Source organism: Hyperoodon ampullatus, assembly GCF_949752795.1.
Source record: "Hyperoodon ampullatus genome assembly, chromosome: 18".
NCBI lineage: Eukaryota > Metazoa > Chordata > Mammalia > Artiodactyla > Ziphiidae > Hyperoodon > Hyperoodon ampullatus.
In genome coordinates, this window is record NC_136931.1 from 1,485,347 (window position 1) to 1,624,266 (window position 138,920).

A 138,920-nucleotide genomic window follows, 5' to 3' on the forward strand; every position below is an offset into this window, starting at 1 on the left:
ATTTATGTCAGAGAATGTTTTGCCTATGATCTCTTATAGGAGTTTTATGGTGTCATGTCTTATGTTTAAGTCTTTAAGCCATTTTGAGTTTATTTTTATGCATGGTGTGAGGGTGTGTTCTGATTTCATTAATTCACATGTGGCTGTCCCAGCACCACGTGTTGAAGAGACTGCCTTTTTCCCATTGTATATTGTTGCCTCCTTTGTTGAAGATTAATTGACCGTACATGTATGGGTTTATTTCTGTTCTGTTGATCCATATGTCTGTTACTGTGCCAACAACATGCTGTTTTGATTAGTGTAGTTTTGTAGTATTGTGTGAAGGGTTATGCCTCCTGCTTTGTTCTTTTTGTTCAGGATTGCTTTGGCAATTCTGGGTCTTTTTTTTTTTTTTTTGTGGTACGCGGGCCTCTCACTGTTGTGGCCTCTCCCGTTGCGGAGCACAGGCTCCGGATGCGCAGGCTCAGCAGCCATGGCTCACGGGCCCAGCCGCTCCGCGGCATATGGGATCCTCCCAGACCGGGGCACGAACCCGTATCCCCTGCATCGGCAGGCGGACTCTCAACCACTGCGCCACCAGGGAGGCCCCAATTCTGGGTCTTTTAAGGTTCCATATGAATTTTAGGGTTATTTGTTCTAGTTCTGTGAAAAACGTCATGGGCAATTTGATAGGGATCACATTAGATATGTAGATTACTTTGGGTAGTATAGCCATTTTAACAGTATGAATTCTTCCAATCAAGAGCATGGGATATCTTTTCCTTTCTTTGAATCATCTTCAGTTTCCTTTATTAACATTTTATAGTTGTCAGCATAAAAGTCTTTCACCCCCTTGGTCAGACTTATTTCTAAGTATTTTATTTTTGGCGTTGTGATTTTGAGAGGTTTTAAAATTTTTTTTTACATTCCCTTCTGATCTTTCATTGTTAGTGTAAAGAGATGCAACCAATTTCTGTACACTAACCTTATATCCTGCTACCTTGCTGAATTCATTTATCAGTTCTAATAGTTTTTGTGTGGAGTCTTTAGGGTTTTCTATATATAAAATTATGTGCATATAATGACAATTTTACCTCTTCCCTTCCGATTTGGATACCTTTTGCTTCTTTCTCTTGTCTGATTGCTGTGGCTAGAATTTTCCAATACTATGTTGAATAGAAGAGGTGAGAGTGGGCCTCCTTGTCTTGGTCCAGATTTTAGCAGGAAGGTTTTCAGCTTTTCACCATTGAGTATTATGTTGACTGTGGGTTTGTCATAAATAGCTTTTATTTTGGTGAGATTTGTTCTGTCTATCCCCACCTTGTTAAGAGTTTTTATCATGAATGGATTTTGAATTTTGTCAAATAATTCTTCTGCATCTATTGAGGTGATCATCTGGTTTTGGTCTCTTATTTGTTTATGTGGTATATCACATTGATTTTGTGTATGTTGAACTATCCTTGTTAAACTTGTGATGAATCCCACTATGAGTGGCTGGGCATGTGCTGTTTGGAGCCATAGGTATGTGGTCATTTGTCACAAAAGCCACGAGACACACATGCAGGGACAAAGTCCCCCGCTAACCAGGGCCTCCCAGCGACCCCTTCAGACACCTGCCCCTCTCTTAGCTGGAAGCATCTGTGACAAGACCACCAGCAAGAGCTGGAGGGCTTTGTCCCCTGGTGGTGGAGTGTCCATGGGCAGCCTGGGCCGAGGCTCTGGAATCACTGGGGCTTTCACTGAAGCCCTGTCGTTTTCTCTAGACCTATTGATGATCCTGCCACCCCTGCCCCTCGCCGCACTTAAGGGAGTGGAGGAGACAGCTCCGAATGCCAGTGGGAGTCCCGGGGGTGCCCCCTCCCAGAGCGGCCACCCGTGCCAGTTCTGCATGGCCTGGGTCCTCCCAGCCGGGCCGGGGTCTGCGCACCCCCGTCCAGGGAACCCTGACAGGCTGCATCCCTCCTCCCCGGACCCGCTTGATGGGGAAGTGTCCTCTGGCCAGCCCAGCACTCCCCCGACATACACTGCCTTTAACTGAACGTTGATTCACTCTCGCATGTGGCTTATTGCAGCTAATGTGCGGCCTTACTGGATAACGGACGTGTCACCTCCCAAATGCCCATTTAACTTGCTTTTCACGGCACGTTCGGGGGAGGAACATGAACGCACATCACCTGCAATGCTTAAAACCTGTGGCTTTAGGAAAACACATAGGAGTCCCCTGGTGGCCTAGCGGTTAGGACTCGGTGCTTTCACTGCAGAGGCCTGGGTTCGAGCCCTGCTCAGGGAACCATCCCCCATGCCGCTCAGTGTGGCCAAAATACAAATAAGTTAAAGGAAATATGCTTTAAAAAAAAAAGTAAAGAAAGCACTTAAAAAAAAAGAAAAGAAAAAACACGGAGATGCTGATGGCTGTTGACTCTCGGGGACTTGGAGACACTGGCCTTTGAAGGGCCTTCCTCATCCATGGGGCAGGGTCCGGGAAGAGCTGCCCAGCCGTCCACCACACACACCCCCCACCCCATCTTCCAGCCGCTGCCGAGTGCCAGGCTGTGGGTGTAGCAATAATAAATGCAGGCTTTGTCTTCAAGGAGGCTTCTGCCTGACACAGGAGGTAAATCCACATATAAAGGATGATTATTCACGGTATAAATTATAAGGCCCCATATGAGCTTCACACAGCTGACAGAGTGCCACACGCTGGGGGCTTAAAACACAGACGTCTATTCTCTCCTGGTTCTGGAGGCAACAAGTCTGAAATCAAGGTGTCCAGAGGCCCCAGGGGTGGGTGCTTCCTTCCCTCCTGCAGCTTCTGCGATTGCTGGAGTCCTGGGCTTGTGGCTGCATCCCTCTCATCTCTGCCTCTGTGCCTCCCGGCCTCGCCCTCTGTCTCTGGGTCTCTCCATGTCCCGGTCTCTTCTTATATGGACACCAATCCCTATACTGGATTCAGGACAGACCCGAACCTAGGATGACCTCAGTTTAACCTGCTGACATCTGCAAAGACCGTGTTTCCAAATAAGGCCACATCCACAGGTGCAGGGGGTCAGGACGTGGACATACCTTTCGAGGGGACACAATTCAGCCCACAACAGGCCCCAAGGGAGTGGGTTCCGAGGAAGGAGAGGTCACTCCGGTCCCTTTGTGAGGGCAGTGGGTAACAGCACTTGGATCCCGAGGAAGGAGCAAGACTTGGGGGTGGGGAAGATCAGGAAGGGTCCCCCCGCCAGAGGGGGCAGCGCACAGGAAGGCGTGTGGACGTGAGGGGCGGGGGGCAAGCAGGGACAACTGGGGCCAGAGTCTGCCTTGCCAGAAGCTAGACCCCAGGGGCGTGGGGATGCAGCTGGCCAGGTGTCACGCGATGGGCCCCTGGGCAGGGTCACTGCTTTCTGGAGAGACGACGGCCGTGACTCGTGTCCCTGGGGCAGGCAGGGGCTTTCCTGGGCGTCATCTTAGGGACAATGACAGGAAGCAGGACAGACCACTCAGTGGGGCTGACAGGGCTCAGTTCTACCAGCCTCATGATTCAGAGCTGTCGCCTAGCAGCTGCCACAAACACATTTAAAACCTGAGAAGTCAGACACGCCTCCGGGGATCGTGGTTCCACAAAGCTCAGCCTACACATGGCGGCACGCTGACCAGCCTTAAGGAGGGGGGTTTGGACACACGCAGCAGTGCGGAGAGCCCCGGGTGTGTGCTAAGTGAACCAAGCCAGGTGCCCGAGGCTCGGTAGGTCGGATTCCACTTATAGGAAGGCCACAGAACAGGCAAGTCCTCAGAGACGGGGCAGATGAGAGGCTGCAGGGGTGAGCGGATTGGGGCGTGAGTGCTGGTGGAGGGGGTGTCCTTCGGGCGTGATGCAATGAGCTGGAAGTGTAGAAAGGGGTGTCTGCACGTCGGGGTGAATGTGCCAGATGCCACTGAAGTCTCAGATGAACTTCACCTCCATTAAAATAGAGGGCTGGGGAGGGGGTGGGGAGTCTGGGGGGCTGAACCCGCTGCTTGGTGACCTGGCAACTCGAGGTCCTCCCGTGCGATGTCCGTGGCTGCTGGACTCCTGTCCCCCCTGCCCCCCACCTGCCCTCGGAGGGTTTAGCGCCTCCAGGTGGTCTCACTGAGACCAAACCGGGCTCTTGGGGGCTCCAGTCTCCTGGGCGTAGGTAACGGGCTGAGGCATGGGTGGTGTAAGGACCATCTCAGGTCAGCAGATGGCTCCCTGCAGGTTGGTCCCGGGCAGCCTCTCCTCTCTGAGCTCAGACCCTGACTCCCCGTCCCGGAGCCTGGCTGCTGAGGAAGGCCACGTGGTGGCTGGCGGTGGTCATTGGCCGGCTCCGGACCGCGTGGCCGACCGCCCCTGCTCCCTGGCCTGGAGTCTGCGTTCTGGGGTTCGCACTGGACAAGTAGCAGAGGTGCAGCGAGCGTATTGGGGGGGCCCAGTTGGGGTTCAGTAAGCGTGAGGTTCCTTCGTCTTGCCTGACAGTGGGGTTCCGATCGGGCCGAGCTGACCGCCGACCTCAGGAGGAGAGGATGTAGGGTCACGCCGGCCAGAGGGGTCAGGGCTCTGACTGCTCAGCCCCCCTTGACGGAAGCCGTCCCAGCCCCTGCCCGGAACACGCCCTCCCCTCCCCAGGCATCAGACGGTTCCAGAAGTTCTTGTTGCTGCTTAAATGAGTGTTTGCCTAAAAACTAAATTTCTGACAGTCAGACGCAGATTGAAGTGACTTCCACTTTTCTTTATTTTTTTTTTGTGGTACGCGGGCCTCTCACCGCTGTGGCCTCTCCCGTTGCGGAGCACAGGCTCCGGACGCGCAGGCTCAACGGCCATGGCTCACGGGCCCAGCCGCGGAGCCGCTCCGCGGCATGTGGGATCCTCCCAGACCGGGGCATGAACCCGTGTCCCCTGCATCGGCAGGCGGACTCTCAACCACAGCGCCATCAGGGAAGCCCCACTTTTCTTTTTTGAATGAGCACTTAAAAAATCAGAGCCAAAGTATTTTAGACACTACAGTTAAAATCAGAGCCTGATGATTCCTTCTGTGAGGCTGACTCTGATATGAGACCTAGTTTTAGACTAAGAAATTGACTAGCTTTCCTCTGCTTTGGTATTTCCAGCTTACTTTGAAACACAAGCTTTGTGTGCTCTTTGCCAGGTGAGCTTGGCATGGATTCTGGCTCAATGCAGCCAGAGTTGGGTCTGTGTGCTGTGGCACAGAGCAGGGTCCTGCTTAGCACTGCCAGTGAGTGGCACAGAGCAGGGTCCTGCCTAGCACTGCCGGTGAGTGGCACAGAGCAGGGTCCTGCCTAGCACTGCCGGTGAGTGGCACAGAGCAGGGTCCTGCCTAGCACTGCCGGTGAGTGGCACAGAGCAGGGTCCTGCCGAGCACTGCCGGTGAGTGGCACAGAGCAGGGTCCTGCCTGGCACTGCCGGTGAGTGGCACAGAGCAGGGTCCTGCCGAGCACTGCCGGTGACAGGCGGTTAACCCCGTGGACCCTCTGTTTCCTCCCTTGTAAAAGGAAGTTGGGGCCGGAAGCTTCAGATGGGAACAGAGGTCCCCAAGCCCTGACCCAGGGACCTGTGCTCCGTGACAGAGTTTCTATGAGTCTGCAGTCAAATGGGAAAAATTAGAGCAAAATCGGGGATTTCATGAAGTCAAATTTGCTTCACGTAAAAGGCTCTCTTTTGTTCTGAGATTATGTCCTCCTCCTAACATTTTTATCTTAAAATGTGTTTTTATGAAATATTGAGATGATTAAACGGTAGTTTTAAAAAATGAATGTATCTGGGGAAGGAAGTGAGGAAGGAAGGAAAAGAGAGAAGGAGAGAGACCAGAGGTCGTCATTAACAGTTTTTGGTTTGTGAATTTCCAAAGCCTGGGGGCCCTGCCCTGGGGCCTTGTCCTCTCCAGCCTCCAGCTCCGAGACCCACCACTGGCCCCCTCGGATGAGCCACGTGCCAGGCCAGATCAGAGGGGGTGGACCTGGTGGGCAGAGCAGGGACCCTCAGCTGGGCCACTCAGGAGCCCATTGACAAGCAGTCCAGCCCTGAGCTTGGGCTGGAGCCAAGGAGGTCCCTGGGATTCCATGCGTGACACCCTGTGGACGGAGGGGTGGCAGTCGCCCCGCCAGGTGACACGGGTCCCAGCCTGCCAGGGTGGGGGGCCTGGAGCCCTTTCTGAGTCCTGTGGGGTGAATGGGACGGTGCTCCTGTGAGAGTGGCGTCTACCCCTGATCTTTGAGGGTGTGGTGGGAGCCCTTGTGGTGTGATCCTGCGAGACTTTCCCATTTCACAGACACGGCAAGGCGAGCTCAGGGAGTGCAGCTGCTGAGCCAGCTCCTGCTGGGGGAGCTGGGCCTCACGCCTGCGTCGCCTGTGTGTCCACTGTGTCCTCCTCCTCTTCCCCCCCCCAGAACCCACCTAGAATCTGTCGGTTCAGGACGAGCGCCGCCCCCAACTCCGCTCCTGTCCCCTTGGGGACAGGCGTGTTCGTTCTCCCCGCCACTCCGCATCCACCTGCCGGCTCGGGGCGCCCGACTGCTCTTCGGCCTGCAGAGGTGGGACACGGTCACGCCGCCTGCCCTGGGGCTCGGGTTCAGAAGGGCTCTGCCGTGGCGCTCTGTGAACTGCACTACTGAGCTCCTGCTGTGCGCATGCCCTCACCCCGTTGGGCTGGCGAGGACACCTAGGGTCCTGGAGGTGAGCCGCTCGTGGCCGTGTGGCTGGGAAGCACCAAGGTGGGATTGGGTGTCTGAGGCCAGAGTCCATTCCTATCATTTTTAGCCTCGATGACCTTCAGCTTCCGTTTTTTCACTTCAAAGTGAACATGAAAACCTTGTAGGAATGGGCGAGGGTCTGAAGGGTCACTTCTCCAAAGAAATATGAATGACCAGCAAACACAGGAAAAGATGGTCACCATCGTTAGCCATCAGCAAATGCAATGGAACTGCAGTGCGGCACTGCCCCCACCTGGGGGCCAGAGGACAGCCCAGGAGAGAGTCAGATGACAGCAAGTGTGGACGAGGACGGGGAGAAAGCAGACCCTGTCACTGCTGGGGGTGGGGTGTAAAATGGAGCCACTGCCGTGGAAACCGGTCTGGTGTTTCCCCAAAAGGTTAAAGGTACAGTTAGCACATGACCCAGCAATTCCACGCCCGGGTATCTGCCCAGAGAAATGGAAGTGCACATCCGCATAAACACGTGTGCGTGGATGTTTGCAGCAGCGTTGTTCACGTAGCTAAAAAGTGTGCGTCACCGAATGAACAAGCAGAACGCGGTTCATCCACGCGGTGGAATGCTACTCTGCCTTAAAGGGAGTGAAGCACTGACACAGCCTGGACGCACCTGGAAAACACGCTGAGAGACAGAAGCCAGACACGAGGACGCGCGTTGAGTGATTCCGTGTATGTGAAGCGTCCAGGACGGGTGAATCTGCAGAGACAGAGAGTCCATCAGTCGTTGCGGGGGGCTGGGGGGCGCCGTGGAGGTTGGGGTTGATGAGGCTGTTCTAAACCTGACTGTGGCGATGGCTGCACAACTCTGCGAATCTATGGAAAACGAGTGAGTCGTGCACTTAAGTGGGTGAATTGTATGGCACGTGAGTTATACCTCAGTAAAGCTGCTAAAAGAAATCACTCGTGGCGGCCCCCCCAGGGCCCTCCTCAGGCCGACTCAGAGCACAGGCCGCGGGGCGCCGGGGTGGCCTGGGCGGAGCAGGACGTGGGTGCTCGGCTGGCCCTTCAGAGGGTGGGAGAGGCAGCCAGCGAGCCCACAGCCCTGGAGGTGGGGGGCTGCCCCCAGGGCCTGGGGTGACCCGCAGCCCAGCCCCCTGCCCCCCCAGGATGCTGCGGACACGGGCGGCTCTGGCTCCTCCCCGCCCCCGCCTTCCTCCCCTTTTCTCTCCGTCTCTCTGTGGCTCTTTCTGTTTATCCTGCTCCGTGTTTCTCTCTTGGGCTGAAGAAACGGGCTCCATCTCCCCCCGCACACCAGGGCCTCAGGGTGGGTTTGATGCCAAGGTCACAGCCAGGGTTGCTACTAAGCACAGAGGTGGCTGAACTTGGAGCCTGGAGGCCCAGCTACACGCATGGGATGGGAGCCCACCTGGGGCCTAGCTTGCAAACAGGCCTACGACGCGCGGTACCCGTCACCCTCGGGCCGCAGACCGCCTGGCCCGGCCTCAGCTTCCTCGGCTGCAGCGGAGCACTTCCCTCAGGGGAGACCAGCGCAGCCCAGGGCAGCAAAGGGGTTAAATGGAGCTGTTCTTGTCCGTCCGTTTGGAGCCAGGTCATGTGAAGGAGGTGGCAGTCCTGACACTTCAGGAGCTCCCAGGGAGGAGGGGAGGCCACGTCTCCCTGAGAGCCTTAGGGGCCATCGGGTTGGAAGGTGTCCCCCAAGTTCACGTCCACCTGGAGCCTCAGCCTGTGCCCTTGTTTGGGAGAAGGGTCTTACAGATGGGATTAGGTAAGAATTTCACTGAAGTCATCCTGGATTAGGGTGGCCCTAAACCCCATAAGGGTGTCCCTAAAAGAGAAGAGGAGACACAGACGCAGAGGAGAGAAAGCAGAGGGAGGGGTCGGAGGGAAGCGCCCACAGCCAGGGACTCTAAGACCTGAGCAAGACCAGCATCGGGGCGAGGCTGGCAAGACAGACGCCCCCCAGAGCCTCCGGAGGGGGTGCCCGCCCACACCTTCACCTGCCTTCAGGCCCCCCAGCCTGTGGTCCTTTGCTTTGGCCACCCCAGGACACTCTCTGGAGGTGGGTGGAGTGGACCAGGGTTGGAAGCAGGCGGAGGCAGACCCAGGGATGCCTGCCGCTCGCCGCTGCACCGAATACGGTTCAGACTCCCCCATCCCAGAGCCTCCTGGGGTTCAGTCCTCGGAGCGAGGGGGCCCTGCACGCCCCTGAGGAGCCGCCCTGTCCCGGGAGCAGAGTGCCTGGCCACCGTCGGTGCAAGGACACCCCAAGCACCAGGCCCCTCTGTATCCCACGTCCTGACAGGCGTCCGGCAGTTTCTCAAATGCCCATCAGCACCTCAAGGCTCCCACGAGTCAGCGCCTCGGCCTTTAGACGGTCTGGTCTTCTCTCTCCCGAGCAATTCACAGCCGCTTACACGGGGCTCCTTTGCTCTGAGGTGGGGCTGGACAGTCTGCCACCAATGGGCCCTCTACAGACGCCGCTGCTGGGCACGATGGCGCCAGTGGCCCTTTGTGCGAGGGCACTTCTCCTGCCCCCGGAGAGGTGTCATGGCAGAGGTGGTGGCAGCGTGCGGTTTCTACGCGGGTGTCCCCCTCCCCAGGCCACGGTCTCTTGTCTGGAGTGGGAAGGGCACCCAGAGAGGCGGTGAGGCTGCTCTGAAGCTCTGGGGACTGCGGCTTGCAGGTGTGCAGTCAGCATCTGTGGGACACACACACACACACACACACGTGCTCAGGAAGAAAGGCACAGGTATGACGGGGCCACTGCTCAGAGACCCTCGCAGGACGCAGACCCTTGCGGGGACTTTCGGGTCCCATCGGGCTGCTGTGCCCCAGGTGTCCCCCCTTCACCTTTTTTTTTTTTTTTTTTTTTGCGGTACGCGGGCCTCTCACTGCTGTGGCCTCTCCCGTTGCGGAGCACAGGCTCCGGACTCACAGGCTCAGCGGCCATGGCTCACGGGCCCAGCCGCTCCGTGGCACGTGGGATCCTCCCGGACCGGGGCACGAACCCGCGTCCCCTGCATCGGCAGGCGGACTCTCAACCACTGCGCCACCAGGGAAGCCCCCTCGCTGTCATTTTTGATTTTGACATTTGTCTTTTAGAAAGTTTAAGGCCAGAAAGAGATGCGTTTCCTACATTTCCGTGTGCTCCTCTCACCCTGGGGACGTGGGTCCCACTGGTTTTGTGTCCCTGCAGCCTCAAGACCTTCCTTCAGCTTGGGGGTGAATTCGCTTTCCACTTTCGAGTATCTTAAATGACAATTCCACTGCTGTTCTTGAAGCATCGTCTCACTGTGTATAGAACTCTGGGTTGACGGTGTTATTTTTTTCTTCACTTTAAAAACATGTTGTTGATGGAACTAGAGTCTGTCATACAGGGTGAAGTAAGTCAGAAAGAGAAAAACAAATACCGTATGCTAACACATATATATGGAATCTAAAAAAAAAAAAGGTTCTGAAGAACCTAGGGGCAAGACAGGAATAAAGACACAGACGTAGAGAATGGATTTCAGGACACGGGGAGAGGGAATGGGAAGCTGGGACGAGGTGAGAGAGTGGCATGGACATATATACACTACCAAACGTAAAATAGCTAGGTAGTGGGAAGCAGCCGCATAGCACAGGGAGATTAGCTTGGTGCTTTGTGACAACCTAGAGGGGTGGACAGGGAGGGTGGGAGGGAGACGCAAGAGGGAGGAGGTATGGGGATATATGTGTATGTACAGCTGATTCACTTTGTTATAAGGCAGAAACTAACACACCATTGTAAAGCAATTACACTCGAATCAAGATGTTAAACAAAAAACACCAAAATATCTTGTTGTCTCTGGAAGAGAAATTAGCTGTCATCATTATTTGCCCTGTATTTTAGAGTCTGCTTTCTCTGGGTGGGTGCGTTTCACCCGTGCACGGTTCTGTAAGATCCCCATCACCATCTGAGTCATGCAGCCTCCAAAGACCAACAGTTTTCATGTCTCAGCCTAAAGAAATTCTCATTTGTTAAAATCACCGCCAATCTCATCAGAAAAGTCTTTAAATATTGAGAAGCTGTCAAGCCAGCAGTGATGGGCACAAGTGTCCCAGATTCTAGTCTTAACTTCAAAGCTCCAGTTTTTTTTTTTTTAAAGAAGATGTTGGGGGTAGGAGTTTATTAATTAATTAATTAATTTTTGCTGTGTTGGGTCTTTGTTTCTGTGCGAGGGCTTTCTCTAGTTGTGGCAAGCGGTGGCCACTCTTCATCGCGGTGCACGGGCCTCTCACTATCGCGGCCTCTCTTGTTGCGGAGCACAGGCTCCAGACGTGCAGGCTCAGTAGTTGTGGCGCACGGGCTTAGTTGCTCTGCAGCATGTGGGATCTTCCCAGACCAGGGCTTGAACCCGTGTCCTCTGCATTAGCAGGCAGATTCTTAACCACTGCGCCACCAGGGAAGCCCCAAAGCTCCAGTTTTAACACTGACAAAAAAATTCTGTCACTGGTTTCCCCTACAGGACAGGTTAACTGATCCGTTTTTAGGACTCACGTGCTCAGTGCCCTGTGTTTCTGTCATCATCTTGCAAACCAGCTGATGTTGTTCCCTGGAACCTTCGGGGGTTCACCTGGAGGCTCCATCTGTCCTCCGGGGCTTTCTTCAGGGCCACCGTCCCGCTCTTCCCCGGTCATCACACGGAATGTTAAGGGGACTGTGCTCAACGGGTGAAATTTAATAGATTTAATGCTTTTTACTGCCCCGTCAAGGACATTCTTAATTTAAACTGGTTTCTGTCGCTTTCCTGTGAGACGGGGGCGGGAGAGCCAGGGTGCCCATTGCCGTATCTGCCGGATCTGCTGCCTCGGTCAGTGCTAAGGTCCATTTGTCACACCCGCCTTGGCTTTTGTGCCACTCACACAACTTCGGTCCAAGCTGCTGTCTGCAGGGCCCTGGGACCGAGCTCTGCCCACCGCAGGTTAGAGACGTGGCTCAGGGAACCCCCGGGGGAGAAGCCTGAGTCTGGGCGCGTCGAGGTCCAGACCCGGCACACCAGCTGCGGCTGGTGGATCCTTCTCAGAATCCAGGGGGCCTGCCCGGGCCAGTCTGCCCTGCCCGCTGGTCTGGCTCCCTGTGCGTGCCTGTCCCTCTGGGATGGCCTCCCCATCTCAAGGTCATCAGGTCAGCACCTGGAGGGAAACACACAGGGGTTGCGGGTAATGACAGGGACAGCTTTGGGGCCGTCACTCTGCCGTCACGCCGTCCGAGCACATACGTGGCACCCGAACGTGAACCCACCGTTACGTGTGCATCTGCGTGTGAGTCGCACGTGCCCTCGGCGTCATTGCTGAGATTTCTCTGTGCTGACTCACGGGGCCAGCCCTGTCACCTGGAGTGCTGAGACGTGATTTCCATGGAGCTCAGAGTGGCCTTGGTTTCGAGCAGGACCTAATGAGGTGGCGGGTCCAGCTTTGACTACCCCTCTGCGTGATAAAGGGCATTCGTGTCAGCTGCTGGGGGCCTGCAGGAACTCCGCGATCTTCTCATCTCATTAAGTGTCAGAGACCAGCCTGTAAGGGATGTCCCTGCAGAGGCCCTGGGCGGCGTGAAGGTGACATCCAGGGAGCCCAGAGAACCGGCCAGAGTGGTGTGTCCTGGCCACGCCCGAGGGGCTCCTGTAAAGGTGCTCCGTCCACGAGATCACAGCTCGCCCACCGCAGACGAGAGGCTGGGAGCATGTGCACGAGCGTACGAGCGCCGTTCGTGTGGCTAGAAGCTCTGCTCCCACCCAGCGTCGAGTCACAGTCTCAGAAAACACCTGGCTGTGGACAGGGGGCGGGGGCAGCAGCTGTGCTCTCCCTCTCTGCCCTGCGCCTCCCCGCCCCACACTGCGTTTTCCGCCTGGCCCTGGTGGGGCGGGGCCTCACTGCGGGGCGGAGCGGAGCAGGGCGTGGCCACGCACGGTCCAGGCGAAGGCGGGGAGGCGTGAGGAGTAGGCTTCGTTTCTCAGCGTCCGCGGAGAGACTGGCGATGTCGGCTGCGTTTCTTGCCGTGGGCCTGATCAGAGGGCTGTTAACGACCGAATTCTAAGAGTTGCACCTGGGAGTCAAGAAGGGGCTGCTGGGGATCCTCTGGATTCGGGGTCCGCTGGGGCCTCTTCACATTGTGGATGGAATCAAGCCATCAGGGCTGCTACGTTCAGAGACGTTACAGACCCACCAGCCCGGGGGTGGGGTGGGGTGGGGTGGGGAGACGGGCCTCATGCAGCGTACCCCGCCCCCGGCTTTCTTGCGTCCAAGTGGCGACTCCCGTGGCAGAGGTGGCTGGGCGCCCGCGTGTGCAGGGGCAGGGCCTCTCCCCGACCGAGCCTGAGGGGCCGGGGCCGTGGACGTCGTCTCCTTGTCCTTCGAGCCCCGTCGTGGCGTCGAGATCCTCCCTGGCAGCAGCCTTTGCTTTGATTCCCACTGAGTTAGTGGCGTGGGTCCCGGGGTGGCCCTTCCTGGGTGGGGGGTCAGGTCACATGTGTGTCCCTCAAGAATTTGGTCCTCAGACTCCGGGGGTCTTTTAAAGTCTATGCATTTTGGGGTCCTTGGAAATACTGGCTAGCGGCCCCGTCTCGGGGGCGATGAGTAGTAACTCAGAGCTGACGTTAGACTCGTGACACACAGTCGGCCCTTGTCCTCTCCTGCCGTGCAAAGTCCTATACTACTTTGAATCTCAAGCTTCTGTTTTGAATTCTCTGTTGTCGCCCACTGATGCGACCTCACAAAGTGTCATGTGGACGTCCCGGTGGCCGCTTCCCTCTGCAGGTGCCCTGGTCGGCTTCCCTGGGACGGGGTGGCCGCCGCAGCACAGCGGTGGCAGGATTCCAGCCCCCAGCGCCCAGCCCTTGAGCACAGCGCCTGGGCTAACTGTGCGGGGCGTTTGTACGTAGGGAGGGGCTTGCTCACCCCCTGGGCGTGTTAGGTGCACAGGGAGCCGGTGCTCAGGCTGGTTCCATCAGGGCGTTAGTTCTCGTGCTGCCATGCTCCGGGGTGGGGGTGGGGATCAGGGGCGAGCATGATGGTGGCAGCCGTGTGGCAGCAAAGGAGCCTCGGGCCTGGGCCTGCTCCCGGAGCGAGGGTGCCCCATCACACTGGTCAGGACTCGGGGCTGCGCCGCCCGCAAGCACAGCGTCAGGGACGGGGTCCCCTCTCCTTTCCTGGGGTGCTGCCTGGCACTTCTCCCCGGGACGGCGGCTGGGGGCGGTTCCCACCCGCGAGCCCCTAGTTAAGTAACGCGGCCGGACCCCTCGGAGTCCCAGCCCGCTCTCCCAGCCGCGTGCCCTTCGGACTCTGCACAGGAGACCTTCCGCAGTTTGGGCATGGCTGCCGCCCCCGGTGGCTCTGCTTAGCAGCGCAGCCTGGACTTAGCGGGACCGGGGCTTCCGAGGCTCATCTGATGATGAAGGAAGGCAGAATGGTATTGGGACGGGGGTGGGTCGGAACGTGCGGTTCTGAAGGGCTGAGGTCTGGGCCCAGCCCCCTCCTCGCTGCATCCTGCCTCAGCTGACAGAGGCCCCTCGGAAGGGCCGTCCTGCGCCTGTTGGGCTGACCAGAAACGCATGAACAGTGTCTGAGCACCTGCCCTGCAGGTATTTCTCAAACTGGCCAGAGAAGAATCTGCTGGGAGCTGATCAAGGCCGATTCCCAGGCCCTGGCCTGTTCAGCCCGCCCGGGGCTCCTGGAATGTGTATTCTCCACTGGGGCTCGGGTGATGCGACGTGGCTGCCCCGGAGAAGAGTGCTCTCGGGAACGGGGACCAACTGTGTCCCAGAGAACCGCTCTCCTAAGTCGTCCCCCGCGGCTGTCCCCACACGGAGGCGCCGAAGCCGGCCTTGGCCGTGCAGTGGGGGGCCTGGGCTCAGCTGCTCTGAGCTGCTACCGGTGAGAGGCAGGCGAGGGCAGGTCTGCGAGCAAGGCTGGGCCGGAGCCTCGGAAGGGAGGCGGCCACGGCAGCCGTGTGCGCGCTCAGCGGTGGTGTTCCCAGCACCGGCTGGATTGATGGCCGGCCGCGCCCCCTCCCAGAGCCCACGTCCTCCTGTGAGGACGGCGATGGGGGAGGAGGGTAGAGGCTGTACCTCCAGGGCTGCTGCACGGGCAGCTGTATGACCCGCCTGATGCCTGCCGGGACTCTGCCTGGGGCCCCCCCAGCCTTCTCCCGTGCGCCCCGCACCCAGGGCCCGGCCCTCGGGCTCCTCCCTTGCTCGCCGGTCATCTCCGTTGTGCCTTCGGTGGAAACCACGCGGCTCCAGACTCTGCAGGTCCTCGGGCTGCACGCTGTCCTCCTCCACGTTCTCCCTGTTCCCTTTGCATCTGGGACCTGCCTCCGCCTCCCACCCTTCCTTCTGGGTCCTCAGGAGACAGAGGGCGGGTGCCCTGGCCGGCCGAGAGCTCTTGGCACCTGGCCTGCTGGCCCACGTAAACGAGTCACTGCTGACCCCTGGTGCCAGGAACCTCCACCTGCAGTGATTCCTAGTGCCAGGGTTTCCCCAGGGGTGGACGGGCAGCACAGGGCCCAGGGTGCGGGGCTGCGGAGACCTGGATGAGGTTTGCACACGGGACTCTGGCGGGGGCGGGGGGGCGACCCAATTAGGCGGAGTTGGGCTTGGACAGTGGCCTTGAACGTGGACCGAGTGCTGTGCATGCTGTGTGTACAGTGTCACCTGATCAGAGCTGGCTTGGGGAGGTGCAGTTGGCACAGTGTTGGGGGACGGCCGAAGGCAGGAGCCCAGCAGAGAATGGGATGGAGAAGGGAACCCAGGAGGTGGGCAGGCGTGGCTGGCTTTGCAGAGGGCTGTGATGACTGGGGCGTGGTGGGGGGCTGGACTGACCACGTGCCCCTCCCCGGGGCCGGGCCGTGGGCCAGGTGCCCTGGAGGCAGTGGTCAAGGCCGGCGAGACCCATGGGGCAGGGAGAAGGGGGTAAGAAAATCAAACCAGGTGACCCCGAGAGTGACCACTATGATGGGGAAATGAGCGAGGTATTAGGACGGAGGGTCAGGGAAGGTCTCTAAACTGCGTGACAAGGGCAGCCCCTTGCAGGGAGCAGGTGGTGCCGGAGACGCTGGAGCAGCATGAACGGGCCATGAGGCGACGACCAGGGCCTGGCGGCCACCTCTGTGCAGCAAGAGCTGCTGAAGGCCTGAAGCAGGGTGTGACACCACCTGGTCTCCCGACCACCCGACCTGGCAGTGAAGAGTCGTGTTGGCGGGGGACCCTGCAGTCCATCGGGGGCGGCCGTCCCCCGAGGCAGTGAGACGTGCTGAGAGGTTTGGAATCGACAGCTGAGAGAGAAGTGAGGCGAACTTGTGGACCTGGGGGCCAGGATGGGCAGAGGCGGGTTTCGCGGAGTCACAGCTGCTGTGACACTGAGGTGTGAGGAGGTGAGGGTGCTGCCGTCACCAGCTCCGGGGGCAGAGGGTTGATGGCCACGTCTGTGCAGGTGTGGGGAGAAGACGCAGCAGGGAGAGCTCAGTCTTGGACGTGTCAGGGCCCTTGAGGGACATGTAGTGGGTGCACTAGTCTGGGCGGGGGGCATGGCTGGCCTAGAGAGACATAGGGGCCCGGGAACCCACGTGCCCGCCCAGGACCGTACGTGGCGTGAGCTTCGGGGATGGGGGCGGGGGGCTGGTCTGGGAGCATCAGGGCTCCCAGAGAGGTGGGAAGGAGGCTGAGCGCTGTCCCTAGGCTGCAGCTGGGATGGTGGTGGCAGGTTCTTGGGGAGAACATGGGGTGGCATGAGAAGGAGGCAGCGTGTGGGAAACGGGGGTCCGAGGAGGGGGAAGGCGGGCTCCGGGCTGTGGGTGGAGAGCCTAGCACTGGGGACCTTGAGTGGGGCTAGGGCCACAGGGTGCTGGCCATTCACCTGGGTGCGGGGGAGAGCAGGGGGCATGTGACCCAGGACCCAGCGGCAGGGCCCAGGACCTCCCTGGCACAAGGCTTGGTCTGGCCAGCAGTTCAGGCCTGGGGTGGGGGTCAGGGGTCGGGTGGGCGTGGACACTGAGGCCCTTTTCTGTGTGGCGCTGTCCTCCACTCACGTGGCGCAGGGGTGGGGGTGAGCACAGGTGCTTCCCCTGCCTCCCCCATCCTTTCCCTTCGAGCATCTGTGCCCATCAGCACACAGGGATGTTCCCCCTGAGGGTTAATGACATCTGCCGCATTTGGTGGTGCGACTCAGAGGCGGAGCCTCAGACTCCCCGGGGCGCAATAATGAGCAGAGTTGAGGGGTCTGGGCGCCTCCCTGCCCCAGTCCAGAAGGGCAGAGCCAGGAAGGTCTTCACAAGGCGGGGCATTTACCAGGAAAGCAGCTTGGCTCCCGGGGCCCCCGACTGTCCAGCAGCCCCGGTCACACCCTGGTACTCAGGGCCAGCTGGAGGCAAGCGGGAGGGGGCCGTGTCCCATGGACCTGTGGGCGAGGTGTGGGGACTGTTCTTGTCCGAACACAAGCTCCTTAGCCTATCACCCCCGAGGGCTGGGCGGGAGGAAACCTGCCTCGAGCGAGCAGGAGTGAGTCTGGGTGGGTGGCAGGAAGCACATCTGATGTTTGGAGGCAGAGAAAGGTGAGAGGTCAGGTTTCACTTTCATCGGCAGTAGGCGGCCAGGTATATTGGAAAAGACATTCTGTACTGCAAACAGGGACACCAGGCTTGAGGGTGCCCACAGCCCCCAGCTGCCAAGTGCCAAGACCACAGTTGGACTCCTCTTGCTTGGGTTTGGCCCAGGTCACGGTCAGCAGCAGCAGGGCAGACTGGGGGTGGTGTGGCCCCAGCCTCGTGCCCGCCGCAGCCCCCAGGTCCCAGGGGTCGCTTGCTGTGGGCCCCAGTGCCTGTCAGCGGCTCACTCTCCCTTCTCCCCCATCAGCCTCGGCAACTGCAGGGCTTCATCCTCCCCAACATGCTCCCCTCCCTGGATTCCTTGGTGGCCTGTGACTGGACAGGTGCCATCCAGGCCTCAGGACTGAGCAGGTGGAAGAGCTGTCCGCTGGCCAGGATTAAGCTCTTCCCTTTGGTGTCTAGTGGCCAAACCAGAGCTTCTGGCTGGATCCTGGAGGGCAGCAGCAATGGACCTAGAAGGGCAGTGCCTGCTCTCCCCGTGCCCCAAGGGGGCCTAGAACAGTGCCATCAGCCCTGGGTGCGGGGCGAGATCCGGCTCTTAGGGCCACTGTGTGACTCCGGCCTGCAGTGTCCTGCATGTACTTACAGGTGGTGCTGGCCCTGCCTGTGCCCTCCCCGCAGGGGCCCCCTGCTCAGAGAACTAGACTGCTCCACCACTGTGCTCAGCAAACTGAACTTCTTTATTAAGTGCCAAGGTCCAGGCGGGCGCTGCCCCCTGCAGCCTCTCTGACGAGGTCCGTCCCGGGTCCCCCTGCAGGGCAGCAGCGCCGGGCGCTCACTTCACGTGCTCGGCCGCATGCGAGGAGCAGTAATACTTCTTGTGGGCGATGAAGGTGGACAGGCTGCTGAACCTGATGTTGCACAGGCGACAGTACCTGTGGTTGCCGTTGGGCACGGAAGCCGCCGTCCCCTGGCTGGGGGTCTGTACGCCCTTGTCCGAGTGGGAGGGGGGTGCCGGCACGGCCTCGGGGGACGTGGCCGCGGGCGGGCCGGGCCGGGGGCTGCCGGCGGGCGGCTCCCAAGGGTCCTGGCCGTTGAGGCCGTCGCGGGGGGCGGCGGGCGAGGGCGTCCGGGCCTCGGCGCCAGGGCCGGAGCCGGCCGGGGGCTTGCCCAGCAGCAGGCCGTGCGCCAGGCGGAAGTGCTCGATGAGGTCGCCGCGCACCACGCCGTTCGGGGGGCAGTAGGGGCAGACGACGGCGGGCGGGTCCTCGGGGGCGGCGCGCAGGCGGCGCGGGGCAGAGGGGCACGAGAACTTCTTGTGCGCCAAGTACGCCTCGAGGCTGTGGAAGCTCACGCGGCAGGCTGTGCACTCGTGGTAGTCGGCCAGGGCCGGTAGGCCGGGCGCAGGGCCAGGGGCGGCGGCGGGAGCCTGGCGCCGCGGCTTTTTGCTCAGGTCGATGGGGCCTTCCGCCGGTTCTGGGCCGCTTCCACCTCCGCCTCCATTTCCGCTTCCGGGCCGCGGCGCCGGCGACGCAGGCGGCGTGGGGGCGTGGCCTGGCGCCACGGGCTGGGCGGGTCCGACCGGGGACGGGGCGGGTGCGACCGGGGGCGGGGCGGGTCCGGCCACGTGCAGCTCGTAGAGCTTGCGGCGCCTGCGCGTGCGCACGGGCGGCACAGCGGGCGCGGGGGTCCCGGCGGTGCCGGCGGGCGCGGGCCGGCGCGGCGGCGGGTCGTGGCGAGAGGCGCAGTAGTACCGCTTGTGCACCGTATAGGTCTCGTGGCGGCTGAAGCGGATGTTGCAGGCCTCGCACAGTGTCCGGCGGGGGTCGTCGTCCTCGTCTGCCCCGCTGCCCGGGCTCGGGCTGCCTTCGCTGCCCTGGCCGCCCGCCTCGGTCTCGGCCTCCGCCTCGGGCGTAGCCGCGCCCCCCGCCTCGTCCTCGCGCGCCCCGGGGCCCGGCGGCGAGCGCTGCTCGTCGGCCTCGGCGGGCGGCGGGGCGGGGGGCGCGCGCGGCGGGGCGGGGGCCGCCTTGGGCCGGCGGGCAGGGGGCGTGTCGTCGGGCGGGCGGCGGCCGGAGCAGTAGAGGCGCTTGTGTACATAGAAGTTGTTGACGTTGTTGAAGGTGATGTCGCAGTCGAAGCACGTGGCGCCTTTGGGGGCCCCCGTGAAGAGGCCAGCCGGCGCGCCCACCCCCGCGCCCGCCTGCAGCCGGCTGTGCACCAGCTCGGACATCTTGGCCAGGATCTCGGAGGCCGGCGGCGCCGTGGGCAGCTGCGGCAGGAAGAGCGCGCCGGGCCCTGGGCTAGAGCCGGGCGTGGGGCTGGACAGCTCCGCCTTCACGCGCACGGGGCTGGGGCCGGCGCTGGGCGGTGACGGCGTCCGCGACAGGGCCCGGGGCCCTGGCTCCGCCTCGGGCTCCTCTGCCGCCTCCACCTTGATGCTCCTGGGGGTCGCTGGGGGTTCGCCGCCGCCCCCGTTCTGGGGGCCCGTTCTGGTCTCTCCGTTGGTGGCCTCTGCCAGGGCCTTCCTGTCCAGTCCCGGTGATGGGGTGGGCACCAGGCCCAGATCTGCAGAGGCCAGGGGGCCGTGCAGCGCCGTGTGCTGCTGGAAGGCGGTCAGACTGTCTGCGGGGAGACCCCAGGGGCCACACTTCAGGGCTGGAGCAGGACCTGCCTGGGCCAGACCTGAAGCTGGGGAGGGCGGGAAGGGAGACCTGGGCTGGGCGCAGAGGTGGTGGAGGGTCGAGGCCGAAACCGACAGCCCCCCACCCCTCATGGCCGAGCCTGCTTCCCCCTTCCCCGTCCTCAGGGGCTCACCTGCAGGGAGCTTGGCAGTGGGGTGCCCAGCCCCTGATGAGTAGATCTCCACCTTAGAGCCCGGCTGGCAGACCATGTGGTTGGTCACTAGGTGGCTGTAGAGGATGTCCCTTGTGGTGGAGATGAAGCCGCAGCTGTGGCAGACACCTGCAGGTGGGCTGTGGTGTCAGAGCCCTGCCGGAGGCTGCGCCCCACAGACCCCGCCGCCCCCTTCCTGGCCCCGCTTACCCGTCAGCGTGTCTGTGTGCACCTTGAGGTGCCGCTCGCAGTTGGCCTTGGTGGTGAAGGCGGACAGGCAGATGAGACACACGAAGGGGCGCTCTCCTGGAACACGGGGCCCGGTAAGGGAGGCTGGCCGGCCGAGGACTACGGCACGGGCACGTGTGCAGGGCCCCTAAGCTCTGCCTCCTAGGACCCCGTCGGGGGCCCAGCCCCCAGCCGACCACCCAGCCGGTCGCAGGCGGGGCGCGTGGCCTGGGGCCCTGTGGGAGGCTGCTCGGCGTGGTGGGAGGACCGCTCGGGCACGTCCACGGCAGTTGTGCAACCCCAGGATAAGTGCAGTGAGCATGCATAGCTTGGGTGGGGAGACACGCTGTTGGGGGCGGGGCTCACCGCTGTGGCTGCGCATGTGGATCTCCAAGGAGCTGGCGCTGGGGCAGCTTTTGCGGCACTGGGGGAAGGGGCAGACCCGCTCGCTGGGGTGGGTCTCCTTGGGCTTCTCTTCGGGGGCGGCCACGGCGGGGGAGCTGGAGCCCTGGCGGCTGGCGCAGTAGTAGAGGAGGTGGGCTTGTAGGTTCCGCTCGCTGCGGTACCAGATGCCGCAGTCCTTGCAGGGAAAGACGTCTTCTGCGGGTGGGAGAGGCGGGTGCAGCCTGAGGGGTGCCCCGGCAGCAGCGCCGGCCGCCTAGCACCCGGGGCAGGCCATGGGCCCTGTGCAACACGAGGGCTGTTCCCCGGCGTCCTCCACCTTGGGGGGGTGGAGTTTGTGACCTGGGCTGTCCCTCTTCACTGCTTTGCCTTCTCAGGTGTCCCTTGGTAACTCCGTGTCCCCTCTCTACAGATCTCCAGGATGCCATGGGGACTTGCGGATGGGGTGTGAGTGACCCCCAGGATGGCCCCTGGGCTGCGTCCCGACAGGGAGCCCCATAAGGAGACACTGTGGTCTCTTGGGGGTGCCCACGGAAGGAGCGAGGCTGGGGTCCGTGACCTGATTGTCTCTGTGCCTTGGCGGGGGCGATGGGACTTGCGGGCTGGCGTGGAGCTGGGTGCCCGTGGAGGACGAGGAGACAGGTGTGTGCGTGTGAGCGGGTGTGGGGGCGGCTGGGTGCCTGAGTCCCCAGGCACTGGGGCAGGAGGGCGAGAGGTGAGCGTGGCTCTGGGTGGGCAGGGGGCTGAGGCCAGGAGCTGCAGAGGATGAGGAGCCTCCCGGTGCACTGCCCTTCCCCCCCATACACCTGATGGCTCTTTGTTATTGGTCAGAACTTGCTGAATTCACCACATTTAACCCAAGTGGGCTGCCTCTACCTTTGCGGTTTCTGGGGGTTTGGATGGCGGGGGTGGATTTGCCAGCTGGTGAGGATTCTCTGGTGGGTGCTTCAGCAGCCCTCCGGTTCTCAGCAGAATGATAAGGAATGTTCTGTTGTTTCTGTCCCTGCTCCTTGGCCAGCCACCCCTTGGCTGAACCCCGGGCAGGGGGGAGACCTTGTTCTGGGTTTCGACCTTGACCTTCACATGGAATGGAGGGGCCTGGGACACCTTCTGGGGGTTTTAACTTGTGCAGGTTAGGACGTGTTTCTCAGCCCGTTGGTTGGCAGTTACTGAACAGGTGGTCTGCCTGTCCCCCGGGGGCTGCCAGGTTTCCATCTTCTGCCTCTTTTAAGGAATTTAGCACCTGTCTGTCAGGTGAGCTGGGCCCTCCTCGTGCCCCTGTGCTTGCAGTGTTTCCGGCTCAAGTCTCCCTACTGTGTTATTTCTGGTTTTCAAGTTCCCTTTTATTTGGGGGTCTCAAGGCAGCTCTGTTCTCTATCAGCTGAGGCCTTGAGCTGGGATCCGGGTCTGAGGGGCCAGCGGTGGGCTTCTGTTGGTATCTGCAGGGTCAGTGCCACTGCTTGCGGCAAAGGGGAGGGACTGGGAGCCTCGGAGGTCCGTGTGGGCCCCAGCCCTAAAACTTAGCAAGGACGGTCGTCGCCCCACCAAACCCAGGGCTGACCTCGGGCCAAGTCCTGGGTGGATGCAGCCCAGGTAACCTGCACAGACACCTCAAGACCAGCATTACCTTTACTGCTTCCACAGATGAGAAAACTGAGGCCTAGAGTGGTGGAGTCTCAAGAATTAAACCGGGTCTGATTGACTTTGGAGCTCGGGTTCTGAAAGCCCTTCTAGACCACCAGTAGGAGAGGCCCATGTGGGGTTGGTATAAATGATGTCTAGCCCACCGTGCCCTCACAGACCAGTGTCAGACCCAAGGGGAGGGAAACCAAGGCCCAGAGGGGCTGCTCCTGGGCGGGCTTGAGAGGAAGCCCTCCAGCACCCGGGGCTCCCTGCAGCCCCCCGGGCACCAGATGCCATTCCCTGCCCTGGTGGGGTGGCCGTCCTGGCCTCAGAGACCCTTCCAGCCAGCACCCTTCTTTCCTGAAACGTCAACGTTCAGACAAGACCCCTGTTTGCTCACCACCACCCTCTCAGCTCCCCTGCAGGACCCCCATTCTCCCTGGGGCAGTGGCCTGGCCCAGTCCCTCCCTGCAGGCTCTGGGGACGGGCCACCCGCCTGTGCTTGTCCCCACCCCCTCTGGTGTCACCCTCCTCACGTGGCTGCCAGTGTTTGGGTCACGGTGACCTCCATGCTGCCTGCCCTTGGTCTCAACACGGCCGGGACCCGGCGGACCAGTGGCAGACGCCTCCCCTCATCCCTGGCTCTAGTGTCTGCAGGTCCTGTCCCTCCCTGGGGCCTCGTCCTGCCTGGAGCTCCCCCACTCTGACCGCACCCTGAGCCCCAGCACGTGTCCCCCAGTCGCCTCCTGGGCTCCACTTAGTGCCCAGTAGGTGTCTCGGGTCAGGCTGCTCAGAACGGGCCATCCACGCTGACTGCGACGGGACAGACAGTGTCCGCCCCGCGGCCATGCTGAAGCCCCGGTCTCACGCTGCCGCTCCCCCCCGCCAGCCCCCCGGCAGGCCCTGTTCACTCCAGTGCCCCTCTGGCCTCTGCCATGGTGCTTCCACCTGCTTAAAGCCGTCATCACGTTCGACCTGCTTAAGAAGGTCACTTTTCTCCCAACTTTACAACCCTACAGTCTCCCTCTAGCAGCCTAGCAATTTTAGAGCTAAATGGGGTCGTACCCTTTGCTGCCTGAAAGCCCCCTGCCGCGGTCGTTTCTCTGAGAAGGAATCCCAGCCCTGGTCCGGGGCCACCCTCGGAGTCTGGCTCTGGCCACGGTGGCCGTCCGCTCAGCTGGGCCCGGGCACGCGGGTCTCCCGAGCACCCCAGCCACTGCCCACGTCACCACTTGCCCTCCTTCGTGGATGTGCCTGCGGCCGCCTGCCCCCCGAGTAAGGCTGCCCCCGCCCTTGGAGTGGTGGAGCCCTCAGGGCGGGCAGCTGTCCCCACCTCGGTGACCCCAGTGCCTTGACTGCTTGGTTCGGTGTGGACGTTGAACAAGGATTTGAGAAACGAGCGAATCTCATCGGTTCTCAGACCCTCCGCTGCTTGGGGGAGGAGTGAGTGACCGCCGTGGTCCCCCCGCTCCAGCTCTGCCCCAGGGGCCACGGGGCCACGTCCTTCACACCTGGGAGGTGGGGATGGTACCAGCGTCTAGTGGGTGAGGGCAGGGCTGCTGCTGGGCACCCCACGGTACACGTGTCCAAGACTCCACCCCTGCCCCGCGTGGCCTCTCCAGCTGGTGATCTAGAAGGGCCTTCAGGACCCCGTGGAGCGTGTGCCAGAGGCGCCGTGGTGAGAAGCCCGCTCTGCTGAAGAGCCTCCGGGAAGGCTGTGGGCCCGCCTCCCCGTCGGCATCTGGGAGCTCACCACGTGGCCCCCTGCACGCTGACTGCACCCTGGAGCCCCTCCTGGAACCCCACTGCCAGGCCCCCGTGCACGCCCCCGGGGCACACGCCCTCCTCTGCTCAGGTGGCAGTGGTGACCGGCCTTTGCAGATCCTGAGCTGGGCACTGCCTGCAGCTCGGAGCCTGGGGTGGGGGGCAGGCAGGCAGCGGGTTACTCACTGTTGACAACGGCAGTCGCAAGGATGGATGCCATGCCCGCCTGCTGGGGCAGGAGCTGGATGTCGGCCGCTGGGGAGGGGGCCAGGCCCTCGGGCTCCGCCGGCTCCTTCACAGGCTGGCCGGGGTCACCGTGGGGCTCGGCCGCAAGGAGCACGCTCAGCCGTCCGCCCGCGGCCACCGGCCTGGTGAGCCTGCACCAGAGGGCGCCATCTGCGGGGGGGGAGGGCGTCTGTGACGGGGCGCCAGCGGCCCCAGGCCACCACGGCCGCGCCTCTGCAAAGACCCCCGCCCATCTTATCCTCCTGATGCCCTCCGCGCCGCCCCAGCTTAGGCACGGGGGTTCCGAAGCCAGCGTGGTGGCCAGGCGAGGCCACACCCGGGTTCGCAGCTGTGGCCGGCTGGTCTCCGTGGCGCGCCTGCCTCCTCTTTGGGCCTCCCTGCCTGTGCCCGTCGGAGCGGGAGGGCCCTCTTCGGGGAGAGTGGAGCCGGGCTGGGAGGGCCCGGGAGCCGCTCACCCGCGCCCTTGAAAGGCCTCCCAGCTCCTTGCGACTCAGCCAGTGCGGCTGTTGCCACGGTGGCCTGCGGGGGGCAGCCTTGGCCAACAGGACCCGGGCTGAGCTGCCCACGGGACCAGGCCACCTGGCTAGCATCAGCACTGCAGGGCCCCTTGTTCTGCCTGGGCAGATGAGCCCTGTTGACCAGGCGAGCAGGGGGCGCAGGCCAGGCACTGCTAACTGGGTCACGTCCCCGCCAGGTGTACGAACCCCCAGCTGGGCACCTGCTGCCAACCTGGGCCCTCCCGTGCTTTCCAGCTGCTCTCTGGGTCCTTAGAGCACCCAAAGCGGGGAGGGTGGGCCGGGGTCCTCTCCCCCTACGGAGGGGGAAACAGGCACACAGGTGCTGTGCTAGCCAGGTCCTCGGGGTCAACGGCAGGGCAGATGGAACGCTCAGGTCCTCGGGGTCAATGGCAGGGCAGATGGAACGCTCAGGTCCCCGAATGCTGACCTCAGGACCTGCTCTGACCCCTGCTGTGCCCTGGCGGCCCCCAGGTGGGGAGGGGCTGGGGGAGGTGTTGGAGCAGCAGCCCAGCTTGCCCCTGCCCACCTCCAGTGGCCTTTGGCTCTGTCCTGAAGCAAGGCTGCCCACAGGACATTTAGTCCAGTGTGCTCAGGAGGCGATGGTGAGGGTGACACCCCCAGAACATTCTACCAAAGCGGAGCCCTCCCCTGCCCCCCAGAAGAAGGAGGTGGATTTCCTGTGGTCACGCTGCGGTGGATGGCTCTTGCTTGGCTGTAGAAGTTGTCACGTGTCTATCCCCATATCCTCCCCGGGACCTAAGCTGCCTCATCTGTAATGGGGGGGGTCTCCCACCCGCCCAGGGCCACTCCTGGAAGGTGCAGGGATGCAGGAGGGACGTGGGGCGTGGAGCTTTCCTCGGCTTCACAAAACAGAGGCCCCAGAAGGTGTGGGGACCTGTCCCAGGCCCCCCAGCTGGGTTTGGACATGGCTCTCCTGACCACTCCTGGAGGGAGCCAGGCCACACAGGGCCCTGGTCCAGCAGGCACCCCCAGGTAGGCCCGCTGGGCCCTGTCCGTCTCCGCTGCCCCTGTGGTCTCCCAGAGGCCCCGAGGGCAGTCCTGGCCTGAGCCTGCTGTCCCCGACCCCCGGGGCCAACACCTGTCCAGCCCTAGGCGAGCATTAACGGGGGCACTGGGCATGTGGTGGCCAGCCCCTCGGCCCGGCCCAAGGAGGCTGGTTTCCCTTTAAGGGCCAGCCCAGGGGGAGCCATGACCCCCACCCTCCGGAAGGCAGTGAGGGAAGCGCCAGGATACCAACCCTTCCTGTAGATCTCCGAGTTGGCTTCGGCCTCGGTCAGGGCCCGGGGCAGCGTCCTCAGCCAGCAGGCCTCGTCCTCCAGCAGCAGGGTCAGGGCCGGGCTCTGGGGGCGGGGAGGGGGTCAGCAAGGACTCAGTCATGCCCTCATGGACGCAGCAGGAGAGAGGCTGGCCGGGGCGGCGGGGGGCTCCCTGTGAGGGATGCCTGAGAGTCTACCCCGTGGGCGCCCTGTCCAGGCTGCGGGTCCTCGCCAAGCACTGTGCTGGCAACAACGCGTGCAGCAGGGAGCCAGTGCCTGCCGTGGGTCTGGCGCTGGTTTCCCTTGGAAACTGAGGCCCAGAGAGGTGGATCAACTTGCCTAAGGCCACACAGCCAGTGAGCGGCAGAGAGGGGAGGCGCACCCGGACCCCCGTTCTTGCTGCCCCCTCCCTGCTGGGGCACTGGACCAGGCGCAGGCTCCTCCCACACAGGCCCCCAGAGACCTGCAGAGTGAGCTGTGGGACGGGCTGCACAGCACACAGGCCCACCTTTGTCCAGTCCATTCTGGGGCCTGCAGACGTCTCATCCCACCTGCCTGGGCCCAGCAGCCCCCTGAGGTCCTGGGCAGCAAGACGTCCCCCCACAGAGGCTGGCTCAGCACCTGGCCTCCCTGCAGCTCGCAGACCGTGGTCAGCCCCTCGCCTAGCCATGCTCTCTCCGGCGGCCCAGTCTGTGAGCCAGGCCTCTGCAGCGCCCAGAGCGGAGGAGCACTGTGAGCTCGCTTCTCACTCGGCGCTGCCAGCGGCCCCCTCCCCAGGCAGCACTGCAAACATACGTCCCCTGTCCCAACATGGCCTGGCTCTGGGAGGGGGCTGGCCCTTGCCACACGGAGGCGATGAGGTACAGACCCTGGCCCTGCCTGGCCACAGAAAGTTAGGGTGATGACCACTGCCGCCCCTCAGGCCGCAGCCCCAGGGCTTGGATGGGTTCTGGACGGCTCCTCTCCTGCAGGGGGTCCCCAAGCTCCGCCACTGGGCACTGTGTGGAAAGGCACACAGCACATTCGTGTCTGAGTATTTTCTTTGTTTTATTCAACTAAAAGCTTTTTAGTCAAACTGTGTATCAGAACCTCTGAGGGACCAGTGTCACTTGCTGTCACCTGGATGGGGGCACCTGGCTAGGAAGCTACCGTGATGGGATGGCTGGAGCAAGTGACACATGGGAGGTCCCCTGATGTGTGCTGGGCACCTCCCCACCTGGTCCAAGACCACGGCTTTACTGGGCTTTGCCTGCAGGGACCATGTGGGCTCCAGAGCTGGGCATCGGGTCCAGACTCCCTGACTGTGCCCCATAGCCAGCACCATGCCCGCCCTCCCTGGGCCCAGCACCTCTGCAAACAGCAATGCCCCGAGCCCTGCTCTGGGGTGGGTCGCATCCCTCTTTGGCTCAGTCTCCCTGGGGCGCTGGGAAGTGGAAGCCTGTGTGAAGCCCTCCTTTCAGACAGTGCCCTCCTGGCACGTGACAGGACAAACAGGACTCCCGCCACCCTTGCTTCTCCATTCCTTTGGGCCAGGAGGACACAGTGAGCAGAGGCTGAGCCTTTGGGCCTAGGAGGCTGATGTCCACTGGGGCGGCAGGCCAGCAACCGCCAGGTATCAACTGGGGGCGAGTGTCTCCACCAAGGAGCATGCTTTAATGGACGGCTGCAGACGTGGGGGTCCCCGTCACCCACAGCTGGGGACAGGCTGGGGGGCCAAAGCGGAACCGGGGGGGGGTGCTGGCACAGCAGCGATGGACTGGCGGCTCCCACGTCCCAGCTATCCTGACCTGAGCCAGCAGAGAGGCGGAGGCCAGGGTCTCCCTGAGTCTTTAATGAATATTAATGAGTGGAGGAGGGAGAAAAAAATTAATCTGCCTGATCCTCCGATGGGTGCTGCGGTAACGATATGAAATCTAATTATTCGTCCCAATATTTCTAAACCCTCAAACTGAGACTGACAGCCTCCCGGTCGGTTTAATGCTTATCACTCCCGGGAGCGGCATGTTCGCGGCATGATAAAAGCGTCCGCGCACAGCTCTGCTGACGCTGCAGAAACCCTGAATTTTCCGCGTCCATCGGAGTGGAGGGGAGACGGCAGCGCTGTGTTCCCGGCTGTGTGCCTCCTGCTGGGAGTGGCCCCTTGCCTGGTGGCTGCCCTGGGCGGGCTGGGTGCCTGTGAGGGGCAGGGGACCTGGAGGGGGCTTGCATCCTGCGCCCGGCTCGCAGGAAGGAGAGGGACCAGGAGATCCAGGCCGTACGACCACCAGGCCCTTCACCCTCGTTCCCTCAGCCCTTAACACTCTGGGGGCCCTGGCCCCCACTTAAATGGGGCAGGCTGAGCCCACCATCACTGGCCTCCCTGCCTGCGCATGGACCCTAGGGGTGCAGGAGCCGGCGCCCCACGGCCCTGCCCAGTCTGGCCCTGTCCCCGTCCCTGCGGGGTGGCAACGTGCACTGTCCCGGGCAGCTGGACCCTGCCCCATTATTTATGTTCTCCCCCGAACCCCCAATTCCAAGCAGCCCTGGAACAGAAGCCCTTTTCTCTGGTGGTTGAAGGCACCAGGCCGAGGCAGGCTCCCTTCCTGGCCCTGCCCGTGGGCAGCGGGGTGCGAGCCTAAAACGATCAGAGATGTGTGTGCTGCTGGCCACCTCCCCTCCACAGGCGCCCCAGGCTCACTGCTGGGTCTGGGTCCAGCTCGCCCCAGACAGGCTGGGTGCGGCGTCTGCGAGAAGCTCGGCCCCGACCCTGCCTTAGCCCTGGGGGTCGTCCTGCCCCTCCCTCCTGACTCCAGGCCGCCCCACCCAGCCCCGGGACAGCGGGCGGCCACATTAAATTCTCTGGGTGCATCTGAGAACCCTCCTTGTTCCCCCAACAAAGAGGTCAGTGTCTGGGTTCTGTGCCCGCTGATAACCATCAGAAACCCTATCTCTACCGCATCCGCTGTGACAGCCGTATCTGAGGCTGTTCCCAAACTCGCTGTGCAGCGCGTGAAGTAGCATCGAGGGGAGGTGGGGGCCTGCAGAAAGCCCCCCCAGGGCACTGCGGGCAGATTCGCGGGAGGTCGGGGGCTGGGGTGGGCTCTGATCGGGGCCTGCACCCGTCTCTCTCTTTCAGCGTGTCCTGAGAAGCCCCCGCCTGCGTCCCACTCACCATCACCAGAGGCAATGGCTTTCCGCCCTTGGCACCAGACGCTTCATGAGGCAAGAGAAGCACGACACGGGCGGCTCGAGGCATGGCCCCATCTGGCAAAGAAAGACCCATAATGCACCATGCCTGGGCTGAGCGTCTTCCCTTGGGAATCACAGCCAGAGGAAGAGGGGCCTCGCCAGGAGGGCACCGGGCTCGGGCACTGCAGCCCCATCACCCCCCGGCCCAGGATCGTCCTGAGGTGAGTTTGGCTCTGCCAGGCAATGACCGCTGATAACAGCCTTTGGGGGGGGCCCATCTGCGTGGGGTCAGCTGGCGGCTGGGCCTGGATGGCCCCACGTCAGCCTCACAGGCAGGGGCTTGCTGCTCAGACCTGCTGCCCTGTGTGCCATCCAGGGGGTACCTCCCAGCTCTCACTGATGTCACAGTGGCCTTGTGGCTAAAGTGGGTGAGCCCTGGGAGGACAACTGGACAGATGGATGGGCCGAGTGAGTGCGGGTCCACTTGTTCATCCATCCACCCATCCCTCCAACATCTATCCATTTACCATCTACCTTCTACCCATTTGTCCACCATCCGTTAATCCATCAACACATCCGCTGACTCACCTATCTATCCACCATCCACCCGTCCATCCACCATTCTTTATCCATGCACACATCCACTCACCCACCCGTCCATGCACCATCCAGCCATCCATCCACCTTCTGACCATCCATCTAGCATTCAACCTTCCATCTACCATCCATCCACCACCCACCCATCCATCCTCCTCCTACTATCTACACAGCAATCCACTCTCCATTTATCCATCCACATATCCACTCACCCGTCCACCCGTCTCTGCCCATCGTTCTGCCTTCCACCCATCAGTCCACCGTCTACCTGTCCATCCATCTGTCCTCCCACTCACCCACCCATCCATCCACCTTCTACCCATCCTTTCATCATTCCCCCATCCACCCATGTATCCACCTTCTACCTGTCCATCCACCATTCACTATTCTACCTGTCCATCCACATGTCCATTCACTTGTCTATCCACCAACTGTCCATCCATCCACCATCAATTTATCCATCCAGTATCCACTCACCCTCCCATCCATCCAACATCCACTCATCTGTCCACCATCTATCTGTCCATCCACCATCCATGTATCCATCCAATATCCACTCACCCACCAATCCATCCACCCTTCCAACCACCCTCTACCTGTCTATCCACCATGCATTTATCCATCCACACATCCACTCACCCATCTGTCCATCCATCCGCCATCCATGTATCCATCCACTCGCCCACCCATCCACCCACCCGCCCATGCACCATGTACCTGTCCATCCACCCACCATTTTTCCATCCAACATCTACTCACTCACCCCTCCAACAACCATCCACCCGTCATCCACCACACCTGTCCATCCACATACACCCTTCCAACCACCCTCTACCTGTCCATCCACCGTCCATTATCCATTCAACCGATCCTCCACAACCATCCATCTACCATCCCCTGCAATCCACCTTCCACCCATCCATTTACCATCCATCCACCATTCACCCATCCTTCCACCTTCTAATTGTCCATCAACCATCCACCTTCTACTCAACCATCCATCTACCTGTCCCCACCCACCCATCCACCATCCACCTGTCCATCCAACCATCTATCCTCCATCTACCATTCACCCATCCATCCATCTTCCACCTTGTACCCATCTATCTACCATCTTCCTGTCCACACATCCATCTACCCGTCCATCCACCATCACTCATGTATCCACCATCTTCCCGTCCATCCACACACCAACCTATCCATCCACTCGTCCATTCACCTCCATTTATCCATCCACACATCCACATTTATCCATCCACACACGCACCATCCAGTCACCAATCCATCTACCCCTCCACATACAATCCATTTATCCATCTATACATCCACCCACCACCCATCCTGAACATTTCTTCTGCATCTGAGTACAAGTTTTAGAACTGCTGTGCCTCCAAGCCCTGGGTTTCTGTGGTGGAACCACAGCTGGATCCTGGGGGACCTTGAGGTCCCACAGCAAGTTGGTGCCAGAACCAATTCTCAACTCCTGGCAGGCTCTGCGTGCTGTGTCCTTTCTGGGGTACCACCCCCGACACCCAGTGTGTGCAGGGACTGTGAGGGGAGACTCCTTGCCTCCCCTCTGGCCTGCAAGCAGCCTGGGCCTGAGGAGACCAGTGGGAAAGGGTTGCCACACCCCAGCGTCACCCCTCTCCAAACAGCGAAGACAAACTGCCTGGCGGGTGACAGGACGATCAGGGGCGGGAGGTACACAGGGGAGAGAACAGGGCCCATCAGCCGAGCTCGATAAGGGGCCTGCTGAAATGTTAGCGAAAATATTTAGACAATAAATGAAGTATCGGAAAGGCACGCATATCTTTAAGAAATCAATCATCTTGTACGTGTGTCTGGACACTCGGCGCCAAGGCGGAGATAGTGCCTGCTGGGGAGATAAGGGTTAATCAAGGATTTAATTCTGCAGGAGATAAAGCTGCAGGGAAGAGCAGGCAGCTCCTTCCTCCCTGGGCCCCTCTGCAGAGCCTCAGAGGCCGGCTTCTCTGGCGCACTCCCTGGATTATCTCTCCTCCTGGAGAGGGTTTCCAACCTCACGCCAAGTCTTCCCCAGGCTGACCTGCGCCCTGGGCCCGAGGAGGTGGGCCTGGGGGTGTGGTGGGGATCCCAGGGCTGGTGCGGGCATCTCCAGCGCCCCCAATCCCCATCCTGCAGGGGTCTCTGTGGTTAGGAAAATAGTGATTTCCCCTCTGCTATTTGGTCCTGGTGACTTTGGCAAGTTACCTAACCTCTTGGAGCCTCAGTTTCCTCATCTGGGAAATGGGAACAGCAGTACCCGCCTCATGGGGGGTGGAGAAAACGAGGGGCCGAGTATAAGGATGGGCGCACAGCAGTGTGTCTGGAACATGCACTTGGAACTGTCCATCTTGGAAGGGGTTGACTGTCCCCAAGGAGGGAGGAGAGGAGAGAGGCGCAGGCCCTGCTCAGGACACACTGAGCTTCCCAGTCCCCAGCCATCCCGCCTTTGTCCCATCACTGCTTACGGCTATTGTCTGAGAGTTCAGACATGAGAGTCACGGCGCTCCTCTTAACTGCCCCCAACGGCCTGCCCTCTCTTCTCAAGAGTCAACTGCTGCTTGTACACCTCCAGTGACGGGGAGCTCACTGCCTATAGGGACTGCTGTAAATACCACAGCCTTGGTCACGCAGTGGAGCCAAAATGTGGCTCCTTCCAAGGAGCTGAAATCCACACTGGAGCTCCCATTGCTTCCTCCCTGCTTGGGGCCACGGGGCAAGAGGGTCATCCCTCCCGCAGGGCTGCTGGCCATGCTGCCTGCCAAGCCACGCCCTGTGGTAAGCACTACGTGTGGATCACTGCGTTGAACCCGCCCGGCTGCCCTGGGAGGCCACCACATCACAGAGGAGCTGCTGCCCTGCCCACCCTCTCCTCTGCAGGGAGGTTGCAGGGTCCGCAGGCTCGGGCCTCAAGGACCCTTCAGGGCTCCCCTGTGTCCCCCACTGAGGTCCCAAAGGCTGAGGAGACAGACAGAAGCTCAGAGAAGTGGGGACCTGCCTGGGGGCACACGGCAAAATGGCCACAGGGTAAGAGACCCCAGGACCTGGACCCTGTGCCATGGGGATGGCCTGGCCTTGAAAGTGGGGGCCCTCGGTCCTGGGCCGCCCCCCACCCCCTCGCTGAGTGGCCTGGGTGAGCACCGCCCCTCTGAACCTGGCCACTCAGCTGGGAGGGGCGGCGTGGGCAGCCCAGGGGCCTCAGCTGAGACGTCTCCAATCTCCCGAGGCCCAGGCCCCAGCTCTGAGGTTCTGAGGCAGCGTGACCCACAGCCCAGGCTTCACTGCACACGGGAGTGGGTGGGGGCTGTGAGCAGCAGTCCGAGGGTTGCAGCTGGGAATCCTGCCCATGGCTCTCTACCAGCCCTGCTGCAGGCCAAGTTCCTGGGGCCCTGGTTTCCTTGGCAGAGAGACCGGGGCTCTGCCGGGTTGGAGCTCATCAGAGCTGTTAAGGCAGCATTTGGCCTCCAGGCGCAGGGCTGGGGGGAAGCCCCGCCACTGCCACTGAAGGCCCATCAGAGGCCCACGAGGCCCAGCATCACAGGGCACCTGCCAGCTGTGTGTACCCTGGATCCAGCCACACCTGAATGCCACGTTAGGAATCAGAAGGGCCCAGGCCATGGCTGTGCCTGCACATTTGGGGCACCTGAGCCTGGGCTTGAGGGGACCAACCCAGGTGCTGCCCGGCCTCCCAGGCAAGCGTCACCATGGCTAGGAGGTGCTTCCTGAACTCTCATCAAGCACAGGCCCCTCCCCATTCCCACACCGCATGTGCCCATTCCACTGCCCCACACTTGCTTCCCATACATCAACACCCTTTCTTAACCGAAACGTATTTCAAAATGAGCATTTGTACCCTTTGCAAGAGGACGCCACACCGACGTGCCAAAAACTGAGAGCAGCTCAGCAGCAGCCCTGAGACAAATGATAGCCCAGTGGTCATTAGCACGCGCTAGAGACGCTCAGGCAGCGCCCTCTTCCTGTCGTCCAGGGGCCCACAGGCACGGAAATGCAACGAATATCTCACCCTTGGTTGCAGCTGCCCCCAAGTATACAGAAAACCACCTCGCCCACCACCAGGGGTGGCTCCACCCGTGAAGCCCAGTGCCGGGGGCAGTCCCTGCCTGCTTCCCCAGCCACAGGCCACAGGCCAGGTGCAGTTCCACCACTTGGTTCCTTACTGCTTCCTTCCCTTGAAAGCCCTTCTCTTTCTCTGCCTCGCCAACTTCTACTCATTCATTAAGTGCCTGCTGAAAGAACCCCTCCTCCAGGCAGCCCTCCCTGTGTCACCCTGAGGTCACAGGCCCCGCACATCACCTCCTCCAGGCAGCCCTCCCTGTGTCACCCCGAGGTCCCATAGGATCCGCATCACCTCCTCCAGGCAGCCCTCCCTGTGTCACCCCGAGGTCCCACAGGCCCCCGCATCACCTCCTCCAGGCAGCCCTCCCTGTGTCACCCCGAGGTCCCACAGGCCCCGCGCATCACCTCCTCCAGGCAGCCCTCCCTGTGTCACCCCGAGGTTCCACAGGCCCCGCATCACCTCCTCCAGGCAGCCCTCCCTGTGTCACCCCGAGGTCCCATAGGCCCCCGCATCACCTCCTCCAGGCAGCCCTCCCTGTGTCACCCCGAGGTCCCACAGGCCCCGCATCACCGCCTCCAGGCAGCCCTCCCTGTGTCACCCCGAGGTCCCGTAGGATCTGCATCACCTCCTCCAGGCAGCCCTCCCCGTGTCACCCCAAGGTCCCACAGGCCCCGTGCATCACCTCCTCCAGGCAGCCCTCCCTGTGTCACCCCGAGGTTCCGTAGGCCCTGCATCACCGCCTCCAGGCAGCCCTCCCTGTGTCACCCGGAGGTCCCACAGGCCCCGCACATCACCTCCTCCAGGCAGCCCTCTCTGTGTCATCCCGAGGTTCCACAGGCTCCGTGCATCACCTCCTCCAGGCAGCCCTCCCTGTGTCACCCCGAGGTTCTGTAGGCCCCGCATCACCTCCTCCAGGCAGCCCTCCGTGTCACCCCGAGGTCCCGTAGGATCTGCATCACCTCCTCCATGCAGCCCTCCCCGTGTCACCCCAAGGTCCCACAGGCCCCGCGCATCACCTCCTCCAGGCAGCCCTCCCTGTGTCACCCCGAGGTCCCACAGGCCCCGCGCATCACCTCCTCCAGGCAGCCCTCCCTGTGTCACCCTGAGGTTCCATAGGCCCCGCATCACCTCCTCCAGGCAGCCCTCCCTGTGTCACCCCGAGGTCCCACAGGCCCCGCGCATCACCTCCTCCAGGCAGCCCTCCCTGTGTCACCCTGAGGTTCCATAGGCCCCGCATCACCTCCTCCAGGCAGCCCTCCCTGTGTCACCCCGAGGTCCCACAGGCCCCGCGCATCACCTCCTCCAGGCAGCCCTCCCTGTGTCACCCCGAGGTTCCATAGGCCCCGCATCACCGCCTCCAGGCAGCCCTCCCTGTGTCACCCCGAGGTCCCACAGGCCCCGCATCACCTCCTCCAGGCAGCCCTCTCTGTGTCATCCCGAGGTCCCACAGGCCCCGCGCATCACCTCCTCCAGGCAGCCCTCTCTGTGTCATCCCGAGGTCCCACAGGCCCCGCGCATCACCTCCTCCAGGCAGCCCTCTCTGTGTCATCCCGAGGTCCCACAGGCCCCACATCACCTCCTCCAGGCAGCCCTCTCTGTGTCATCCCGAGGTCCCACAGGCCCCGCGCATCACCTCCTCCAGGCAGCCCTCTCTGTGTCATCCCGAGGTCCCACAGGCCCCGCATCACCTCCTCCAGGCAGCCCTGTGTCATCCCGAGGTCCCACAGGCCCCGCGCATCACCTCCTCCAGGCAGCCCTCCCTGTGCTCCCAGGCAGTTAACTCCTCCCTGCTCCCAACACCTCGTGGCTGCATCTCCTGACACGTTTCACGTGGAGTGGCAGTTGCTCCTGCACGGGAGTCTAGCCCGGGCCTGGCTCAGGGGGCTGAAGAGGCCTGTGCTCTGGGCCAGACACTGTCCTGGCCACTGCGGCTGGGGTCAGGGCTCCTTACCGGTTCCACCTGCCCGGGAGACGAGGTTCTGGCCTGGATGCTCCCATGGAATGGGCCCCAGGACAGGCCCTCGGCGAGGCTGCACCGAGCCCGCACGCACCTCTGTCCGTCCTGCAGCAGCAGCTTCAGCTCATCTGCGGGGAGAGATGTCAGAGGTGTGAGGAGGTCCAGGTCCGAGGTCTAGTCCGTCCTGTGGCACCCGCCCCCCCAGGAGCAGTTGGCGGGCTGAGGGCAGAAGCGGGAGGGTGGCCCTGGCCCAGGTTACGGGGATGGTGGCTGGTGCCGGGTCCTGGGGGCCAGGCCAGCCCCTGCAGTGAGACCTGTGCTGGGGGATGGCAGGCTGCAGAGATAGGACAGCGGGGGCGCCTGCAGCTGCATCTGAGCAGGTGGGCGCACCGCTCGGCGGGACCTTGGCTGCTGCGTTGGGACACGTGTGCCTTGCACAGCTTAGGACGCACACACGGAGCCGGGTCACCCCTACTGCCTTACATGGGGGCAGGCACAGAGGTGAGGATGATGATGCCGATGAGACCACCTCCCGTCCGCTCCACACGGTCCTCCCAGCCCCTTCCCATCAGCTTGAGCCCCAGAACCTGCAGAGCACGCCTGTGTGGGCAGCTATGAACTGCTGGGCCTTGGCTCCTGTCTCTGAGACAGGGACCCCGCACCTCCCACCCCCTGTGGTTGGGGTGAGGACTGAGCAAGGCAATCCTCTTAGCATCTCAGCACAGGGCCCGGCGGGGGGAGCCAGGCCTGGAGCCAAGTGTTCCTCCCCTCCCCCACCCACTGCCGGCCGAGGCCCTCGGCACAGCCGGACTGCGCTCGGGTAGCGCCCGCATCGCTCCCCGCAGGACCCCCGCCTGCCCTCTGGAAAGGTCTGGACCCAACTCCTGCCAAGGCCCTTGGTCGGCGGCTGCCTGTCCGAGTGGCCTATCACCGGCTGAGGGCCTAAGGCTCTCCGGCCACGGCCACCTGTGCTGTGATCAGGGCCAAGCTCCCGGACTCCGCCAGCTTGCGTGGCCCAGGCTGTGGCTCCTGTGTCAGCTAGGGGAGTGGCACCTGCGGCCGGCCACCGGCAGGATTGGGTTCCGTTGACGTGGACAGACCAGCCTCTGCCAGGAGCCCCGCCACAGTCCTCCTCACGGGGAGGGAGCTTGGGGTCGCACAGGGTCTGCAGGTGGGCTCCCAGGTTCAGCCCGGCCTCAGCGCATGACCCACGTGACCTTGTGGGGTGGGCTGGATGGTGGCCCGCAACCTGGGAATGTTCCCTTGTTTGGAAAAAGGGTCTTTGCAGGTGTGACTGAGATCGGATCTCAAGGTGAGACCATCGGATTACCCGGTAGGCCCTACAGCCAATGACAAACGTCCTCATAAGAGACACACAGAAAAAAAGAGGCACAGGAAGAGGTCCCCTTGAAGACGGGGCGGGGACTGGTGGGACACAGCTGGGGGGACACTGCATCTGGAGCCTCTGAGGGAATGCGGCCCTGCCCGCGCCTTGATTCGGGACTTCTGGCTCCAGAGCTGTGAGAGGGTATTTTTCTGATGTTTCAAGGCACCAAGGCTGTGTGAATTTGCCCGGGCCGCCCTGGGAGACGCACACCTGGCACGTCACCTGCCATCTCGAGCCTTAGTGTCCTCACAGCCGAGGGGATGATGGTGGCCATGCCCTCACAGGGCCGTCTCTCCCCAGGCCACGCACCCTCTGCCCAGGAAGGTGGGGCCGCCTTGTGCCTCGGGTGCCACCTGGGCTGCCTGGGCCCACAGAGGCCTCACGTGGCCTGGCCTGGGCCCCGAGCAAGCACTGCTGCATTGGCCCCGCTTCCTGGATCCCCGATCGGGCGGGCTGTGGCCTTAATGGGCCCGATTATCAGATAACTGCCAGCCTAATGGCACAGATAACGTGTAAATACACCAGGAGGCCCGGCTACAATGTTCTAACTGGGTCCTTGTCTTCCCCAGGGCAGATAAGATGGCAGGGGACCAGGACGTGGCCAGGAGGCGGCGCCCTTTATCGGCCCCGCGGCAAGGGGGACAGAGGCCGGCCATGTCACTCTGCAGCCCGCCCACAAGGGGCCGTGTCCTCTACCTGTGCACCCAGGATGCCAGGGTCCCAGCCAGGACTCTGCCCATGGCGCCCCCCGTCCCCTGGGCCTGCAGGGTGCCAGCCGGCATGAGGTCACCCGTTCCTGCCCAAATCGCCCTATGATGTCGGCCCTCTCCTGGTCCCCACCACCCCCAATACAGATGAGGAAACTCAGGCCCCGAGAGGCCACATAGCTGGCAGTGGGATGCCAGGATCTGGGCCGGGGCCGCTGCTGTCCTGGGTGTATCTGGGTCTGTGGTACCCCGCCCAGCTGGCCCCAGGGCATGGGCATGTGGGGAGAGGCTGTCTAAAGGCAAGTTTGCTGGGCACTCACTTGTCCATCTAAATGGTCTGGCCAGCCATCCGACGGGTCCACGCCCTCCTTCTGAGGCTGGCGGGGAGCCCACCGTGGGCTGAGCTGTGTACCACCTGCCCCCTCCGGACGGTGGGGTCAAGGCGGAATAATCCCGCTTCCCAACACCATGGCCGGTGCCCGTCCAGACAGCCAGACCTGCGCTAAGCCTCATGGGGTCGGCCCACACTTGGCCTTCCAGAGCAGGGAGGCCCACACCCTCTGTGGACTTCAGTTCTGCTGCCGGGGCCACAGGCGAGCCAGGGACAGTGACCACGACTCCCTCTGTTGCCGTCACATATTTTCCTTTCAGTGTCCAGGGCCTGGCTTGTCAGGCCCGGGCCCCCCAGTAGGAGACAGTGCCGTCCATCTGAGGCCGGCGCCCACCTTCCTGGGGGGAGGAGGAGCGGGGGATTCACTTCAGTCTTCCCCAGGGCGGGCCAAGTCCTACACAGACTCAGGGACACGGCGGGGTCGGAGGTGGCTGGCCCAGCTCACTCCGCGGGCGAGCGGGGACGGGGTGTCAGGACCCCAGTCTACCCCGGCTCGCTGCACCAGGGGGGTCCTGAGGCCCCTCTCTCAGGGCCCTGGCCCTAGCTCATCCCCAGTCCTGGTAGCCCCCCAGAGGAAGGCGCGGACCCAGTGAGCCCCTGCCCCCGCCCACGCTGCCCCACAGACAAACTGCCGCGGCCCCTAATCGCGCCCCAGGGCTGGCGGCCCCAGCTCCCAGATAACAGCGTGGCTGGTGCTTCCCGTGGCAGCTACTCCATCTCCTGGGTATCACGCACCACCAGAGGGAGGACGGCTCCTGATAAAGGCGGCCGTTCTGCACGACGGGGCAGAGCCCACCACTCGGGGCTTGCTGGGGGATGGCCGAGGCCCGGGAAAGGCAGGGAGGCCAGGGATCTGAGGGATGTGGGCTGAGGATCGGGCAGTGGTCGCCATTGGAAGCCCCCTCCCTGGTCCAGGGGAGGCCGTCCCTGAGAGGCTGGGCATTAGAAAGGGTACCCCATGTGGGTGGATGCAGGGCCATAGCAGATGCCTGGCTCCATGATGGGAACATGGCTGGATCTCAGCCCCGGCTCATTCAGTGCCCTTGTGCAGTGCACAACCTGTGCAACTGTCCATGGTGGCCCTGGTGATATTCAACATCCATCCACTCAGATAACCTATTTCCAGCTCCCAGTTCCTGCCCAACCCCTTGCACAGTCAAGCAGGTGTTAAAGCCCAGTTAGCACCTATCAGAGACCCTCTCCCAATGAGAAATAAAACTGTATGCCAAAGAACAGGGGTCAGGAGAGGCAAGGCCACCTACTCGCAGACTGGGTACCTGGTGAGGGCTCAGTTCAAGGTTGAGAGTGAATGAAAGTATGAATGAGTGAGGAAGGGGCTGGGGGCAGGAGATGCTGAGCTGGGGATGGGAGCTGGCTGGGAGAGCGACAGACAGGAAGACACAGCTATTTTTAAACAGCCTCTGAAAGAGCTGGAGGATCTAGACAGTGGTGGCCAGTGGTCAGCTCCCAACCACACTGACAGGAAACTTGGGGCCCAGGGAGGCCCAGGAGTGCTCAAGCCACACTGTGAGCCCAGGCCGGAGGTGGGGCCAGAACCCAGTCTCTGGACTCACAAAACCCCACGCGGGTACCTGGGGCAGAGCTGAGGGAGGCATGGCCTCTGCCCTCAGGGCTCCCAGGAAACATGGGTGGCGGCAGCTCCAATGGTGGGCCAGTCCGAGTGGGCTTCCAGGGGGAGATGTCCTCTGCCCTGGCAGCCTCCTGTGACCCATGTCTCTTGTTTCCTCCTCCCAGCTCCAGAGCGGGGCACAGAGGACTCCAGCTCCGGTGAGGTCCTGGCCGAGTCCTCCCTGACCTCTGTAGCATGGCCTCCGTCCCCACAGCTGGAGAGCAGGGGTGATGCCATTTGCCCCGGGAACTCCCAGTCCTAACACAATTCCTGGCTTCTGTTTATAGAGCCTTAGTCAAGCTCTTGGCAAAATTCACAGGGATTCCTCCCAGCTGTGCGGAAGTTATTCCCCCCAGCCGTGCGGAAGTTATTCCCCCCGGCGTACAGAGGGAGAGACTGAGGCTCAGAGAGGTTAAGCAACTGGCCCAAGGTACACAGCTGGCAGGTAGGATTTGAACCAGAGCCCCAGCATGCTCATGGCCAGGGCCTTGACACCCTTTTCTGGGTCTTTCTAGTCACAGGCAGGAGGCGACAGAGAAGAGGGCGGGGAGAGGCTGCTGCAGGGGAGGGGAGGGGTGGCAGGCGGGCCCCCGCTCTCCCGTCGCAGGGCTGACTCTCCCGGCTCTGCCCTCACTTTCCCCATCCGCAGCCTGGTCTCCTCTGGAGGAGGGGGCAAGCCCTGCGCTGCCTGGGCGGACCTCCCCACGGGGGTCGGGCCATCACTACAGGCACAGCGTCGGGACAAAGCCAAATGTATTCTGTCATACAACCCCACACACGTTATTTCCAGAGCAAATATGCCGCGCTGGGATTCAATTTCACCCCCAAGCATCTGTGAGGATCCAGATGAGAAAATTCAGCCTTTGCCTATTTATGTGATTTAAACACCTGTTTAGGTCTTAAAACCCTTCGATGGCGTCCTGAGGGGCCAGGGGAAGGAGGCAGGACTGGGCATCGCCGCCCCAGGCCAGGCTCAGGACCCCATCCTGGGAGCCCAGCAGATGGGGTGGCGGCTGGGAGACATGGGGTCTGCAGTCAACAAGCGGGCTGAGTCCTGCCTCTGCCCGGCTCTCCCTGGCTCTCCCTGAGCCTCGGTTCACCTGCTGGGCTGGCGGCTGGAGAGTCGAGACAGCCTGTCGGTCGGCGCGGCTGGCCCCGCGCTTCCTCTCCCCCGGCGCCCGGGTGTCCCGAGGCCTACGGCCCCGCCACGGCTGCACGGAGCTGCCCTCAGACTTGGCTCTGCCCTACGCCCTGCAGCCCTTAGCGCCCTCCTTCAGTAACAGCCAGAGAGCTCGAGAGACCTGCTCCAGGCTGTGCAGCAAGGGCTGCAGTCACCCCACCAGACCTGAGCTCCTTTCTGACAGAGAATCTAGGGCTCCAACCCGGACCATCTGGCTCCCACCAAGCCCAGCCACCCTAGGCCCCAGGTTCACCGAGCCATGGCCCCGCGGGCGGGCTGGCAGCGCTGACCGGGTAGCCCTGCTGTTTGCAGGAGTGTTGGTGAGCTCAGGGAGGCCGCCTGCGCCCTGCTGGCTGGCCCCTCCTTCCAGGGGCCAGGCTCTGTGCTAATGGCCATTGGCCTCCAGGGTACAAAGGCCAGCCGCCTGGCAGCCCCCGCCCTGGACAGTGGGCTCTGGGATCGGCGTGTGGGCGCCCACCCTGGGGTCACTGCCAGCACCCACTTATCTAATCGGCCTCATCGATCCCGCCCGGCCCCACCCTGCGGCTCCCTGGGGCCAGCTGGCCCTGGCTTTGTCGGGAGTGGCCCTATCTCAGGATCACGCTGTTTGCCTTTGATAAAAGTCACAAAAAAGGGAGAGAAAAGGAGAGAGGGAGAGAAAACCCCAGGGGTGAGCAGGCCCCGCCCCGGCAGGGTTCTAGAAGTCTCCAAGGGCCTGGGCCCAGAGCAGGGCGGGCTGGGAGGCTGTGGGCCCCAAGGGGTTCCACCAACGTGGAACCAGGCCCAGGGAGGGCGAGCACCTCACTCAAGGTCACGCAGCAGACCAGGCAGCGGGGTCAGTGGGGGTCTGCGGGGCGGGGCGAGCCGCCTCGCTGTCCCCTTGGCCTGCTTACTCGTATGCTGGCTCAGCCCCTCCCACTGCAGATGCAGCTCACCGGGCCCCCCACGGTCCGGAACCGAGGGTGGTGGGCCCTGCCCATGGTCACCAGCTCTCAAGTCCAGCCGTTTTCCTGCCCCCAACTTGACCCTCCTGACTGGGTGGCAGCTGAGGCCCTAGGAGGACAGAGAGATAAGGGGACAGCGGGTGGAGGTGGTGTCTGTCCTGCAGCTCTCGGCAACAGGGCTGTCCCTGCCTTTCTGGGACTGAGATGCCTGGCGGGGGGAGGGAGCTCCTAGTAACCCAGCCGCCAGGGGATAAGGCCTGACCCCCGTCAGCCCCGAGGCTCCAGGACCTGGGTCAGTACCAGGGCGTGTCCCTTCCTGCCCATGGCTTCCTCTTGTGTGAAGTGGGGGATGAGAGTGCCCACCTCCCAGGTCGTTGCAAGGTCACATGACACAACAGGTGCAGGGCCCGGCAGGGTGGGTGCTCAGTGACCACGGGAAGTTGGCAGGGGGCCGGCTGGGCTGAGCTGCAGTCCCTGCACAACCCTGGCCAGGCTCTCAGCCCCTCTGGGCCTGGGGGGACCCATCCCCAAAACAGACGACACCAGTGGCTGCTCTCAGCAGTGACGGGGCTTCCTGCAGCCCAGGTGCGGTGCCGCGTGACCACCGTGCTCGCCTCCACGGCAAGTGCCGTGGCAGCGGGACACAGCTGCAGCCACCAGTAGCCGCCTGCCTGGTGTCCCAGCCCCGGTACGCTGTGGGGTTTGCTGCCCACGGCGGGGCAGAGCCCTAATCACATGGCTACACCGAACAGGGCTCCCGGGCAGGCACAGGAGACCACCTCCTGGGTGGTATGAGAGGTGAGAGCCCGACTATGTGGGGTGGGCACCACCGAGGCTGTGGGGGCCCGTCTGGACACTCAAGGCCCGGGGCTGCTCACCCTCCTTTCTGCTCTGTGGTCATGGAGCCTCTGGGCTGGGAGGGGAGGGTTGGTCTCCGTGGATAACGAGGCCCTGCTCGCGTGTGACCCTCCCGTGACCCGGCGGGAGGGGGCAAATGGGGCCTGTAGAGAAGCGGCCAGCGGACAGCAGATTCCCATCAGCTCCTCGGAACAACCCCATTTCTGGGCTCCACCCTGTTGGCCCGTTTCTGATTCCTGTTTACAGATGGGGCAACAAGGCCCCGAGGACGGGGGACTGGGGACAGGCGAGGAGGGAGACCTGGGCCCTGGGGCATGGGGAGGGCTGTGGGACTGTGCATGGTGGGCAGCCAGCTGCTCTGCAGGAGGCCCGCACACCCGCCGGAGCTGTGCAGCTTCTCCCATCTGGGCTGGTTTCCCAGGCCCAGGCCGTGGCGAGACTCCCACCCTGGTTGCTGACAGGCTTTTCTCTGAGCTGTCCCGCCTTTCAGGGCAGGAAGAAGGCAGACAGGCCCATGCAGCCTGGGGCTCCAGGACCAGGAGACCCAGGGCCATGGGGCACTGGCCTGTCCCCTGGATCAGGCCACACTTGAATGCCACATCAGAAAATAAAAAGGGGTGGAGCTTGATCCTAACCCTGGGTGTCACCAGTGACCACGGCGCCTTTGGAAAGACTCAGGCTCTCATCTGTGACTCATGGGGACAAAGTGTCAAGGGAACATGGTTAAAAAAGCTTGGTGTAAAAATGGGTGCGGTCCGTTTCTTCTGCTCTCTTCTAGTTGAGGAAAGTAATTGGAGAGGCCAAGGGATTCTCTGAGGTCACATGGCCAGCAAGTAGCACAGGAGAGTGAAGCCCAGATCCCTCTGACCCCAAAGCCACTACCCCAGTGCAGGCGGTGTGCCCTCACGCACAGTAAATCTGGCACATCAAGGGGCCGGGTGCTCCGGACCCCAAGCACAATCCTATCCCCATTTCACAGGTGGCAGCAACAGAGCTGAGCGGGGCAGGAAACACTCCCGACGCCAGCCCTGCGCACAGGCCCGGCCCCAGGACCCCGACCGCACGGCAGGCAGCACAGCCTAGATGGAAGGCACAAGCTGACGTGCGCCCTCCAGGGAAGACGGGCCGCGGGAGCCGTGGGCGCACGTGAGCGCTGGCTCAGGAGCAAAGCCACTTGAGCGGCTAGTCCTCCAAGCGCTCTCCGGGGCTGGGAGAGGGTTTCCACCAGCCTGGGCATCCCCACAGAGCCCCTCGGAGGGCCCGGACCCTGGCAGGAGGGACCGGAATTGGGAGAGGAAGCTGAAGGGGCCGGGGAGCTATGAGTTGAGGGCGCACATGAAAATGGGAACTGGCTGTCGCAGGTTAAATACCAGATGTCACATATGGCCTGGGATCTCTGGCCTCGTGGGGGGAAGCGGACACCACGGCCGAGCCAGGCTCTGGTTCCCGCAGGGCCACGACCTGCTGGAGCCCAGCGCCGGCCGCTGCCCTCGGACAGTGAACACCTCTCCCTAAGATGCTGCCCCAGCCCGCGCCCGTCCTGTGGCCAAGCTCCCCACATCACTGTTGTGTTGTTTATGTTCCTGGGGGCCCGGCTCTGGAGCCGTGACCGTGACCAAGACGGATGGATGGACGCCCATTTCCCCGACGGGGAACGTCAGAGGAGAGGACGTTCCTGGGAGCTGCCCCCAGCGGCCCCTGGATGTCCCTGGTCCTACCGCTGCCTGGGGAAGTCTCACGCCTCTCCGCTGGCCCTGGTGCCCTCTGCCAGCACCCAGCCCCCTGAGTTCCGGGCCGGGCAGGCTGTGCAGAGCCTGAGCCTGCCTGGACGGGGTGGCCTTCTCATTCCAGGCCAGAGGTTTTCAAAGGGCTTCGAGCCCAGAACGTCCTTCCTAAGAAGTTGCCCACAGACCCTGCACTCACAGTGGCTGGTGGCAGGGGCTGGACTGGAGAGGGTTCCAGAGCTCAGCCCCGAGAGAGCCTCTCAAGGCCCTCCCTCGGGGTGGGACACACCTGCCCCCCACACCTGCTGCCCGTCAGCCTCCCCTCTCCTGACAGGCTCTGCCCGGTGGCTGCGTCACACGGGGCAGCCTGAGCGTGGGGTGGAGCCGGCAGGCAGGCGAGGTTCCTGGAGCTGACGGCAGAGGGGGCTGGCAGGGTGGCACTGCGGCCGGTCCAACGTGGGCCAATGGGCGCCAGGCACGGTGCCTGTCACAGGGCCCGGGCTGGGGAGGGCCCTCCGGGGGCACGCCCTGGCTGGACCTGTGTTCCCGAGTCCCCTCACGCGTGCACTGGGGGCGACGCCATCGGCTGCCAGCCCCTCCCCACCTCTGCCGGCTCGCTGTGCCCTGAGCTGCTACCACGTCCAGCACCATGGAGTCCACGTGTGTATTCTACTGACTCCCAGTCCCTCCGCTAGAATGTCAGCCCCTTGGGCCAGGGTCACTGTCAGCTGGCTGTGTCCTAAGAGCGCCTGGGCCCAGTGGACCCCCGTGAGCACCTGAGTCTGGAGGACAGTGGCCAGAGGCGGAACTGGGGCTGGACGCCCGGGTCCTGCTGACGAGCCACAGGCCTGGGAGAAGGGGCATCTGGTCCTGCTGGGCTGGGCAGGGGGCAGGCGGGGGCAGTCCTCCTCCTCTCTGCTCTCACCTCCCCTGACCCCGGGATGCAGAGAGGCCCAGAGCCTCACCTCGGGCTCCAGCTTCCCATCTGCAAAGAGCTGGCATGGGGGGTGGGTGAGGAGGAGGACATGCTGCCCCCTGGGCCTGGAGTCTACTGTGGATCGGCCCCACCAGCCAGCTGGGTGATGGCCGGGCAGGGCGGGTGGCCCCCCAGGTCCTGGAGCCCTGGCCCTGCCCAGCCCCCCTCCGCCCCCGCCAGCTGGTGCCGTGAACTTCTCCTCCTATCACTGGGACATCGCTGGGGATTATTGATTTTTTGACACAGAACAACAGCCTGTCTTTATCGGGCTGAACCCTGGCCCCAGCTAATGGTGGAGCTGGGACCGCCTGGGGATAGCCAGCGGCGCAGCATGGGGCCCAGCCCCACAGCAGGCTTCTGACGGCCCCTTCACCATCCCCACCCGGGTCAGAGCCTTGCCCCCCGTCCCATGGAGCCTGAGCACCACGGCTCCCCGGGTGCCTCAAAATGGGAGGCCTTGAGGCCTCTCCAGCCTTCTCAAAAAGCTTAAAAAACAAAAAGCGCCCTGGGTCTCTGGGCCTTAGCCTTCCCACCTGTGAAGTGGGCGGAGGGCCCCACCAGCCCCTGGCCCTTTGGGTCTTGGGAGACCCTGCGGACTGAGAACAGGGATGGGTGGGGGCCCCTGGCTCTCCCCAGCCCAGCCTGGTCCTGGAGGGTGGGCTGGAAGCAGGACTGGTGAGATAAGGTAAAGAAAACACCTCCTGTGCAAGTAGCTTATCAGGCTCCTATCAGCCTGGGCCTCCGGCCCCTGCCCTGTTTTTCCAGGAGCCACCAGAGGGCCCTTCCTTCCGGTCAGCCTCCAGCTCACCGCCTCGCAGCTGGCCCGGCCGGCCCACCCTGCTCCTTATGTCCCTGGGCCCCACCCTCCTGTCCCTCGGAGCCCTGTCTCTCTGCTGCAAATGGGCAGGAGGGGTGGGCATGAGGGCAAGCGAGGGTCTGGGCGGAGACCGGGTGGTCAAGGGGGTAAAGGGAGGGTGCCCCGCCCTGCCGCTGCCAGGACCTCGGCGCTGCCCCCAGCCTCGGGCCAGTCCCGTCCTACCCCCGCCCAAGGGGCAGCAGCGGGCACTGAGGTTGGCCAACACCATCGAGAATGTCCTGACACTGCACCACCCTGCAGGGCCGGCCCTTTAAGGAATAAGAAGCTCCTTCTAGAGAAGGTGATGGGCCCTGAACTCCTGCGGATCCTTTATGAGCACCCTGGCTGCTCCGCCCACAAAGGAGGCTGAGCCCGGGGAGGGCTATGTCTTGCCCAAGGTGCCACGGCTCTAACTGGCACACTGGGCCCCAGGGCCCCCGAGGATGGCCAGCACGAGGCCCGTCCCTGGGAACTGCTAAAGCCCCTCTCGTAAGCCCTGCGTGCTCACTGCAGCGTGTGGAACCAGCAGACGCCAGCTCTCAGGGCACTGATGACTCAGTCCTCAAATCACCACATGCCCTAAGGGGTGGTTATTCTCCCCCTTCACAGAAGAGAAGACCGAGGGCCAGAGGGGACCTGGCCACACAGTGCGATGGGGCGACTGAGTTCAAGCCCAGGCCCCCGACCCCCGTCCAGTGCTCCGTCCTTCTTCCTGCCCCTCCAGGGGGAGACAGGGAGGAATGATGCTTGGGCAGGGGCCCGGGAACAGGAGGTTGCGGGCCCAGGCTGGTCCCCACCCCAGACACAGCTCCGTCCCGCCCAGGAACCCCCAGGGCTCCCCCACTGGGCCCTCGATCGATCGGGCACTGTGCCGCCACTGCCGGGCGCCACCGGGGTCTCAGCCTCGGGACCGGTGCTCTCTCTCACCCGCCAAGGTGACAGCTCCTGCCCTCTGAGACCCAGCAAGGTCCCGGGCCTTCAGGGGCCGGGGCGGCAGAACTTTGGCTGAACTAGCAAAAGGGCCCAGGAGCCAGGGACGGCGGTGGGGCTGCAGCAGCAGCAGCCCCAGATCTGGGTGTTCGTGGGGAGATGCACGCACGGGCACAGCAGCACGGGCATCTGCGTGCGAGTCGCTTCCTGTAGAATCATGTCTCCCCTTTCTTGGAGAAAGTCTGCCGACCAGAGCAGAAATAAAAAAATAAATGGCTGCTATCTTCCACACGGCTGTGATCACTATCCTCACCACCCTACGCCTGTCTGCGCTGAGATTAGTTTTCGGGGGTAAATTCCTAGAAGCTGAACTGCTGAGTCAAGGCAGGGGCATCTCAGCACCCTGAGGGGCTCGGGCAGCTCCAGCCTGAGCACCTGCACGTGTGTGAGCGCTCGCGGGGCTGGGGGTGGACGGCCTGGTGCCCACTGCACCCAGCAGCTCCCAGCCCCACAGAGACCAAGGGTGGACCTGGGATAGCCGGATGGATGCCAGGGCCATCTTCCCGAGGCACGGGGGCTGGGGCGTGCTGTGGGGGGATGGGGCCAAGGAGGGGTGGCCACAGAGGCTCTGCCTGCAGGGGGAGGGGGTGGCCAAGGAGGCAGGACCCCTCCCCCCAACACACAATAAGCCCCCGATAGCATCGCTCATTTCAGGCCCTGCTCGGCCCTTTCGGGCAGGATATGACCAGCCCTCAAGCCGATGGCGGCCCCTTTGTCCCATCTCCAGGGACCGATCTTATCGGCGGCATCCACCGCCGCCGTAATGGAAACATGCGGTGAGGAAATAAGAAGTTACGCGCAGAGATAGAGGCCTAATAACAAATAAATAAATAAATGAGGAGCCCAGCGCCGCATGGGGTGGGGGCTCAGGGGACAGCGTCACATCAGGGGCCGGGCCGGCGGCTCCCGTCCTGGGTCTGGGAGACACTCTCAGCTCGCCCAGCCTCGGTCTTCTCACCTGTCAGGTGGGCCCGGCAGAGCCGCCCGCGCCCTGGGCTGCGGGGAGATCCCATGACAGACGGAGCCCAGCACCCGGGCGGTGGGCCCCGGACCCCGATACGCCCCAGCTGGGGCTGCGGGACCCCGCGCGTGCTTGGAGGGGGCCACCGCATCGCACACGCTGCCACCCCCCGTCCCCCCGCTGCCCTGCCCGTCCGCCCTCGCGGTTCCTCCAGACAGCCTGAATGTCCTGTCCCCGTCCCACAGAAGAGCAGCCCGAGCCCAGAGAGGGGCGCCGTGGCCCCTAGGACCCCAGAGGGAGAGGTGACAGCTAGAAGCCAGGTCTGCCCTGGCACCAGTGGCGGGGGCCCTGCCAGCCTGGAGTAGCGGGACGGTAACAGTGCTGGTGACGGTAACAGGGGCAAGGGTGACCGTACTGGCCCCAGTAACCGTGACCGCACAAGCCAGCAGCAGTGCCCGCCCTGGTCCTGGGAAGGGAACCCGCCCACACTAGCAACGGCACCGACAGAGCAGAGTGGCCGTGACCGCCTGCCATGAAGGCCAGCCTGTCATCCCAGGTCCCCCCACGTGTGCGTCCGTGGGCTTTCCACCAGGGGGGGCAACGGTAGGGAGGGGCGCTGACGTGTCCCAGGCCGCATGGCCGGGCCACGGTGAGCCTGAGCTTGGGCCCAGGAGGACGACTGGGAAGGAAACTTCCAGAAGGGGCGGCCATCTCCAGAGGCTCCCAGGTGGGGCTGGGCAGACCTGCACCCCCTGATGTCTGGGAGGCCCTGGTGGGGCAAAGGCGGACGCTCAGACGCCCAGCCTGGGGGGGGCGGCCGGGGCAGGAAGCCTGTGGAGGGCGGAGGAGGAAGCCGGCTCGATTAGCGCCCATGGCTGCAGATAGCCACTCCCGGAAGGCGGTGAGGTCAGCGGGCAGCGCGGGGCAGGAGGCCAGGCATCGGCCCCCAGCTGCCGCCAGGACGGTGGGGACCCGGGCCGCGCTCCCTGGAGGGCAGCCCGCTCCCGCTCAGCCTCGGCCGGCACAGAGTCCAGGCCCGCTGAGGGGGGCCCGGGAGAACCCCGTGGGGCCGGGCTGGGAGGCGGGACTGTGGGCTCCAGCCCTGCTCAGGTGCCCCGAACCTCTCTGGGCCTCAGTGTCCACATCTGAAATGCGGTGAGCACAGCACCGGCTGCCACATTTCCGTCTCAGCCTTTTCACGGGTCCCGTGTCCACCCTTGAGCCCCTACAGTCCACTCACCATGCAGCCACCAGCCCTCCCGCTGCCCCCAGGTCACCGCCTATGGTCTCACCACTGGGCCTTTGCGCTGGCCGTGCAGGCAGCTTTCCCAGGTGTCCGCAGGGCTGGCACCTCCGCCCACTGAGCTCTCAGGGCAAATCCCCGAGGGTGAGGGGCTCGCCACCCCCTGCACTTCTCAGTCACATTCCTTGCTTAGCCTCTGTGCCCCTGCTGACCGTTCTCTGCTTGGGCCGCGGCTCCAGGAGGGCAGCGGCTGGCTGCATCCCCAGGGTCTATGACAGGGACCAGCACACAGTAGGTGCTCAATAAACGAAAATGCAAGTGAGCGAGCAGAACGGGCTCCATGGCAGGGGAGTCTGACGGGATGGCGGCTGAGTCTCGCTAAAGAGTGGCCCACTGACCACCGGCCCCTCTCATGGGTTCTGGCCCCCACCTGACCCCGAGGCCCAGGCCTCTGTCAGGGGCGGAGGCTGAAGTCAGAACTGGGCCAAAAGGTGGCTGCCCACTGGCCAGGCTGATGGTGCTGGGCGGTCAGCACCTCCAGGGTGAAGAACTGCTCACCACAGCTAGGGGACTGCCCAGGGCTGAGGGGTCAGCAGCCCGACCACGGGGGAGGCTGTGGCCTCAGCATCCCCTCAGGGTAGAGGGAGCGGAGGCCCCTCTGCTCAGGGCCTTTTTGGGGTGCCGTGTGTGGCCTGGTGCCCAGGCCCCTGGTGCCCACTGGGCGGCGTAGGACATGGCATCCATGCCGGCCAGGCCAGCTGCGAAGGAGAGGCCGTGGGCTCTCGGTCCCCACCTCGGCCCCAGCCTGGGAGCTCTGCCCCCAGGGCCCTGCTCGGAGAGGTGGGCAGCTCTGAGCTTTGGTGGTGGATGCTGGCCAGGGGTTTGGGCCCCTACCCTGGCCTGGGGACCGATGCTCTGGGGAGGGGCTGGGGAGGGTGTAATGGAAGAGCTCAGGGCCCCGGGGTCAGCGGGCAGCCGAGGTATCCGTCGGTCACCCTCGGCCCACGGCCCACGCTGGCCAAAGCCTGTAACCCCCGAACCCCACTTCCAAGACAGCCACCTACAGAACGGGATCCTCCCCTGTCTGAGCCCACCCCCTCCCTCCTCACCCCTGCATGCGTCCAGACCCAGCTGGGCCCACCCTGGCCTCGGGGCTCTCGCCTTTGCTGTGCCCTCCACCTGATACACTGTCCCCAGGAGGCAGCTGGTTCCCCTCCCTTTTCTGGTCTTTGCCCAAATGTGGCTCAGGACACCCTACTAAGAACCGCCCCTTCCTTTATTCCGAGCCTCACCTCCTTGGACATGGGACTTTTTTTTTTTTTTTTTTTTTTTTTTTTGCGGTACGCGGGCCTCTCACTGCCGTGGCCTCTCCCGTTGAGGAGCACAGGCTCCGGATGCGCAGGCTCAGCGGCCATGGCTCACGGGCCCCGCTGCTCTGCGGCATGTGGGATCCTCCCGGACCGGGCGGGGCACGAACCCGTGTCCCCTGCATCGGCAGGCGGACTCTCAACCACTGCGCCACCAGGGAAGCCCCATGGGACGTTTTTACTTCTTTATTATTTAGTCTCTGTCTCCCTGATGAGAACAACAGCTCTCTGGAGGCCTGGACTCTGCTGGCACCGAGCACGCACTTAAAACACAAGTGTTTATTGAGTGAATAAACGACCTCCTTCTCTTGCCCGCTCCTGGGCTGTACACCCCACACTCCTTTGTTTCTACGGCCCGTGTCACCACACAACACACCTGCCACTTCTGCCAGCACCTGGTAGGTGCTCAGTAAACACCTGGGAAGGAAGGCCGACTGCGGGCACACACGACCCCTCCTTAGGACCCCCCAGCTCCTGGAGTCCTGGTCTGCTCAGCTGTCGGGGTGAGGTGTCAGGATGGGCGGAGGGCCCACTGCGGGTTTTCAGGGAACATGGCCCTCGGGGGACATCTGGGCTGGACCCCCTTCTCTGGGATACCGAGAAGAGGTGGCTCCTGACACAGCCGCTGGGTCTGGCCTCTGGAGCTGACCCCAGGCTGAACCCTGCCACCCACCATCGCCCCCTCCTTTGCCCCTCAGCCCCCCCCCACCCGCTAATCTAAGATAAATAGGCCTATCGGGCCGCAATGCCAGGCCCGGTGATAACACAAAATAGCTGAAATGATTTTTCCCACCCACACATGCTGAGCTGGCGGGAGGGGACGCGCGGCCAAGCCGTATCGGCCCATCTCCCCAGCTGTCCATCAGGACAGGCCGTCCTGCCTCAGCTGCCCGCCCACCGCCCGATAACAAACCTTGAGGTTTGCATAGAAACTCCAGGCGGCGAGATTAGTCAACCGAGCGCAGCCCAGATAGCCAGCCCGTCGCCCTTGCTCACGCTCCCGGCGTGAGGATTCCCAGCCTCCAGCAGGCCCTCGGAGCCCCGGCGCGGGGGCGGGAGTGGGGGGGTGGGGGGTGGAGCGGGCTCCAGTCCCCAAGCAGGAAACGGCACAGAGGCATCCTCTGGCCCCTCCCACCAGCTGCCCGCCTCCCCGTGCGCCCGGAGGTGCTCACCCACTAACCCACCCTCCACAAGGCAGCTGACCGAACGTCCCACTTAACACCCCACCCCCCATTTTACAGCCAAGAAAACGGAGGCGTCTCCCTACGGTCCATGGCGTTGAGCCCAAACCCTGACCCATTCGTGCCCTGTCTCATCTCTCCCCAACCCTGTTCCAGCCTCTAATGCTCCAGCCACGCCCATGCCATCCAAACCTCAGGGTCTTTGCACGTGCCAGCTCCTTGCCTGAACACCCTCGGCCCACTCCAATTTACCCTTGGGGATGGGGGGGGCCCACCTATGGTGCTGTTCTGGCCCGACCACCTGGCTGTCCCCTCTGCTGACGTGCAGTGAGTGGGGACATGGCCAGCCTTCCCATCTCTGCCTCTAGGGCCTAGGATGAAGCTGAGGGCAAAAGAAGGTGACACTTAGGGCTTCCCTGCTGGTGCACTGGTTAAGAATCTGCCGGCCAATGCAGGGGACATGGGTTCGAGCCCTGGTCCGGGAAGATCCCACATGCCGTGGAGCAACTACCGAGCCTGCGCTCTAGAGCCCGTGAGCTACAACTACTGAGACCGCGTGCTACAACTACTGAAGCCCACGTGCCTAGAGCCCGTGCTCCACAACAAGAGAAGCCACCGCAATGAGAAGCCCACACACGGCAACGAAGAGTAGCCCCCGCTCGCCGCAACTAGAGAAAGCCCGAGTGCAGCAACGAAGACCCAACACAGCCAAAAGTAAATAAATAAAATTAAAAAAAAAAAAAAAGGTGATACCTGATGTTCAGTCAGTTGAAATTTGTTCTGTAAACAGTGGTCACCAGGAAAGAGTTCCAGGCCCTGAGACACTTACAGGTGAAGGGGACCCCGGTCCTAGGGCTCTGATCACACAGCCAGGTCACAGGACTGGCCACCCCCTTCTTTCCTGGACCCGTGGAGCCCAGGCCACTTGACTAGCCCCCAGAGCCGGTGGGGAGCCCCTGTGGGCCCCCTGGGCTCATCACCTTGCTCCCCAGCTACGCACAGCACCCCCAGTGGACAGCCCTGAACTCAGGATGTCTGAACCACATTGCCTCCCAGACAAGCTGTCAAGAGAACTGGACGGACATGTGCTCGTTCTCACCTCCCCTGTGCGGGACACAGTTGGTGGGGGGGAGGGCAGAGGAGTGACACCTGCTTGGTCCACCCCAGGCAAGTCCCTGGGTGGAGGGGACCCCCCCATGAGATCCCCTGGGGCCCCAAACCCAGGACTGGGGCCCCAAACCCAGGCCTAGCGTCCACTCACTGCCCTCCCTCCGTTTTCTCATGACCTGGCCAGAAGCCTGAGGTCATGGTGACTGCCACTGGACAGAGGCTCCGACGGGGGTCATGAGGTAGGTGACAGGCTCAGGACCCCACGGTCGGAAGGGACCCTCAGGGATCTCAGCCCTTGTGGGGGCTGCCTGTCTGCCCGACCCGCTGCTTTTTCTGGATGTTAAGTGTGGAGACAGAGGGAGCAGCGGGTCACTGGGGGCCGTGCACCCTGATGGGCAGAGGGCACCGGGGACCACAGAGCTAAGGCAGTGGCAGCTACCCTCCCAGATGCGCTTTGGGGATTTCAGATTACAGCTCTCAGCCATCTGCATATCAGAATTTTAAACAGCCAGCCCCCTCGAGCGAACAAGGTCATTTCAAAGATAAAAATACCCAGCTCTCCGGGTCCCTGCTGCCCGACCCCTCTCCCTTCACACTCCAGCCAGCGGCTCAAGGGAAGATGAGGGCAGGGCCGGGCGGGGCCAGGCAGGGCAGCCCCCTGCCCACGGCGGGCTGTAACTGTCCTCCACAGACCCTCAGCCGGGGGTGGGTCCCCTGCTCTGCCCTCATCCACTTTCCCCTGAGGCAACCCCAGGGGACCCCATCTCCCTCGGGACCAGACCCCCTGCCCACCTGGCACCCTGCTCAGTCCCCCGGGAGCCTGGTGTGGGCTGTGCCTCCGCCTGGCACTCTCCGCTCCCACGTCCACGCGGACCTCCTGACCTCAGCGCCTTCGTGCCCTCAGGCCCCTCAGGGTCACCTTTCTGTCTAGGACCGCTGCCTTCCCACCCAGTCCACGGTTGGCTCGCTGGTGGCGTCTGGGCTCCATGAGGACCAGGACGCCCCGGCCTCTCGCGAGTCAGCGGGCGCTTACCCTGCACCGTGCAGCGCGGCCTCGGCTCCGGCCTCACCCACCCACATGGCGGCTGCCGCCCACACTGCTCAGAGGAGGGCGGGGACATCTCCGAGGCCAAGCGGTCTCAGACCCAGCCTGGATGCCGGGTTCCTGACGGTCAGTGGGGACCCCTGGGCCAAGGTGCCCATCACCAGTAGGGGTATGAGAGGCGGATCCCCCCTTCCCTGCTCCGTGGCCACGTGCTCGGCTGGCCGAGGGGCTGCGGTGCCTTTCTGCTCGACAGTGGAATTCTGGTCTCAGAGAGCAGCTTCTCCCTGGAACGTGCCTACACGCCCCCTCCCCTATTCGGAGGCACCCGGGCCACCAGGGTGAGATGACGGCACTGAATGGGGAGCTGCTCTGACCCGCGTCCCATTTGTACAGATGAGGAAGCTGAGGCCCAGAGAGGTCGAGTAACCAGCCCACAGGTGCTCAGCAAAGCTGGACCCCAGGCCAGGCAGGCAGGCTCCAGCCTCTCAGCACTGCCGGGGTGGGGGTGGTTCCCACTTGAAGCAGCCACACTTGAGAACTAGCCGTCGGCAGCTAGTGACCTAATGATGGTCACAACGTCCAAAAGTGAACACGACACTCTGACCACATCCCAGCCTGGGTCTGGAGCTCTGGGGTCGCCGGGTCACGGGTGGGAGGAGGGAACTAGCGTGGGGACAGTAACAAGGCCAGGAGAGAACAGGCCCCTTGCACACCCGCACTCTCGTGTTTACAAAGCCCTCAAGGGTCCAGGACCTCGCTGTGTCTGTGGCGCGTGTCGAGAGCCCCATGGGAGGACAGGAGCTAGGAGGCCTCCCTCCTGCCTGGTGCCGTGTGGTATCTCCCGGGGGTCTTTGTGGCCACCTGCTCGGGGCCTTGACTGCTGCAGGCCGGGCAGCCGCGCTGTACCCACCATGCAGCTGGAGAGAGGCACTGAGACCCAGCCTCTCCGCCGGGCTGATGTCACCTGCCCCTGGGACCCTGCAGTGTCAGCACCCTCCCTGGGCGATGGGTCTCACCCACAAGCCAAGTCTTGGCCAGCAGACAGTGGCCAGAAAGGCGAGATGGGGGCGACCACCTGCATGGGCAGCACCAGGTGTGTGCGAGCCCCGGCCTCCAGGCCCTACCCTCACGCAGCTCACATGGGAAACCGAGGCTTGGGGCCTAGTCACTCCTCAAAGCCAGACAGCACAGGGTGCGCTGTGGTCCAGACCAGCCCGCCATCCCAGAGGGAAAGGCGGGGGTGCCCCCAGGCACAGGTCGGGTCCCCAGGGCTGCACTTTTCCCCATGGGGGATGGGGCAGGAGGGGCAAGTGGAGGTCAAAAGACCCAGATGGTGGGGTGGGGGGAGGCACGAAGGGGCGGGGCCCAGAGGGACAGCGAGTGGGGAGGGGCCGGGGAGCCTCGCAGGGCACCGGGACCTGCAGCGAAGGCCCCGCTGGACACCCGTCCCCCGGCCGGTCCCTGGGCTGGGCACTGCCCTTGGGGACGGCGACCCAGGCAAGCCTGCCACCCTATCGCCAGCACGGCGGCCCCTGTGAGATAAGAGCCCACGGGGCCTCTCTGGCTTCCCGGCCGGGTGATAAGTGTGGCCTGTTTGGGGTCTGATAGGGGGCGGCCACCACGGCGGTTGGCCAGAGGCCGCTTATCGGCCCATCGCTGCCCACTGCACAGAAATTCCTATCTGTGGGGGCCGATAGGGAGCCCCCCAGCCCCCGAGGATGCAAATAGCGCAGGAAGCTCCCGGGTGCACCCACCCAAGCCACGGCCCCCGCGGCCACCCCGGGGCCAGGTTCCAATCTCCAGGGGCCTCTGCCTTCCCGTCTGTAAAACGGGATGGTGATACTAAGTCCGCAGGGTGGGCGGGGACCGACCGGAGGACAGCGGAGGCTGGCGTCTACACACTTGCCGCCCGAGCTCCACAGCCAGGCGGTGGGTCTGCATTCTGGCTGTGCCACCTCGCGGGTGGTGACGTGGACAGGCCCCTTAGTTGCTCTGTGCCTGGATCTCTCCGTAAAGGGGAGGGTCGCCTCACCCCTGCCTCGAGGGGCTGGTGTGAGGACCGCCTCGCACATTCCCCCCCACGGTCACCCTGTCCAGCAGCTGCTCTCTCAGCCCTCCGCCTGCCCAGTGGCCGATCAGGGCCCACAGGCAACCAGGCGGTCCCTGGAATGTGCGAGCCATGGGCCGAGGCAGTGCTGAGCCAGCGTCTCTGGGTGCTTCGTTGTTACCCTGTCCTAGAGCTGGGGAAACTGAGGCGGCAGAGTGGTCTGACCGTGGGCACCAGCCCCACAGCACTGTCCCCTGTGCGTGGAATGGCCCAGCCCCGGCAGGTGGGTATCTGGCTCAGCTGTGCCCAACTGGGCTGTGAGGGCCTCGTACACACATGACCTGTCCCTGGCCAGGTGCTCCTTGTGAGGAGAGGACATCCCTGCCAGGGCCCTTGGGGCCCTTCCCCTCCCTGTCACTGAGTCACTGAAGTGGGGTGGGGGGGCGGCCGAGTCCATCCAGAGGGCAGCAGTGTCCCTGTGCTAAGCCCCATTCCCGTCCTGGGGCAGCAGAGGGGACCCCAGCCTGTCTGACCCAGGATGCTCCACTCCCAGGCAGCACCACGGCCCATCCAGGTGGGAGATGTTGGCAGTAGACTGTTTCCCTGTGGTCTGGGGTCACCAGCTAGGTTGTGACCACCAGGCCCATCCCTCCCTCTCTGGGCCTCAGACAGCTACCTACTGTAGGAAGAGGTGTGTTAAATCAGCAAGGGGACCGGAAGGCACACGTGCCACCTCATCTACTTGGTGCCATGCAGACATTACTAATCGATCCCAGCACTCTTTCCTTGACACCTTGGGATCCCGATGAAGGGTCCACATGGCCACTCGAATTGAACCTGGCAGGAGACCATCTCTGACACCCCTGGGAGACCAAGGGGGTCCTCTCTGCCCTGGTGAGGTCTCCCTGACCCCCCCGCAAGATGAGGCCCTTGCCATGTGCCTTCTCTCCACTGGCCACTGACTGCATTTGTGTCATCACAGCTCTCTGAGGACCCTGTTTGCTCAGAGCTGTACGTCGGGTACACAGCAGGTGCTCGATATGTGCTTGCTACGTGCATGTGCGCCTGGCCCGAGTGTGCAACCTCCATTCTCTCCCTCTGTTCCCGAGGACCACGCCCTCCCTCCTTCACCCAGCAGCTCCCAGGACCCCTCCGAGCTGCCCCGGTTCCCCTGAGCCGCGTCAGTTGTACTTAGGAATCACGGCAACAGCCGACACACCCAGCCTGCCCTATACTCATACATGGGTGGAAGTAGAGCCACGGGCAGAACACATCTGGTGGGCCCTCCGAGGTCAGAATTCCAGCTACAAGCGGGGGTGGGGCAGTGCTGGGAGCACGAAACCGCCTTCAAAGACCCTCCTGATCCAGGACCCGGCAGCTTGGAACAGCCTCCGGCCCCCTGCCACAGCCTCCGGCCCCCTGCCACGTGCTGCAGCCACCCCAGGGGTGGGTCCTCTCCACCCACACAGGCCTGAGCCCCTAGCTGGGCTGGGAAGGTGCAGGCACTCGGGCCGCTCCAGACTCGCATTCCCACCTCCAGGGAAGCCTCAGAGGCTTATCTGCTGCTAGGGGCCTGGGGTTTAGCCCTGAGCACCGGCACAGCTTGGCGCCCACCTCCAGGGAAGCCGCTGGCCCACAGGCTGGCTGAACTTTGCAACAGGACAGACCTGGGCCTGGTACTTCACCACCAATCTCCTTGGCCAGTGGGCCGGGCCTGTCGCACCCATGCTGTCAGGGCGGCCAGCTCCCAGGACCCCCAGAAGGCTGGGCCCCAGGGCTGCCCTGGAGAGAGAAGGCCGCCAGACCCCGGTCACAGGTGCGCTTACCTGGCCCGCTCCAGGGGCTGCTGGCCTCCTCCTCCTCCAGCCTCGTCTCTGGCTCCGGACCCTCCGTCTCCTCGGAGCCTCCTGGGGACATGTGGGGGGGTGGTAGCGGTGGGGGTGGAGGAGTAGCATCTGCAGGAAGGAAAACACCAGAAGGTTCTACTGAGCCTCAGGGCACCGAGTTGCCCGCCCACCCCATCCTGTGGCCGGGAGGGATACTGAGGCCCAGGTGGGTGAGCACGTGGCACAGTTCCCGCCACCACCCTCCCCCCACCAGCTTGTTCTCAGGGGGCGCCGTCAGACATCTCAGTTTCTCCCCCTTCATTTTTGGCCTTTAAAACCCCTCAGCCCAGGGCTTCTCTGGTGGTGCAGTGGTCGAGAGTCCGCCTGCCGATGCAGGGGACGCAGGTTCGTGCCCCGGTCTGGGAGGATCCCACATGCCGAGGAGCGGCTGGGCCCATGAGCCATGGCCGCCGAGCCTGCGCGTCCGGAGCCTGTGCTCCGCAACGGGAGAGGCCACAGTAGTGAGCGGCCCGTGTACTGCAAAAAAAAAAAACCAAACAAACCAAAAAACCCCTCAGCCCCTTATTAATTGCGGCAGTAATAGCTGCCCTCCCAGCTGCTGTTAATGATGAGAGCGTGGATGGCCTACCGGCACGCCCAGGCCAGCAGGCACACGCGCGGCCCGGATCCCTGGTCTCCTCGGCCGGCAGCTGGGGGCTCCTCCGCCAGGCCCCGCACCCAATTCCAGCCCAAAGGGCATATTTGCCTTCCCTGCTGGGCCCGATAACCACCACGGCCCCCAATCGATGAGCGCCCATAAAAGCCCCCCCCTTGGTGACGTCACGTGCCCGGCAGATTATTAATACCCGCGATAAGGGCCGTGATTAACATCGAATAAATCAATCACACGGTATAAAAGTCCTATTATTTTTGGCTATAAATCAACGCGGCTGGCATCCGAGCTCCAGCCACTGCGCGGGAGCCGCACCGGGCCCGCCCGACAGGCAGACATTGCTCCTGCCGTCTTATCGCGCCCATCAGCGCGTTATCACTGAGGCCTGTGCCAGGTGCAACCCCGGCTGTTTTTTTCCAGCTCCTCCCCAGTCCCGCCCCCGCCCCCACCCCGTGCAGCCCGGCTCCCAGATCAGATAAGGGGCCCGGCTCCCCGGGGCAAAGTCCACCAGTAACCAGCCGCTAGCCCTTTGGAGAGCGTGGCCCCCATTAGCACGCAGCACCCGATGATGATGGTGGTGGTGATGGGGGCCGCTCGCCACTCCCTGGGCCCTCGGAGGGGCTGGCGCCTGGTTACAGATGCAGAAACCAAGGCTCAGAAAGGGCAGGAGCCCGGGCCGGGACAGGCCGGGGTGAGCACTGGCCGCAGCACTAAACAACTGACGGTGATGGTGAAGGCAGAGACAGTAACAGCTGTGAACAAGAGCGCCAGAGCCCGGGGTCCTGAGCCCCCACCCCGCCTGCTGCCCCGGGGCAGCTGAGGGTGACGGGAGCCCCGGCCTTGGTTTCAAGTCCTGCCGGCCTAGCCTCCTTCTCACTGCACAGCCCCAGTGACCCCAATGGGTTGCCGCTGGGGAAGGGGACACAGGCCAGCAGGTCTCAGAGGATGAGGCTTACTGGGGGCTTGTGGTCATCCGGGGGAGACTCTGACACTGGCACATTCTGGGGATGGGGGTCTACAGTGAGAAGGAGCCCCCCACCGTCTGTCTAGGATCTCCACCCCCCAGTCCCAGCCCTGCAGGGCTCTCCTCCTGTCCCCTCTCTGTGCCACCCCAGGGCCTTTGCACGTGCAGGTGTGTGTAGCACGGGGAACTCCACACGTCCTGCAGGTTTCTGCTCACTGCCACACCCACCCCATCTTGCCTTCATTCCTGGTCACACCACCCACTTACCACCCTCTAAAACGGCCCCATTTATGGCTATGTCTCCCCCATGGGACTACGGTCTGGGGGTAACTCAGCCTCTGTGCACAGGGCTTCGTGGTACGGAATGGGGATGTGAGTGAGATCGCTGTCCACAGCCGGCAGGGTGGAGGGGGTGTGAGGGGAGTGGGGCTCAGAGCAGGGGACAGGGCAGAGCCCACCCCGCCAATCCTCCCTCCGCTAACCCCCCAGCCTCAGCTCCCTCTTCTGGAAAACAGGGGTGAGGGCACTGACCTCCCCCAGGGCCCCCACCAAAGTGAGGCCCATCCTCTTGGGGGGGGTCTTTGGGGGTCTCTGAGGGCACAGCTGGCCAGAGAGGATGGCCCGGCTTTGAGGCCCCTCCAGGGACCCGGACAGAGGAGGCCTAGTGTCAGGTTAATTCACCCCTGGGTGTGTGTGTGGGAGTCTCTCCTTCCGAGTCCTGTTCTCAGCTTCAGAAAAGTGCCCCCAAAACCCTGGGGAAACTGCCAGGAGGGCCCCAGGAGAGGTTCCAGGTGTCCAGGGTGGGGTAGGGTGGGGAGCAGACAGAGGGGACAGTGAGAACCAACCTGAATCCAGACTTAGGGCTGGATCCTGCTCAGGTGCTTACAGGCTGTGCGACCCTGGGCAAGTCACTAAACCTCTCTGGGCCTCATTCCCCCGTCTGTAAAATTGGGTGATTTGCCTTAACAGGAGAACCTGCTTCGTACCGAGCCCCACGTGCGCGGAGGCAGGCGGCCCCGCTTCCTCGAGGGTACACGGAGGCCGGGAAGGGGTGTGGCTTTCCCCAGGTCTCGGTACCCATGACCCCCTGCCTCACCCTGGACTAGACCTTCCCCTTGCTCTGCCGCCCTCTGCCACGAGGGCTGGGCTTTCCAGACCCTCTGCAGGTGTGTGCATCTCCTCTACCCGGACCAGCCCCAGTGGGCACAGGCAGCCCACAGACACTGCCCGGTGCAACGCCCATTTCCAGGTGTGAAAACTTGAGTCCTCAGTGGGAACTGGCTCCTGTGAAGTCACAGCGAGGATGGGGACGTGGGGAGGGGTGCCAGGATGCCAGGGCCCAGCCTGCCACGTCCACCGCCCGACTCACCTGGACTGGAAGGGCTCGGGGGCTCGGGCTCCAGTGCTGTGGCCTCCTGCTCCGGGAGGCTGGTGTCCGCGGCCTGGGCCTCTTCTCTGGCCTCCATGTCTCTGAGGGAACCTGCAGACACAGCCCCAGGGGAGTCGTGAGGCGCTGCCCTGCCACGGTGCCCACAACCGGCGTCCTGACCCCCCCAGCACAGGCACAGCCCCGGGGCCGGGCGCAGTGGGGTCTGAGCAGGGTCTCGGCCCCCCAGGCGGTCAGAGGCCTCGAGGGAGCGGCCGTCAGCACGGGGGCTCCCCCAGGTCCCCCATGATTAGATGTGCGAACCCCACCCTTGTACCCACCCCAAGCCCTGCACCAATGCCGGGGGGGCCACACGGCCTCCTGCTCACCTCGCCTGCCCTGCAGCCTCTGCCGACCCCACAAGCCACTCTTGCCAGGACGCTGGCTCCACGCAGCCCGACCCCTCCCCTCTCCTCTGCTCGGGGCGTGAGCGCAGCGCTGGCGTCTTCTGGGCGGGGCCTCTGGGGGCTGCCGAAATGCGGGCGCACGCTCGGCGGCGTCCCAGGGTCCCGGAGCACATCCACAACCCCCGAAGGCAAACATCTCCCGGGGCTCTGCACACCGGCCCCCTGTGCCTGGGACCCCTCCTCCAGGAAGCTCCCACACTCAGGTTCTGAGGTCTGGGAACGTGCCGAGGGCGGGCCCCAGTGCCGGCACACAGGAAGTGCTCATCAACCTGATTCAAGGGGTAAATGGCTGATGGGACACAGGTGGGTGCACAGGCATCTGCAATCCAGCCTCCGGGGCCCACTAATCCTCCCTCAAGCCTCACACAGGGGCTGCCCCGTGGAGCCCTCCGTACACGTGGGAAGGCAGACTGGGTCCCCAGACCACCTAGGAGGGTGGCGAAGCCAGACCCACCAGCGTGTCCCCAAGTGCAGGCCAGGGTGGCAACCTGTGCCCCCGAGGTCAGAGGGGTAGTGCCAGTGCTGTGGGCAGAGAGAACAGCGGAGAACAGCTGTCCCTCTTCACCCTGCTCTGCGAATCTCCCACAGGCCCCCTCTACCCCGTCGCAGCTGGGCCCTGGGGCCCGAGACAGGTGCCCGGGCAGCGCTGCCCCCGCCCCACCCCCTCCCCCTGCTCCTCCTGTGAAGACACCTGCCCGCGCCCCCCACCCACTGCCGGGCTGCACCCTCTGGATTCTAGCTCCGGACCCACAGACCCACGGGTCCCGGGCTCCCCGGGACCCCTCAGAGCTGTAACGATAGCAGGCGGGCAGGCGCTCACCTCCCGTCACTTCCCGTGGCCGAGGCCGGGCTCAGACCACACAGGACCAGCCCTGGGCTAAGCCTCACCGTCTCTCATCAACGCGCCCACATGGTGGGCTCCGCGGCAGGCTGGGCACACCCCAGACTCATGCCTCTGGGACAGGTGGGAGGCCTGACCCCCCCGTGGCCTCCCCTGGCAGACGCTGGGGCAGAAAAGCAGAGGCTCCCCGGCCCGTGGGGTTGGCCCCCAGCCCGCACTGCCAGTTGCCCTGGGGGGCAGCTCGCAGGCCTGCTTGCCTAACTCTTTCTAGAAGCACAGGTGCTTCTGCGGCTCATTCAGAGCTGGAGATGGTGCCTCCTGCCGACGCCGGGACTTCAGGGCCTCAGTGGCCGGCTCTGGAGGATGGGTGTGAAGCCCCTGCTTTCAGGGACTGCAGGGACCAGAGCCCTGCAGCCGGGCAATGCCGGGCACACGCCTCTCCCCATGACTCTCCCGCCCAGGTGGGCCTCAGCCACCCAGGGAGGCCCTGAGCTCCTGGCGGCTCCATTTATGGGAGAACAAAGGCACCAGCTCTGCACAAAGCGTGACAGGAGCATGAAGAAAGAGGCTGCCGGCTGCAGCAATTTATCCTAATGCCGCTAATTCATTCCAGCACAATTAACACCCTGATAACACAGGAGACAATCACCAACCAGCAAATGGCTCCAGGCCCACAGCGGGATGTGACGGGATGTGACGCTGCGAATCCTGCCCCAATCCTGCCCCACGTCTGCCTCGGAGCCACTGCTGGAGCCCCACGACACCCCCGGGGCCACCCGTGCACCTGTGTCCCCACTCCACCTGGGAGGAAGCTTTCTCCACTGGCTGGGGTGAGGCGCAGCTGCTTCCCGGGGTGCCCTGGGCTAGGAAGGACCCTGCTCGACCCCTGTGGGGCCCTTTATGGTCAGACACCCCAACTACTGAGCCAGGCCAACCCACGGCCAGGCAGGCAGTGTCCTTGTTGTGTGACTTCAGGCAAGTCACTCCATCTTCCTGTGCTCAGAAAGCACAAGAGCTCTGGCCCCGCAGGACGGAACTCGGTCTCACCTGTGCGGAGCCTTGGTCAGCGCCCGGCACGTAGTTAAGTGCGCAGGAAATACCACCCGTCACCAGCATCAGTTGCTACCACCCGGCACCCAGCAGGGCACTGCTATTATGAAGCCCTGCCTGTATGTAAGCCCTGTGCTCAGCATTCTACAAATGTCTTCCCTTAAGCCCCCTGCGCACCTCCTAGCCCAGGGGTGGAGGGCGGTGGGGCAGGTGTGTGCAGGGAGGGGCCCGCAAGAGGCAGGCCCTGACGCCAGGCACGATGGGCGAGTGCCTGGGAGCCTTCTGACACCCCAGAGGTGAGGCCGAGTCATGCCCACTTCACAGATTAGTCAACGGAGGCCCAGCCATGTGGACTGACCTGCCTGTGGCCCTTGGCAGGAGCCCGACTCCCTAGACACACCACCCACGTGGACGCTGCGGAGGCCACAGTCCTCCTCTGCCCCAGGTGTGGCCCCATGCCTCCCCCGCCCTGCCGACGACCTGGGGTGAGGGTGACACTGGCCCCACTGCCTGGCGCGATGGAGAGGCCCGGGCCCAAGGCCGAGCACCTGTCTGGGGGCGTCCACGGGTGATGACGGTGGTCACCAGCACTGGGCACGGCCCCCGCTGCCCGAAGCCCCTCAGTTATCACGGCGAGCAGACGCCCCGCAAGCCGATCCGTCTCCTGCTCATTAAGCCGGACGCCGAAATGGAAATGAAAACATAATAGCTATTTGATTGGGGGTGAGATATTTTGCATATTGGCTTGGCGCTGATAGTGGAATTTCATCAACTCCCTTTTTTCACGCTTTAAAACTGAATTACGGAGACAGGCTCTGTGCAGCGGGATGATCCCAACTCCCTTCCGAGGCCCAGGCTGCCAATGATTGATGGCCCTCCCGGCTTTGATGTGGAGGCAGCTGGGGGTCCTTTTGATGAGGGGTCCTTTTGATGACTGCCCCAAAGAAAGCCGGAGCTGGCAGCTGAGGACAGAACCGCCTGAGGTGGCCCTGGGGTGAACCTGCCAGGTGGGGTGCAGAGCGGGGTGGCTCAGGGCGCCAGACAGGGAGTCTGGAGGCCCCGGCCGAACCCCCGCTGGCCCCTGCAGACTGTGCCTGCCCCCCAGCCACTGGACACATTATGAGAAACAACCAGAGCAAAGCCCCATGAGCCTCCACCTGGACTCCGCGCTTGACCTTGGGCGTGGGTCTGTCCTGAGGCCCCGCTATGTGGCCGCCGTTACACAGCCATTTATGCCTCTGTGGGGAGATCCTTTGTGTTCCCAACGCACAGAGGAGGAAGGAGAGGTGGGGGCACCTGCCAGGCCCCCTTCTGTGTCAGGGCCGGAGCATGAACGCAGGCCCAATGGCCTGGGGGTGGGGTGGACGCTTGTGGGCACGCTGTCCCGCTCATCCCCCGACATCCCCACCTGCACAGTCTGGGGTGGGGTGGACCTGAGCGCCCATGGCCTCCTTCTCAACTGCCGTTCACTCCTGCGTTCTTCATTCACTCATGAAACCTCCCCCGAGTCCATCTCCCTGCACAAGGTCCTGGGGACCCTGCAGCAGCCAACACGTACCCCCCAGGAAAGAAACGTGAAAACTGCAAGTGTGGTCATTGCCACCAAGGAGAGGTGGAGTGACAGTCAGGGAAGGCTTCCTGGAGGAGGTGACGAGTGGGTGGAGATCTGGGACGGGACAGGAGCCTGCCTGCGGGCGGGGCTGGGGAAGTGCACTCCAGGCAGAAGGAAGGAGGAGGCCCCGCCTCCCTGAGCCCAGCTTCCTCACGGAAAGCTGTGGGCTATAGCAGCCTCGTGTCATGGGCTGGGGTCAGGGTCCAGCAACGTGGTGCCAGTGGGTGCCGAGCACAGACTTGGGGCTATTATTACAACTGTTGTTGTTGTTTCAACTCTCCAGGGAGGTGCCACACCTGCCCCTCTAGGGGTGGGATGGGGGGCGGGGCATGGACAGGGGCGGGGGGTGGGGGGACCAAGGGGCACGGCTGGAGGGAGGGGAATGAGGGTCTGGGGCCTGGGGAGGGCAGTGTGGGTGGAAAAGAAAGACCTCCCCCTAGGCCGGCAGAAGGCCCGGCCTCCTGTCCCGCTGGCCCTGGTCAGCCGGTGGGCGGGAGGGGGCATGGCGCTGCCAGGGAGAGACCCTGGCCTCTGGGCGGCACACAGCAGCCAGATAAGGGCCCGATAACAGAGAGAAAATAGCAACAGATTCAGACTTTCCCACCGCTGGGCAGTGGGGCAGCTCGGGCCATGGCAGGGACAGGAGGCGGTGGGGACAGCCCCATTCTCCCCGAGGGCGGCTGCGCTGCGTCCCGGGGGCTTGGGCCCCTCCAGCCAGGACGGGCTCTGGTCCAGCTGGTGCTGGCGGATGAGGAAACAGAGGCCCCGAGCACAGAGGCGGCCCCAGGCCCTCGGGACCATGTGACTTGTTCTTTACCCCCAGTTCTAACAAGGAGCTGGGCTGATTTCCAGGCTGAGCTGGACGGAGAGAAGCGAGCGAGAAGGGGAGCCCCCAGCAGGGCCGGGGCGGCAGGCGGAGCCCAGCGTGCGGGGCTCCGGGGAAGGGCAGGGGTGTCCCACGCCTCAGAGTCCAGGGCTGCCAGGAAGGGGGCACAGGGGGGAGGCGGGCAGACAGGGGCAGGTTCTCGGCCCCAGGGAAGGTCACCAGGGCCTAGAAAGGGTCCCATTTAACCAGAGCTTCTTAAAACTTTTGCCAACACTTAGAAGGAAGGTGGTGGGTCCTGGCCCATGGTCCCCGAGAAGCTCGCACAGCACAGGGGTGCAGGCATCGTGGGGGGAGGCCGACGATCTGGGAGGCCCCCCGGGCGCCTGTGGGTCCTCTCGTGCCCACCCTCCTGCCAGGGTACCAAGGCCCAGCACGGATGCTGGGCACCCTCGGAGGGTCCACCTCATGTCCACCCCCCAGACATGGCTAGAAGCTGCCCACTGCTCTCCGGGCCGCTCTGGCAGGAGGTCCAGGCCCATGAGCACAGGGCCGTCCTGGCTCCCAGCTCCTCCCGGCTCCCTCCACCCTCACGCCCTGGATGACAGCCAAACTGCTTCCGCTGTCCACGCCCCTCCAGGCATGGGCCCTTAGCCCACACTGTCCCTCTGCCAGGACACCTCCCCCTGCCCGGTTGAGGCCTCCTCCTCCCTCTGTGAAATCTCTCCCCACACTCGGGTCATCCCTGGAGCCTTACATTTGTTCCCAATTGGCCCCTGGGGTGTTGCTCTGATGCTTTGTTGCCCTCCCCCAGTGCCCAGCAGGAGGACGGAGGGAGACCCCGCCCCGCAGCCCACTCCATGGAAGGTGCTGGCAGCGTCGCCCCTAGCGGGCTGTACCCTACGATAAAGGTGCACCCACGGCCGCAAGGACGAGATGCGGGACCCCCCGCGGAGCGCAGAGGGTGGGGGGGCCTCTCGTCCTCGGGAAGCTCAGGCTGGGAGGGGCCCACAGGCCTCCACTGTGACCCGCCAGCGGCCCTCATCAACCCAGGATCAGTTCCTGCTGACAGCCAGGGCGACCACAAAGAGGATGTTGGCGAGATAATCTTGGCTTACTTGAGCGGGCAGCCTGCCCCGCGGAGGGGAGGGCGAGGGTCTGAACCTCCGTGTGCACTGGGGGCCTGGGTCCAGATGCCCTCCCACGCTGGTCCTGCCCCCCACCCCGATACCTGGTGGCAGGCGTGGCCCTGGGACAGAGGAGACGGGAGGGCGTTGCGGGGGCAGCCTGAGTCCCCGCCAGGGGTCAGCTGGACGGTGCTCGGGTGCACCCTGCAGCAGGGGGCTCACTTCTCCTTCCAGAGGGGCAGACATGAGCCCAGACCCTTGGCCTCTCAGGCTTGGTCCCCGCCTTGGGTGGGCAGGCCCCCAACACGGCTGTGGCTGAGTGACCGTGGATTCACCTGCCTTTGCTGCCAGGCTGTGAGCTGGACCTGATGCGCGCAGCCTCCTAGCCCCATGTGCACCCAGGCCACGCCCGGGAGGTGCTGGTGGCACGCTGTCCCGAGTAAGCCAGGCCGAGGAGAGTGGCCAGCCGCTGTCACAACACACTCTGGGCCATGGGAGGGCAAGGAGAGCCCTCGGCGTCGAGGAAGAGCTTGGGTGCTCAGAGCGGAGGCCCCATGCTCTCCGGGACCAGGGAGCCCGTACTCTAAGGAACAAGAGTGCTGCAACCTACTTCAGCTTTTAACGTATTAAATAAAATATCACAGGGAGACATCATTTGCATACAATAAAATTCATCCTTTTAAGTGTCATTCATCTTTTGGAGGCACATTCACTGAAAGATGCAGGACAGTCCTAGGTAACCCAGACAGAACCCAGGGCCCCCTGCAGCCCAGGCTCAACAGAGACACTTCAGCAGCCCAAATGCCCACCCGCTTCTCTCCAAAGCTTTGCAGGGGTCAGTCAGGATCTTAGACGGCCTTTCCCAGTCACTTCTCCACACCCCCGGCTGACCCAGCGCCTGATACCCCTGCTTGGCTGTGCACTGTCCTGGCTTCCCCGTCCCTACCCCAGACCGCTACTGTTCTCACCTGTGCTCTGACTTCCTCACAGGAGGTCTGGCGACTGGGCTGCAAGGGTGTGGAGGGGAGACCTGGGTGCCAAGGAGACGGTGGGCAGGTGCAGGGGTGAGGCCAGCAAGCAGGCTCCTGGGGATCTGCTGTCCCCAGGTCCCCAGGCCCAGAGACAGGAGCCCTGCTGTCCTACGGTGTAGCTGCTGAGCTAGGACGACCACTCCCAGGGCCTCAGGCACCCCTCAGCCCGTGGAGGCCCTCTCTTCCCCCAGGCCTCCCCGCCCTGACCACGGCCAGTCAGCTCCCCCAGCCCCTTCCCACACTTGCTCCATCACTGCCTTCTCCGTCTCTGTACCCGGAGACTGGGGCATCCCCGGCTCTGGTGCACAGTAGGTGCTCCGGGAACTCTGGTGACTGCGGGACAGGCTGGGAAGGGGAACAGGTGGACTCAGAGCCGGGCGTGGCTGGGGGCCTCCCGGGTCCACAGTGGTGGCAGTGGGGGAGTCTGGCATGGCCCCAGAGGGGAGCCTGGGGGCTGAGCCTGCTTGTGGGGGTGTGTGACCAGGGACTCAGACCCGGGGACCCTGAGTGGGCCACCTGCCCCCAGTGGCAGAAGATAAGCCGGCCGGCCCTGCCTGGGGCGCTGAGGCCTGGGTGAGTATGGGGGCTCCACAGGATGTGGGGAGATGGGGCGCCGACACCCGGGGGGTCTGCACCGCATACCACCCCCAGCCACCACCACTTCCTCCTGTGGCCAGCCTGCAACCGACGGGCGAACTTGGGGGGCTTAAGTGCCCCGGCCCCAGGGCCACACCCGGATCCCCGGCACGCATCACCCCTCGAGGCCGCACAGGGCAGGAGGGACCACGGGCAGCGCTGGGCCTGTCCCCGGCAGGAGTAATGCCACCATGACCATGACCACGACCATGACAACGGTAGCAGCGCAAGCGCTTGGGCAGCCTCTGCAGCAGGCCAGGCTCTAGACTCACCCACAAGGGACTTCTGATCCTTGTAACGACCCTGACTTAGTGTCACCCCATCGTCCAGGTGGGGAAACCGAGGCACAGAGAGGTAAAGAAACTTGCCCAAGGCCTTACAGCTATGTGGCAGCCTGTCGCTCCCCTCCCGAGCCCTGCATTCTCACCGAGGCCCGCCCCACCAAACCCACCGTCCGTTTGTAGAGATGGGGGCCTGCTCGGGGGGCATTTGGACCCAGGTCTGTGAGGCTCCCAGGCCTCCTCTCCCCTCACTGAGCCTCAGTGTCCCTTCCTGTCTCTGCACCACACACAGCCTGAGCCTCGGAGAAGGCCTCCCTCCCCTGCGGGCAGGCCCCTCCCTGGTCTGTGTGACTGCTGTCTGCCCCCTCTGACTGTTCCCTGAGGCAACAGCGGGGGGGGGGGTGTCCATCTGCTCCCCTGGCTGTGGTAGGGGGTCAGCAGGGGTGTGAAGCAGCTGGCACCCAGGGCCCCTCCCTCCAGGAGCTATGGCTCCCTCTGGCTCAGACCCCGAGACAAGTGTGTACAGCCCTCGACAGTATATGAAGCTCTGCCAGGACCTGCATCAGCACCAGCCTGTGGGGAGACCGGCTCCACAGTGCAAAGAGGGAAACTGGGGCAAGGAGCAGCCACCCTTAGAGAGCAGGGCCTTGGGCCACACGGCTCTGAAAGACCAAGCAGAACCGAGACTGTGCCGGGCTCTGGGGCGTATGGCTCTGTGCCCGGGGAACCTGCCCAGGCCTTGGTTTACCCATATGGGAAATGGGTACCAACCCACCGACCTCATAGAGCCGTTGTCAGTGTGGACAGGGAAGGGCTTTGCAGGAGACAAAGGTGCCCCCGGATGGGGGTCCTTCCCAGGAGCATCGTGATTCCTTCCACCAGGCCTTCCATGTGCTGGGTCAACCGTGAGCAAACAGGTCCAGATGGGGGTGAACAGTCTGGCTGGGGGGTGAACACACACCTTGGATATCATGAAGGGCCAGGATGGGTACAGGATAAAGAATGGTGGGTGGGTGTGGGAGTGGTCACTGAGGGCTCCTCGGAGGAGGCGGGATTTAAGCTGTGACTGTGAATGGGGAACTCCAGACAGAGGGAAGTGCCAGTGCAAAGTCCCGGAATCGGGAGAGAGTTTGGTGGGTTTGGGTGCTGCGGCTGAGGAAGGAGCACCAGGGCTGAGAGGGAGGCAGAGAAGCCGGAGCAGCAGGGTGGCCGGCCGGGGTTTATTCTCGGCACCGTGGGAAACTAAGCGGAAGAATGTGGACGCTGGATTGCAGGAAGGACTCCAGCGTGCAGCTGCTGAGGCCCGGCCACCGCCTCCAGGCAGTCCCCAGTTCTCTGCCACCTCCTTGGTCTGGCTCCGCATCCTCCCCTGCCCAGAGCCTGTCCCGTCTCTCGGGCTAGGGCCAGCGGGCTGGTCCCCCACCTCGGTCCCTGGGGGCAGGGGCCCAGGCGGGCAAGGCGGAGAGAAAGAGCAGGGCCTGAGAAAGCCCAGAAAGCCCGGCCCGGCTGATAGGGGAGAGATTGGTTTCAGCCGGAGCCGCAGGGCTGCCAAGTCCACATCCTATCGGCGGCCTGCACTTACTCAACATTCATCACTGCTGAACTCGGAAACTTTATCAACGCTAGAGGTTGGCGCCATCTCCGGGCCTGGCCACTCCCGGCCCTCCGATGGGCCCGATAGCCGCTGATAGATTACACGAGATTGTTTCACTCTGGAGAACCGATTACGAATGCTCCTCGGGGGAGGGGTGCAGACCACGTGGCCTGGGTGGGGCGGGGAGGGCGCGAGGCCACTTGTGGGCCGAGGCGGTTGTCAAGAACACACTTGGAGCGTGTGGCAGGGACCCCACGTGTGACTGGTGGGGAGGGGGAGGGGCGACGCCCCAGCGTGGGGGGGGGGCGGGAGCAGTGGTCGAGGCCACGGCACGTGGCAGCGTGGCCGAGGCCACGGCGTAGAGCCGTGAGTATGAAGGAGGCCCGGGGAGGAGGAGACGGGAGTCGTGCCCGAGAACAGGGGCCGCAGGCTCTGGAGTGGTTCTCTCCAGATGGGCCGATAAGGACTGAGAGATGGGAGTGGGGCCGCAGCTCATGGAGCCGTCCCGCGTGGCCTGCCATCAGATGGACAGAGGCAGACGGCTTCCTGGAAGGGGACGGGGCTCCGGTGTGACAGGGCCCTGCCATCTGATAGGCGGGGAGGGAGACCCCGAGGGGGATGGGCCAGGCGCCGAGCCCTCCTCAGCTCTCACCCCTGGGGCTGCAGCCCCTCGGGGCCCGTGGCCAGGTACTAGGAGGGCAGGCCTGCCCGGGCTCGTCTGCAGGCCCAGCCCTCGGGCACGACTGCCCTGGGTCCCACACTAGGGCCCCCGTGAGAGGGTCCTCTCGTCACGGGGACTCCTGTGCCCACTTGGGCTCTGGGTTTCATTCACGCCATGGTGCCACGGCCCTGGGGGGCGGCCAGCTCCTCTTCCACCAGGCAGGCCCTCCTGGTGCTCCGCAAATCAGGAGCGGGATGTACACCGGGCCTGGGAGACTCTAGTGTCCAGACTTGGGGCCACACTACCCCAGGTGTCTCTCCAGTGCCCCGGGGATGGCGTGCAGCAAGGAAGGAAGCAGCGGGGTCCCTTGGGTGGGCCTGTTTCCCTGCTGGATGCGCCTGGGTCATAGGCAGCCAATCTACTCTGCTCCCACTGCACAGATGGGGAAACTGAGGTCCCGAGGTGCTTCCTGGGCCCACAGGGAGTTGGTGGCTGTGCAGGGCCGGACCCCAGACCTCCTGGCCCAGTGCATCCCTCGTCTCCATGGGGCTCAGAGCCACAGTGTCCAGGAAGCTGGGGGCGGCAGTGCACCTGGGCTTAAATCCCACCAGCAGGCCCCTCACGTCCCTGAGCCCGTTTCCTCAACTGAAACATTGGGAGTTAAAACTTCAGCTTCAAATTCATAGATAAAAGTGGAAGAGAGGTTGCCCAGGGCTGGAAGGAAGAGGGAGTCAGTGTTCAGTGGGGACAGAGCTTCTGCTGGGAAGACGGAGCATTTCTGGACGTGGACGGTGTTGGGGGTTGCACAGCCTCATGAATGCACTTAATGCCACTAAGGTACACACTGGCAATGGCTAAACGGTAAGTTCTGTGTTATCTGTATTTTACCCTCCCCACACACACACACACGGCAGGTGCTCCCTGAGTGCCTGTTCCCTTCCTTAGGGATTCAGAGACACACAATCCTCCACAGCGATGGGTCTGCCCCACCACGCTGCCCCAGACCACTGCTGAGTGCAGAGACAGGCCAGGGCTTGCCGGGTTTGGTCCTGCGTCCACGGATCGGGGCTGGAGATGCTGGGGAGCATGTCCATGACGGAGGTCAGATGAGCTGACCGGTCCCGTGAACGGTCCCAGGCAAACCTCTGCAGCGGGTCAGGGCCCAGCTCTGCTGGTCTCCCACGGAGGGGGCCAAGGCTTCCCTGGCCCGGCTCCAACCCCTGCAGCCCTGCGCCTCCGCCCACCCCCACCCCCGCATCCAGGAATACCCAGTGAGCCCAGGCCGAGCACCAGGCCTGTGGCAGCTGCTGTCCTCTCTCCCCGACCGTCATGCCTCTTCCCCCGTTAGGGCTCTTGCCGCTGCTGTTCCCTCTGCCAGGCACGCTCTTCCCCGACACGTCCTCTGCCTCTGCCTAGTCTCTCGTCCACCCCTGTTCCCAGGCAGCCAGCCCCGAAGCAGCAAGCCTCAGCTCTGCCCATGACCCACGTGGCCATGACCCATGTGGCCACGACCCACAACAGCACTCCCTTGCGGGGGCTGTTTTTCTTCCAGTTCCCTCTGTTCCTTGGTTTTGCTTTGCTCCCCTGGGACAGGGCCCAGGGTGGGGAGCAGACTTAGAACCCAGTCGAGGGAGTATTTATGGAGCACCTGCTGTAGGCCCTGCGCTGTCCTGGGGAAGGCAGAGCTGCCCCGCCGTGGTCACACAGCGGCGGTCTGGTTCTGGTCTGATGGCCCCCTCCCCGTTTCCTTCCCCTTGATCTCAGCCCAAACTCCTTCCCTCTTCACCCCTCTGCTATTTTCCACTTATGCATTTTTGAAAAACGCCCACGCCTGTGGCTGGGTTTCAGGTCCCAGAGCCCTGTGGGTGCCGTGGGAGCTGGCAGGGGGGGTCGCTGGCTGGACTCTGGGCCCCACCTTGCCAACAAGACATCCCAGGGGTGCAGGGTGCCTTTGAACACCGTGAGAATCCCCCAAAGTTCCCTGAATGCTTCCTATGGACGTGGCCTCTTGTCATATAAATTTCTAAAATGGGAGCTGTGGAGAACCCCGTTTCCAGAATACACCACAGCCACAGATAGAGGAGGATGCCGCGGAGAACCTCCTGTGTGAGCCCTCACTGTGCGGACGGGGACACAGGCCCCGGGAGCACACAGAAACCCTGGAGGCAGACAGGCCAGACCCTCCCGTTGTACAGACAGTGAGGCAGGTTGGGCAAACGGGCTGCACCGTGACTCCCTAGGACGGTGCTGAGGCCCCCGCCCCCGGCCTGGTGCTACATACACGGGGCCGGCAGAGGGAGGGTCCAGATGAAAATCCCAGCGCGCGAGGGCAGAGGGAGAGGGGACAGCACGCACAGGGGCTGGAGGTGCCCCAGACAGTGGAGGGGGAGTGTGAACTGGCCGCACTGACCTCAGGAATGCCCAAGTCCTGGCCCCCCAACTCAGGCTGTGGGGGTCTGGGCTCTGCAGGTCAGCAGGAGGTCATCCAAAGGCCCGCCTATCCATCCCCCTGCGCCCAGTTTTCCATCACTGGGGCAAGGTCCTGCCCAAGACAGTGTCTCCCCACACTAAGGGCTCCCCTGCAGGAGGCTCCGCCCACTCTGAGGAGGCCCGCCCCCTTCACAGTGCTTAGCCAATCCCTGGGCCTCACTCCTGCTCATTTGCATGCCCGTTTCCACTGGCTGAAGACACACAGGTTAGGCCCTGGGTTCCCTGGCTGTTGGGGTGGGATGTGGGGGGCTCGATTCTGGGGAGACCATGCTGGGTGGGATGGTGGGGCGGCACTGGGCTCTGAGGGCCCCGGGCTGGCTCTCGGGGAGACTGGCTCTGCTGGGCCATTCCGGGGAACCTGAGGGCTAAGGGGCTCTGGTGGGAGGACCGGGTTCTGGGGGGTGGGGTCTAGGGGTGCCAGGCTCAGGGTGACCCGTCTTAGCCCCAGGTCTGGGTCATAAAGGGCCACCTGCTGCTCGGGGAGAACTCTGGTTAGAGTGCAGGCACTTCCTTAAATCCTCCCCGCTCCCCGCCACTATGAATGACTCAGAGCAGGAAAGATACTGACCCAAGGTCACACAGCCAGGATGCAGCAGCACAGCTGGGACCTCGCCTCCAGTCCTGGCTCCCCACCCCAAGCCTGGGCCCTTCCCTCCAGGGAGGGCCTGTAGGGCCACTTCTTACTTTTTGCCGCCTCGTCTCAGGGAGGGCTATTTTTCCGCTTCCTTTGCAAAGTGATGGAGACGTTGTGATGATGATTTTACGAGAACCCGGTCCCCCTGCTTTCACCTTCGATCTAGTGGCACCATTTTCGCAGCTCTGAGTTGCAGGGCGGTGGGCTCGTGTGTGTGTGTGTGTGTGTGTGTGTGTGTGTGTGAGCGCGTGTGCACAGGCTTTGTTCCTGGCATTTTGGTGGGTGAGATAAGAGGAAACAACAGAACCGCTCGGAGAGGCAGGCAGATAGATAACAGCGATAGGGCTGCTCCACCACCAGGCCTATCTGCTCTTTATCGCAGTTCCCTTTTCTTTCTTTCAGGTTCGGGGGGAGGGCGGAACACCCCCCCCCAGCCCACCCCCAGCCCACCCCCACGCCTGGGACCCGAGCCGAGGGGCCTCCCTCTCAGGCTCCCTCCCTCTGTGTCTAACACACCCAGTGCCCAGGCCCGGAGCTCCTGGCTGGAAAGGGCAGGGGTCCCGAGGGTCGGTGTCACCACTGAGATGGGTGACAGGGCAGCGGCGGCAGGGGAGCATCCGCCCCCGAGAGAGAACCCAGATCCCTCTCATCAGCCCTGCAAAAGGGCCCTGAGGAGGGCTGACTCCCGTTTTAGGACGAGGGCAGGGAGGCCCAGAGAGGTGACACGGCAAGGCTGTGTGGGGCCCGGGATCTGAACCTGGGCCTCCTTGGCCTTGAGGGTGGTGGTCTGCAGAGCGGGTACTGAGCTCCTTCCTTGAGAAGTCCTGTGCACCCCCGGGAGGGCACGGCTGGGCGGGGACAGGGAGGCCCCAGGGGAGATGACCAGAGGGGCCACTGACTCCCAGGCCACTGACTCCCAGCCTGGCGCCTGTGGGGCAGGTCTTAGTGTCTTCAGCCCCGTTTTACAGATGTGGAAACCGAGGCTCAGAACAGGGAAGTGCCTGTGAGCCGCAGCGATGGGGGCAGGCTGGACCCCCTAGCCTCCCTCTGCACTCTCTGTGGCTCTGGTGAAAGCACAGGGTCCAAGGGGAGGGCTCCCAGAGCCACAGGACAGACGTTCCAGAACCACCCAGGTCACTGTGTGCGAGCACAGGGGCCTGGGCCTCTGCAACCTAGAGCCATTTGCCACAAACAGCCCAGGAAGAACGCTGGTGCGGTTCGAGGAGGAGGCGCAGCAGGCACCCCCACGGGGGCCCTGAGAGAACCCCGCGTCCCCAGAGCACGTGCCCCAGGACGCTCTCCCTGTTTCTCTCCTGTCTCCTCCCTCAGAGGCTGCGGAGGCTGAAGTGCAGTCACACCCACTGCACAGGTGAGGAAACCGTGAGTCACTTGCCCGGGCGCCCTGCCCAGGCGGCAGGATTCAAACCCAGTCACCCCACCCTGTGCTGGTCCCCCTCTGTCATATATGCACCCATTTTACTGCAAATAGCTGACTTCCTTTAGAATACTGAAACAAAATCAAACCCCAAAGACAGAAAGAAACCAAGTTTATCACCAAAGGGGCCCACTTTCTCAGGACAGATGAAATGACCTCCAGATGCAAGCGGGAGCAGCCGCCCCATCACCCACCGCTCTTGGACAGGGCTGTGTGGCCCTGAGCAGTCACTCACCCTCTCTGTGCCTGGGCATTTTTCCCCAAAACAGAGAGGGCAGTCCTCTTAGGGCAGGTGGAAGCTCATGGCCGCCAACATCCCCAGAGCCTGCAGCCAAGAGGGAGACCCAGACCTTGACCAGGCCTCTAAGTCAGGTCTCTACGGCTTCCTCCCATGCTGTGTGACCTTGGGTGGGTTACTCAACCTCTCTGAGCCTTGAGTCCTCCGAGGAGAAATGAGGTCAGAGGTGCCCCTCCCAGGATGCTGGGAGGACTCTAAAGGATAACACAGGTCACGCCCAGGCCTGGCATATAGCAAGCGCTCAGGAAAGGGAGCTATCAGCTAACAATGGCTCCATTCGGATTTTTAAGTGTGGAGTCCCAGAGCCACCCAGAAATGTCACTGACTGTCCAGTCAGGCCTCCTGTCTCTGGGACCACAGAGAATCTCGTTTCTCAAGAGTTGCTTAAAAAATAAATGCAGAAAGCAGGGGAAATTGCCAGCTGCCCTGCGCCCGCCGGGAGCCCCAGGCAGTTCCTCTGCCGGGCTTTCTGCGTCCACGGGGCACGGATGCCTAGTTTCCCCTCTGTAGCGTCCCCTCCCCCATGGCTGCCGCACCTGTCCCTCAGCGGGGAGGATTAGTCCCACGGTGGCCCTAATCGCACTCCTCGCACCATCAGCACCGGATCTCATCAGCTGAAGGAGGCAGCTTTACCTAGACAGACGCGGAGATGGCACCTCAGTCACACGTGGCGGCCGGGCGGGCCTCCGAAGGCAGGGTGGCTGGGGACCGGGCGGGGACAGGGAGCTGGGAGCCCCTCCCTTTCTCCAACTAACTGGCAAGTGGGGCTCCGCCGGGTTCCTTGACATTTACCGGGCACCTACTGTGTATAACCAGGCACTGCTTGTTCTAGGGGTCAGGGAGAGAGAGGAGAGACCCAAGCCTGGGCCCATTTGACACATGAGGACACCGAGGCCCAGAGATATGTCCCAGGAGATAGAGGCAAGGCAGCCGGGTCCAGACAGCCAGCTCCGGTGAGGAGCTGGTGAGGTTTAAATCTCCCATGAGGGCTCAGTCCTTGGCCCTCATTCCCTCCAGCACTGCTGCTGCCTTTCCCAGCAGCGGCCTCTACCTTCCCTCCCCAGCCCGGCCCGTGGACACTGTCTTTGTGCAGAGGCCTGGGAGGTGCAGGCTGGACGTGCCAAGGTTGATGGCCGGCCCAGGGGGACAGGACAGGCCGGGAGAGACGGCCCCCACCCTGCCCACCCTCCTCCCTACCTTCTTTTTCAAAAACATAATTTATCTGTGTATTATCAAGAAATCCAGACACTTTAATCAGTGAGCTATGAAGTCAGAATTTCCATTCTTATCTGCGGGAGGAGTGGAAATGGAGGAGATAGCGCGCGAAGGATCGCTGGTGGGGAATGTTAATGGGTGGAGAGGCTGGGCCATTGGCCACAGAGACAGCCGTATCTCCCCCATTATCAAGGCCATATCTCACCAACCATCTCGGCGCGGTAATGGGGCCAGTTCAACTTTCCGAGTTATCACGGGAGCTGAAACCTGCGCCTGCCAGAGGCCTGGACTGGGAGACAGTTCAGGCGGACCAGGCCCGGGCGGGCAAAGCCAGGATGGAGAGGAGGACCTGGCCGGGGCCCATGAGGGCCTGGGTGCCCACTGACCATCAAGGCCACTGCAGTGAGAGTGTGTGTGTGGTGGGGAGGTCCCTCTGCTCTCTGGGAAAATGTCTGGTTTTGGCGGAGCTGGGTGTGTGCATACTGTGCAGGAGGGGAAACCGAGGCAGGAGGCCACCTCAGGGCCCCAGTGGGGCTGGGGTGGTCCCAGGCCCTCCCGAGCCGTGCCAGGCCCATGAAGGGGAAAGGGTGGGTGGTGTGGGGGCATGGTGGGGGGACTGGGGTGTGGGCAGCCTGCCCTCCTGCCCTGTGGCCCGCAGAGTCCCCTATCACCTCTGCTGGAAACCTCTTCCAGGCCCCAAGCCCCAGGAGGGGGAAACATCAGCAACAAAACCAGCAGGGTGGGGACATCCTGGTGGGCTCTGCCCCCGCAGGTCCCGACCTGAGGCTCGGGGTACGCTCGGTGCGGCCCTAAAATGCTGGGGCTTCCTGCCTGCGCTTGGGGTCCCGGCATGGGATGCCCCAGGGGATGGGGCACCCAGGGCCCATAAACAGAACACATCTGCCCACTCAGAGGAAAGGGCCTCCAAATCCACTCATTCCCTGGGAGCACTTAAGCTGAGGTGCGGAGCAAGAGTCTCACCCGAGGACCCCCCACCCCCAGACCCCCACCCCCGCTGCCTAGAGGTCCCATATGACCAGGAACTGCCTCAGGTGGGCCTGGCCTTTGTGTGCCGGTTCAGCTGTGGCTCTGGTCTCTCTCCTGCAGCTGGAAGGCTGGGCAGCAGCCACTTTGGCCCAAGAGGGGAAGGGACTTGCCCAAGGTCACACAGCCACCAAGGAGACCAGAGCTGGACACTGTCTGGAACCACAGGAAGGCCTCAGTTTCCTGGACGTAAACATGGGTGGCACCAAGCCCGGCAGGGAGAGCTCTGGCCCTGGACACCACAACTGTCGCCATCCTCTCCTCACTCCCAGGGTGGGGAGCTCGAGCCGTGGTCCTGAGTCTGACCTTTAAGCCCTCTAAGCCTCAGTTTCCCCTCCATGCACCGGGCTAACTGCTGAGCCCCCCTCAAAGGCTGTGAGGGGAGGACATGAGCTCACGGCTGTAAGTGCTGGGCACCCAGCAGGGGCTTAGTAAATGCCCAGCTAACACCTGCTCTAACGACCAATGACAGTGAGCTGGGGTTGGTCTCGGGATGAGCTTGGGGCCCCAGTAAACTCAGGTCAGATGGGGGAAGCCTCAGCTTTTTCTCTCGTTGCAAGGGGCCTAGTGCCCGATGCCAGAGCAGCCCAAAGAGCAGAGAGGGGCTTCCCCAGGCCCACCAAGCCCTCCCTGGGGGCTGAGAGTCCAGCAGTGCAGGATGGGCCCGCTGTTCTAGTGGAGGGCTCTCTAGCAGCTCTTCCCCGCTGCCCACCACAGGAGGGAGCCAAGACCCCTGGCCCTGTGGCCCCCTGCCCTCCCGCTCCCTGGGTCTGACTTGCAGGGTGGAGAAAAGGGACATGAAGGCAGGAGGCTGTGGCAGGTGCAAGTGGCCAGGGCAGGTCGGGAAAGCTGGAGGGCTTGAAGTGAGACATCAAGAGGAACTGACAGGAAGCAGCGCAAGGGAGATGGGGGAGGGGAGAGGTGTCCCCCTTCCTCTTCATTTTAACTTTGACAAACGGCAGACGTCACAGAGGCTCTGGCCCAGGCTGGACCTCTGCTGTCAGGTCTCACCAGACTCACTGCCTGCGAGCTCAGCATCACAGTTGTACTTTGGAGGGGAACCAAGGCTCAGGGGGGCCAACTGACTTGCACCCAGCCCGGTGTCCCCAAGATATCCCCATCCTGCAGAGGTGGAGACTGAGGCTCAGGAAGGCAAGGTGAGCCTCCCGGCAGAGCCTAAGAGCTCCACTGCAGGGAAGCTCCGGCAGCCGCCCAAGTGCAGAGCCCCCTCCTCCCAGGAAGCAGCCCACCCGCCAGTTCTGGGGGCGCCTGGGAGCTGGCACAGGGTTGCACAGACCACCCCATCGACCCCATCTCCACATCGTTCGAGTGCTGTGTGACCCTGGTGCAACCACCCACCCTCTCTGATCCTCTTCCTGGGGTGCAAAATGGTTTGAGAACCCCAACCTCAGTGGGTGTATGGAGAATCATAGGAGGGGACGCCGGCGAAGTGCTTACAGGGGGTAGGCTCTGAGGCTGACTGGCTGGGTCTCTGTCCCCACTCCACTCCAGCCCTGGGGTGGGGACCGTGGGGACCAGGAGCACTGGGGCCAGGGCCAAGCTCGCACCATGCCGGGGCTCACGGAAGCTGCACACCAGTGCCCCATCACCTCTTTTACGGGAGGGGAAAACGTGGCTCCACGGCCGGCCGGCAGGCCCAGGGGAGGCAGATCTAGGGACAGGAGGTAGAGGGGAGGGGCCTGCCTATCTGTGCCCCAGCTCTGGCCCAAGGTCAGCCACCACATTCCTGCCCCAGCGGGCGCTGCCTTCTCCCAAACAGGAGACTGGGGGTGGGAGGAGGGAGGGAGGCGGGGAGGAGCTGGGCCCCGGAGGCCCTGGGAGGACACAGGATGACTCAGGAGGGCAGGACAGGTGACTGGGGGGCCGAGTGGGCACTGCCCAGAGAAGCCTCGGCCCTCCTCTGGGGTCCACAGCCCCAGCTCCTGGATCACAAGTTCTCGAGCTGTTACTGTCTCCCAGGGCCTCAGTCTTCTTGCCTGTAAAATGGGTCAGTCAATAACGATGATAATCGTAACAGCAGGTAAGACCCTTGGGCAGGAAAGGGACTGATGGGGCCTGGGCCCGCCCCGCCTAAGGTCCAGTCAGGGCATCCGGCCCACGACTCCCTCCCTCTTCAAAAACTAACACATGAAGGGGAGGAGGCTGGGAGGCAGGCCTCTGTGTGAAGCGTCCAGCTCTTGGGGCTTCTGGCAAAATGTCAGTAGTGCAACCAGCAGCTCCCAGGGCTGCCACGTCCACCAAGGACATGACTGCGGGACAGTACTTTACAGTTTGTATCTGGGAATCTCACGGACCCCACATACAGGCCCCAGGAGGGAGGTGCTCTTATTAAGCTTCTGCTTCAAAAGCAGAAACCGAGGCAGGAGAGAGGCCACCTGCCCACAGGGTCACAGCAAGGCCAGGACTCGAGGCCACGTGGCAGCCCCCCGCTGCAGTGGCCTCCCGCTCCGGAGACAAGGGCTGGCCTGCAGCCCGGAGCCCTCGGAGGACGGTGCGGGCCCCGATCTCAGAGCTCCCACTCCCTGCTGTGGGGCACCGGGTGGAGATGGAAGCCCCGCGGCGTAGAGGGAAAGGTCCCTGTCCTCAGCCCGCCCAGTGGTCCCAGGGACAGCTGCGGTGGGTGGGAGCAACATGCCACCCATCAACCAACAGCCGAGCCCCTATCTCACCTGGGATCCCAGGTGTGCCCTGCTCATCACCTTCTGTGTCCCAGCCCTGCATGAGCACCGGACACAGCCTCTGGGGTAGATGCCGTGTCACGTGTCACCCCCGTTCTACAGATGAGAAAATAGGAGACGCTCCCTGAGGCCACTCAGCTGGGGGCTGTGGTGCTGGAGTTGGAAGTTGGGGAGTGGGGTGGGGGGAGGGCAGGCCTCTCTCAGACCCAGACCGCCCTCATCGCCTCCTTGCCTGGAGGCAGGACTCTAGTCCGGGCCTCCTGATATCTTCAAAACCTCATTTGCAAAATGGGGCACTGGACTGGGATGTGCCCATTGAACCAGTGGGCAAACTGAGGCAGAGAGGGGCCGCCCACACTGGTGCTGCCTGGGGACCCTCGGCAAGCCGCCGTTCCTTTCCAGGCCTCCAGCTCCTCCTCCGTGAAATGGGTACAGGGACACAGGAGGCCCTGGGGTCCTCTCACTGGGCTGCCCGACCCCACAGCCCCTCAACTCTGGGCTGGCTTGGTCCAAACCTATCCAGAGCTCAGGCGGGGAGGTGAGGGGTGGGTGGGGGACAGAGGAACATCGCTGACAACTCCCCAGTGCAGCCCCTCCTCTCTGACGAGGAAACCGCAGCCCGGAGAGGGCAAGCAACGTGCGCACTTTGCACAGCCCGGGCACCTGCCTGGCAAGTTGTAGCTGGAATGGCTGGAGGCGAAGGCCAGCCACGAAGAGGAGTGATGGGAGGGGGTAGGTTGCGGGGCCCACTTCCTAGGCAGGGTCCTTGCATGTAGTTTACTCCCTGGGGACAGCTTGGGAAGAGGGGTTTGTCCGTCACAGATAAGCTGGAAACCACAGATCTAACTTGACCGATGGGCCACAAAGATATTGCTGAGGAGGAGGAGGATGGGGATGCTGGCAGCTGTCTGAGAAGATGTGTATTTCCCGTCTGTGCTCACAGCTGTGCTCAGGGACCACCAGTGTCACCATCCCCATTCTGCAGATGGGGAAACCGAGGCACAGGCACTGAGGCTGGAAGGGGCTGAAAGAAGCCAGAGAGAAATCCTCCAAGTCTCGGCTTGAACCCAGGCCCTGGTGAGGGGGCAGCCCTGACGGAAGCCCTCCTCACAGGGACACATGCACTGCAGCCTGAAGGCGGCTGAGCCCTTACCCACGGGGCCATCCGCCTCCTGCCGCCAAAGCCGAGGACACGGAGGCACAGGGGCGGACTCTGCAGGGTTGCTGCCCCCTCTCCCGCAACCCTCTCGGGCCAGGCCACTCCTGCCTGGGTAGGGAACAGGAGGCGAGGTTCAGAGAGTGAATGTGTGATGGCGGCCTCAGTCTCCCTGTCTGTGAAACGGGGACAGGGGGCATGGGGCAGCGCCAGGAAGATCCAAGGGTATGGGGGCCGGTGGCAGGAGCCCAGCCAGGCACCCGGGCCCGGGGCTACGGGGTTGGCGACAGCGGCCGGCGACGCAACAGCTGCCTCCAGGAGAGGGCCTGTCGATGGCAGATAGTCCGCCCGGGAGTGTTATTCCCGAGCCCGGCAAGCCCCAGGAACGTCTGGTTGGCATAGAAACAGGAGATAAGGGGTACAACTAATGGCATCGTGTTCCCTCCTCCTTTCTTCCCCAACTGACCCATTTAAATCCCTGGCGGTGCTGGTGCCATGCTGGGCTCCCAGTGACCTCTGGGGAGGGGCTGGCTAGGTGGGCGGGATGAGACTGGGGCTCAGGGCCCTTGGCAGGGCTGGATGAAGCCTCCTGGGACCCCACCCCCCTACCCTGCGCAGAAACATCTCAGGAAGGAGGTCACAGGACACTCGGCAAGGGCAGGGCTGGGGAAAGACCCCTGGGCACCTCTGCTCCCAGAGGCCCATTTCACAGGTGTGGAGACTGAGGCCCGGGAAGCCCAGAGGCAGACAAAGGCAAGAGACTGTGGGAAAGCAGCGTGATGTTCACAGCGGGGCCAGACTGCCTGCCTTCCAACTCTGGCTGTCATTTTCTTGGGTGAGAAACTTAACTTCTCTGTGCTTCGGTTTCCCCAAGATGTAAACGGTAAGAACAGGACCTGCCTTAAGATAACACGTGGCCTGGCACAGAGTAAGCCCCGTGAGTATTAGCTACTATAGATATCATTATTACTATCTAACGAGCAAATGAGCCGTCTGTCTTCCCTCAGGCCCAGGAATGCAGGAAAACCAGCGTGAAGGCCCAGCCTCAGGGCCTGAGAGCTTGGGGGGGCCCCAGCTGCCGCCCACCAGAGCTCTGCTCAAGGCCAGGTTCAGGGAATGGGGGCTGGGAGCCAGTCTCTGCGTCTCTAAGGCCCTGGTCCCTGGCTCACTGTAGCTTGGCCCCCATGCCCCCAGGGCTCTGAGGAGGGGGGCGGAGGCCAGCTGAGGGCAGCCACGGTGCCCGTCCACCCCCGGTTGGCAGGCAAGGTCACACCTGATTTCCAGAGAGGGGAAACTGAGGCTGCAGAAGGCACAGCCACCTGCTCATGGGGCTCGAGTTACGGGCAGCCGGGTCGCCAAAGCCCCATCTTTCCTTGCTTCTCTGCCATCACAGTGGGGTGGTGGGTACTGCAAGGTGACCCCTGGGAACTTCCCAGGAGCTTCCCAGGAGCCTCCCACACCTGGCAGGGGGAGGTGCATCGCTCTGTGCAGATAATCCTCTCAAGTTCATAAAAACTGAGAGACCACCTCACCCCCCTTCCGGCCCAACCCAGTCTCTCTCCGGAACTGGCCCTCACCAAAAGGCACTGCCAGCCTCCAGGTGGGCGTCTGGCTGCTGGGGAGAGCGGGCAGGTGGCTTAAAGCTCGGAGTGAATGAGTCATCCCGTGGCCACCATCAAGCTCTGAGAACGTGTGAAAAACACCTCCATCTGCAGTGGAGCAGCTGTTAGGGCTGGGACTTCTTCCGGGAGCCCCTTGCCTGGCTGGCCTCGATTTCCACTTGGCATCTGGAGCCATGGTCCCCAGGGGCCCTCCCACTGCAAAAGGGCTCTGTGGCCCCCTCAGCATCCCCAGTCTGACCTGGGGGCTTGTTCCTGTCCCCACTGTCCAGAGTTGGAAACTGAGGCTAGCCCACTGTCCCTGGAGGCACCCCCAACAGCTGGCCTCTTCCTGACCCCCGCTGGAGGTCCCCCCTTGCAGGCAGTGTCCCACCTGCCCCCACCTCCCCGTTTTCCGTACTGCTCTCAGCTGGCCCCTGGTCAGCTCACCCCTCCCCTGGCTCCCCAGGGCAGTGGCTACGACCCAGTACTTGCATTCAGCAAGTGCTCAGTGAAGACCTGCTGAGTGAATCAAGGCAGGTCTGAGCAGACTTTCCCTTCTGATCTGGGGGACCTGCTCAAAAAGATGCCAGCACACTGTGCTCCCCCCAACCTCAGCTCAGCAGCAGAAGCCACTTTGATTCTTTTTTCAAGAAAACTCCAAGCAGGTTACACTTACCACTTGCCAGGAAGAACACCAACCCCAACTTGATTCAAGGGGGAAAACACCCTCTCTCCTTCTGGAGGTGACGACCCTGACTCTGGCTATCTCACACCATCTAATAGGAATCAGGGTTGGGCGTCCTCCCTCCCCTCCTCCCCGCTCCTGGCCGGTGCAAAGTCAGTTTTCTTTCATTTTGACGGACTGTACCACCCGCAGGGGGAGGATCAACTTCCTGGCAATGAAGTGTGTTTGGGATGAAAACTCGCCCAAACGGACCCAGGCACGCACGCCCCTCCACCCCTCCCCGGCAGGTCGGAGGCCCCCCACTCGCCCCAGCCGCGACGCCCCCCGCGCTGTTGTTGCCTCGAACCCGGCGGGGCCTGGTGGCCATAGATAAGGGCTCTTATCGCTTTGGGAGATCGCCATCCGGCCGACCGGCCCGGCGCTTATCTGAGCTCACATCGACCCGGGCGGGAGGAAACCTCGGCGGGCCAGGGCGCCGGGGGTCCCGAACTGCGCTCCGCCCCGCGCTCCCCGCCAGCGCGGCCCGGCCTATCGTCGCAGCCATCTGGCCGGCCAAGGCCGCGCTCCCGCCTAGCCCTCCCCCGCTCCCACGTTTGAAGTTAATAAATGGGAGCGCCTATCGCCGCCGCCATCGGTTGTGCGCTTATCAGCGCGGCACATCTATCTCTGCGCGGAACAAAAGGCGCACAGAGGCGCGGGCAGCTGCGCCCCGGCTTTGGTGGGGGCCCGGGGGGCGGCGGCCCCAAGCGCTCGGGCCCCTCCCCTCCACACCCGCGGCCTGGTCGCAGGTGAGGCCAGAGCGGCGGGCACACAGCCGCCAGGGCCCTACGCACAGCCGCAGGCAGAGGGCGGGCGTGCGGGCGCCGCCGCTTGGTGACAATCAGCGCTCGCATCTTAACGCGCCAAGATCTGCCAGGGGGAGGAGGCGCCCGGGGCCGCGGGCTGAAGGGGGGGTGCCCCGGCCCCGCCTCCCAGGGCCGGCCCTCTCCCCTGCCCGCTTCCCGGGCGCGATGAAGGTGGACAGCAGGGGCTCGCCCTCGCGCCCGCTTTGGTCCCTGTCCCCAACACGCACCGCTCGGTCGACCCAGCTGAGCGCGGGCGCTCGCTCCGCTCTGGGCCTTATCGGCTCTGGCGATCGGCTCCCAACCTGCGATCTCCCTGCCCGCGCTATCTGCATTTCTCATCACGCTGAAACACATACACACGCACACACGAGAACAGACCGAACAGAGGCGCACAGGGGAGGAGGGGAAAAAGAAACCAGAGAACCAGCGCAGATCGGGACCTGTGGGTGGTTTTAATACTTGAGTTGACTTGATAGAAGGAGACTTTCGGAAAACAGGTCCCGCTTGCACATTGAGGAGTCGGGTTACGGGAACCCGGATTCATGCCTGCCTTCCCCCTCTCTGGGACCTCGGGAGTAGACACTCCCCCAGGAGCATGCACACAGGGTTCTGGTGGCAATGGTCATGTGGACAGAAGAGGCAGTGCGGGGGAACATGGGGCTGGGCAGTGGTCTGGCCTCCTCTTCGCCTCCTGGGCAGCCCCAGCGACCTGCTGGTCTGGCCGGGGAGATGTGGCCCCGCACTCTGGCCCTGGCAGCAGAGGCGCGAAGTTATTATTGGCGTGGGGTGGGAAGCCGTGCTTCCTGTGCACTGCCCTCTCTCTCCCTGCTCAGGCAGCCGAGTGGCCCCAAGAGTACGGGGCGCTCTTATCTCGGGGGGGCATCATCAGTGTGGACACAGCAGCTGCCTGCCCCCCCTTCCCCACCGGGGGAGTGGCCTGCGGACCAGACGGGTGAGACACTTGGACGCGCGCGGAGGCGACCCTGGCCCAGGACTGAGTCCCAGGAGACCCCTCCCCGACCCCTCGGTTAGAGGGTGTGTGTGACCGCAAGCCACCCAGCGCACAGCGCCCCTGCAGTCCTGGCTGGGACACAGGGAGGGGAGGACCTCCAGGAGGCTGTCCCCGGGCAGGGAAGGCTCGAGTTCGAGACCCAGAGACAGGGCTGGAGCCTAGCGCGTGGGCTGCGGTAGCTACACCTCCACCCCGCAAGCCAGGCGGCTCTGCAAGCCAGCGGGAGTGGGGGTGGGCGCCGGCGGGTCTCCGCCACTTGGCCGTGCACTTCCACGCGCCCCGGGTGCCCCCTCTCCCTCCCAGGTCTCTCTCTTTCTCCCTCTAGATACAAAGCCTGGGAGAGTCAACCGCGCGAGATAAGATCACAATTTCAGCCCGTCCCGACAGAGCGATCTTATCAGGATGGGACTTGCAGAATGGAATATTTTAAACTTTATCTGAGCCCAGATCGGGCCGCCTTATCGCCGCACCATCTTGGGGGATGGGGGGGAGGGGCAGGCCGCGAGGTGGCCGCGCCCCCATCAACCCCGTTCCGGCCCTCTGGGCGGACACCCCCACCAGGCGGGACCCCCGGTGCCGGTGCCGAGACGCGGGGGACCGGCCCGCCAGCGGAGATTAGATTACGGCGCGCTTGGCACACAGCGCGGGGGGCGCGGCGCGGGGTGAAGGTCGCGGGCACCGCGGGGCGGACCGGGGGCGGACCGGCGGGGGTCGGGGCCGGCGGGCAAAGTTTGACTCACGCTTGATCTGCCGGGGGTTGCTCTGTTTCCTCCTGGACATGTCTCCGGCGCCGCGCGCCCTCGTGGCGGCCGCCTCTAGCCCCTGGCGGGCGGCGGCGGGCGGCGGGGGCGCGGCGGGGCCGCGGGGCGGCTCATGCCCCCGGCCCCTGGGCTCCGCGGCCGCCCCGGCCCGCGCCCCCAGCCCGCCGCGTCCGGCCCGGCGCCGCTGAGGAGGCCGGAGGCTCGGCCCTGCTGTGGGGCCGCGCGGACCGGCGGGGCCGGCGGGCGGCGGGCTGCTGCCGGCTCCTCCGCCTCCGCGCAGACGCCGCCGCCGCCGCCGCTCGGCTCTTCTCAATGGAACCTACGGGCAGCGCGCGGCGAACCGGGCGGCCTCGGCCCGGGCGCTCGGGGCGTGCGGGCGGGGCGTCCGCGTCACGGCGCCGCGCCTCCGGGCCCGCCCCCACCGCTGGCCCCGCCCCCAGCGCCGCGGCCTCGCCCCGCCTGCACAGAGTTGGCCCGCCCCCGGGCGGATCTCGTTACCTCGCGGCCCCGGCCCCGCCCCGCCCGCCCCGCCCCGCCCCGCCGCCCTGGTCCGCCCCTGGACTGGCCCTGCTTCCTCGCCGCAATGGCCCCGCCCCGCCTGCTGGCCCCGCCCCCAGAGGGCTGAACCCGCCCCCGGCCCTGGGTAGACCTGTGGCCTCCTCGGCGACTCCTTCGGCCTTGCCGCTTTGTCCCCAGACCCGGCTCAGACTCGGCGACCCAAGGCATCCCGCCGCCCCGCGTCCGGCCGGGCTCCAGACCTCCCTGGACCCGCCCCCCGGCGCAGCTGCAGCTCCGTCCCCCAGCCTGACCTGACCTGGTTCGGTTCCTGGACCCCGAAGACCCGCCCAGACCACGCCCCCAAGCCACGGCTCCGACCTCCACCGCCCATGACTCCGCCCCCCGCTCTGTAACTCCGCCTCCAGGGCCTCGGTCCCGCCCAGAACCTCCGGGCTCTGCGACCACCCTCCTCGGCCCGCGGGATGAGGGACAGTGAAGGCCGGGGCAGGAAGCCCGAGGCCTTGACGCCCCACATTGCCTTGGACCAGATTTGGGGTTTGGAGCCGGCTCTGGCAGGGTGGGGCTTCTGCCCAAGACTGTGGTGGAAGAGCGGCATCCCTGGGGTTCGCCACCTCCGGTGGCTGCAGCCCCAAGTGGAGAGTGGGGGACTTCGGGTCCTCCTCCCTTGGGCTCAGATATGGCTGGAAATCGGGGGGAGGGGTGGCGTAGAAGCCAGCGGCCTGTGTCTGCTCCCCCCGCAGCTGCCCCCAGGCGTTGCCCCTCTGGGCCTCTCCTCCCCCGGCCGTGCCTCTTCAGGGCGCCCCTGCTGGAGGCCCAGGAAGAAGGCCCTTCCGCGGGCTGAGCGAACCCCTAAGCCCCCTCCCCGCCTGGAACAGTCAGAAGGGAGCGAGGTCAGTACTGCCTGTTCCAGCCATGGAAATGGAGACCGAGCCTTCTGTTCTTTGGGATATGCTCATGGGATCCCAGAGGCCCCCCATCTTCCAGGGAGGCTGAAAGTCATACAGCATTAGAGTTGTCCCTGGGGGCTCAAGTGTATTCTTTTAACATTCTTGGCCTGCATTGGGTGCCTGCCCCCACCCCCCATATTCACAAGAAATAGGAAGTTAGCAGGGCCCAGGGGCTAATGGGAAGACCTTTGCAAACAGGACACCTGCATGCCTGTCCAGAAAGCTGGGCCCACCCATCAGATGGCAGATAATCATCACGACTGTCACATATGGGGGCTGGCTGGGTACTGAGAACTCTGCCCGTGAGACCCCCTCACTCTGACTCCTGTTACCTCGGCCCCTGCCCCACGGAAGAGGAAAAGGTTGCCCTCAGAACCTGGGCACTCTCCCCTGCCCTACTGCTGCTCCCAGGAGGGCAGGAGATTGGCAGGCAGGGCAGAAGGTTGAGGTCTACCCCAGGACCAGCCACTGCCACTGGACAGACAAGAACACTAAGGCCGGGAGGCCAAGAGACCTGTCCGGGGTCACGTGCTCACCAGCTCTTCCCGCTCCAGGGCCAAGGGGTACAGCCTTCCTAGAGTTACCCGGTGCTGCACCCCTCCTCTGGGGAGCATGGGGCCCATGGATGGCTGGTTCACTCGGCCCAGGGCTCCCACATGTTTGTCAACTGGACAAGGGGCCCCACCTGTCTGGGTTTCTCATTGGGCCTGCTGCCTTCCCAAAAGGGGGCCTCTTTACAGGATGGGAACCTCACAAGTCAGGCAGTCAGGGGGATTCCTGGAGGAGGTGGCCACGGGCTGGACCTGTGCTGGGTTTGAGGCTCCATGCATAGCAAGTGACGCCCAGGTTGGTGCTGCTGGAATGCCTGGAGGTCTGTGTTGAGGAGGGTTCTGAGGGTCAGCAGGTGAAGGAGAACCATGATCGATTAGTGATGTCTGTCTAGGGTGCAGGAGGAAAAGAGTGGCAGGACTTTGGCCACTTTAGGTTCTGAGAGGAGAGACACACCCCAGTTGCCCAGGGACTTAGAGGCAGAGGCAGGTCCTGCTGACCAGGACCAACTAAATCATTCTCAGGGCTCAGTGAAAAATGAAAATGTGGGGCCCCTTGTTCAAAAATTAAGAATTTCCGGGCAGCAACAGAAGAGCCTTAAGCCAAGTGCAGGGCTCTGTGCACCTGCGCGGGTCAAGTGCCCATCAAACACCATGACAGGGGACTTCCCTGGTGGTGCGGTGGTTAAGAATCCACCTGCAAATGCAGGGGACACGGGTTCGAGCCCTGGTCTGGGAAGATCCCACTTGCTGCGGAGCAACTAAGCCCGTCCGCCACAACTCCTGAGCCCGCGAGCCGCAACTACTGAAGCCTGCGCATCTAGAGCCCATGCTCCGCAACGAGAAGCCACCGCAATGAGAAGCCCGCGCAATGCAATGAACAGTAGCCCCGCTCTCCGCAACCAGAGAAGCCCTGCGCGCAGCAACGGAGACCTAACGCACCCAAAATTAAAACTAAGTACATTTATAAACAAACAAACAAACAAACAAAAAAACCCACCATGACAACCCTGACCCAGGCCCGTGATGTTTCTGGGGCACTTTGCTTCCATGCTTTGCCCCCTCTGTCTGCCCTGCACGGGGATATTATTACCACCACCGTACAGATGAGGAAACTCCAGCTTGCTCGTGACCGTGACTGGTGGCGGTGTCACAGGACCTCGCTCACACAGGCCACTACACCCTCAGGGGAGGTCTGTTGATAAGGACGATAAACTGAGGAAAGAGGAGCAAGAAATGCTGTGGAAAGGCAGGCCCGGCTCAGCCCAGAGCAGAAGCGGCCGCCTCTGCCTGGGGAAATCAAGGAAGGCTCACTGGAGGAGGTGCCATCTCCGTGGGGTTTTGCAGGGATCCCTGCTCAGATGGGAGAGGGTTCCATCCGGCCACCTGCCTCCCCTGTGGGAGTGCCAAGATTCACATCCAAACATCACTGGTGGAGAAAACAGAACTGCCTTCAGTCCACTTGGGGGTTGGCAACACCCACTATGGAGCTGAGAAGGGCTCGGCGTGGAGCTGGGCTGCCCTGACCATGGCCTGGATGTTTCCTGCTTTGCTGGATTTCAAGGTCTAATAGTCTGGAGGCCTCTCGGGAAGGCTCCAAGGTTGTCTGGGCCTAGGGAAGTCTCCTGGGGATGGCTCTAGGGGCGATGTCATTATCGGCATCACCAGCCTTTTCCAAGCCCTTCTTTTGGGCTGGTTCATGGTCTCTCGTGATGTCCTTATGCAACCCTCTGGTGGTCACCCAGGCAGAAAGTGGCAGAGCTGGGCCTAGGACACAGCTTCCAAGGCTGTCGTGGTGGTGATGAAGACGCTGAGGTTCAGAGTGGCCCTACAGCTCAGAAGTGGTGGCACTTGCTGTGACCCCAGGCAGTCGCACTCGAGAGTCCGGGTTCTTAACCTTGGCTGTGCCCCAGGAGAACTGGGTTTGAATCTTGGCTCTGCCACATTGGAGGCTGTGACCCTGAGCAAGTCCTTAAGCAATTAGGTCCTTGGCTTCCTCATCTGTAAGTGGGGGCGGGGGGCATGACCCTCAGGGCTCCCCTAGCCTTGGTGCCACTGTGGCTCTGGGCTCACGTCTGCTCCACCGCTGCCCTCTGCCCTGTGGGTTGGCAACCGTGGGCCTGGCTCTGCTGATGGGCATGCTCCCTGCTGCCCCGACCCAGGAGGACTACCCGGGGCTGGGCAGTGGCTGCCGGTGGGGAGGGGGCTGATTGTGGCGCCTCCCATGTCCCAGCTTCTGCACTGGTTGCTAGGTGATGACCAAGGGAACCACAGAATGTTCTAGACACTTAAGCTGGACACCGAAGGATGAAGACTGTTCAGGAGAGAGTGGTGGCAGAAGAGCGTTCTCAGCTGAGGGCAAGGCTGGGAGGGCTGGACAGACCGTGGGGAGCGCGTCCCGAGCCCAGGTCAGGCGAGGGGCCTCTGACGGCCAGGCCACACCGTGAGCCCTCTTTCTGCTTCACTGTGCCTCCAGTGTCCCTGACGTCACCTCCGTATAGCTCCGAGAGGCCCTGTGGGGACACTGTTGTCAGCCCAACCCCCGCTCCAAGCTTCCCTTACCTACCACCCTGACGGCTACCGGATCCCCACAGCCACTCCTGGCCCCACTACAGGCTGAAGCCAGCGGGGCCTTCCGCTAAGCGAATGTGATAACCTCAGGCCCTGCCCCGCCCCACTCTTCCCTTCTCCTCTGAACCTCCCTGAATGTGGGTCCTGGTGGCCTGTGGCCACAGGGCCTTTGCACAAGCTGTTCCTGCTACCCGGTGCACCCTTCCCTCCCACTGCCTGGCCCCCTCACCCTTCCTCAGGGAGGTCCTGACTGCTTCCAGACCACATTAGGCCGCTCCTCTCTGATCCAGCTTGCAGGGCCCAGGCGCCTTTTCTGTGGTACTCAGCACGCTGTTACCTTACGCTTGCAGTGGTACGAGTGAGTTGTGGACGGTTCCTCAGTGCCAGGGCCCGTGCTGAGCACCGTCTGCTCACAACAGCTCTCTGAAGAAGGGACGGTTAGAATTCCCATTTGCCTGACAAGGAAACTGAGGCTCAGAGACGTGAAGTCACTCCCCCAAGGCCACACAGCAGGTGAGCAGCAGAGCTGGAGTCTCCCTAGGAAATCCACGCCTGCTGCTCCAGAATGGGCCCTGGTGGCTGCGCTGGGGGGAAGGGGGCCCAGGCCTCGCTCCCCCCGCTGCTGGTCAGCCCAAGGCCCTGGAGCTGCTGGGCAGTTGTGCCAGGGGCCCTCACCGATGCTTGTCAACACCGGCTCTGTGAAGGGTTTAATTAACTTCCTGTTTCAAGGGGGTGTAATGAGTTCTAAGCACCACGTGACTCCATAGGGAGGTCAAATAGCAGCAAGGATGTCGAAGTAAATTAAGTTAAGGGATCAGAGGCGCCTGCAGGCGGGGCCTGGGGGAAGTCGGGCGACGCTAGGGACGACGAGATGCCTCCTGGGCCACTCTGCGGGGAGGGGAGGGTGTATGGGGGGGTGGGCTGCCCCCATGGTGGCTGGGACTGGCTCTGGCCTGGGAGATGGGCTCAGGGGGTTCCCTGTCTGATCTCCACCGCCCACCCCTCAGACATCTTGGGGGAGCAGAGAGGGGGGGAATGTGTCTTGCCTGGAAACTGTCCTCAGGTATCAGTGAGATCCACCCCTTCATGCCCAGGTGCCCAGGTGTGGCCCATTTACCAGCCAGGCGCAGACAGGAAATATCATCTGGACATTTCCCAACGAAGAGAGTGGGGGTCACGTGGGTCACGTCACCGGATAGGAAGCGCACATTTCCTCGTTCACCCTCCTTCCTTCCTTCCCCCTCCCCCTCCCCTTCCCCCCCTCCCCCCCACAGACGTAGATTGCGCTCCCATACTGGGCACTGGAGGTACAACTGTGAACAGCACACGGGACGCGTCCCTCAGGGCCCAGCGGCAGGACGATAGCCAGGATTCAGGAGTGGGCCGTGGGGCACATCAGGTGAAACGTGCTGCAAGTACAGCAGGCTGGGGCCTGGGGCAATGGGGGTGCAGCTGCCATCTTAGCAGGTGGTTAGGGAGGCCACAGAGAAGAGGTGCCATCTGAGCAAAGACCTCAAGGAGGGGAGAGGAGGGAGGGAGCCAAGTGGACAGCGGGGGGACAGGGTCCAGGCAAAGCCAGTGAGCCCCAGCACTTAGCCCTCGGAGGGAGCCCCGAGTGTCAGGGCTGGAAGGGTTTTCGGTGATTGTCGGGCCCATTTAAATAGGCAGGAAGAGGCTTCCCTGGTGGCACAGTGGTTAAGAATCTGCCTGCCAATGCAGGGGACACGGGTTCAAGCCCTAGTCCGGGAAGATCCCACACGCCACAGAGCAACGAAGCCCGTGCACCACATCTACTGAGCCTGTGCTCTAGAGCCCGCGAGCCACAACTACTGAGCCCGTGTGCCACAACTACTGAAGCCCGCGCGCCTAGAGCCCGTGTTCCGTAACAAGAGAAGCCACCGCAATGAGAAGCCCATGCACCACAACGAAGAGTAGCCCCCGTGCAGCAACTAGAGAAAGTCTGCGCACAGCAACGAAGACCCAATGCAGCCAAAAATAAATAAATACGTTTATAAAAAAAAAAATAGTCAGGAAAACCGAGGCCCAGAGGGCCGGTGATGAGCCTGATGTCTCTGGCCCCTGGTGGTCGCCCTCCTGCCTGGGCCCCAGCAACGGTCCTGGATCTCTCGGCAGCTGAGACCGAGGTGCAGTGTGTTCAGGCCCAGCTAAACCCTGGGCCCCGGGAGGGCCACCTGCATCCTCTCTCTGCCTGGGGCTCCGGGGAGGAGGCCGGTGGCCTTGAGTTGCAGCCCACAAGGCCATGCCAGCCGGTCAGCAAGGCAGACATTACCCTGTGGGAAGGGGCTGTGGCCTTGAGCTCCCAGGCAGGCGGAAAGGAGCAATGCCCCAAAGGCTCGGCATGGCCACAGCAGCGGGACCTCGGGCCAACTGCCCACCCACCAGATAGGCATAGACATGGGGTCTGTCTGGGGAGACGCAGCCTCAGGCTCAATTCTAGAGCCCACCCGCGGCACATTCGCAGGTGACGTGGACAGGACCCACGGCCTCCAACTCCTGTCCACGCACGGGAGGTGCTTGGATGCACCCCGGTGACGAGGATCCAGCCCTTCCCTGGAGGCCTTTGCGCCTCTGAGGCCTTCTCTGTGGGACCCTGTACCTGCAGATTCTTCCGCCTGTGTGAGCGTGGCCGTCAACACACTCTCCCTGGGAGACTGGATTCTCTGAGCCTAGGAAAGCCCACTTTAATGACATTCTCCAGCAGGTTCCTGGCGGACGTGCCCTCTAGCCACGTGGGCAAGCCTCCCCCTTTACGGGGCCTGGGGATGGAGCCTGGCCTGCCCGCTCCACCACCAGCCCGCTCCCTCCTGCTTCCCTGCCCCCCGAGTTCTGGCAGACCCCCCCCCCCGCCCGTCCCCTCCGCCTGGGCCTCCTTACCTGGTCCCAGGCACCATCTTCTCTCCTGCCCCGTCTCCAGGCTGGGGGCCGAGGGGCCTTCGGGGTCAGGCTTTGGGACCTGGGAGGGTGCAGTTGTACCATACAGCGCTCATGTGACCTTGCTCCTCAGCCTCCCCTGCCCCCTGCCCAGTGCAGGGCAGCCCGGGGGGACCCTGCAGTCTCAGGGTGAGGGGCACTCTGGCCTCCTAGACGGGGGAGCCAGGCCCAGGGGTCTCTGCCCGAGGCCAGCGAGGGCAGTGGGGTCTGGGCTCTGCTTCCAGCTTTCTCAGGGGGTCAGGGAGCCGTGGCCCCTGCACAGGCCTATACCCACCTGGACCCTCCCCCACCCTGTCCGGCCCACTCCCTCGGCTCACATGGGGCCCTTCGGGATGCCCACCCCAGACGCCTCGAGGGTTGGGTCCCACAGATGTGCCTCACGGAGTCACTCATGTGGTTGTGTGTGGGTGTGTGTGTGCGAAGCCGTGGAGGACTGCACCCCCGTGTGCGTCTCTGGGCCTGTCGGTGAGGACGGGGGTGCCCAGCGTACCTGTGATGTGTGCGTGTGGGGCTCGGAGGCCGGTGCCCACTGAGGCGCGGCACTTCCCCGCCGAGCCGGCGAATGCTGCCACCTGCTGGCCAGGTTGGCGCTGTTCATGCCACGGGGCTCACGGCTGCGGGGTGGGCTCAGGGTCCAGGAGGGTGGGCTTCGCTCACGTCCTGCCCTGAGAAGACTAGAGCTGCGGGGGTCCTCGATGTGGTGAGTCTTGGCACCAGAGGGCGCGGAGCGCCCGGCTCACCCCAGCCCCGGATTCACAGTCTGGGGCAGGGCCTGGACGCCCCGTCACGTTTCTGGGGATGCAGACGCCGGCCCCAGGCCGCCCGAGGCGTGGTGAGCCGATGGGGGGGCACCCAGTGCCGTGGACCCAGCCGGCCCACAGGCGTCCACCACCGAGTCCCCAGCTAGCCTTTCCCCGACGCAGCTCCAGCTCCACCTACCGAAAGCGCAACCCTCAGCCGGCACCACTTCGTAAGCCGCTGGCTTGTGCCCGGCCCACGGTAGGGGTGGAAATGGAGGCAGCCCACCTGGGCGGGGGGACTTGGTAGGAGTGGCTGAGACCGAGAGAGAAGACAGGGCAGGGCGTCCCTGGCGGAGGGAATGGCAGGGCTGGGGCCTGGCAGGACAAAGGGGAGTGCGTAGGGCACCGGGAGGGGGGGGTGGGGGGGTGGCATGGGCTCGGCAGTCTCGGGTCACGTGCAGGATCCCTCCCTGTGGAAGGGCTTGGCGAGGCTCCCCGCCGGCCCGGCATGTGTTGTTTGAGGCCTGCTCTGAGAGACCCCCGTGTCCAGGCAGCTGTCAGAGGCAGGACGGCATCAGGGTTGGTGCCCGACTCTGGACGGGCCCTGCCTGCCATCCGGGCGCTTGTCCCACACGGGGGTCTTCAGGACATGTGGGCCCCAGGGGTCTGAGCCTGCGGGGGGAGTGTGATCCCTCCTGCTGCCTTTTCTGCCCTCTGGGTCCCCTAACCCAGCTGTGCTAGTTCCTTCCCGAGAGGGTCCCGCCCAGCACTAAGGCACTGTCTGCACCGTGTTAACAAGTCTGGGGGCTGGTGGGACCACTCTATGGCTGGGGCAGCTCTGCAGGGCCAGGTGGCCCTGGGACAGGACGGACGGAGCGGCGGCTCAGGGGGGGCAGGCAGGGTGGGGCTGGCGGGAGGACAGAGGCCACAGAGGAGGTGCCCTGTGAAAACAGTGGACATATATTTGACAGCATGGATGCGCTAAGATTTTACAACCTCAGAGCCCCCGAGTTTATTTATCAGCACTAAAGAGGCACTCTGAGTGGCACACATACCTTCTACAAAGGCAGTATGGGCCTGATTTGGTTTCTTTCGAAATATCAAAATTAAAACTTTTGACATACACATTGCACCCAAGGCTAAAATGAAGAAACAGAACAAAACAAACCACAAACCTCAGAGACACCTAAGAAGAGAAGGAAGCCTCTCCCTGCCTCCTGCCCCCGTGAAGACACGATTCTGTAGAAAGGATATGCGAGCCAGCCCCTGGGTCGTGTCAGTGCATGAGCTGCCCGACTGGCTGCTCTGACCTGCCCGTGGGGCTGGAGCCTCCCACCGATGGCCGGGAGCCAGCGAAGGGCTTCTTAGGCCACTGGTGCCTTGGGCCGCCCGTGTAGCACATTGCGCCTCCTGGCCCGACCCCACCCCCCAGGTAAAACAAATCAAGGAAGCCTGTATTCACATTACAACATGAAAATAGCACCAGGATCTTCAGAGTAAAATTGCTGATACTTGCAGCAGAGAGCTCCATGTAGAAGGAAGGCTCTAGAGAGGGCAGCTGCGGAGGCTGGGCTGGGGGTAGTGCGGGTGGGGAGGGAGGACCAGGGGTCAAGGTGCACTGGAGACCAGCGCTTCCGTCAGTGGCACGGACAGTGGCCGGCATGACCCTGTGGTCAGAGAAGGCCTGTTGTGCTCGGGGGGGTGGGGTGGTCCGGGGGGCGCTGGGCAGCTCACAGATGGCTCTTCTGCCCCCATCTGGTTTCTAGGGTCGCTTTGGAATTCCAGCAACAGCAGCAACGACACTAAGACAGAGGCTGCCACCATACGACCGGCGGCTGCCTCAACTTATTTCCTGCTAGATGACACAGGTGGGGCGCCCTGTGCAAACCTTTAAAGCGAGGGGTTCTCTGGCGTACCGGGCCTTGGCTGTGGGGCACACGGGGCTGGGGTGGGGGGGGAGTGGCTCTCTCTTTAACGTCTTGGTACTGAGAAAACAGCTGCATGGTCTTAAAGAGGCTGCAGCTGGCCCGCCCCTCACCCTCACCTTCCAGCTAGAAAGGGATTGCTGTCCACCCCAGGCCCTGCTCAAGGCATCAGAGTCGCAGGTCTAACACCAAAGTCTGAGTATCTGCACGCTATGGCAGGTGGATTAAGATGTGGCCACCAGGCAAACTCTCGGAGGACTGGAGCTCCTCAGCATAGACCAGGTCCCCCATTTGCCAGTTCGTCCCCAGCCCCACTCCCAGGCACGCGCTGGCTCCTATAAATTACTCGGAAGCATCCTTTTTTAAAGGGATCTTGAAGCTGGTTAGTCTCTGCCCAAAAAGCTGGCTGAGGAGGTGGCTCTGGGACTCGGCTGTCCGGCAGGCCCGGGAGTTGGGGGGTTCAGCACCGAGGACAGCCCCACCCCTCCTGGGGGGCCTATGCAGGGGTCTGGCCTGGGGGAGAGCCTTGCCCAGCCCCTCCTTGCCGCGCCTGCTGTTCCCTTGGGCATGGCCGGGCTCCCCCTTCCGCGGCTCTGAGGGCTGGGGCGGTGTTGTGCCATTCTGGCTACTGGGCTTGGGCTTGGCAGGGAGAACGCGGCTGGGAGTCGCCTGTTTTCGCGGGGCCCGGGGGGGTTTGTCAGGGACCGCGGGGCCTCTCCCTAGGCTCCCCACAGCTTCATTCCTGGTTGGCCCCGGCGCCCGGCCCTTTCTCTTCTTCTCACTGCTGTCCCCATCCTCCCTGGGGCCCAGGCTCCCTCGCGGCCCCTGGTCACCGGCTTCCCTTGGTCCCTTGGGGTAGCCCTTGGCTGGGGCTCGAAGGGGGGCCTTGTCTGGGGCGGGGCCCTGGCCTGGGCCGTTGGGTTTGGCTGGGGTGGTGGCTGTCTCACTTTGGAGCTGCCCACTGGCTGGCTGGGGCTGGCTGCCGCCCGCTGCCTTGGTGCCCTGCCGGGGGCCTCCAGCGCCCTGGGAGCCGGGGCCCGGCTTGACTTTGAGGGTGGGGGGCTTTGGCCTGTCCAACGTGCCATGGGGGAGCTCTCTGGGCATTGGGCTGGGCACCGCCTTCTTCAGTTGTACTGGGAACTTGGGTGCTTTGCTGGGGGTGGACGAGGCTGACCTGTCCTTGGACGAGCTCTGGCAGCCCCCGGGCTTGTTGGCACTGCCCCTGTGGGAGGAGCCTCCTGTGCCCCCGGCAGGTGCCACGTGACACGTGGACACCTGCTTCTCCTTCCAGAGCAGAGAGGGGGCTTCTGGGTGATGGTCAGGGGCACATTTGCCAGGGGCACTTGGGGTCCTGTGTTTCCCTGAGAGCGGGCCAGCTGCCCTCTTTTCCTCTGCGTCTTGGCCTCTGGCTCCCGGCTGGGGCAGAGAGCCCCCCAAGGGGTGAGCCTGCTGGAGGAAGCGCCCAGGGCTGCCTGGGGAAGCCTCGTCCTCGGAGCTCTCCAGGGCCTGGTCCGGCTCGTGGCCATCTTTGCCATCAGCCGAGGCCGCCGGGAAAGGAGACAGAGACGGGGGCAGGAGCTCCTGGAGGGCAGAGGGCAGATCGCCGCTGCCGACGGGGTGGCCCACGGGGTCTGTGGGCCTCTCTGGGGTCCCGGGCTGCCCTGCTGTGGTGCTGGGAGCTGCCTCCGGGCAGGGCTGGGGCAGGGCTGGGAGGGACCGCTCGTTCAGGGTGGCGCCGCAGTCCCGGGACAGAGGCCCGTCCACGCCGGCCCCGGGGGGGCTGCTGGACGTGGCCACCCTGCGCCGTTTGCTGGGAAGCGAGCCCTCTCGGGTCAAGGCCTTCTGCCCGGGGACGCCGGGCCGCCGCACGCCGCGGAAGGTGAAGGGCTGCTGTGCCCTCCTCCGGTGTTTGTCCATGTGCCGGTCGAACTGCTCCTTTTTGGCAAAGGTGTAGTTGCAGGAGCTGCAGACGAAGGACCTCTTGCTGATGTGCGTGACGTTGGCGCAAAGCTCGCAGGCGTACAGCGGGGTGTGCTGCAGCTCCAGCTCCCCGCTCAGCCCGTGCTCGCCGCCCAGGTGCACGCGCAGCTCCTGGTGCTCGGGGTACACCCGGGGGCACTGGGGGCACAGGTAGACGCGCTGCGGGCTGTGCACCGCCAGGTGGCGCTGCAGCTTGAACGGTTTGGGGAACCGCTTCCCGCAGTGGTGGCAGTCGCGGGCGGGGTCCTTGCAGTCCTGGTGCACCGGGACGGCTGGGAGGGGGGACTCGCTGTGCGAGCGGCCGTCGGGGGACGAGCCGCCGGGCGGGGCCGGGTTCACGCAGGCTGACGGGCTGCCCTGGGCCGAGGCGCTGTCCGGGTCTGAGCCGTTGGCGCGGACCTTGGGTCTTGGCCTCTCCCTCGGGAATTCCTTCCGAGCTCCCACATCCGCCCCTGACGCCTCCGCGGGGCCCCCGCCTGCCTTGCCGCCGGTGGAGCGCTTGCCCCGGCGGGGTTTGGAGACCTGTCCCACGATGCCGCTGAGGAAGCGCGTGGCCACGCCGTCCCCCTCCCAACATCCGGGCAGCTCCCCCAGGGACCTCCGCGCCTGCCCCTTGCGGGCGAAGCGCACGGCGTGTTCTCGCAGGTGCTCGTTGTACATCCAGACGTCGGCGACCTCCCGCCGGCACATGCCGCAGGCCCACAGCCCTGCCTTGCTCTGCACGTGCTTCTCCTGCAGGTGCTCCCTCAGCAGCTCGCGGGAGCCGAACCTGCGCTCCACGCACATGTAACAGGTAGGGGGCGGCGAGGGACTGTGCGCCAGCTTGTGGAGGTCCAGCTCTCCCAGGCCGTGGAAGCGCTGAAAGCACACCCTGCACTTGTAGGACGCCCTCCTGGCCTTGGGGGGTCGGCCTCCACCTGGGGCCCTTCTTGCCCCGGCCGCCCCCTCTGTCCTGCTTTGTGGGCCCTGGGAACTGGCCGTGGCCTTGAAGTCCAAGAAGCTGGCGCCGGGGAGAGCTGCAGGGTCTTCGCAGGGTCCTAGGAAGCACAGGTCCTGCATCTGCAGGTCCACGGCGCTCCCAGGGACACCACACTCGTAGTGCTCTCGCTCCAGGCTGGGGGGCTCGGGGCTCGCATCTCCCGGAGAAGAGGTGGCCCCGTCGGCGGGGGCCTGCAGCTCCAGGCCTCGCCAAGCTGCCGGGACCATGTGCAGCTCAGGGATGTTTTCTGACGGGTGGTCCTCGGAGCAGCAGGGGTCCACCTCCGCGTGGGGCTCCAGGGCCCACAGGCTGGGGCCCATGGCCCAGGGGTCAATGCCAGGCACCTTGCTGCTGAGGAAGCCCTCCAGGAGGAAGGACTCCGGCAGACCCGCAGCCTCGTCACCCCACGGGTCCTCGTGGGACAAGCAGAGCGAGCCAGAGTCACTGAGGTCCGTGGGCAGGCGGAAGGAGGGCAGGGTGACACTGCCCCCTGCCTGGCCGCTGGGCTCGGGCTGGGGAGGTGGCTTCGACTTTTTACAGCGCTTCCCATAGACACGGGGGTTCTTCTTCCGAACCAAGCGGTCTCCCAGGGGGAAGAGCTGGGAAAAGGAGGCCTCGTCATCAAACACGCTCAGAGGGTCTCCGAGATCCGGGCTGGGGGCTTCAGGGGCAGTGCTCTCCTGCCCCTGGACCGCCTCTCCCGGACTGTGCAGGGGGTCCTGCAGGCAACTGCTGACGGTGCCGCCTGCTTCAGAACCACGAGTCTCGGGAGGGCCCTGGGGGTCCCAGGGGGCCTCGTGCCCCTCCCAGACACCTTGCCCCGATCTGCTCTCGGCCACTCTGCTGTCCCCTGCAGGTTTACCCCCAGCTGCCCTCGACGGCTCTTTGCAGGTGCCAGACGTCCTGGTCTCTCGGGGTCCCCCGCACCCTCTTGCCGAGGCTGCTTTCCGCCCCACTGGCCCTTCTGGCCCAGGAGATGCCCCCTCCACCATCCCTGGACAGGCCACCCGATCCCCAGGAGACTTCCGTGCAGGCGTCTCCTCCAGGTCCGTGGCGACGAAAGTCGGCGGCGTGGACTCAGTCCCCTGCTCTGCCTCTGGTGAGAGGTGGCGGCTCGGGAGAGCCGGGCAGTTGGCAATGGCAGTTGATGGATTCCAGCCTCTTCTCCTTGAAATCACATCTGCGGGGCCCTGGAGACCGCTCTCCTCCCGGGACCTTCTCGCTCTTGGCTTTCTCGCCCTCTTGCTGGCTTTCCCCTCTGACTCGCTGGGGAGGTCTGCGGGCGGCCTGCCCCGCCTCTGGCTCCCGCCTTTCTTTGTCTGTTTGGAACGGGGCTCATCCCTCTCCAGCTGGTCCCGTTTCCTGGGCTCTGCAGGCCTCACGTCCACCCCTTGCTTGACCATGTCTGGGGGATGTGGTTCCCAGCGAGGGGGACAGCCTGGTGCCCCCAGAAGGCTGAGCCCCCGCCTAGGCCCCCTGGACATCTCGGGACCCAGGGCATCCTCAGGAGCCACAGAGCTGCGAGCAGGGGTTAGCCTACCGGCCTGGCTGGGGTCTCGCAGCAGACGCCTCGCTTTCTCCTTCCCCGGCGCCCTGCGGCTCTTCTTCCCGGGTGGGTGGCATGTCTGGGGAGCAGGTGGGGCCACTGGGCTTGGCTGGGAGGCAGTAGCCCTGTGCAGCCCGTGCTTCCTGGCTCTGTGGCGGCTCAGGCCCGGCCCAGAGCGGAAGGAGGCCGAGCAGACCTCACAGGTCACGGGCTGCCCGCTGGGGGCTCTGCCCCGCCAGTGGCCGTTCTCAGTGAACACAGGCTTCTTTTTAAAGCCACGAGGCTTCTGTCTGGGGTCCTGGGGACTGAGGGGATCCCCCTGGGGTCTCTGGTGGAAGATGTTCCCGTGGCTTTGGGGGGAGCGTGGTCTGGAGTCGCTGGCTGTGCCGCTTGGAGTTGTGGTTCTGCCTGGGTGGAGCGCTGTGGAAGGGCAGGTGACCCTCAGACCCCTGGTGCCGGCTTCGGATGCCTCTGTAACGGCAGGGCGCCCGGCCCCGGGCATCTCTAGGCCCTCCTGTTCTTGGAGGCTGGCCTCTGCCTCGCCTTCCTGGCAGGTGTGGGGATCTGGCCCCACGGCCCCCCGTGTGGAAGGGTCAGTGGGCACAGCGGTGACACCGTGGCTTTCCCTGTTGCCTGGGGGTTCTGAGGAGGGGCCCTTGGGCACCCCATCGGGGTGGGTGCTGGACAGGGCTCCCCTGGGGTCTGGCCACTCGGCCCTGGGGCCTCTGACTGCCCCCAGGCCATCAGTGGTAGGGATGCCGGACAGGGCAGCGGCCTTGACGGTCACTCTCGGGGAGGTGGCCCTCGCTGGGTGGGGAGGGGTGACACAGGCAGGAGCTTCCCTTGGTCTCTCTTTTCTGGAACCCTCTAGGGTTCTTGCCATGCGACCTCCAGGGCAGTCCCCTCCATGGGCGGGAGTGAAGACACCGACGAAGCTGGGCTCCTTGGGAGCGTCTTCCAGGGGGCCACAGTCCCCCCGGAGAGGGCGGCGAGCTGGGCCTTCCTTGGGGCCGCAGGGATTGGGGGTGGCTGCAGAAGTGGGTGAGGCGGTGTGGCTGGCCAGGTCCCTGGTGGGGGACACTGGTCTCTCGCCAGCGAACAGCAGATGCTTCTGAAGGCCTGGGCCAGCTACCGCCTCTGGAGTCTGGTCCTCAGGCCCATCTTCCGTGTCGGCTGCTGCCAAGGCTGGGACTGAAGGCTCTGCCTCAGAGTAGGTGGGGCCTGGGGTGGCCCGTGCCCCGTTCCAAAGGCCCACGGCCGCCCTGCTTCTCTGGAGCTGCCCGGCTAGCTGGTCTGGCCGCCCCGGCCTCCCCTGGTCATCTGGCTGCAGTTGGCTGGCTCCGACTTGGCCCTTGGGCTTCTCGGCCTGGCCGTGTGAGCCTGGATGTCCATCTCCCTCTGGCCCCAGCTGGCGTCCGGCCACAGCAGGGATGGCTGTCATCCGCACACACCCCGGGAAGCCCCGGGCAGGGCTGCAGGCCATTTTCCCACCTTCCACACTCTCCTCTCCCGGATCTGAGGGGTCGCTGTGCTGAGGACTCTGGGTGTCATCAGGCGGGGGCCCCTGTGAGCCCTGGGTGTCATCTTCTCTCTCAGCCGCTCTGGCCACCAGGAGCTGGAGCTGATGAAGGGGGCTCGAGGCTGGGTCCTGGGGCCTTCTGCCAGGGCTGGGGTCGGGCACGGAGGCACGACTTGGGGAGGCCCCCGCCGGCACAAACCCCTCATCACCCTCAGGGCCAGGGCCCCCTGCTGCAGGGGACAGGAGTCCTGCTCCTCCTGACCCACCTGTGCTGCTCACAGAGTGTCCCTTGGGAGCACTGTTGTGACTGGCACCAGAATGTGGGGTGGCACCCAGGGGCAGAAGCTTGGCCCCTCGGAATGCCAAGCCAGGGGCCAGAGGGGCAACAGGGCTGCCGAACGCTTCCAGCTCTGAGGGGTCTCGGCAGGGCCCAGGTGCCCTGTGGGATCCCGGGGAAAGCCCCCCTCTCCGTGGGCAGGGAAAGAGCAGTGGGAGGTCTTGGCTGTGCTGTATTCTGGTGGCCCTGTTACCCTTAGAAAGTGAAGGCTCAGGGTTTGGGCTGCACTTCGCTAAACTCCCCATGTCCCATGGGGGGTCCGGTAAACAGACTTCCAGGTGGGTCCCGAGGCCCCCTTCGGCCCTGGGCAGCCCCGTCTTGGAGACCCCGGCTTTCTGCACTGGCCGGAAACTGAGGCTGGCCCCAGTGGGCCTGAAAGGACCCTCAGGAACCGTGACGTCCTTGTGGGCGCCGGGAGCCAGGGCTGCTTCTCCAGGGTGGAACGAGGGCCACTCCTCCTGGGGGCCCCCCAGAGTGCCCCCCGTGGTGGCCACAGTTGTTTCTGCCCCCTCCGGGCGTGGACTCAGTTCCCCAGGACTGGTGACGCTGGCTCCGCACGGCTCTCCCGGGGCGTCCTGTGCGCCTCTGCTTTGCAGCTGACTCTCCAATTCGGTGACCAGCCTTTTGATCTCGAGCTCCTCCTCCGACAGGTCACTGCTACAAGCGGTGCTACATTTGATTACCTTGCCGGGCAAAGTGGGGAGGCTGGTGGCCACAGTCCCTTCACTGGGACACCTCTGACTGAATGCCTTTTCCCCTGAGAGGCTGGGAAAAGGGCCCAGATGGCCAGGCGGCACGGGGGACACTTCCTCCAGCAGGGACCAGCCCTTCTTGGGCAGAAACGAGGGGTACGGCGGGTCTAGCTGAGGTTTCCTTGGGGGAGGGGCGGCACACGCACACGGCCCCTGGGTGTCCCCATTCCCAGAGAAGCTGCCATAGACTGGTGGCTCGAAGCCGTCCCCAGGCAGCCCCGAGAAGAGGGCCGTGCGCTCCAAGGCCGGCGGCGATTCAGCTTTGCCTGGGCCCGTGACGACTGTGTAGGGTGGGTTCCTGGGTGGCTTCGGCTCTTGGGAACTGGCATCCTCGCCATCCTGGCAGAGGCCTGCCCTGATGGCTGGTGGGCTGTCTGGGGCTGAGGACTGGGACCCCAGGTCTTCGTGGAAACGGTCAGCCAGGTCTTTGGGTCTGAGGAACAATCCGCTGGGAGGGCTGCTGTAGGGCTGAGGCCCCTTTTTGGCAGCTGGAAGCCCCACGGAGTCTCCAAGACCAGGGGTCTTCAAAAAGAGGGCCCTGGGTTCGGGGTGGGCCGTGTCGGCTGCGTTAGCGCCGGGCACCGGTGATTCTCCCGGCGGGGAGGCAGGGGGCTCCTCTCCGTCCTCGGAGACGGCAGGCTCCGAGCACCGGGGGGCACCCAGCGGGGGCGAGCTCGTGCGGGGCAGCACTGCATCCCCCTTGTGGAGCTGTGGTCGCTCTGGGGTTGGGGGGCAGGGGTCTGAAGAGGAGCTCAGAGCCTCTCTGTGAAGTTCTGTGGCCTCAGGGGGAAGGTTTTCAGCAATTTCAGGGCTCTTGGTGTCTTGGGGGAAGTCCAGAGAGGGATGGCTTTCCTCTGGGGTCTCGGCGCCCGTGAGACCCTGCAGGAGGCGCTGGGGGCCTCTCTCCTCAGGGCCCACTCCAGCCTCTGGGCCGTGCGACGGGCCCTGGGCCTCGGGACTCTTGATGGGACCTGGCCACGGCCTGCCTGGCTCCTCTGGGCCCGGGGAGCCCCCAGGCCTCACGGCCTCCTGCCTCACGGCCTTCCTAGGCTTCTGCTGCTGCCCGTCCTCTCTGGGACCCGGGGCCACGTCCACTTCCTTCCTCTTCTCGCCCCGGCGCCATCGCCGGCCGCTGGGGCGGGGCCGGCCTCTGAAGCGTGAGCCTCGCAGCCGCGGGCCATCCTCCTCCTCAGACTCGGAGGCGCCGTCGCAGTCCGGGGCCCCGCCGTCCATGGTGCCCGGGGCTGGGCCGCGCTTGCCCGCCCGGTTCTTCTGCTGCACGATCTTGTGGATGAGCTCCTTGCTCCAGGTGCCGCCCCGCGGCCGCCTCCGCCTGCAGTCCTGGCCGGGGGACAGTCGGAGGCGCCTGGAGCTCCGGGTCTCCACCAGGAGGGCCCGTCCCCCTGGGTCTGCGTGGCTCTTGGGGGCCTGGGTTCTGAGGTCCCGCGGACGGGACAGGGCCGTCTCAGCCCGGCCTTTCCTCCTCGGCCTCAGGCGGCTGGCCCTGGAGCCCCTGCCCGGCCTCTTGGCGGTACTGACCGTGTCCAGCTCTTTCCGGAACAACTTAAACCGCTTTCCTCTTCTCTGCTGGCCGGCCAAGCTGGCCCCATCTGCCTCTGAGGGCGCTGGGCCCAGGGAGCGGGTTTTGGGCCTGGGGCCGGCCGGGTAGCCCCTGTCGCCGGGCCGGGGTGGCTGGGACTCCAGCAGGGCAGTCACCGCCGGGAGCGGGAGCTGGGCTTTGTTCTCTGGCGTTGCCCCCAGCCTGGTCTTGGGGGGCTGCCCGGTGGCGGGCCCCCGGGGGCCGGAAGGTTCCTCGTCAGTGAAGACGTCGATGAAGCTGCTGTCGATCTCAGGGTTGTCTGACTGGTACTCCAGGCCGTTGAGCGCCTCCGTGATGAGGCTGTCCAGCTTGGCGGCGTCCTCCAGGTCCAGGTCCCCTGCAGGCAGTGGGAAGGGGGCGGCGGCCGGGCTGGGCAGGAAGCTCATCCTCAGGGGGTCATCTCTGCCATCGGGCCGGACGTCCCCACCCAGCAGGAAGGGCGCTGTCCTGGTGTGGCTGAGTGGGCTCGGGGTCCCGCTGGCCGGTGCTTTGGGGGCGGCCAGTGCGGAGGGGGTGACGGGGGGCGTGGGGAACCCGGGGGGCTGCTGGTGGCCATCCTTGGCCCTGGCCGGCAGCAGGCTGCAGAACTGCCGGTGCCCCAGGAAGGCGGCTAGGCTGCTGTAGTTCCGGTCACACTGCCTACACGTGAGCAGCACGTCCAGCTGGTCCAGGTTGGCGCTGCTGAGGGGGAAGTGGTGGGCGGCGTAGGGGGGTGGCTCCTGGGGGAAGCCCTCCAGGCCCACGCTGCCCACCTCGAGCCCCGAGCTAGGGAACGGGGTCTCTTCCAGCCCCTCTGTGGGGAAAGGGAAGGCCTTGACTGGCTCCGGCTGGTAGTGGATGGGGAGGGCGTGCGAGGGCTCGGGGGAAGGGAAGGGGCTGCCGGTCTCCTGGGGGTGAGTGGGTGGGTGGAAGAAGGCGGAGGGCCCGAGCGGCCCAGGGAGCTGGCCCTCATCCGAGCTGGGGTTGGCTGGGCTGCTGGACAGAGGGGACAGCGACGAACAGGTGCTGCTGGCCGTGTGGGTGGCCGGCGAGGGCAGGGGAGACTCGCTGGGGGAGGCTCCCACCACCCTGGGCGGGGGCGGGCCGGGGGGGCCCCTGGGGGAGGCCTGGGGCTGGGCCGCCCCGAAAAACGGGGGCTGGGCTCCAGGGTCCTTCAGCCCGTTGTAGGCGAACAGCCCAGGGGAACCACTGCTGTGCTGGCCCGGGCTGTTTCTCAGGACCGCCAGCTTCTCGCCCGGCCCGGGCGTCTTGCCTGCGGCAGCAGCCAGGGCCCCCTGGCTGCCCCCCTGCCACTCAGGGACTTCCGGGGGGAAAGGTAGCTGGTTCAACATCTCCATCTGGTGGGGGCCGGGGCCGGCGGCCGGGAGCACCTGGGGCCAGGGCAGCGGGGGGCTCTGGGGGAGGCTGAGCTGCTGGCCTGGGCCGGGCTGGGCTTCGAAGAATGCGCTCCTGGTGGTGGCCAGGGGGCCCAGAGGAGGCGTGGGGTAAGGGGCTGTGGCGGGGTCCCAGAGCGGGGGCAGTCTGGTGGCGGGCGGCCCGGAGGCAGTCAGCTCCGTGTCCCGAGGCCCTGGGCTGGTGCCCACCCCGCCAGCTCCGGGGCTTCCATACGCCTGCCCGGGAAACTGCCTCTGGGCCAGCGAGTTTGGGGGCCCCCTGGGGCTCCCCAGCCCATTGTGGGCTGAAGGCGGCCTCTCAGGGAGCACTTTGGTCATGCTCTCGTGCAAACTGTCCCGGAAGGTGGCCGTGCTCTCCGAGAAGGGGCTGGGAGCCGGGCGAGCAGCACCAGCGGGAGGGAGCACACCGCCAAGGTCGCTGGGGGCGTTGAGGCCGCCGGGGCGGCCGGGGTAGCAGGGCGGGGCTGGGGGGCCCGAGTGGGCGGGCAGGGGGTAGACTGGGCCCGTGCCCACCGGCTCCTCGGGCCACACTCCCCGAGGCTGGTGGAAGGCGAACACCAGCGCCCTCTCGGCATACTCGGGCCCGGCTGCGTCCTCGGGGAAGGGTTTCGGGCCGGCTCCATGCAGCTCTGGGAAGGGGTACTGGAAGGCAACCACCCCGGGGCTGCCACCTTCGGGAAAGGGCTCCGGCTCAGCGGGCGGCACCCCGAAACTAGCACCTGGGAAGCTGTTCTCAGCCGTGGGAGGCCAGGCGTCGGCCCTGCTGGCCTGGAATTCCACGTAGGAGGCCGGCTGGCAGGGGCTGGCGCCGCTGCTCTGGGGGGCCCTGAGGGGCGGGGGCCCAGGGGTGGCGCTCGGTGAGGTATAGTTGGTGGAGGTAAAGCTGGAGGGGGTCTCCTGGAAGCACTTTTGGAAGCTGAGCTCTTCCGGGCCAGGCGAGGCCTCAGCCCTGGGGGGGCCGGGCCTGAGACGGGCTCTGGTTCCTTGGCCCCGGGGGGCCTCGGTCTCTGGGGGCCGGGGGGCCTCTTGCTGCGGGCCCTCAGGGGTCTTCTCGTCCAGGGCGGGTTTGGGCCTTGAGCTGGCGATGCTCAGACCGTAGAGCTGCTGGGGGCTGCTGTCCAGCCTGCTGGCCCGCCGCGTGCGAACCTGCACCAGGTTCCTCCCTGCCGGGGCCGGGGGGCTGCTTCCCTTCCCAGGGGCGCTGCTCAGGGACTGGGCTCTGGGGAGCGGGGCCTTGGGCCCCAACTTCCCAGCCTGCCGCACCTGGGTCTCAGGGCTTTCCATGGCTTGGGCCCCGCTGCCCGTGGCTTTGGTGGTCCTGTTGGCTGGGGCACTGACCTCACTGGGAGGTTGCAGGGGGCCCCCCGTGCCACTGGCCGCTGGGCAGGGCTGCAGGTCTCCGGTCATGGTTGGGGGTGGCGCTCCGAGGGGCTGCTCTCCAGGCATGGCCCCTCTGTCCTGGGTGCTAGGAGGATGCTGTGGTCTGAGGCGGGCCGCGGAAAGCGGGCCGGGCGGACATCCTCGCCCCTCGAGGGGCCCTGGAGGGGCCTGCTCTCATGGTCCTGAGTGGAGTCTGCAAGGAAAGGACAGAGTGGGTCGGGGACCGTGGGGCTTCGTGGCTCCCACGGTGGCGTGGCAGGCTGGAAGCAGAAGCAGCGGGCTCGTAACCTATACTTTTAGGGGAGGAGGCTTGGCTCCGTAGGCACCCTGAGAGATGAAAGCGGAAAAGAGTTGCTGCCAGACTGAGAAAGGGCTTAGCGGGGGCGCGGATTGGGGTTGGGGAGGAAAAGGAAGGAAAAAGAGAGAAAATACTGTTGGGGCCTGAGATCTGAGAAGACCCCTGGCCACCCCGAAGCAAGCCCTGCTAGGCACCAGCCAGGCCCTGAGCAGGAAAGCCCCATGTGGCATGTGGCTCCCAGACCTGCAGTGGCCCCGTGGTGGGGTGACCGGCACCTGGTGGCCAGGGCAGAGAGCCCAGGAAGAACGGAGGGGGCGTCTGGCTGAGGCTCCCGCCTGGTCCTTCACCTGCCCCATCCCCTGACCCTGGGGTCACACAGGATGGCCTCAAGGCCCTTGTCCTGCGGATCCCCGGTCTCCGGAAGGTTCCGGCTCCTTTCTTGGGCCCCTGAGCTGAGCTCCTGTTTTGGGGCACACGTATCTGGCCTGTGCCTGTGACGCTTCCTGCTGCAAGCAGGACAGGCCATATGGCTCCTTCTGGCCGCTAAGTTGCGAGCAGCAGTGGCTCATGCTTCTTTCAGGCAGAGACGTTCAGAGCCAGGACCTGGGAATCGCCTTGCTGCCTCTCAAGGGCCGAGGTCACAGGCTGTGGTGCGCTAGCTGCCTGCTGCCAGGAACACTGCCCATCTCCTGGCTCCCTTTCTCCATCGGCGGAGGGGGATGGTCGGACCCGGTTGTCTGAAGGGTCCTTTCAGTTCCAGCAGCTGTGAGTTAGCTGCTCCTGGTGGAAGGGCCCCATCTGGGGGCTGACCCCTTGTTCTCAAGTTCAGGTTCACACGGCGCTTCTGGACATCTGCCCCGTGCCCAGCGTCCAGGGGAGCAGACACAGCACAGCTGTGGAGACCTGACCCTGGCTCAGAGCTCCTGGACAACCCAAAGAGGCTGGGCATGGGGGGCAGTGGGCAGGCAGCACCTAACTGCATGCTAAGTGGGACTTAACTCAGGGCCTGGAGGGTCAGGGGAGGGGGCTCCCGCGTGGCAGGCATCAGGGGCTCTGAACCCACTTGGGGCTGGTGTCCGCCCCTCCCTAGGAGCAAGGAAGGAGCAAGGAAGGAGCAAGGAAGGAGCAAGGAAAGAGCAAGGAAGGAGCAAGGAAAGAGCAAGGAAAGAGCAAGGAAGGAGCAAGGAAGGAGCAAGGAAAGAGCAAGGAAGGAGCAAGGAAAGAGCAAGGAAAGAGCAAGGAGGGAGCAAGGAAGGAGCAAGGAAGGAGCAAGGAAGGAAGGAGCAAGGAAGGAAGGAGCAAGGAAGGAGCAAGGAAGGAAGGAGCAAGGAAGGAAGGAGCAAGGAAGGAAGGAGCAAGGAAGGAGCAAGGAAAGAGCAAGGAAGGAGCAAGGAAGGAGCAAGGAAGGAGCAAGGAAAGAGCAAGGAAGGAAGGAGCAAGGAAGGAAGGAGCAAGGAAGGAGCAAGGAAAGAGCAAGGAAAGAGCAAGGAAGGAAGGAGCAAGGAAGGAGCAAGGAAGGGAGGAGCAAGGAAGGAGCAAGGAAGGAGCAAGGAAGGGAGGAGCAAGGAAAGCAAGGAAAGAGCAAGGAAGGAGCAAGGAAGGAGCAAGGAAGGAAGGAGCAAGGAAGGAAGGAGCAAGGAAGGAAGGAGCAAGGAAGGAGCAAGGAAAGAGCAAGGAGGGAGCAAGGAAGGAGCAAGGAAAGAGCAAGGAGGGAGCAAGGAAGGAAGGAGCAAGGAAGGAGCAAGGAAGGAAGGAGCAAGGAAGGAGCAAGGAAAGAGCAAGGAGGGAGCAAGGAAGGAGCAAGGAAAGAGCAAGGAGGGAGCAAGGAAGGAGCAAGGAAAGAGCAAGGAAGGAGCAAGGAAGGAGCAAGGAAGGAGCAAGGAAGGAAGGAGCAAGGAAGGAAGGAGCAAGGAAGGAAGGAGCAAGGAAGGAGCAAGGAAAGAGCAAGGAGGGAGCAAGGAAGGAGCAAGGAAAGAGCAAGGAGGGAGCAAGGAAGGAAGGAGCAAGGAAGGGAGGAGCAAGGAAAGAGCAAGGAAGGAGCAAGGAAGGAGCAAGGAAAGAGCAAGGAAGGAAGGAGCAAGGAAGGAGCAAGGATGGGCTCTGGTCTGTGGGGCCTCTCTGCTCCTGAATTTGCCAGGCAGTGAAGCCCAGGGGCCCGGTGGGCAGATGTGCAAGGGCCCCTGACCTCGAGGGGCCTGCCTCATCACCCCTGCGCACACTGCCCAGGCGCTGGTGTGAGGAGCGGGGAGGGCCGAGGGCTTGGCCTCCCCACAGCTTCTGGAACTTTCTGGGGGTGGCCGGTCACGCCCAAGTGGCCGTCAGACAGCATGGAGGCCCCGCAGGTCCAGGCTCCGAACTGTGCCCCCTGAGAGGGATGGGTGGGCGGGGCTCGGGCCTGGGAGCTGACAGCCCTGGTCCTGATCCCCCAGCCCCTGCCCCGGCTCAGTCAGGCTCAGGGTCTCCACCCACGCCCGGGGCTGACGCTGGCCCCTGAAGAGGGCAGTGAGCAAGCTCCTCGTGGGGTGTTTAGCAGACGGTGGTGGGAACCGACGTATTTCCCTGTTAATCCCGTAACCGCCACGTCCCGTCACCCCCGAGTCCTGTTCTGCTCACGGGCACAAAGCACATGTCGGGCGGCTTGTGCTTCCGCACAAGCTGGGCAGGGTCTGAAAACGGGAATAAGAGGCTCATTTGCTGGTTTTAATCAGCTGTGCTGCAGGCCCCTCAGGAAAGGAGGGGTCTGGCCCGAGTGGCCTGACGAGCTGGCCAGGGGACAGAGCGTCAGGTGACAAGCCCGGCCCAGGGCTGCGGTTCGGAGCCGAGTGCCGGCCCTGACACCCGGCCCCGGAGGTGGCTCCGGGGAGGCAGCTGGCAGCCCCCATGAACTGCCTGAGCGAGCGAGACGGAAGGAGACACGGGTGGCGGGGCGGGGACAGGGCAGCTCTGGCTGCGTGCGGCCCGCCAGCCTCCACTCCAGCGGTCCCCTCTACGTACCTGGGAGTCGGCCCTCAGCTGGGTCGCCGCGCAGCTTCCACAGGGATGGGGATTTCTTGGCTGCAAAGAAAATGGGAAGCATGTCAGCATCAATCTGGTGCTTGGCCGCAAGCCCTGGGGGGGCGGGGCCCGGAGAGAACATGGAGCCTGCAGAGCCCCAGGGAGCCGACGTGGGCTGCGGGGAGCTGGGTGACCGCAGGAGGCCCGTGGGCAGCTCAGCCTGGCCCGGTGGGTGGGGGAGCCCTGCAGGGGTGGGGTCAGCTGGTCACCTTCCCGCTGGGTTGAGGGTGATTTTACATTTCTTATCGTGGTATTTCGTGGGCACGGATCACACGTTCCTGTGGTGGAAGTTCTGCAGTGAGAGGTCCCCCCCGCCACCGGCTCCCCCGGCCCATGGACCCTCTTCCGCTGCCCTGCTGGGTCAGCACACGGGGCAGCTTCTTGTGTTTCCTTCCAGAGTTTCTTGATGCAAATACTAGAAAATATGAATAAATATTCCCATTCCCCCCTTTCTTCAACAAAAGATAGTCTGCTACACGCACTGTACTTTTTTTTTTTTTTTTTTTTTGCAGTACGCAGGCCTCTCACTGCTGTGGCCTCTCCCATTGCGGAGCACAGGCTCTGGACGCACAGGCTCAGCGGCCATGGCTCACGGGCCCAGACACTCCGCGGCATGTGGGATCTTCCCGGACCGGGGCACGAACCCGTGTCCCCTGCATCGGCAGGCGGACTCTCAACCACTGTGCCACCAGGGAAGCCCCACGCACTGTACTTTTTGCATTAAACAGTGAATCCTAGAGGTAAAATCCCCCAGAACCTCATAAAGTGACGCCTGGCTGACGTCTGCCTGTCCATTGCTCCACCCACACGCAGTGTTCTGCAGACCGGCTACTCGTATACCCAGACCTCTCCGGATGGGTGGATGCTAGGTTGTCCTATTTGGGCCTTTACAAATAGCAGAGCAACGAATACGCGTATGTGAGACCAGCAGGATAAACGCAAAGAAGAAATGGCACCGTCGAGGGCAAATGCATTTGCGATTTGGAGAGAGATGGTCAAGTTAAGCGCTACTGCGGTTTTAACATTTGGCCACAAATTCTTCCATCCTCCTCCTTCCAAAAGGTGGAGCCCCAATCCCTCCCCTCGAACAGGGGCTGGACGTGGCGACTCGCGGCTAACGCACAGAATACACGCCCAAATTCTGAACCCACGGAAACGGTACGTAACGGTTCACTGTTTCAAGCTGCCATGTGTCACACAGCCTTAGGGAACTATTGGGACAACTCTTGGGGGTTGTACTGACTTGCGGCCCTCCTGACAACGTGGAGACTCCAAGGCTTTAAAGTGAGTCCCGGCGTCAGAGGGCGGGAAGCGTGCCCTTACCTGGAGGTGGGCAGGCCAAAGCCTGGGGAGGGCTCTGCCTTCCCTGCAGCTCCCCATTGACTCATTCATTCATTCACTGACTCTCTCACTCATTCAGGGATCTCCACGTTTCTGCTGGATGCTGGGCCAGGCGTTGGCCACATAGTGGTCAGCAACTGATTCTGCCTTTGCCGTGAAAAGTCAACAGGAACTATGGATGAGGAAACGAAGGCTCAGAGAGGTTGTGTGGCTTGTCCAAGTCACACAGCAGGTAGTGAACACGTAGGGGTGTGAGGCAGGCCCCTGGGGACCATGCTTGCACCGTGCAGGACAAAATGGCTCTGCACCTCAGCCCCCGCCTCAGGGCCCCTCTCCTCCCTGGGCTGGCCCTGCCTCCACGTGCTGACCTGTGGGCAGGGCTCAGCTACCCCATCAGCCTCTCTCCTCTGTCCCAGGATGGCGGGCCTGACGTTCTCTGCCTGCAGCACCCCATGCTGGCTGCCCCTCTGGGGGCACAGGGGCCCATCTTGGGTGCTCAGACTGTGGGGCAGGTTGGGGACAGCGTGTGCCCGGGTCTCGGGTTCCCACCCCTGCCCAGGCTCTTGGCAAAGCCCCTTGGTGCTGGCTGGTGTGGGTTTCAGCAGGCCTGGGGCCCCTTTGAAGTGGGGAGATCCAATCCCCCAGATCCCGGTCTGCCCCCAGGAACCCCACGAGCTCAGGCGTCTCCTTTTCGCTGAGAAACACCACCTGGCCCCAGCCTCTGGGTAACTCAAGCCCGCGGTGGTGCTGGCTGGCTCCAGCTGGGGTGTGGGCGGCAGCTCCTGGTGAGGGGCGTCCCGCCATGGGCCTTGGGCCCCTGCCGTCCGGTGTTCCCTCCCCACGGACCCCAGGCCCTGTACAGTGTCCAGCCTCTGCTCCTGACCCTCTGCCCTCACCTCCCCTTTCAACCCGCCCCGTTTCCGCTGGGGCCTCTCCGTGCCCTCCTCCTCCACCTTCCCGAGTCTCACCCACTTCCAGGGAGACCGTGAGGGAGGTGGGGTGTCAGCTGGGCCCGGGCTTGAATCCTGGCTCTGGCACTCCTGGCTGCAGAACGGGGTGATCACAGCTCTGGTGTCAAAGGGCTGTGGCCAGGGGGGTGGACGGAACAGCAAATCGTTCACACGGTCCTGCCCGCGCCGAGCCTGCAGGTGTTAGCTGCGAACGTGGTCACTGCTCCTCCAGGCTCCTCTCCAACCCACTTCTTCCAAGAAGCCCTCCCAGTTATGTGTGTCCACCTGAGAAGCAGGTATGATCTCGGGAGCCCTCGGGGGTGGTACTGTCCCCCCACACCGGGGGACTGGGCAGCTCAGCACACAGATGGCCCTGTCTGGTCAGAGCTCTGGGCCCCGACCCCACACGCACCCCTGGGCCCCCCGGTCTTAGTTTCCCCAGCTCTAGACGAGGGGCTCGAGCTGATTACCCCTCAGGCCGCCCCGGCCCCCATCTTCCATGACCCGGCGACATTGCCGCTTGGGGGCCCGGCCAGCACCGGACCTCGCTCTTGCCCTGCGGCCCCCTCGGCCTCCCTGCTGCTGACGTGCCCAGACGTGGGAGGGTTTAATTTTCCTGTTATGATGCTTTCTCACCAGGGTGGGGCTGTACCTTCTTAACCGGCAGGGGCCCGGCCTTCCGTTTCCCATCCTGCCAGAGAGTGAGGCCACACGGCTCAGTGGGGTAGAGGCGTCTGCCCTTTCGTCCCCTCGTCCTGTCCTGGCTTTGTCCCAAATGTGTGCTGAAGCCCTAGCCCCCAGTGCCCTAGGAGGTGCTCAGGCTTGGATGAGGTCGTGAGGGTGGGCTGTGTGCCTGCTCTATCCCAGCCTCGGCCCGGCGGCGCCCGTGTGTGGCGTGGTGCTGGGTGGCAGGACGGGTGTGCGCAGGAGGGCACGGGTGGGGGCAGGCCCAGACTGCTGTCCCCTCTCCGTCACCAGCCGTCCCCCCCCGGGGAGCTCACAGCTTTAGGGGACGGCGCCGAGGCAACAGCAAGGACCACAGAGGACAGTGTGGACACTGCCTCGACCTCATGGCCTCCCTGCAAGGTCAGAGTTCACCCCCACTACAGCCGGGAACAGAGGCTTGGAGAGGGGAGGTTGAGCCCCAGAGGGGTGTGGGCAGGCACAGGCATCGTGACGCCCGTTAGGACGGAGCTCACAGCAGCCGGGCGTGAACGGGGCAAAGGGAGCGAGAGGGGTCTGGCCGAGGGGGGCGGGGACACGCAGTCGGAGAGGCCCCCGTGAGGAGGTGACCCTCAGCGATGCGTGGCCGGGCCTCAGGTGAGGTCCCTCCGGCACAGCCTCGGGGACGGGTGTCCCGGGTGGGAGGCTCGGTGAGGCTGGGGCGGTGAGTGCACGGTGCTGGCAAGGGGGCGGGCCAGCGTGGGTTTTATTGGCGGGTCAGGGATGCTGTGGACACACACCCACCCCAGGCCCCCGCCCCACTTCCCGGATGCCCATCAGGAAGCAAGACGTAGGCGCTGTTGGGTGGGACCAGGCTGTGATGGGCAGCTGGGCTCCAGCCTGACCGGATGCAGATGGGGAAACCGAGGCTCCCAGGGGACTCCAGCCTGTCCGAAGAATAGCCTGGAGCAGGACCTTGCCTTCCCCACCACAGTGGGAGCCACCAGCCTGGCCCACTGCACTGATTCCCCATCCTGACCGAGTCTCCTGAGCTGCGCTTCCCTGGGCGCTGGCCTGTGGCTTGGTCCAGCCTCCCCCGCCGGCCCGCTGCCCGATGGGCGCCCTGCATGCCAGCTCTGCCAGGCAGGGGCCTCCGCTCCAGGTCAGCCATGACTAGTGTGGCTGGAAAAGCGTGAGGGGCACAGCCGTGGGCACCGGCCTTCGTGGCTGCACCCATGGCCTCCCCCGCCGGCCTGCTCTTTCGGTGCCCCTGAGCCCATCCCTTGAGCCCATCCCTGCCCCTTTCCTGGCCAGCCCAGTGATGGCCCCAAATCCTGGGCAGCGAGCGGAGCGGTGCAGCCCAGGACGACGCGGGGTCTCCGTTGGCTGACCCTGAGCTGCGGGGCTGTGATGGCGGCTCATTCTGACATTTATTTTACAAATATTCCCTTTTCCTTTCGCTTCAAAAGCTGCCGCTTTGCTTAAAAAACTATCTGTTACTCGAGCGCTCAGATAAACCTCTGCAGGTAAAATTATATCTGAGATATGGCCCGAGGGTCTGTTTAAGAATACCAGGCAAATTATCAGCTGCATTTATCTTAATTACTTTGGGGGAAAGTGGAGGCTGGCGTTGGACGGGGCTGGGAAGCGGGGGTGCGTTCCGCCTTATCGGGGTGCATATTTGAGATCCTTTAACAGGAGGGAGATAAGAGGAGCACGTGGGGAGAAAACGATGTCTTCGAAATTGACAGGGAGGCGGCCGCGATTCGTGCTTAAAGGCAGGCCCCGTCGCCCGCGGAAGCTGCCGAGGGCAGGCGCCGGGTACCGGCCACTTGCCCCCGTCCTCGTGTTCCTCTGAGACCAACGTTTGGAGGGTGTGAAAAGGCTCCCATCTTGGCCGAGTCCTCCTAGAACAAACCCCACAACCTGCCGACACCACACGCCCTCACTCTGGACACGACGCAGAACCAGGGTCTTAACTCTAAGCATGCTGGGAGCCCTGGAATTTCAAGCAGGGCCTGGAGGTTCTGGCGGACGCTGCACAGGATGGAGCTGGGGGCGCAGAACGGTCTGGGGCAGAGTGGACATGGGAGGAGAAGGGGCCAGCTGTCCACGCCTGGGCTCTGCCCAAGAAGCTGCTCCCTGACCTCAGTCCCCAGGTGGCAGCGGCTCACCTGGCACATCCCAAAGGCCCATGTGTATCCGGAACGCGCTTGCTGGCGCTGCTGACCGCTGGCTGGCATCAGGAGGGCCGCCAGAAATCAGAGGCAGGATCCCCGCCTGGCCACCACTCCCGCGAGGGACCGCCCCCGACACCTGTGCTGACCGGCGCTCTCTGGTCCCCTGGACACCAGCAGCTCTCCAGGGGCCTCGGTGCCAGAACTGCAGGTTGGGAGTGACCACACTGGCCCACACAGGCTGAGCAGGGAAGGGCCGAGGAGTGAGACCAGAGACTTCAGAGGAAGAAAGATGCACAGTCTGCGGAGGTCAAGACGCTGGGGACGCACGCTTGCCTGGGGCCGCGGGGAATCCTGCGCCCTCGTCCCTGAGTGCCTGCTTCAGTGCCCACCTGCGAGAGGTCTACACCTGGGCTGCCCGGGCCCTCCCACCCCGCTGCTCTCTGCCATCACCTGACGCCACTCTCCCGGGCACCTGCTCGCCTCTGCCACCCTCCGCGTTGCCGCAGGCCAGGCGTGCTCCTGCCCAGGCCTGCACGGGCCGGGCCCTCCCTGGGTGCCTCCTTCCCTCCTCCCCGGGGCAGCCCCGATGCTGCCTGTGCCTGGAAGGCTCCCCGAGCTGGGGGCTGGCACAGCCTCTGCCACGAGGCCCGTCTGTCAGTCGCTCGGGGAATGTCCTTTTTTGCTCTCTGCCTACTGCTGCACCGTCCCCCGCTCCGCACAGCTGCCGCTCGAGGTGGGCCCAGGCTGCGGTGGCTCAGGCCCCACTCTCTGCCCCTTCCTGCCCAGGGTCCGGCCCAGGCTGGAGAGGAGCCGGGTCTGCCCAGCCCTGCTGCCGACCTCACGGGGCGCCTCGGGAAGCGCTGCGGCCTCTGTCGGTAAGGGGGCATGCCCCCGACCCCTCAACACAATGCCACAGAACAGGACGAAACGTGCATCGGGGAGCCTGGGGCCCAGCCCTCAAGGAGGAGGATCCTCTTCAAACCTGGGGCTCCAGGTCTGGGGGGCCAGCAGGGGTGGTGTGCAGGGCGGGGTCAGGTCCCCCTCAGCACACAAAGCTGCACACACGTGTGCCCACAGGCACGTGCGTCCACAAACATGCGGACGCATGCCCAAACACGCTGATTTGCACGTGTGCACGCACGCACACACAAACATGCACGTTCACACGCACATGCGTGTCCCACACCCGCACACCCTTTCCGGGGCCGTGCACGGGCTGCCCGCTCTCTGCCTCTGGCCCTCGTTTCTAAACGAGGCCTCGGGGATGCTCTGCGCACAGCAGCCAGCGGGCGGGGGGCTGCCGGGGCAGGCAGGCATGGGGGTATGGAGACCGTGCCCTGGGGCTCCCCATCTCTCCACGTAGCGTCCGAGTCCAGGAACACGTGCTGGCAAGGCGTTCCGGGAACACGTCTCACACCCTTGAGGGTAGCAGTGCACCAAGCTCAGCCTAGCGCACTCCGGGCGACCCTTACCTGGCCCTTGGAGGGTCCTTCTCCCCTGCTTAGAGGGACCGCCTGGGTCCCGTGTGCAGGGAGCATACTGGGACTCGGCAGCCCAGAGAAACCCCCAGCAGAGTCCGGGGTGAATGAAGCCGACTGTCCCAAAGCCAAGAGGCGGCTCATCCGGGGCAGGCTGGTCAGGGCATGGAGGGCAGCGGGGCTGTGAGGACCTGGGACGGTGGCTTCACGGAAGCCACTTGGAAAGCCAGAGTGGACGGGGTGTTTTCTACAGGTTCACCCAGCGGGCAGTTTGGCCTCGGAACTCCAGGACAAGGACCTCTGGGGGCACCTCGTCCAGTGCGCTCACTTCACAGATGAGGAGTGGCAGCTCAGAAAAGGCGCTGGCTTGCCCAAGGGCACACAGTGGCACAGCCAGGCCAGGGCAGCGGCCCAGCGATGCTCAGATCAGCTGACAGCAGAAGCTGGGGTGTCGGTGGGACCAGCCCCGGCCTCCCGGAGAGGCGAAGGGAGACACCACTCTGAATGCTGAGTAGCGGTTCTGGAAAAGCACCAACAGCGCCCAGGCCTGCCCTTGTCTCGGAGCTCCAGCTATACAAGCCCCCGTCCCGTCCACAGAGAAGAGAAGGTCAGGTGAGGGGGAGGGGTTCTGAGGGCCCCGGAGGGGAAGTTGGAGGGTGGAGGCGGCTCGGGCCCCAGGTTGGACCCGGCCCCCGGTACGGCTGCAGACCCAGGCCTTGGGCTCTGTCCGGAGCAGACGTCCCCTCTTGGGGAAATCCCTGTTGTCCGTTACTACCCTCCCCCCACCCGAGGGCCCCAGCAGAAAGGCAGGAAGCCCAGCACCCCAGCCTCAGTGGGCCCTGGACCTCGGGCTCAGGGTCATGCTGGGAACACCCTGCAGGGTGAAGGGTGTTCAAGGCTCCATGCGATTCTGATTTTGTGGGAAAGGCTGACTCCGTCCTGTCCCCCAAACGACCCACACGCGACTGCTGATTATAAACATCCAAGTTGCCCTCCATCCCTTTAACCCTTCAACACGGAGTCCTGCGGGCACCGTCGTGACGGCGCTGGCATCTGCAGTGGCTCTGCCCGTGGCCCTCTCTGGCTCCACTACCCTTGGGTGAGAGAGGGACCTCCAGACCTTTGCTGCCCAGGGTAGACCAAGGACCAGTGACCAGAGGCCCAGTCTGGGTCTGAAGCCCGAGTCTGAAGCCTGGGCAGGGGTCAGAGTGTGCGGGGAAGTTTACACGCTGTCACCCTGTGACCCTGACGTGTGACAGAGATGAGCTGGGATCCAGGCGGGAGGAGGGAGAGGTGGGGACGCTGCAGAGTGGGGCTGGGGAGCCCGGAACACCTCGGGCCTCCCCGCGTGCTCTGCGGGCTTATCTGGGGCCGGGCTTGGTTCTGGCTCCTCCAGGCCTCAGGACAGGGTGTCCCGGGCAGCCCTCTCACCTGCCAGCCAGCCCGGGGTGTGCATCAGACCCATTTTACAGGAGAGGAAGCTGAGGCTGCGGCAGGTAAGTGAATTGGGACACGGCTGTGGGATTCCCAGCCTGCACCCCCCAGACCCCTGGATGGGGTTTGAAAACTTCCTGGCTTTTGGAAGCAGCCCATCTCGCCCCGAGCAGGCCTCCACATGAGAAACGGGGGCCCACGTAGAGGTCACTGTGCCCGGTGGGGCCCTGGGGATGGCGGGCTTTAACGAGCTATCTCCTGAGTGACAAGATTAACGAGCTTCCTTGGCTGCGTTAATTACTGTCCCGTCAGGTTCAGAATCCTATCAGCCTCTTTTCTCAATTAAAAGTGATTATGATTTCACATCCTCAGGACCAGAGATCAGTGAATGCCCCCACTCAGGGTTCTGAGTTGGGGGCTTGGGGGAGGGCCGTGTGCCAGGCAAGGCATCCCAGGCAATCGGTCCGACGAGATGCCTGCCGCCTGCCAGACTCAGGGCTGTACCCCCGGGAAGCAGGCAGGCACTGAGCCCCCATTACAGATGAGGAAACTGAGGCTCAGCATGTAGGGGCCGGGCTCCTCTGTGCTGCTGGGCTGGGCTGGGCGCCCCGCTCTGGCCACTTCCAAGCTCTGTCCACTCTCCTGCTGCCTCGGCCTCCACGGACAAGCCGGGCCCGCGTCCTGAGAGGGACACAGGGGTTGGAATCCTGCTGCGGGTCCCCGATGCTGCAGGGGCTCCCTCGGCTGCAAGGGGCATCTGCCATCACCCCAGTGCCCAGACGGGACACCGAGGCTCTGAGAAGGGATGTGATCCATCCACAGCCACACAACCGGAAGTGGCCCTGGACAGGACTGTTCCCCGGTGTTTCCTGCGAGGCTGTCCTCTGGCAGTGCAGCCTCAGCCAGTCTCTGGGCAGCTGGGCTCTGAGGGCCTGGCTGAGCTCTCCGCGGGCCTGCCTGATCCAGCTGACCGAGTGCCCCCGTGAAGCATCCCCGAGGGCGCCCTTGCTGTGGGCGGGTGACCCGGGCTTGGGAGGGGCCGAGCTGGGTGGTGGTGGACCTCTGGCTGCAGCGGCCTGGCTCCGAAGAGCCCCAGGTCCCAGGAGTGGGGGTGGCTGCCCTCCTCGGGGCGTCCTCCAGGCTTTGCTGTTCCAGAGGGTGGGAGGCCACAGGGCAGGAGGGTGGAGGTGGGTCCGCGGTCAGGCCGCCCTCCCAGTGCAGCCTGGCGGCCTTCGCGCCCTGACCCACAGCCCTGACCCACCTGAGGGCCTCGCCCCCTGCTGCCGTCCCCCTCCCGTGCCTCCTGGCCGGTTTGCTCCCACCTGGCTTTGGACCCCAGCTCTGTGGCCCTAGCAGCCTCGCGGGGCCTCCGGGGGCTCCTCTGGCTGGAGCGGGGGAGGAGCGCGTGTCTCCCTCTCACTGTCCCTTGCCAGGCTGTCCAACGGGCCAGGCCGGCCACCTTTGGCCACATTCACTCCTAGTTCCTGAGGCCCAGTAGGTGCTCACGTCTGGGGAGCCCTCGGCTTTTGGGGTGAAGTCTGTGGGTAGCGGGGGGCGTGCAGGCCGGGGGGAGGAGGCCAGGCGGGGCAGCCCCTTCCTTCCTCCTTGAGACACTTGGGACTTGGGGCCCGAGGGACATGAGGTGTGACAAAGTGCAGGGAGCCAGAGGCCCCACCCATGGCCTCCAGCCCGTTTCCCGGCTGCACGGCCAGCTTGCCTCGCTGTCCACCCCCAGCCCTCACGCTCGCTCTGCCAGAGCTCAGTGTCACCGTCTCACCAAGGCCCCTCCGGCATCCTCCCTGCCGGTTCCTCCCCTGACGGCACCTGTCACCTCCCCTCCTAGAACACAAAGCGGGGAGGGGGGTGGTGGTGGGAGGGGGCTGGACTGGGCTCCCTCCCCGCTGTCCCCAGAGCTCACCCAGGGCCCGGCTGCAGGGGGCACCACTGTCCACAGATGGGAGAGCCAAGGCCGAGGCCACAGAGCCAGGAGCAGCGCGGGGACGGAGCCACGCCTGTACTAAGCCACCCACCCCTGCCTCAGCAGGACACCCCTCAGCAACCTCACCCCAGGCCCGGGCAGGGAGCACCCCCATCACGGCACCCACCAGCTCTGCGTGGAAGGGGAAAGCAAGACCTGGAGGGTGAACGCAGAGCCAGTGGGTCGTGGAGCGGGGCTGCAGGCCGACGGGGCGGGCGCTCACCCACGCAGCCCGGTGCTGGAGACAACGGGGCCGCTGGGCCTCCAGGGCAGCGGCGGCGCTTCCTGGAGGCCGCCCCGTCCCGGCCTCTCATCTACCGTCTATTCACTTGCTCAGCGCCCTGCTGTCCCGTCCGCCCTCCTCTGGGGCTGTAGGAAGGAAGGAGGGCTCCAGAGCGAGACCTCCAGGCCTGTGTCGCTGCTCCTGTCCCGCCCCCCGGGTGGGGCAGCCTCCCTGGTCTCACCCGGCCCCACCCTCTCGGACAGGCCTATTCCACCGCTTCTCCCCAAGGACAGAGCTTTTCATTAGTTTTATGTGTTTCTGTGTCCCCCAGTGCCAGGGACCCTGCCCGGATCAGCACGTGTTTCTTCAAGGAGGGGGAGGGGTTCAGACTGCTGGCACCCGCCCGCCACTCTTCTTCCCGCTGACGGGTTCACGGCTGCATAAGCGCCTGGCGCCCACCCCGCCTGCTGGGCAGCTGCTCGAGCCAGGAAATCCAGCACAGAGGCAGCTCTCTGATTTTTTAGGAAAAGCCAGAAATCTAGGTTTTAAAGTGAAATCTCCCCATTTTGAAACTCTGGCAACAAATTCATATAAGACAAAATAAGGACTGTGGGCCGAAGCGCCTGGGGCGACTGGGCCTGTGGTTGGTCTTGTGTGACCTTTCTTTGGGTGGGGTCCCTCCCAGACTGGGCCCACAGTGGTGGGGGGGGCGGATTCACCCAACCGCTCATTCACTCATTCACCTGGTGGCCAGGCTGCCCTCCAGGCGCTGGGACAGGACCGCGGACAGAACAGGATGGACAGGGACCCCACCCCACGAGGCCCAGTTTACAGCAATCAGGATGTGAACACAGGTCTCCCGACGCCACGGCTGGCGCAGGCCTGCGGTATCCTGGAAAGTTCTAGGATTCCCGGAACCCCTACTGGAGTGGGAAAATCCTTCACTACGCGTCAGAGAGGTTACTCCACGGGCCCCGGGTCACACAGCAGGCTGCATGGACTGCAGAGAAGGCCGGCTGGGGGAGGCTGAGCAGACGGGGGGGCAAGCTGAGCACTGTGGCCTTGAGCCAGGCCCCCACCCAGGCATGTTCCTGGCCTGAGGCTGGCCTGGGTTCCAGCAGGGACAGAAGCGTTCAGGCTCTCCTCCCGGGGGGCAGATGCCAGCGGCTGCCCGTCACTGCCCGTCACCTGACCACCCACAATGAGCAGGCGGACCTCACCCTTTCCAGATCCACTGCCAGCCGCCTGCCTGGTAAGGGTGGGGTCCCTCCCTGGGGAGGGCAGGGCTGGCTGGTGGCGCGGCCTGCTAGATCCGCAGGACACTGGAAGCGGGGACGGGGTCCCTTCCAGTGTGTGACAAGCAGGAGAACTTCATCCTCACTCTGCAGATAAGCCCAGAGGGGTTGAGACAGTTGCCCATGAACACACAGCCGCCAAGCTGCAGGGCCCGGAGACCTGGGTTGGCCTCTGTCTGGCTGCATCCCTGCTGCCCCTCTCTCGCTGGACCAGGCCACCATTTCCTGCCAGGTGACTGTGATGCCCCATCCCTGGTTTCCCTGGTGGCTCCTGTACTCCACTCTCCTCAGAGCAGCCAGGGGGTCTCTCCAAGCACAGATGGGGCCATATCCCCCTCTGTAAATGCTCCACAGCATCGCTGGTATTGGAATCAAGTCCCACCCTGGCCCATAAGCCCCTGCACCATTGGGGTCTTGCCTCCTGGGCCTTCTAGAAAGCCTCGAGCTCACGCATACCTCGGGGCCTTTGCTTTGAGGTTCCCTGTGCCTGGAACGTTCCTCTTAGACCTTCCGTGTCGGCTGCCTGGGCTCTGGACCCCTCAGCTCAGTGCCCCTCCTTGGAGGGTCCGAACAGGAGTGATTCACCTTCTAGTCTGTGTCTCGTCTCTTGTGGCTCCTCCACCCCCTGAGTCCGTCTTTGCCCAGGCAGTGTGAGGGGCGGGGCACAGGGGTGCTGTGGGCTGAACTGTGTCCCCCGCCAAAGGTATCACCAAGTCCCAACCCCTGGCACTTGTGAATCCAGCCTTATCTGGAAATAGGGTCTTTGTAGAGGCGACTGATTTAAGATGAGGTCATCCTAGGTTAGGGCGGCCCTAAATCCAGTGACACCATCCCTATAAGAGACAGAAAAGGAGAGACACAGACGCGGAAGAGAGACCATGTGAAGATCGAGGCAGAGACTGGAGGGATGTGGCCACAAGCCAAGGATGCCTGGAGCCCCAGAAGCTGGAAGAGGCAGGAGGGACCCTCCCCCAGAGCCTCCAGAGGGCGCGCGGCTTGACCAACCGCCCACTGCTCTGTGAACAGTCCACTCTGGCCAAAATGCTTGGGGTCACGCTGCCCCCTCCTCTCCACCCCGACATCCAATCCATCAGCAGCTCCCGTCGGCTCCACCTTCAACCACATCCAGGGTCTGACGTCCTCCCGGCACCTGCACCTTGGGGGCCCTGCTCCCACCTGCTGGACCACTGCGGTCACCTTCCTGCACCCGTCACTGCCTCCCCACTGCGTTCTCCCAGCAGCTGCCAGAGCAGGACCCCTGCCCGGAGCCCTCGCACACCCGACCCAGGGCCTTCACCTCGACCTCCTCTGCCCAGAGCCGTGCTCCCCAGACAGCCACGGACGCTTGTCTCTGGCCACAGGCTGGCTGTTCAGCGGGCATCTCTGACCACTGGGTCCACCTCAACACCTTGTCCCCAGGACTTGCTATCTCCTTGTCCTGCTTTATCCAGTTTTAATTTAAATTTCAGGGACTTCCGTGACTCCGCGCTCCCAATGCAGGGGGCCTGGGTTCAATCCCTAGTCAGGGAACAGGTCCCACCACATGCCGCAACTAAGAGCCCACATGCCACAACTAAGAGCCCGCGCATGCCGCAACTAAGAGCCCGCATGCCGCAACTAAAAGCCCGCATGCCGCAACTAAGAGCCCGCATGCTGAAACTAAGAGCCCGCACGCCGCAACTAAGACCCGGCGCAGCCAAATAAATAAATAAATATAAAAAAAATTTCATCATGAAGTGTATCATAATTAAAAAAGCACATATTTACATATATCCATAGAGCATACACGTTTATACAGCATATACGTGTACGTATGTGTACACACACACATACACACATGCACACACAGCACGTAAGAGGGAGAACGCTGCCCTGAAGACCCCTGTGTCCCCACTGCCCCTGCGGGGCTTCCCCACGCGGGCAGGCCACCAGCCTCCATCACAGACGGCAGTTTTGCCCGGGTGAGATCAGACTCCACAGTCTCACGTTCCCCTCCTCTGTCCCCCACTCTGTTTGCCAGCATCCTGCCATTTCACGGCTAGCTCTGCGGCGTCCCCCGGGTCGCTGACATCGCACCTGCAGAGCTGCAGGGGGGTCGGGTGGGACTGAGCCACAGTGAGGTGGGGGACGTCCTTTCCCCGCACACTGACCTGAGCTCAGGGTTCCTGGGGGGACCTCCATGGACCGCACTCTGGGGGTCTCTGGAGGCACGACCCACGCTGTGGTCCTGGAAGGCGAAGCCCCCGTCCCCTTGCCTCCCTGCAGAGGGACCCGATGCAGAGGGCTGGCCAGGGAGGGGCCCTGGCCCCACGGGGTGCAGCCCGAATAACGCGGATATTCATCCCAGACAAGCCCTGGCTCTGTTGGCCTCCGAGGGCGGCGCTGGCGGAGGCCCGAGGAACGTCCCTCCCTCCCCAGCCCTCAGGCTGTTTTTCTTTCATCAGTTGGAGAGAAGGAGGGAAGAAAGGAAGAAAGTGGAATACTTTGCAGGGACCAAAAAGGCACCGTGACCATGTGTTTCCTTGATGGCCACGGGGTGCCCGACCCGGGGAGTCCTCTCCCTCTGGCTTTCGAGATTGCGGTGGAGGGGGGCCGGCCTTGAGCCAGAGAGGGTCTGCGGGGACTGGAGGGGACAAGGCCCGTCCAGGAAGCCTGTGTGAGCCAACCCCTGGGGACCGGAAGGGGGCCTGAGAGAGACACGGAGGCGCGAGAAGATTCCGGAAGGGCAGTGCTGTGCATACAGTTGGTGCTAAATGAGCATCTGCTGGAATGACTTCTGGGTGGCTGGCAAAGCCGTTCTGAGCCCCCTGGAGTCTGGGACCCTGACCTCTCTTTAGGCCTGTCCCCTCGCACTGGCCTGATGGCAACAGCCCTCTCCCTCTCTGTCCTCAAGCTTTAATTCCCCTTTGTTTCTGTAAAGCTTGTACTGCTGCTCCAAAAACAGACTAAAGGGGGCTTAGGAAAAATGATGCCTACACCACAGGTGGTCAAGACAGAAACCTAAAGCCAAAAACCTCACAGGAGGTTCAAAGTAAGCTCCGCGCTTCCGGGCCACCAAGGCCCAAAGGGAACAAAGCACGGTGCGCTTGTCTCTTGTTATCTGACCAGACGGGAGCACACACCGTAAACAGTTTTCCTGCAACCCTGCTAATCAATCCCCACCTCCCAGCATTGTGGTGAGATTAAAAGAGACGCCAGGTGTCATACGCCCGGCCCATAGCGGCTGTAAATTCCCTCCTCTGTGTACCAGATGAGGAAGCTGTGGCTCAGAAAGGCACATGGCTTTCGAGGTCACTGTACAGCGAGTGACTACAGGAGGCCAGGTGCTGAGGCTGGCAGCCAGGGCTCGTCCTCCACTTTCCCTTCTTGGGGGGGAGGGGAGTCCCGGCCCAGGTGTTGCCTGTGTCTGACCGCGTGCCCAGCCGAGGTCTTGGAGCTGCCATGAGCCTGGAGGGGCAAATCACCAGGGCCAGTCTCTCCCCAAAGCATGCATGGCAGCTCTGGGGACCGTGGGCACAGGGACCTGCCACGCGTGCTCTGCCCTCCTAGGCTGCTGGGGGCTTCTCATCTCGCTAGGAGGGACCACTGGAGACCCCGACTGTTAGAGGATCTTGAGTGGGGAGAATACAGAGCAGGGAAGGACGGGGCAGTGCATGGCTTTTGGCAGGAAGGTGACCCTCCAGGGGTGACGCCGACCCGGGGGTGGCCGTGACCTGGGGTAACCCTGACCTGGGAGTGCTCTTGACCTGAGGTGACCCTGACCTGGGGGTGACCCTGACCTGGAATCAAGCCTGTGGAGGCTGCAGCCTGCACGTCCTGCTGCTCTGGGATGAGGGAACCAGAGCCTCAGGGGCTGAAGGACATGCTTGCCATGGGCTCCAGGTGACGGGAGAGGAAGGGGAGGCAATGTGCTGTCCCACTCCCTGCCCAGCTGGCGTGTCCCCGTGGTCCCCTGGCTGTCTCCCAGGCAGCGGGAGCGAGCCCCACTGCACGCACTAGAAAGCCAGACCCTGCCCTTGACCTGGGGGCTCTGTGGCCTCCCCACTATGGGACCAGGGACCCCGCCCTGGCCATTGTCCGTAGGGGCAGGTGGTGTGAGCGGCAGCCCGAGGCAGGTGGACCCCAGAGAAAAGGGTCCTGGCCCCGCTCACGAGCTGGGGGTCCAGGCCAGTCAGCTCCCTCTCAGGAGAGTGGGACCGAGGCCGTGTGGTGTTGTGGTCAGAGCACACGCACCACCAATTTCCTTGCTGTGTGACTTCAGGCAACTGACCTAACCTCTCCGAGCCCCATTCAGCCACCTGTCAATGGGTCTGACGATCGTCCCTACCTCACAGGGTCTGTGGGGTTACATCAGACAGTGTAGGTAAAGCACTGAGCTCATTATATGCTTCAGTGAATGTAAACTATTATTTCATTATTATTATTTTTGTATTAATTCACCTCTCCCATTGCCCAGAGGATGCACAGACAGGCCTGGATGTCAGAGATGAATTTAGATATTTTTAAAGTGACGTTAGGAAAACATCTCTCTGGGACCCCATTTTCCCATCAGAAAAATGGGTATGACACCACCAGCCCTGCCCACCCCCGGGGCTCTGCTGGGAGGGTGGTGTCTCGGCTGAGCTGGCTCTTGGAGGCTTGGTGGCTCCCTCCCAGTGTGTGCCCCTCCCCTGCCCCAAGTGTCCAGCAAATCGTGCCTGTCACAAGGTTCTTGCCCAGGCAGGCTCTGAGGCAGGCAGTGTGCATGCGTGCATCTGTGTGCACACACACGTGGGGAACCCTGGTGTGCACGCACATGTTCAGGCACATGCACTGGCATACACACACAGGCAGCTCTGGGCCAGCCGCTTCTGCCCAAGGACACAGGCCCCCCAAGGCCCTGCCACCTGCCAGGCCGAGGCTGGCCGCTGGCTCCCGCTGGGGTCACAGAGGCTGGAGAGCGAAGGCTGGGCACCATCCCGACAGGTTGGCCTCAGGCAACTGCAGGGGATGACGGACAGACAGATGCCACCACTTCCAAGCCTGTAGGCACAGCCTGTTGATCTTTTTTATCCCTAAAACGATGTGTTTATGCTAATTTTAAGAAAAAGATTGGAGGAAATAATAGAAAAACAACCTGGAAGCCCAAAATGCCATCCAGAGAACTCGGTCACTGTGTCACAGCCCCCATGTGCCCTGGGGAGCCGTCTTGGAGATTAACGGAGAGCCAGTGGGCTGCGGCTGAGACGCCCACCCTGTGCGGCCCCAACAAAGAAGCGAGGTACCAACGGCGCACGCGGTGTAATCTGTCTCGTAAAAAGCAAACAGAAGCCGTCTAGGCACCAGACCCGTGCACAGGGAGAGGATTCTGGAAGTTTGTGGAGGGGACTGGAGGGGACTGACAGGGCCTCGCCTGGTCACTTTTTAAACATCTGTGCCTGAGTTTCTGACACAGAGCAGAAATTGCTTTGATGATGAACAGAGTCCAAGAGGCACCTTCTGAGGAAGCCTGTCCCCCTCTGCTGAGCTTGAGATGCGTGTCCCCGGCCGTGGGGGATGCGGGATGTGGGGTGCTCCTCTGGGGGACGGGGGCTGCACCCCAGAGGCTCTGCAGGGCGCCTTCAGGGAGGGGCAGGACCGCCCCCCCGCAGGCCCGGAGGTGAGCAGCCATGCCGGCCCCTCCCCCCACGCCACCCGAAGCCCCCCACCCCCCCCGCGCTGGAACGCAGCTCCGGGCTCCACGCATGCGCAGTTCCCTGGCTGGTGTGTCCTCTGGCCAGGCCGGGCCGTCGCGGGGCCTGGCTGGGCACCATGGCTGGCGGTGGCAGTGAGCCAGCTCCGAAGCCCCGTGGAAAGTTGTCCCTGGCTCCTGCCACCTTCCAGCTTTTCACATCTCAGCTGCTTTTAATTAGTTTCCTTCAAAGTCCCCAACAGCAATTCAGCCACGTTAGCGCTCGCCAGCTGCCAAGACTTGTGTGTGTGCGCGCGCGCGCGTGTGTGCACCCGCGCATCAGCCTTTGGGGGGGGCGGGAGAAGAATGCAGGAACCATCTTGAGTTGTTAAAGTGCAGGGGCTTTTCTGATTCTGGGGCCAAGAGCTGCGGGCTGGAGGGCGTTTGGGGCCTGGGCCGTGGGGCGGGCCAGCAGGGCTTGGATGGGCTGTCGACGGCCAGGACACTGTGGCCACGCCGGGGCGGCTGGGAGGGGCTGGTCTTCACTGTCCGGACACTCCAAACCTTCTCTGCATTTCCTGGGGGCTGTAGGGCCCCCCCCGACTCTGCTCTGCTCATGTTCATGCTGCCCGGCTGGGGACCCAGGCCTACCCTCTCTCAGCCTCTTCCACCCACGATCCCCTCCAGGCCCTGAGGTGCAGGTGCAAATGCCCAAAGGGGCGGGGCGAGAACACAGGTGAGGTGGGTGCGCTGGGGGTGGGCAATAGGGAATGCTGGGGACTGTGGCCAGCGGGGGCTTCAGGCCCCAGGTGACTGTTTCCTGGCAGCATGATGGGCCCAGTGTGGATGCTTCTCTTGGGTTTCCACCAGAAGCTTGGATATCCTTGTGGAGTTCTATGGTTTTAAAAACAGCAGGGGCCAACTAAATACACAAGGTGGATTTGACCCGGGGCTGCCGGTCTGCAATCCCCATCCTGCTTGTGGATGCACCCGAGGTTCAGGGCTTGACCCTTCTGGTTCTGCCTTATTTCTACTCCTGGACCCTCCCTGCACCTGCAGGTGTTCCCTCTGTGGGAACATCTGCTTCCTGCCTGCCCAGCACCCACACTCCTGTTCCTGGCAATAGCACCTTGGGTTTCCTCTGGGAAACCACCCTCCCCTCTACTGTGAGCATGTGGTTCTGGTGGGGCTGACCCTCCCCTGTTCTATTAGACTGAATTCTGATGCCACTATCTGTTTGAGCACCTGGATCCAGCTATGCCTGAAGCTTGCATGCATAACCAAGTTATGTGAGCCAACAGGGTCTTCTTTTTACTTAACCTATTTTGAGTTGAGTTCTAGTCCCCTGTGGCTGAAAAGCATCCTGACCAATATAACCTCATGGGGGTGGGGGTGGGGGTGGGGCGGTCACAGGTGACCCTGCTGGGTGTCAGTTTTGTTTTGGGTCAGTCGCTGGCTCTCTGGAGGGGCCCGACGCGCCCAGTGATCTGCTCGTTACCTCTCTCCTCACTCGGCCACCCGGCCTCGCCTCTCTCCCCGTGGTCTGAGCCTCCTTCCCACTGTCCCCCACCTACCAGCTGAGAAGAAATAAACCACCCCTGAGTGCATTTGTTCACACACTGGCACATGCCTCCTGCCCCCCGTGGGCTGCGAAGCAGCATCCTGCACCAGAGATTTCCAAACCGTTCTTGTCCACACTCCTGGAGCCCCATAGCTTCTGGGGCCCAGCCCACCTTCTCTCCGCTGAGAGGGCCTAAGGGGATGAGACCGTAAGGGGATACAGCGACAGGACGGCCTCCGATTCGTTCTCATTTAGGTTAAAAAGACAAATAACCTTTAACACCAGAAACTCACTAACACACCATCTGAAACGCCCCCGCCACTGAGCACCAGTTTGTCTCGCCTCTGAAGGGCTGACTGCTCTTCTTGAAGTCTTCACAGGCGAAATGACGTGGCATCTGGCATTTGCTTTAGAAAATGCAGTAAGAATAAGCATGGAGGCAGGGCACCAGGTGTTAGTAACTATGGCAGTGGGTGATGGGCAAGAGCTCGGGATGCCTTTCTTGCTACCTTTGATTACATTTTAAAAGGTCCACCATAAAAACATGAAAACAGTTATCCTATAAAACAACTACCACCACAAAAATTCCAACTGTTTTTCTAAGGATCCCAGAATTGCCAGGGAGCTTTGGGCCACCTGACAGCATGTGGACACTGTCTGCGCTGTCAGCTCCAGGAGGAAAGCTTTCTGGAGGGAGGGTCCCTCAGCATGGTAAGGGCAGTGGGTGGTCCCTTCTGGGCCTCTACGCAGACCAAGAGAATGTACGGTCCAAACTGGGCACCTCTGAGGGTGCAAGGGTAGTAAAAGAATCCAAGCTATTAATTCATAATAATTGCAAAATAGAAAGGGTCCCCGATCAAGATGATAAATAAGCAAGTAGAGATTCACACAGTAAAAAAGTGGGAAGCACTCGTGGGGCACCTGCACCTTGTTCCGGGGGCTGCTGCCCAACCCCAGTGTGCCCTCCACAGGCAGCTTGCAAGCTCCCTGACCCCATCCGCCCCTCCCCTCCCTGTGTCTGGACCTTGTAAACGTTGAGTGTCCTGATCTCTACATATCTTCCACATATTTGAGCTCTGGTATGTGTGGCTGGTGTTAGCATTTATGGTCTTATCTTCCTAGGGTGAACTGGTCTTTTTATGGGGTCTTTCTGTTCCCCTCGGGTTGGTCAGACGAGAGAATCAGCAGAGCCTGGGGAAGCTTAACTGGCCACGTGACACTGGGCACACCCTGCCCCCCACCCCCCACCCCGCACCCAGCTTGTTTCCCCACCTGGAAAATAACCCAGTGAGGGTGAGGAATGGCCAGCGGGCCTGCATGGACTAAGGGCCCCAGAGACAGCAGAGTGAGGCTGTGAGGCAGGCGTGCCCCGCCCCGCGCCACGCCCTGCTCCTGGCAGAGCCGTGACACTGGAGGCCTGGGGCACAGGTGTGGACCCAGGTGGACAGTGGAGGAGTCAGGCTGTGACTGGGGGCCAGGCCCCACTGGGATGCCAAATGTCTGTCTCCATGGGAACCTTCGAACACTACATGTCCACACGGCATTCTCATCCCAGCACGCTGTGCTCCGGAGAGTTTATCCTCCTGCCGTGGGGCAGCATCTACTCCTGGTCCCCGGAGTCCTCCATCCACCTGTCCACCTGGGTTACTCAGCCTCCTGAGTTGGATGGGAAGCTCCGGGAGGACAGGACCTAGTTTGAAGGGTTCACTCTTGTGTCTGCTGCTCGGCACAATGCTTGGCAAATGCAGTCATCCATCTACCCACCATCCATCCATCCCCCATCCATCCACCCATCATCCACACACCATTCACCCATCCATCCACCATCCATCCATCCACCCACCATCTACCCATCCATCATCCACCCATCCACCCACCCATCATCCATGCATCCGTGCATCATCCACCCATCCATCCATCATCCATCCACTCACCATCCATCCGTCCACCATCCATCCACCATCCACCCATCCACCATCCATCAACCCATGCACCCATCACCATCCACCCACAATCCATCTATCACCAAGCCTGGAATTCTAGTCTTGGGGCTCTGAGTGCTGTAATTTACCTCCCAGCTCAAAGTAGGGCTGCCGGTGCTGCGATGCTTTGGAATAAGCAACTGCCCCCCACCCCCACCAGGTGAACCGCCTACCCCGAGAGAGGACCTGACATGACTGGCACTGGATGGCATGGGTGCCCGCAGCACAGACACCATCTCTGACACCGACAGCTCTGTTCCAAGGCTGGGAAGGGGACACGCCCTCCTTCTCCCCAGTGCTCATGCCTGGTCAGCTCTGGGATCCCATGGGGGGAGGGACCTTACGCAGCCATCTGGGGACTGGGGTCCCTTTTCTCCTTGAGCCTATGGAGGGTCCCAGGGCCTCATGGGCCAAAGAGCCGGCAAGGGGCTGGGGGTGGGGGAGCCAGACCAGATCCAGGACACGGTCCGTCCCTCTCCTCAGGGAGACGCTCCTGCATCTCCCAGAGGGAGACACTACCTTGCTGGCTCCGGGCCCCTTCACTTCCCTGCTCCATCCCTAGGCACCTTCCCTGGGCTGGCGCAGACCCCGGCCGCAGTGACCTGCTGTGCTGGGGGTCCTTGAAGACCCTCCCGTGCCACCTGGAGAGCAGGGCACTTCTGCCTGTTATCAAGATGCCAAGAGGCACAGACGGAGCCAGGGTGCGAAACCAGCTCACCCTCAGCCTCTGACTGGGGTCCCTGCACTGTGGCCCCTAGCTGACCCACAGCCGAGCCAGCCCTCCTGTTGCCGCTGCTTTGTTTTCACAGCTGAGAGGAGGGACTGATTGGAGAGGCTGGGTCCCAGGCCCCGAGGAGGCCGCTGGGTGCGGAGGTTCCAGAGAGCAGGCATCAGCAAAGTGCTTCCGGGAACCACAGTGACCACAGGACTGTGCTCCTTCCCGGCCAGCCTGGGTAGAGTGCTCCTAGGAGAGCAGAAGTCACCCTCAAAGGCCTAAGTGTGGGCCCTTCTGCCAGCAGGTAGGGGCCTCAGTTTCCCCATCTGGAGAATGGAGCCAATTTTCGAGCTGCCAGACCCCGGCGGAAGCTGGGGTCATGAGGATGCTGAGGTTCAAAGGCTGCCGCAGGCTGGGGCAGCACCCAGGCTCGGGTGTGCTGACCCTGGAGGTCAGGCTCATCCACTGGTGCCCCCGTCCCCTCCCACCATGAGGGCCAATGGCTCCGGGCTCCCCAGCGATGGCCACGACGGCAGGTGCTGACAGGAGCAGCTCACCTGGACCCTCCATTCACCCCAAGCTGCCACCTCCATGGCCTGGGCTGATTCTCAGGCTGATCTGTGAGCAGGCACAATGACGTAATCCCCAGCTCCCCCCTGAGGAATCGAGGTCCAGAGAGGTGGGGCCACACTATGCTTGTGTCATGCAGAGCCTAGCAGGGGTAGGGACTGGAATGTGGCTCCTGCCTCCTGGGTGCCCTGCCCCTGGGGTCCCAGTGCTCCTGCTGGCCTGTGGGCACGGTCCAGCCCTCCCACTTAGGTGGCCCTGGGGAAGGAACACCCATGAGACAGGGCTGCCTGGCTGGGGTGTTCTGAGCGGGCGTCTGCCCAAACCACCAACCACCAGCCACAGAAGCACAGCCAGCTGGGACCAGCCGGCCTTCCGCCAACCCAGTGCTGCCCCCTGAGGGGCCGGGGCAGGACCAGCAGAAGCACTGCTGCCAACCTGCAGAATGATGAAAAGTGATAAACTGCAGTTGTGTGAATCCCCTAGGCTGGGGCTGCTTGTTACACAGCAGTGGGTAGCTGTAGTCCTCAAAATCTCTCAGCTTTAGCTTTCTTCTCCAGGTGGGGTGTTGAGTGGATTAAACAGGATGGTGCAACTCAAGCTCTCAGCACAGTAAGTGCAGACCAGTGACGGCTGTTGTAACTTTATCACCATCAGCTTTGTCCCAGGACCCATGAAAATGACTGTTTTCCTGTGGGAAAGCGACTTGGATCCCACCTGACCGTCTGCTCACAATCCCTGTCCCAGACGCTCCGGGCTACTGCCAAGGATGCATATCTAAGTTCACGTGCAGAACTGCTGTCTCCCTTCCTCGGGGTGCCGGCCAGCCCATCCTCCTCCCGAGTGAACGCATCTTTGCACCCAAATGTGTCCTGAGCAGGGGGACCTCTGTGAGAAGTGAGGGGAGGGCTCCGTGCCCCTCTCGCTCCCCTGCCACGGTCACTGTAGGAGCCCCTCGGACTCCGCAGCGGGAGGGGCAGGGATCAAAGCCTCATCTGAGGGAGGGGACACTCACTTCCTCCAGCACTGTCTCTATCTGCTGATAGAAAGCGCTTTCTGAGGCCTTTGTTTTGTTTTCTCTGACTCAGCTTTGTCCAGTGTGCTGATGGAAGCGGCGCCGTCTGCCATGTGCCACCCCGGCCGGGACAGAGATGCCTCTGACCTGTGCCCCAGGGTCCAGGAGCCCTAACACCCAGGGGCCTGTGCCCCAAACGGGAGGCTCGGGGATGAGAGCCAGGTTCCTCTCTCGACTGTCACTCCCAGATGCCAGGACGTCTGGAACAAGGGGTCTGAGGTCGTCTTAGCCTGGGGGTTTCCAACTTTTGTAGCCACTGAAACCTTGGTTCACGTCTAAAAGAAATCTCACAGAGAGAATCTATCTATCTATCTATCCATCCATCCGTCATCTATCTGTCGCACACATACATACAGGATACCTATGTAAATAAACATTCGGACTCATATTTACTGACTTAGGAAGACGCACAGCCTTGCCCTCCCCCCGCCTCCTGAGAACCCTGAAATCTGCCCACCTCCCCCTGTCCTCACCCTCCCTCCCCCAACAGCCAGGAGAGGGGCGGGCAGACCCTGTGATGAGGAGGATGGGGGGAGGGAAAGGCCCAGGCCCTGAGACTGGGAGGGCCGCGCAACACAGACCTGCCCCAGGGCATCCTCAGGCCATGGAGACCCGGGAGTGGTGAGCACGAACCCACCAAGCAGAGGCTTCCCGGGACCTTTTGCTGGGCTGGCGGGTGGGACAGAGGCCTGAGCCATGGGGTCTCTCTGCCCCCCTCAGGAGGGTCTCCTGTGAGGCCAGTGAAGCAAAGGCAGAGCCAAGCGGCTGAGAGGCCGACTCGCAGGCATCGCCCAGGAACCTGACCACCCCGGGGCCCTCTCAACCCCACGTGCCAATCAGGAATTGTTCTGACACTTGTACTCAAGAGAATCAATGCATAAGAATGCGGTCAAGGGCTTCCCTGGTGGCGCAGTGGTTGAGAGTCCGCCTGCCGATGCGGGGGAGGCGGGTTCGTGCCCCGGTCCGGGAGGATCCCACGTGCCGCGGAGCGGCTGGGCCCGTGAGCCATGGCCGCTGAGCCTGCGCGTCCGGAGCCTGTGCTCCGCAATGGGAGAGGCCACGGCAGTGAGAGGCCCGTGTACCACCAAAAAAAAAAAAAAAAGAATGCAGTCAAGCTAAAAGTGGGGTGACAAGGAGAACGGACCCAGAGTGGGGTGTAAGATAGGAACGGAAAATGAGCGAACGGACAGCAGACGTCCCTGCGGGTGACTCTGCCTGTGCGGGGGCCTAGGTGGAGGGGCTTCGGCCGGCAGCGAGATGACCAGCGTGGGCTGAGGTGGCAGAGTCCACCTGGGACAGCCCAGGGCCGTGGCCTTTGGGGACAGGTGTCCGGAGGGGAGGGACAGTCTCAAGGCAGTTGGTGCTCTTGGTGGTGGGGGCCATATGGTGGGATGGACAGACGGCCTCCTGGAACCAACATCGGGGTTCCAACCCCTACCCCTTGCTGGGTGTGTGACCTCGGACGAGTCCCTGCAGCCTCAGAGCCTCAAATGGGAATTATAGTGTCTTAATATTACCTGCCCGGAGGGGTACAGTGAGAGGAACACCAATCATCTGGGCAAAATCCTAGCACGGTGCCTGGCACGTGGTACAGGGAACGGCACAGGATCCCAGTAACCCAAATGTGCAACTTATATAACATTACATATATACTTACACACAATTAAATATTTAGTGTGATACACTGTATACAACACTATATAATATACAGTGTTATACATGTAACAATATATCATGTACAATAACCTGTGTACCTGTGTGTCGTCTACGTGTCTACCCACCCACCTCCAGAGCTTCCTAACTGGCTGGCTGTGGTCACAGAGAAACTTCCTCCCTTCCGAAACTCCCTGAGGACCTGCCTGCAGAGTCTGTCCCAGGTAGGGGTGGTCCCAGGGCTGATCCAGTTCTGTGGGGGCCGCCTAAGCCAGCTGGAGGCTGCCTGGGCCGAGGTGGCATCCAGGGGAGTGGGAGGGGCTGGGCGGGAGCAGGTGCAAGGCAGGCCGAGAGGTTTGGGTGCCCAGGGTGGACCCGGCTGTCTGTGGGGACCATGAGGACGGAGACCCCATGGAAACCACGACGCTGGGAGTGCCCGAGCCCTGAGTCCCCGCGGACACCACGAGTCTCCTTCACTCACCCACTGGAACCTGCACGTCCCCGGGCCTCCGGGGCCACGAACCCACCAGGCACAGCCGGGCCCCAGGACACGCCAGGCCTGACCCGAGGGAGCGCCCCTGGGGAGCTGGGATGGGAGCGCGACCACCCCCGCCCCCAGGCTGCCCTGAGCGCACGCGGTAACGCGCCCCCTCGGCCCCCAAACCCGGCCTTCGAAGACGAGCCCAGAAGAATGTGAAATGGCTCTCCGGTCACTTTTACAGACGACACACTGAGATGCTCGCTAGATAAAACACATCATGAAAGTTCACGCCACCTGCTTCTTTTCCTCGTGCAGCCACCAGAAAATCAGAAGCGGTCTCTGTGGCTTGCACCCCATTTCCCTCGATGGCACTGCTTTCTTGAGGTCCCATCGCTGCTCTACGCTTCGGGGCCTGACAACCTCTCCTGAAGGCACATGCCCGAGACGCCTGGTTGCCAGATGACGTCCACTCCACCTTCTGGGGAAACAATGTCCGCCGCCGCACACCAGGGCTGGCCCTTGGCTGCCAAAGCCCCTGCAGACCCATTGCCGGCCATACAGGTCTGCACCCCTGTGCCAGGAGGCACGGCTGTGCTGCGGGGCGAGTGGGGAGACTGAGGGCCCAGGAGGGGACACACTGAGGACCCCAGCCTGGCTGACCCTTCCTGCGACCCTCGTCCTCCCCGACACGACGGGGTCCCCTGGGTCCTGCGGGGCTCAGCTCACAGCCCCCTGAACACCAGCCTCAAGCTCTTGTTCAACAGGCCCCGGGCAACACGGCACAGGAGGCTTCGGGCCTGCACACACAGATTCAGCACCTACGACAGGCCCTTCCGGAGCCTCTGAGGCTTTAATTATTCCCCCGGCACCAGCCCGGCATAAACACAGCCTGGACATCCAAGAAAAGCACGCTGCCGGCACGGGGAGCCTTCCTCAGAGCTAGACGCAGCCTGGGCACTGGCCTGCCGGTGAGCTTGTTCAGATAACAATCGGATTCGGGGGCCCTGAGCTGACCCTGGAGTGGGCACGCTCCCGCTCGCCAGGAGAGACCACCCCGGCCAGGCCTGGAGGGCCGCCGGCTGCCTTTCTTCCGCCGGGAGGGCACTCCGGGAGCAGGAATGCATGTGGGCTGGTCCGAGTTTAGAATGTATTTATAGACGGCTGCCAGCCGAGTGGTACCCTCGAGGTCAGCTTCCTGCCAGGCCCTGTGGCCAGATGTTTACTGAGATTGCAGAGACCGACCCACCCACGCACGCCCGGATTCATTCCACATCCATGCTCAGAGGCCGCT

General features: G+C 63.4%; 2 protein-coding genes across 2 annotated transcripts; both read right to left on the bottom strand.

The window, feature by feature from the left end:
• Positions 1–17,946: 17,946 nt before the first annotated feature.
• Positions 17,947–87,381, bottom strand: ZFPM1 (zinc finger protein, FOG family member 1; the record flags this gene model as incomplete). The annotated part of the gene is made up of 10 exons (XM_079723160.1): positions 17,947–19,849; positions 20,042–20,188; positions 20,270–20,365; positions 20,654–20,887; positions 24,263–24,472; positions 26,099–26,201; positions 35,933–36,066; positions 58,362–58,490; positions 61,368–61,478; positions 87,342–87,381. The coding sequence occupies 10 exons, from the start codon at positions 87,379–87,381 to the stop codon at positions 18,063–18,065; spliced, it is 2,991 nt and encodes a 996-aa protein (XP_079579286.1). The 3' UTR covers positions 17,947–18,062.
• A 10,525-nt stretch (positions 87,382–97,906) lies between these two features.
• On the bottom strand, positions 97,907–109,117 carry ZNF469 (zinc finger protein 469; the record flags this gene model as incomplete). The annotated part of the gene is made up of 1 exon (XM_079723402.1): positions 97,907–109,117. One exon carries the CDS (start codon positions 109,115–109,117, stop codon positions 97,907–97,909), a length of 11,211 nt encoding a protein of 3,736 aa, XP_079579528.1.
• Between the last annotated feature and the right edge of the window lie 29,803 nt (positions 109,118–138,920).